The 144179-nt window shown below is 40.3% G+C and overlaps 1 protein-coding gene across 6 annotated transcripts; it reads left to right on the forward strand.

Annotated features, from left to right (window-relative positions):
• The first annotated feature begins 4841 nt into the window (after positions 1 to 4841).
• Positions 4842 to 106989, forward strand: LOC126425120 (mitochondrial 2-oxodicarboxylate carrier-like). Of its 6 annotated transcripts, XM_050088053.1 has the most exons (9): positions 40562 to 40918; positions 41027 to 41178; positions 41255 to 41372; positions 57557 to 57780; positions 59175 to 59237; positions 67688 to 67840; positions 81067 to 81186; positions 84793 to 84974; positions 106619 to 106989. In XM_050088053.1, exons 3-9 carry the CDS (start codon positions 41327 to 41329, stop codon positions 106737 to 106739), a joined length of 909 nt encoding a protein of 302 aa, XP_049944010.1. In that variant the 5' UTR covers positions 40562 to 40918; positions 41027 to 41178; positions 41255 to 41326; the 3' UTR covers positions 106740 to 106989. The 6 variants fall into 6 exon arrangements, with proteins under 6 accessions (XP_049944011.1, XP_049944009.1, XP_049944007.1 ...); XM_050088054.1 differs by lacking the exons at positions 40562 to 40918; positions 41027 to 41178 and adding an exon at positions 4842 to 4992; XM_050088052.1 differs by lacking the exons at positions 40562 to 40918; positions 41027 to 41178 and adding an exon at positions 9131 to 9188.
• Positions 106990 to 144179: the final 37190 nt, after the last annotated feature.

Here is a 144179-nt window from a genome sequence, read left to right on the forward strand (position 1 = left end):
GAAGAGAAAGTAGAAACACTACTCATCTATGGAGAATGTAAGTTAGCAGAACAGTAAGTAGAATAATGACTATGAAGTGTTTCATGACAGAGTCCATGCATAAAAATTTCTCAGTTCATTTGTTGTGTCAAATTCGGATAAAATTCCAAGCTTTCCGTAATATCCTCCTATAACTGACTGTCACGAACTGACAAGGTTCCCTCTTTTATACCCACAGAATGGCACCTGTTTGGCTGGATTACATCACGATGGTGCGTACTCAGGTGGTGTCCTCTATGTCCGCGAATTTTGCTTGTGCTCTCTATCTAGCAGCAGCATCCATCTCTTCAGGTGATGAATTGCGAGAAGTATTCCTCTGAGTTTTTTTCCTTGTCATGTCCACATTTCTGTGCATTGCTAAATGCACAGCTGGTGTTTCTTTTGAAGTTGTTTTCACAAAGTCTAATTTCAACTGCTTCTCTGATCATGAGTCCCAATAAGTCCATGTGCTGGCAGAGGGCACAGCCTGTCAAATACGCACAAGATTTTGTTTGAACATACGAGAATAATTGCTCACAAATCAAACTATTGGGACCCTATGATTGGAGAAGCAGTTGAAACTAGACTTTGTGAAAACAATTTCAATAGAGACACCAGTTATGCCCTTAGCAATGCATGGAAGCTTGCACTTGATAAGGAAAAAACACAGAGGAATACTCACAATTCACCACCTGATGCGATGGGTGTTACTGCAAGCAATGCTAGGTATAGAGTGCGAGCAAAATCTACAGATGTAGAGGGGCGCCACCTCTGTATGTGCCATCGTAGTGTAATCCGGCCAATCAGATGTTCTTCTGTGCCAGTTTTAGTCGCTGATGAAGGTGATAGAGGATATCATTGAAAGCTTGGAATTTTATCCAAATTTGATGTTGCTAATGAGCTGAGAAATTTTTATGCAGTAAGTGCTATAATTATTTCTTATTGACACTATAGGTATTTAGGACAGCACTACAGCTTTCAAGTAATATCTTGTGCACAGTACTAGCAATCCTTGATTCAAAGCTCCATCTTCATTACTTTTCTTCTGTTGTTGAAGGTGGGCATAACGCTACTCAGGCAGAGTATTTCTCGCCTTGTGATGCTTCAGGAAAGAGGAAGTTTTGAGATGAGGCAAAGCAGTCATCGTTAAACTCACACAGATGAATCCGCCAAAGTTACTCCACTACATTTGTAATAATGTGATGTTTGTGTGACAAATGCACTGTGATAGCAAGTGAATTCCCAAGTCAGAAATATAGGCTGCTACTTAGAAAAGACTTATTGCTGCTGTTATCTTCATAACAAACATAGTTACCATAAAGGCATAACGCTGGTTAATGTCTACTCATTATAGAATAGTAATTGCCTGATACTTTTTTTTTTTTTTTATTTTGCTTCTGGGCAAAAGTTGTTTGTGGTGATGAAGATAAACGGGACCTACCACACACCAAGGCAGAAACAACAAAGGCATTGATACTTAAGTGTCGAAGGGGGCAGTGTTATTGGTTCACCATTGCAGTGCACATGTGGTACCAGCTGTGCGCGGGTCTGTACTGGATACAGCTACACATTCTGTATTTTTGCACATTGTTGAATTTGGTAACATAATAGGCCAACTACTTTTCTGACTGGTTCATACATTCGGCAGTGTAAAATTACCATGTTGCAAAGAGAAACACAGGACATAATGAAAACAAACTACAATTACATTGCTGTCCTCACCTGCAATTGAATCACTTGCTTATTGTAACTTTCACGTAAGAATGTCAATTTCTAGAGTTTTAAACATTGTTTTCACATGGTGGGTTGAACAAAGGCTTCCATCCAGTACCCATATTGACAGGTTTCACATTGTAATTACGCAAGAATTAATGTTAACGGGTTCCCAACAAATCCTGTCAGGACATTTCCATTAGCAATGGAAGAAACATAATTACAGAGAAGTGAGTATGAGATTTGTGGATGAAGTAGAAATAGCCTGAGAGACATGCTGGAGGAGCAAGTGTGAATGACACAACAATTCGAATATGTTATCACTATAAACAAAGTTATCAGTGTTTCCCAATTTTCAGTTCTGCAAATACTTAATACAGAGTCATCTTCATGTCCTTGCTCAACCCATATTACATAAAACATTACCAGAGTATGCTGGCTGACACTATATTTGTGTTCGGAGGATGACCACATATGTAACTTCAGGGTGGCGATTCTCCTAGAAAACCTGGAATTCTCAGGGAATTACATTTTATCTGGAAAAATCAGGGAATATTGTAAAATCTCTGGGAATCCTGTGTTTTAACCTAGCATTGAGATTCAGTTTTATAAACCACAAATTTTTAAATACTTAATATTTCAAAGCGTGGCATATAAATTATCAATGTTTGAAACTGTGGTTAAAACACAGTTCATGCTTGGTATATAGCTCAAGTGACAGGAGAGAAAAGTCAGTATTGCTGTGTGCCACCCCCCTCCCCCTCCTACCCCTCCCACTCACCATTAATTTATCAGGAGCTTCTTGACACCATCGTCCTCCTGAAACCAGGAATTCTCCGCTAATTTTTTTAACTCTCATTTGTGATATATACATTGCTGTAACCACCCACATGGAATGACTTTCCATGTAATGTGGAGGTAGCAGTGCTCCTTCCTTCCAGGGCTAACAAGGAGAGGTGATACAGGTTTCGATCTCAGGTATCACGTGCTGCAGCCATACACCTTAGTGGACCCTCATTTGCAAGTAATCGATGGAAAAAAAGTTTCGGAATTTTACATGACATTCGGTAGTGTTATGAGAAAAATTTTGTAGACAGATTGCGTGATGTAATTGAAAGGGTTAAGGCCTTCTCGAGCTGAAGATTGTGAGTTCGAATGTCATTAGGTATTTTAAATTTTTAAAAAAATCTTTGTCTAAATGGCTTTGATCATTATTTTTATTTAATTAATTGGTTTAAATGTAGTTTTTTTATTTATATTTCTTCTCAGTTTTTGTTTATATCATTCTTTTTACACTTGGAATTTTTTCGAATGTGAATTTAATCATACTTATCTACTATATATTTGAAAATTATGATCTATTGATTAAAAATCAAAAGACGAAACAATCTATCTATATTGACTGCGCAGTGGTGTCAAAATTGTATTTTTTGCCAGAAGATGAGTGTGTAATTGTTGTACAAGCATTTAAAACATAGCCTAAATTCCTATTGTGCTATGGAAAAATAGAAACAGATGAAGATTTAAATGAAAGAAGGGATTATAAATAAAATTAAATTCAAGCAAAGTGGAGAATAGGAATAATGAATGCAATAACATGGACAAAAGAAAATGATGATAAAACAAAATAAAACAAGTTGAAATTAATACTTAAAATTAATTAAAATCACACGAGCAAAGATTTCAATTGGAAAAGAATTACAGGGAGAAAAATGAGAGCAAATGAAGTTCAAACAATGATTAAAATGATGTGACAAAGAAATAGAAATAATAATTACATTTGAACCAATTAGTTGAATGAAAATAATGTTCAAAATAACATTGATAGAAATTTAAAAAGAAAAGAAAATCGAAATACCTTACAAGAATTGAACCCACGACCGTATGCACATCAATGTGTTACCCTATCCGTCACATCAATGTCTTACCTTATCCATTACACCACAGAACCAGTGAATATGATACTACTTTTACTACCTTCTTTCTAATGTTACTGAGTGTCACGCAAAATTATGAATTCTGCCACCCCCCCCCCCTTAACTTGTAAATGAAGGGCCACCAGGGTGAATGGCTACAAGGTGGTATAGCTGGGATCTTACAACCAGCTGCTGGCAGCCAGAGCAACCACTGTTCACAGCCAGGAGTTGTAAATGTCTCTGTGTCAGTTGGCTGCCAATAGCTCTCCGAGGCTACTTGAAGCTCAATCTAGGTTGTTCTGCTAATATATGTGTACACATGTCTTGTTTTGATGATATTGCTTAGGCCCGTATTACACTATCAAATTTCTTTGTCAAAGATTTGATCAAAGATATGATCAAATATTCATAAAATTTATTTGACAAAAATCTTTGTCATGACGCTAAAAAGGGGTATTACACTGCCATCATATTTTTCATCAAAGATCAAGATGGCTGACAACAACAACAACAACAACAACAACAACTTGTTATTAACCGCAGCAGTTTCCATGTACCACAATTGCACTGTGTGCAGATGTGGAAGAGGAGTGGGGGAAAAAAAGCAAACCTACCTGGGTGCAGCCGTGGGTTTTACGACGAGACAATAAAAGCATCAAGAAAACGTGTTATGTGAGCGTACAGTGGAAGACGTCAAGTCATACATAAATTACTTAAGAATGGATGAGCACATATTTCAGTATGTGCTCAGTAAAGTGTATCCTCACATCACAGAGCACAATACTCATTTAAGAACTGCTATATCTGCAGAAGAGGGGCTCACTGTAAAACACTGATTCCTTGCTACAGGAGAGAGTTACTCTAGCTTACGGTACAGCACTCGAATACCACAGTGCACATTAACGAAAATAATACGTGAAATGTGTGCAGCAATTTATTAAAGAACTAAAGGACCAATGTCTGAATGTAAATAAATTTTCGATACACTTTATGTGCATTAAGAATTATTTTTATTTTATAAACAAATCAATTACATTTTTTGTCCGAAAACCATATCTCATGGCTAATGATCTCTGCAATATTTTTATAGCGCTCCAATCTTCTTAATCTATTTTTGTATTCAGGGTGCCTCATGTTGTAAAGCGCCTCATCAGTTTCATACATCCCTATTAATTTTGTAGTTGATGGTACACACCAATTGCATTTACTTTTACAGCAAATGGAGCATTAAACTTCACTTCTACCACAGTTCGTAAAATACTTCGAAGCTAGGGACGATACCATTCAGCAATACAACTGATGTATGAGGACTACAGCGAGAAGCTCCCGCATGGATGAGGCGGAGGTAAGTCGTGCACAGTGCATGTACATGAGTACTGCCAATACGTGTTGTGGTAAAAGGTTCTTATAATGCCACTGAGTGTGGAAGAAGTTGCTGATAGAAGTTCAGCATGTTTAGAAAACGTCGGAACTCCCAAACAGTATGTGGGCGCACCATCTGCAAAATGCTTCTACCTTTTCAGCCAGAGGAAATGAGCCCTACAATGGAATACAGTGTCCTAAAAAATCGCTATGTGGCTGTCCAAAATTACACTTGGCTGTGTTTAGTACACGTCTTATGTATTGAGCCTTTCCAAGACTTGTCAGGTATTGCTCATGTCGTTCCATGCTTGACAAGAAGATAAGCATGTCACGTAAGTACGTTAAACAGAAGGATAGTCCTTGCAGTACCACAACGATAAACTGCTGCCACGTTTGTGCAGCATTTCGCAAGTCCAATGTCATATACAGACTCTCAAACAAACTGAATGGGGTAGTGAGTGCTGTTTCTAGAATGTCTTCTTTCACTACATGCATTTGTGTACACACCTTAATACAGTATAGTACACTGTAAACTGTCACATCACATAATGCATAGTTGTAATCCAACTGTAGAGAAACAGGATAACAATCTGGCAACATCTGGGTGTAGAAGATATTGTAATCCCCAAAGTGCGCCATGCACCATCTTTCTTTCGCAGTAGGTGTATGTTAGAGGACCATGGACCACTGGATGGCCACATAATCCTCTCTCCCCCTGCATGTCATTAAATTGTGCATTTGTGATCGTAATCCCTCTGGGGTCAGACGTCATGGTTGACAGGAAACTGGTGAGCTATCTGTGGTATTGATATCATGTACAGTATCATGATATACAGCTTTCGGTGCTCCTGAGGGTCACGTCAAGGCTGGAAACCATACTCTGCAGCATCTGCCTGCATATCTTCATCTGAGTGCACCACCGAGTAGCGACGGAACGCCAAAGCCACCAGAATGGTTACGCCATCCACTAACTGTGTTCACCTTATCTTGTAGCAGGTGATAGTTCGCCAATAGATCAGCACCGACGATGGGTTCAGCGACATCTGTGACTTTAAAATCTGATATAAATGCTGGGCGCAGCTCCAGGTCTACTTCCATACATTGGGTGGGTGCCGTACATTGCTACTGACAAATTGTTCACAGCAGACACATAGAATAAGGTTGCTGCTCTACAACAATGTAGCAGTCTCCTGACCCAGTATCCACTAGATATTTGCAGCCTAAATTCCGATCACTGATTAAAAAGCACTAGGACAATGAAACTTCCTGGCAGATTAAAACTGTGTGCCGGACCAAGACTCGAACTCAGGGCTTTTGCCTTTCGCGGGGAAGTGCTCTATCAACTGAGCTACCCAAGCACGACTCACGCCCTGTCCTCACAGCTTTACTTCTGCCATTACCTCGTCTCCTAACTTCCAAACTTTACAGAAGCGAACCTTGCAGAACTAGCACTCCTGGAAGAAAGGATATAACAGCGCACACTCCGCTGCAGAGAGAAAATCTCATTCTGGAAACATCCCCCAGGCTGTGGCTAAGCCATGTCTCCGCAATATCCTTTCTTTCAGGAGTGCTAGTTCTGCAAGGTTCGCAGGAGAGCTTCTGTAAAGTTTGGAAGGTAGGAGATGAGGTACTGGCAGAAGTAAAGCTGTGAGGACGGGGCGTGAGTCGTGCTAGGGTAGCTCAGATGGTAGAGCACTTGCCCGCGAAAGACAAAGGTCCCGAGTTCGAGTCTCGGTCTGGCACACAGTTTTAATCTGCCAGGAAGTTTCATAACAGCGCACACTCCACTGCAGAGTGAAAACCTCATTCTGGCGCCAGGACAATGCTTGGCAACCAGAAGCTGTGACTACGTCCAACTGTTGCTGGTTTTTGGTACGTGCGTGGTGATACGTGCTTGTGTGGCCGGTCCCCAAATCTTCTGTGATATCAGCAGACTGGTTGCTGTTCTTGTCCGGATATTGAGGAGGGGAATGACTTCGAGACCTCTTTTGGTACCAGTTTCTGTCACTGCTGCTGTCACACCAAGATAGCAACTCGTCAATTCACTTGGTGAGGGTCTCGAACTTAGCTGCCAGATTGTCGTAATCTGCCCATGTGACCATTTTGATACTAGGCTATGAGACATCACAGCCAGTGCATCAGTTGGGATAGAGAACATCGTTGATGAACTCGATTACTTGACATTGTCGGCATGTTGTCACACGTTGCAACTGATGAGCCAATCGGAGCAGGAACTATACAGTCCACTACCCAATTGGCCAAGTCAGCCACCGCATCCAAAAGCACCTCTGTCTGCAATGCTATGATGGCTTTCGTCTGTGGCAGCAAGTGGCTGCTCTACAAAGTGTGCAGCTGGTTGTCTGGCTCTGTTCTAGTGTCCACATTCCTGTGCGAATGCCATAAATATTGGGAAGATTTTCAATCTCCTATGTCCTTGTGGCTTAATGCTTGCCAGAGCCATTCATCTTGTGATGTGGAAACCCAATGTATCAATTCTGATTTTAGCTTTTATAACATGTCGACTCTAGGTGGTGTGGTGATCGCGTCTTCCATTTCAGTGGTGTAACAATTCTCCAGCTGATTTACAACCAACGCAAATTTGGTGGCGTCTGCCATAATACCAGCAGAAAGGAAAGCAGCTTCCACTTACGGAACCATAGTGCTGGGTCGTGTGGCCAGAATAGGGGTAAGTGCTCTGAAACTGACGGAATCGTCGCCTCCAATGAATCCATCATACCAGATGCGAACCATTTGTTTATTGAGTTCGCCTAAGGAGTCAAGCTCTTCACAAGGAAGTGGCAAGCTCATGGGTAAGACACACCATCCTAGAATCGATAAATGTATCTGAACTAAAACTATTTCTTGTCACTAAGGAAAAGAACAGCACAAGAATGTATATAAAAAATAATAAAATCTCTATGACTGCTCGGAATAATTCACCGACAATACCGGTGCCTCTGGCTGCTAACACAGAAAGCCGATTGACAACTGTGCGGTAATGATACTTCTACATATGCTTTAAGTTCACGCGCACACGACACAACTTGACACTGCATTACACTACGCTGCGAGAGGACCGAAGTCTGGCCATTGAAAGACAGTTAACAAGTTCTGCTGAGATAAACGTCAGTACTGTATTATAGACCACTTTCTCAAAGATTTGCAGTATAAAGGGAACTGAAGGAATGAAATGAGTATAATTAGAGGTGGTTTTCTTATCTCCAGTTATATAAATAGGTGTATGCAGCATATTTAAGTCATATTAGCAAAATCAATACCGACATCAGTATTTTCTTTAGAAATTAATTAAAATTTATAACCAAGCAGACGACAGTTTGTTTCTGAATGTTTTGATACATGGCGATGACAGTATACTAAAAGAGGTTTTAAAAATTCCTTCTGATACGACTAATCTGGCAGTTTAAGTGCAAATGTTCAATTTCTCAGCGCATTTAGGGAGATCCTGTAAAAACTTGTCAAATACGTAGTTAAATGTGTTATCTGCAAAAATTTACCTCAACTGCAATACTCTTGTAATCAAAATGACATCGTTCAAAACCTATACAGTGACACAACTATTGGTAGGCCGTGATATGAGTTCCGTATGTTAGATGACCACAGATTTTATCTAAACGCTTTAGATTTCCACAAGATAACAGCGCGCAAATCAGTGTAGACAAAGATGCTCAAGGGCAGAAAAAACTTCTTTCTTAGAACATTGACACGGAGTGCTTGTATTTGGCTGTTCTATTCCATACATGTAGTATCTAGACGTTGCCCCGTAATATTCTGACATTTGACATCTAAAGACTTTTTAAACCATGAGAGATTTATCAGTTGCCAAAACACAGGAATTAGGCATTTAACGTTCTGCTGATTTGGTTTTTGTCATGCATTTAACAATAATCATTACTTGATCACAATTAGCAGAGCACCTAGGGAAAGGAATGATTTTTGAAACACTGTGTTGCAGATGAACGTCTGGTTGGTTATCAGTAAGGACAGGATTGCAATCATTGTTTACACTATGATAAGCTTATCTGCTGCACATTATGAACTGGTGAGTATTGTGCCTACGAAAGAACTTTTCCACGTATCAACTAGTCTGTGCTAGCATCCATGTCATATGGAAGTGTCATCTCTTGGAGTCTATAGGCATTGGTAAAGTAAACAAATTTGGTATGAATGGGTTTGTTTCTTCGTACTATGACGAGTACTGTATGGGATATTTGTAAAGTCTGTGAATTGTCACCGTTTCTGTTCTGGATCAGCATGCCGGACCTTTTGAATTTTATCTACGACATGTACAAACATGTCATTGAATCATACGTGACTCAAACTTAAGTGACGAAATGCCTAAAAATGTACATAGTATCAATTGATTAGAAATGGTAGACCACACTCACCCTGTTAAAAGTCAGTTGTAATGTCATAACAGACGAATTTTAATATTAATGATTATTTGAGGGTAGCTTCGGTTATTTGTCTTGAACTTGATTTTAAAATCATTGTTTGGATCACAACAGCTTAAGTCTAGAATAGTTATTAATTTGTTTTCTAATAAAGACACATCCCTTCTGTGACATCTGGGGAAATATCACAGTGATGTTTAGAAAATAAGATACTTTCTGTTTTATTATTTTTGTCTGAAGTAATACAATTCAAATGACAAATTTCAGTTGGAGCATTTATGTGGAGAAATTTTGCATTCACTATTGCCATGCAGAAAGTAACAAATAGAAAAAAGTTTTGTAAAAATCTGAAGCAGTGGGTGTCATGTTTGGATGATCTTACTTAGAATTATTGTTTTTCCATCACAACACTTGTGTTGTGATTTCAGATTTATTTGTGTGTCCATTCATAGAAACCCATTAATAATTTTATTACAATATGTACTATCTTGGGAATTATTTAAGACCAATTGTAAGTTCCCACCAGGTTAAGTATTTTTCAATGTATCTGTATTTTTTCTGGGGAAATATGGAAGCGTCTGATCCCGCCCATCTGCTTTGACCCATGACGTCACAAATATGACGGAAACGACCTTAAACCACAATTCCAGTATCGTGCATATAAAGTCGCTATGTACACATTATGAGGACCAAAATACATCGAAAAACAAACACACACAGTTTCCACAAAAAGCTTAATGACACTAACGGGACAAGCGCGGGAAATGGGGTGTTTTTGGGTGGGGGAAAACTAAATATAAACAAATATATCTAAAAACAAAGATGATATCAATATAATAGAGGGAAACATTCCACGTGGGAAAAATATATCTAAAAACAAAGATGATGAGACTTACCAAACAAAAGCGCTGGCAGGTCGATAGACACACAAACAAACACAAACATACACACAAAATTCTAGCTTTCGCAACCAACGGCTGCTTCGTCAGGAAAGAGGGAAGGACATGGAAAGACGAAAGGATGTGGGTTTTAAGGGAGAGGGTAAGGAGTCATTCCAATCCCGGGAGCGGTAAGACTTACCTTAGGGGGAAAAAAGGACGGGTATACACACGCGCGCTCACACACACACACACACACACACACACACACATATATACAGACACAAGCAGACATATTAAAAGGCAAAGAGTTTGGGCAGAGATGTCAGTCGAGGCGGAAGTGCAGAGGCAAAGATGTTGTTGAATGACAGGTGAGGTATGAGTGGCAGCAACTTGAAATTAGCGGAGATTGAGGCCTGTTGGATAACGAGAAGAGAGGATATATTGAAGGGCAAGTTCCCATCTCCGGAGTCCGGATAGGTTGGTGTGAGTGGGAAGTATCCAGATAACCCGAACGGCGTAACACTGTGCCCAGATGTGCTGGCCGTGCACCAAGGCATGTTTAGCCACAGGGTGATCCTCATTACCAACAAACACTGTCTGCCTGTGTCCATTCATGCGAATGGACAGTTTGTTGCTGGTCATTCCCACATAGAATGCGTCACAGTGTAGGCAGGTCAGTTGGTAAATCACGTGGGTGCTTTCACACGTGGCTCTGCCTTTGATCATGTACTCCTTCCGGGTTACAGGACTGGAGTAAGTGGTGGTGGGAGGGTGCATGGGACAGGTTTTACACCGGGGGCGGTTACAAGGGTAGGAGCCCCAAACCACCTTCCCTACCCTCTGGCTCCTAACACCTGAGTTATGGGCGTTTGTGTAGAAAAATGCCATTTTTCATTAACACTCCTATAAAGCCCAGTTATCAGAATATCTACATTTAAAATTCAATATAAAAAATGTTTTAGTCTGTAAACAAAAATATTTGGCACAAGTTCGTATGTTATAAGAATAAGCAAATGTGCAAAGTTTCATCATATAGTCCCAGAAGTGATATCCCATATTCCCATTACACCTCTCGTTTAGTCAGTTGCAGCATTATTTGCTGATAGTAGTACAATAATACTATGGCTTTAGCAATAGCTGTATAACTTATGTTCGACAAATTTAGTCTTGCTGCCTCCTGATTACATGCCAGTGCAAAGGCAGCTACAGAAATTTATCCGGGGGGGGGGGGGGGGGATTTCTAAAATAGCCATTTCTGATATAAATGAGCCAGTTTCAAGACATGTCATGATACAACAAATTTTATAGCTGACACTGAAGCCTATTACATCCATCAGAACCGATGGTTATCCACTCGCTTCTAAAAGTACGAGAATTCTGTAATGAATAACAACTCTTTACACTAGATTCCAGGAGGACACATGCAACAGTGTAGATAACTAAATACTAAATGATCTTTTGTTAAAATGTGTTGAAAAAATTTTACACAACCTTCCGGATCATACCACTGTTCCTCAACGTAAGGGAAAATATGCACATAGCTCAAAAATCAAGTTTCCAACTTTAATTTCTTGTGTTTTTTGAGGGATAATATTTGCGACAACTTCCTATAACATGGAATGTGACAGTAGGTTAAAGAATGAAACAGTTCTCTGTGAAAAATGGTTACAATGTGACCATTTACAGGGTATTTCAAAAATGACCGGTATATTTGAAACGGCAATACAAACTAAACGAGCAGCGATAGAAATACACCGTTTGTTGCAATATGCTTGGGACAACAGTACATTTTCAGGCAGACAAACTTTCGTAATTACAGTAGTTACAATTGTCAACAACAGATGGCGCTGCGGTCTGGGAAACTCTATAGTACGATATTTTCCACATATCCACCATGCGTAGCAATAATATGGCGTAGTCTCTGAATGAAATTACCCGAAACCTTTGACAACGTGTCTGGCGGAATGGCTTCACATGCAGATGAGATGTACTGCTTCAGCTGTTCAATTGTTTCTGGATTCTGGCGGTACACCTGGTCTTTCACGTGTCCCCACAGAAAGAAGTCACAGGGGTTCATGTCTGGCGAATAGGGAGGCCAATCCACGCCGCCTCCTGTATGTTTCGGATAGCCCAAAGCAATCACACGATCATCGAAATATTCATTCAGGAAATTAAAGACGTCGGCCGTGCGATGTGGCCGGGCACCATCTTGCATAAACCACGAGGTGTTCGCAGTGTCGTCTAAGGCAGTTTGTACCGCCACAAATTCACGAAGAATGTCCTGATAGCAAGATGCAGTAATCGTTTCGGATCTGAAAAATGGGCCAATGATTCCTTTGGAAGAAATGGCGGCCCAGACCAGTACTTTTTGAGGATGCAGGGACGATGGGACTACAACATGGGGCTTTTCGGTTCCCCATATGCGCCAGTTCTGTTTATTGACGAAGCCGTCCAGGTAAAAATAAGCTTCGTCAGTAAACCAAATGCTGCCCACATGCATATCGCCGTCATCAATCCTGTGCACTATATCGTTAGCGAATGTCTCTCGTGCAGCAATGGTAGCGGCGCTGAGGGGTTGCCGCGTTTGAATTTAGTATGGATAGAGGTGTAAACTCTGGCGCATGAGACGATACGTGGACGTTGGCGTCATTTGGACCGCAGCTGCAACACGGCGAACGGAAAGCCGAGGCCGCTGTTGGATCACCTGCTGCACTAGCTGCGCGTTGCCCTCTGTGGTTGCCGTACGCGGTCGCCCTACCTTTCCAGCACGTTCATCCGTCACGTTCCCAGTCCGTTGAAATTTTTCAAACAGATCCTTTATTGTATCGCTTTTCGGTCCTTTGGTTACATTAAACCTCCGTTGAAAACTTCGTCTTGTTGCAACAACACTGTGCTCTAGGCGGTGGAATTCCAACACCACAAAAATCCTCTGTTCTAAGGAATAAACCATGTTGTCCACAGCACACTTGCACGTTGTGAACAGCACACGCTTACAGCAGAAAGATGACGTACAGAATGGCGCACCCACAGACTGCGTTGTTTTCTATATCTTTCACATCACTTGCAGCGCCATCTGTTGTTGAAAATTGTAACTACTGTAATTTCGAAAGTTTGTCCGCCTGAAAATGTACTGTTGTCCCAAGCATATTGCTACAAACGGTGTATTTCTATCGCTGCTCGTTTAGTTTTTATTGCCGTTTCACTATACCGGTCATTTTTGAAACACCCTGTATATAACATCGTGATTTTTTTTTTATACATCTTAAATCTCCAACAAAATTTTAAAAAGTAAATCAGGTGATACCTGTTCAAATATTCATCCACGGAGTTGGAGCAGATGATGAGGAGAAATGGTGTCAATCATATTTAAGACTTTCATAACCAGTCTGACTCGCTAATTCACACGGGAGGAGCTAACCTTTTTTTTATAGCTGCACACTTATTTCTGTGCAAGAGTTGGGCTAAGATGTTGATAATGGATGCTGTATTTGTCCCTCATATTATAGAATGTCTAATCTTTTTAAATAGTTGCATACCTGAAGTTCAGGAAAGGACATTTTATATTAAACTTGCAGCAGGTTTCTGTACAAAGAGTACCTTGTGTCTGTGCTTGGAGTTGTTCCAGAAAATTATTCCATATGATATCAGTCAATGAGAGAATATGAAGTAAGTTAATCTTATAATGCTTTCGTCTATAAAATCAACAATTACACAAAGGAAACGTTGATGTCAAGGTGTTGAGAAGATCTATAAAATGTTGTTTACAAGCCAAGTACTGATCGGTATGCACACTCAGGAATATTGGCCATTACTTACCAACGTCACACTCCACCAATAGATCATTGACATAATTAACTTAGCACACATACAACTCTTAAGAACGATCAAATGTTCGTTGTCACTAACAACACGAAAAAAATTTCAAAATAAAAACCAAGAATGAACGGGATCCCCACAGGAATAGAGGAGCTATGGGATGGGAATGTTCTTGTTACTAATCCCTTCAATTATGTTAGAAGCTTGCAAATATGAGACCAAAGTGCAAAAACAGGCTTTTGATTAAAGGCATAAATGTTACCAGGAAATGTGCAATGTATACGAAAACTCGAGTTTGTCATATTGCATTTGTTGCTTCTCCACCCCGTAACGAAACTGTCACCTTCCATCCTAATCTAGACCTCGGACTACACTAGGCCCATGTCTGTACTACTAGCTTTCTTCAAAAGGTAACCCAAAACACATTTTCCCTAAATGGATTGACAGCTTTACTACATCTACCCAAGTATCGTGCACAACACGATCTGGGTCACCAACCACAAGAAATAAACAGCATTGACCTATTATAAACAAACCAAATGACCGACCTCTACAAGTGAAACATACACTTAATTCCATGCCATACGACATGTACGTAACATGTGAAGTCACACTTCATGGCTTTCATTGTTCACTAGGCTCGAATTTTGAACAATCCGATTTACGTATTTCCTTTCCAGTGTGAATGAAATGTCACCCTATGATATTCAGCCTTGCAAATGCTTGAATATTCGCTAGTAGCAGATTTAGTAGTTCAAGACAAATAACCGAAGCTCCGCTCAAATAAAAAAGCTGATACAAGATTTATTTTTGTGGAAACTCTGATTTTTTTTTTTTTTTTTTTTTTTTTTTTTTTTTTTTTTTTGAAGAAGAGGAGGGAAGTACGCCTTGTTTTGATAGGTATTGAATGTTCACTTAATGTGCATCACATCATTGATCATTGTTCAGAAGATCGTTCAAATCAGATTATGTAAACTGACAACCTATAGTAAGGCTGCCTCATGAAAGAACAGAACCAAAAGTTTTAAATTTAATTGAAAGATTTTCATTAAATGGGTTAACTTACATTAGGGTGTCAAATTATCGTCTTTAAACAACAATTATTCTAGCCACACTAATGTTAATTTAAGATGTGCAGTTGTTATTTGTGCGTCATCCGCTAATAGAAGACTAGCTCTTCTCAATATACATTTTATAATTGCTCCCAAACCACTGCACATAGATTTACCGTGGCTTGTAGCAAACAAGGAATGCTCAGCATCAATAGAAAGATCGTTTTTGTGCTCACACAAATTTTTAAAGCTTTTTCTATTCTTATATTGAGCAGCCCGTCCATCAGTGAAATAATGCACTTTCTTCGCTTCGGGCTAATGCTCTGCCAGCCACTTACCCACTTCTTTCTGGACAGCATTTACAAGTCCTACATCATGTTCCATATCATCACTTACAAAGCAGTGGTTCACTATTGCCAATTCACTTTCTTCATTTACCACATAAACACAAACGTGATGGATTGTACAGCTGCTTCTTGTCCAGTAGCAACGCTGAATTTTATTCTGAACTACAAAACTGTAGTTTTCAGCAGAGTCCACGAACAGAATTGCTTTTGCCAGTGTTAGATTTTCTTTCAATTTTTTCAATCAGTTTAACTGACAGATACAAATGAGAGTGGATTAAGTGCCTGTAATTTTGTTACCAACCAGTCTTTGTATTCCGCAACAGTTGTAGACCTTTACCAATTCTGCCTCATGATCTATGTTTATCCATAGGCTGAATTCAATTTAATCGTCAGCATCTTTGTAAGCTAATTTTTGGTAAATAATTCTGACAGTTTGTCATCACTGGGACAGTTATCACAGTGATTAAGCATGCGGTCGTAGTTTTCAGAGTCACATACAAGAAATTTTATAAGTTCTTTGTATGTTTCTTCTTATTCCACATCCAACAGCAGTTTTACATTTTCGTGCAAACACTCTCTCTCTCTCTCTCTCTCTCTCTCTCTCTCTCTCTCTCTCTCTCTGTCTCTCTCTCTTTGAATGAGTGCCTGTAGCACTGGCTAAAATGCACCACTTCGGTCATAGTGAGCAGAATTTAGAAAGACCAATGTTAATGTTTTAGTTCTCCCATTTAAAACGAGAGTACAGTTCTCTTAAGTTGAAAGGATGACTCTTGTTTTGCATATACACATTCTTTGGAATCCTACCTTTTTTTGCTCCTCGTAACATTCGAGTATATTCATCATTTTGTTAGAAATCTTTACCACTTCATCAGCAATAACTTCCTCCCTTTTTGGTTTAGGAACTGATGAAACACCCATTTCTGTTTTCAGTTTCCTTGCTTGTTGAACCACATACTCACTATCATTGAATTCTAACATTATGTTTTCTTTTGACCAAGAGGGTGGAGCTAAAGTTAAAATCTGAAATTTTGCAGGTACTCTTACACTAGCTACCTTTTCTTTCATTAACAATATCAGGGCCATCAAAATGTTTGGCTTTCATAACAATTTCATCATCAAATGTTTCTTCTCTATGGTCAGGATCTTCAACGCCTGGCACACTTTTCTTTCCAAACATTCTTCACTTTTTCTAGCTTCTTTTTGCCATATGAAGCCTTGCTGTGATTTGGAAGGTAGTGGAGTCTTAAGAGAGAGCACTCCAAATCGTGTAAAGTTTTATTTGCATCCTCAATACTTTGATTTACTGATTTGTGGACTGTCACTTCCAGGTCATCTGCATCACTTTCATTTCTATCACTGATGTCAGTTTTCTGTTCACAAATCTTACGATATGTTGTGCACAGTTTTTGGCCTGGTTTTACATAGATTCTTTTAGCGCTTACTGTTTTAGACAGAGACAAGCAAACGGACATCAGAGCATTTTTTTTTTAAAGACCACAACAAGTTCTTTGATGACTTTCAAACACTTTTAAGTAACAGTATCTGTGATGTCCACATATAGTAGCACTTCGTTTATCTTGTGGAATGCTTATATGGGTCACAGCAATATCAAATCTCACTGGCATTCACACAGCTCTTCTATTTTTTGTAGAGTTTTTACTAAGATATAGGTTGTCAAATGACATGGTGTTTTTAGTAATTTTCCAACAGTGCATGAATTCACATTCTCCATTGCAATTAACGCAGTGATTCACTTGAAACATACTTTATACAAGTGAAACAATAGTGCTGCACCGCAAACAGGTATGACCTATCTATCTCTCAGAAAGCAGCTGAGGTCAAACAGACTAATTGCCGCATGCCATTTATTCTCAACAATAAATTTCAGTAATTGTCGCATTGTTTTCATGCCTGTAAAGGTTGCAAATGATCTACTGCTGTCTTAAGAACACTTTTTTTAATCACTGTGAGCAGGTGATTGACTGGACACACAAATCATATATATTATAGTCTTTGAAAAATTACTGAATTAGTCAAATGAATGGAAATAAATGTTCACACTTAGAATTAAATTTCCTGTCTAGAATGAGCTATACTTAAATATACTAATTTGATACCCTTGCATCTGACACAGTGAGACAGTGAGTGGTTGAACTTACTTAAAATGACCTTTTTTGATCAGAGCAAAAAGTACTTTGATGTCAGATGTGCGTATCAATTAGCAGAAGACTGTTAAATTTTTATTTTATTTTACAATCTAGAGGGTTATTTAAGACCAAAATCAGGTTCCCAGTAGGTTGGAGAAATGTGATATAAGTATTTTTCCATATCCTCACAGTTTTTCTGAAATCGGAAATTGACCTACATTAATATCTTTTAAAACGTTTCTTTGTTACTTTACTGCTTCAATAACTGGGTTTCTGTTAACTATATGCCTTACCTAACTGCTGAAAAAATTTCAAAGCAAAAGCTTCATAAACACCTGAGTTACAGGCATTTATGTAGATAAGTACTATTTTGCATTGACGTTCTTGCAGAGCCCTGTTATCAGAATATCACTACATTTAAAATTCGATACAAAATAAAGTTGTAGCCTGAGACCAAAAAAATTTTGCAGAAGTTTGTATGTTATAAGTATAAGCAAATGTGCAAGTTCTGTGAAAATCTGAGAGTTACAAATCCGTGAATTATTGCGTGTTTTGACGTGGAATGACCCTGCCCCTGCTGGCCAGTGCGGTCCAGCAGTTCTAGGCGCTTCAGTCTGGAACCGCGTGACCATTACGGTCGCAGGTTCAAATCCTGCCTCGGGCATGGATGTGTGTGGTGTCCTTAGTTAGTTGTAAGTTCTAGGGGACTGATGACCTCAGATGTTAAGTCCCATAGTGCTCAGAGCCATTTGAACCCTGCCCCTCCCACTTGCAGATGCGTACGGTACCATTACGTTTGAGATCACATTATTTCTCAATACATACTAGACTACTGCAATGCCACAAGACTGGTGACAATATGTACTGTTGAGACCCTTGCAGAATAATGCTTGTGCAATCAACCCCTTCAGATAATGAACCTCAGGGTGGCTTGAAACTAGTTCATGGAAAAATAAATATTTCAAGACAGTAATTAGTGATTGGTTACTTTACCTGCTGGTATCTGCCTATACTAAAAGCTCATAGTGTTCAACAACATTCAGACTGGACAAGGTAACAAAATTAATTTGTATCTTATTTATTCCATACTGCTTAACTGAAAAAGTAAATTGGTAGCAATGACTCTTTCCCTAGATACGCAAGTGTCTTTCAGCAGATAATGCTCATTGTCTCCTTTTCCGGTAAAAGTCACATGTGGGATGCCCCCACCCCCCTACATATTACAATGTGGCCTGGCTGTACTGGACCTAGACCTTGTTGTTGGTGTTTTGATTCATAGAGTGTGTTCTCTAAGTGGATGTTACTGAGTTGTAAAAATTTCACTGGACTGTGCGGAATAGTTCCAAAGTTATTAAGACCTGAAGTTGGGTCTGAAGATAGATTGCCAGATGCGGGTTGCAATTTCCGGGTCATGCCACCTTCTTTCATAAGCCATAATTCTGGAACTAATTTGCAGGGGAACTTAAAATTTTGTACATGAGTGTTCCACACTTTGGTAGCATTGGTGTGCTAAATTTCAGCCAAATCTGAGACTGTCAGCTGGAACATTTTCTCATGTTGGTTGAATTGACATGGAATGACCCAATTTCGAGGACAGATTTTTTTTTACACACTTATTAAGTTCAAAGAAGGATAATACCCATTCTTTGTTATCAAGGCTTTAAAAAAATAAAAAATAAAAAAAATGGATGGGTGGGTACCGTTCAAATACATTTGTCCAGGTGTTCATTAGTATGTCTGTGTCTGTACAAGTTTTTTTATAACTTTCTGATATACACACGAAAAACTACATGCACCACCTCAGTGTGTATGCAATCAATTGTGAGGCTAACAGTAAGTATCCTTGACTGATAATGGCAGCTGAACAGGGGAAACAAGCTGTTGTTGCCATGAGTGTGGTCTGAGCTCAGTGAAACATTAGCTGTCCTGGGCATTGCAGCAATCTACCAGTAATGTCCCCACAAGCTACTAGTAGCTTGTGGGGACATTACTGGAAAGGCAAACCTACATTTCTAGCACTTGTAGGCTTAGAGAAAGCTTTTGACAATGTTGACTGGAATACTCTTTCAGATTCTGAAGGTGGCAGGGGTAAAATACAGGGAGCGAAAGGCTACTTAAAATTTGTACAGAAAGCAGATGGCAGTTATAAGAGTCGAGGGACATGAAAGGGAAGCAGTGGTTGGGAAGGGAGTGAGACAGGGTTGTAGCCTCTCCCCGATGTTATTCAATTTGTATATTGAGCAAGCAGTAAAGGAAACAAAAGAAAAATTTGGAGTAGGTATTAAAATCCATGGAGAAGAAATAAAAACTTTGAGGTTCGCCGATGACATTGTAATTCTGTCAGAGACAGCAAAGGACTTGGAAGAGCAGTTGAACGGAATGAAACGTGTCTTGAAAGGAGGATATAAGATAATCATCAGCAAAAGCAAAATGAGGATAATGGATTGTAGTCGAATTATGTTGGGTGATGCTGAGGGAATTAGATTAGGAAATGAGACACTTAAAGTAATAAAGGAGTTTTGCTATTTGGGTAGCAAAATAACTGATGATGGTCGAAGTAGAGAGGATATAAAATGTAGATTGGCAATGGCAAGGAAAGAGTTTCTGAAGAAGAGAAATTTGTTAACATAGAGCATAGATTTAGGTGTAAGGAAGTCGTTTCTGAAAGTATTTATATGGAGTGTAGCCATGTAAGGAAGTGAAACATGGACGATAAATAGTTTGGAAAGGAGAGAATAGAAGCTTTCGAAATGTGCTGCTACAGAAGAATGCTGAAGATTAGATGGGTAGATCACATAACTAATGAGGAGGTATTGAATAGAATTGGGGAGAAGAGGAGTTTGTGGCACAACTTGACAAGAAGAAGGGACCGGTTGGTAGGACATGTTCTGAGGCATCAAGGGATCACCAATTTAGTACTGGAGGGCAGCGTGGAGGGTAAAAATCGTAGAGGGAGACCAAGAGGTGAATACTAAAGGGAGACCAAGAGATGAATACACTAAGCAGATTCAGAAGGATGTAGGTTGCAGTAAGTACTGGGAGATGAAGAAGCTTGCACAGGATAGAGTAGCATGGAGAGCTGCATCAAACCAGTCTCAGGACTGAAGACCACAACAACATCATATTTTAGGGCAATGCAGCCAGTGTGGAAAAATTGTTTATTTTAAAGAAGTGTGCAGTAAGAATATTATGTGAAGTTGTCAACTAAACATTTTTCAGGCATCCTTTCAGGGACCTAGGGATTCTTACAATTACATACAAATACATATCCTCATTAATGATATTTGTGGTTAGCAACAAAAGCGAATTTAGAAGCAATTCTAAAATTCAGAAAAGCCATATTAGAAGTAGAAATAATTTGTGCTTAGGTTATGCATCCCTCTCTAGGGTTCTGAATGGAGGTCTATACTGTGGTGCAAAAGTCTTTTAACAGGCTGCCAGTAGACATCAGACTGGAAACTGAAAATCCTCAGATAGATCTCATTAGCTGGTACTGCAGTTTATCGGAATACTTGGACTTGGGGATGCAAATTCCACTTAACTAATGTTTCTATTAAACAGTGCTTGACTTCGTCAGATACAGACAGCTAGTTGTGGTCACTATAAAGTCATAAGTTCTTTGTTTGAAGTGTATGATAAAAAACAACAGATGAGAAGGGTAAGAGGGGTAGTAGTTGCTTTTCTTACAGCAGGTATTTTTCTTCTGCTTTATGTATACATATATAATTAATCTAGAAGATTTTGAGTATGTTAGCACTAATCATAATCATAATTTGTTGTTTGCAGCCAGCAGTTTTTACCTTTCTCATTCCACATCCAAAAGGCTCTCCTTCATGATGGGTTTCAAATACATGGTAATTGAATGAATGAATAAAACAGTTTCCAACAGCATACTATTCATGTAGATGATTCGGGCTGTAAAGCGAGCATTATAAGTCATATTTTCCATGTTGTGTTAAGACATAATTCTCTGCTCCCCATTAAACTTAATTTTTAGGCACCAGTGTTCACTTTCAACATTGTAAAAGAGTTACTGCGTGGGTGACTAAGAATGACATCTCCACGTGGTTGTGTTATTGTGTGATTTAAGGTAAGTAGCTATTGAGACAGAAAACTCTGATGCAACAGTTAGCCATAAGAACTGATTCACTTTAAATTGTATCTTGTATCATTCAGGACAGTATATTGATCATGAAAGTGTAGTCTTTCTGAGGATCCAAAAAATAAGTGTGTCAGTCTAAAAAAAATGGACATAATTAGGAAGATGCTGCTTCAAAAAGTTTCAATAAATTGAGAGAATGAATTTAATTTATCTGGTCTTGTAAGAAATGAGAGTAAGATAGTTGTGGTGAAGGGTTTCATAGTATTCTGTACTTGGCCAATTGCTTGGCTTGACACGCATCAGTTATCTGCAACTGGACATGACAACTGATTCAGATAAAAACTGCTATGGAACAAGTGCAGACCTCTCAGAAAGTGACATGTTGTTATCACTGTGTGATTAGATAACCTCCAAAAGTGGCCTTTTAAATGTATAGAAAAAGATGTGTATAAGTCTGACTTAGCCACTACAAATGTAGGATATCTGCATGAACTGGATTCTGTTTCCTTGAGCATAAGAAAATTCTTTGCTCTCACTGACACTGAACCTCAAAAATTTGTTTACTTTTCTTTTGCTGTTGTCAAGCCAGGCCACAGTTCCAGGAAGATAAGCGGCTGTGTTTACATTAGCTCTCTTATCGACGATATCTTTTGAAAGCTTCACAGCTAACTGAGTATTTCTTCTTGTCTGACTCCATTTCTTTATTTGGTGAGTGGTGATACATACTCTCACATAGACGTGTAACCATCAGTTCTTAAAGTGTTTATTTTTGCTAAACTGCCAAAAATATTTGAAATCAAATTGATAAAATTAAAACAGTGTAGAAATTTCAACGTTGCTGGCTTCCTAGGGGCAATGCTGCTGATCTAAATACGAAAACTGTCATTTGATGACAGAGTAAAGGTCACAGAATACATCATAGTTGAATGGAGGTCCCAAAAGCAGTGGAGAGAGGTGGATGCGAAGACCTAGGGAAGAATTGTACCGGAACATGAGAACAATATCAGGGGAAATCAGACTCAAAAGGGCAAGGTTTGCTGGGCATGTAGTTAGGATGAGTATGGACAGAATGATGAAGAGAGTGTGGGAAACAACAGGGAGGACAAGGGGAAAGACAGGAACCAAGTGGATTGTTGAACTTCAGAAGGACTGGTTGGAAACGGGGATCAAGGTCGAAGGAAAGGAAAATTGGGGGAACAAATATACACCGACAAATATGCTGGAGATCAGTGACAGAGAAGAATACAGGAAAAGATTAGAATGTCACCAGCGGAGCCGCCAGGAGAAACGGAAACGGAAGATCTCGGAAGAAGAGTGGGAGAGAAGAGAAAGAATGAAGGGGTTCTGGGAGAAGAAGAGGAAAATGTAGTCCACGAAGGGGCTAACCGTGGTCCTACAGAGGCCGTAACGCAAGAAGAAAGAAAGATAGTTGAATGATTCATGTTTAGTGACTGGTTACATTATTTTTACTTATTTATAACCTAAACTCTCTTACGGGTAGCCCGCAAAACATGTTTATGTGTAAAAATTGTTAGAAAATGTATGTTTGAGAATTCCACAGATAATTTATATATCCATGGTATCTTGTCCACTAAAAGATGTCCACACACACACACACACACACACACACACACACACACACACTGTAAATGACAGAATATGCATACATTTTTGTTACAGCAGTTTTCATACAGTGATCTCTGCCTTTAGATGTATGTGTACTGTAGTGGACTAAGTATATGTATAGACATAAGAAAGTTCCTTGTCTCGAAAGGCTGTCAAGAACTATTGTGCTGCCCTCGAACACTCCCACCCCACTACCATCCTGCTAGATTATGTTGCCTTCCACAGATCCACAAGGAAAGTGGTCCACTTATCTGATAGTCTGGATTATGTCACGATGACACTTGCGGAGGTGGCACGCTATATGTCCATAGATTTTGCTTGTGCTCTCTATCTAGCGTTGCTTGTCAAGTGTACACTTCTGTGCATAATTAAGTGCATAGCCGGTGTCTCTATTGAAGTTGTTTTCACAGAATGTAATTTCAACTGCTTCTCTGATCACAGAGTCCTAATAGTTCGAAACATGAGCAAGTATTCTCATTTGTTCAAACAAAATCTTGTGTTTGTTTACCTGGCTGTGCTGTGCCACCACTGATTTGTCCAAATGCCGGTATTTAAGGTGATGATGCTTGACACCAAGATTGGCAACCGTCCATTTAGACAGGCCCACATAGCTCCTGGCGCACTTGCAAGGAATTTATAACATAACTGTGACATTTGTCTTGCTTTGTTAAACCTTTCACATAACATTATTCTAGATTACAACACTATTTTAAATTTTTAAATACAGTAAATAATTGTATAATATTTTTGACGCCTGTGAAGGCCATAAGGTAGACAACATGCAAGTGGGACCCGGTAACCATACCCTATTTTAGCAGCTTAGTAATGTAGATGACTCTGTAATATCAATAAAAAGTCCAGAAGAATTGTATTTTCATTTCTCCGGTCAGTAATTGAAAAGAGAGCTTCATGGATGTATTTTTCCAAACACCAAACTACTGTGCCATTTCAGGGAGTTATTTTCAAGAAAGGACGTACCATTTTTTCTGTTATTTTGGATATAGTTAGGATGAGGGTTACAGATTGAAAGTTGCTGACCTCGTGCATGTTCCCTATCTTGCAGGTTTTGAGTGGTTGAGGGAAAATGTCGGCAATCATGTAGCTGCTGAGTATATTGCATAATGATTGTCTATTTCATTAGCAACGTGTTGTATTTTGTAGGTAGGTAAACCACCAAGGCCAGATGAGAGGGGATTTCTCATATTCGTAATAATTAAGAGAACCTTCTTCAGTATTACAGGCACAAGAAAATATGATTTCTCAGGTACTGTACACTTTAGAAGGCAAGTTTTTGTTGATGCTAGGTATCCCACAAAAATGTTTATTAAATGTATCACAAATGAGTTTGGTGTCTCTTACTTATTAACCATTACATTGAAGAGATTCTGGTGTTTCCTGTTTGATATCAGTTTGTAAAACTTTTCTGACAATATCCCATATAGTTTTGCATTTGTTCTTTGAATAATTTATGTAGGCTTTATTTGCTAGTCCTTTGTCTTATGTATTATTGTACAAATGACTTTCTTGTTCAGTTTGAAATAACTGTGGAAATTTGGATCTTCTGTAGTTATGCTTTGTTCACAGTGTGTCCTCTTAGTCATACATGGTATTCTTATACTCTTTATGATCCAGCCATTTTGAATGTCTCTGGCTGAATGTTGTACCTTCACTCATTTTAATGGGAAGGGAATGTTGGAATAATAACACACGATGTCAGTTTTCTTGCTGACATCATCTTCCTCGTAAACAATATTCCAGGTTTGAGATTGAAGTACATTTTTAAACTTGCCGATACTGGTCAGGTCTCTGCTGTGCGTTCTATAGATGTAAGCAGATGACATCTTGTGCTTTGTTTGTGATAAACTAAGCCATAACAGGATACCCTGATGGTCATAGTGTCCATTGGACCATTTGAGGACATTCATAAATGGGAAAGAATTGTTGCAATTCCAGATAACTCTATTGCAACTTTAATTGCATACATATGTGTACACTGCATTCGAGAATTCAGTAATGAGAAAATCAATAACAGAATAATTGCCACAAGTGGAGAATAAAACAATGTCAGTGATATTACTGCTAAGTGTAGGCACTTTACATCTTGCACACTTCTACACGTTGATGCACAACCACTACATTCATTCCCCTCTCCCAGTGCCAACAATATTTGCAATTCCGTGTGCGAGCATGAAAGAAATTTTGTGTTTGGCTACTTGCAACTTCTCTGGTGTCAAGCATCACAGTCAAGCGTGGTCAGAGGCCTCGGTGTCGTTAGGATATAATAAACTGCCAAATAGCGTAGTTATTCATCGGGTTATCTCTGGGAACTGTTTAAGAAGTTATACGTAAGAAGAGTCACCAGTGTGGTATTGTCTACACAATGTACACACCCCAGACTGGCCAGACTGGGAGTGCTGTCGAGGGGACGATGATGTCGGAGGTCTGGTAGCAGGATCTAAAATGACAGAAAGTCAGCTCTGAGTATAAGATATGTCACATGTGCTGTAATAAACTGCCATTCAAACTTAACAGCGCATACCTAGGTTCAGTGGGCAGGATTGTGTTAAGCAGCCATACGTCTGTATCGTAGATCCGTTGACAGTCAAGATGACAGTCATCACTACTACGACGACGCAGTTGAGTGGATGGGTATGCAGACACGTATGCACCTGTGTCTGCCGAGAGCTGGAGCTTTGTGTAGAGGTCATTGGCAAACAGTTGACGGCTGCTTTTCGGTAAGCCAGTCACTGTCGTTATGACTTCCGCCTTGTTTTTAATTTCACATGGAGGACTGCATTTCTGCAGTTGAGAACAAAACCGCCTGTGGTACCAGCAAAGTCTTGTCGATGAAGGCAATTGGCTGCGAGGGAGTGTGGCCTCCTATATCCTCTGTTTACCAAACTTCTCAAGATGCTTTGCTTCAGATTGTGAAAGGCAAGTGACCAGGGCATTCTTAACTCAGTGCCTGGTGGTAAGGTCAAAATATCTTGCCCCTCAAAAGCCATATCTTGATATAGTGCAGCCACAACATAGCTACATTTGCTTACATCAGCTGTGATGTTATCGAGCACAAATTGTCTCTTGAGCTGCATGAACTGTAGAACTGAATTCTGTTGTCAAAAAGGTGGTATGTAAATGTGACAGGTACATCAACATACAGTGTCTGGTCTGATGTTGCTGTCACTCAATACATGGATGGTGCACACACATCTGGCATGAAAGACTCGTGGTTGACATTAAAAACAAGTAAACATTGTAGTATGTGGGTGGCACATGGTGCAGGTGGTGCAGTTTGTTTACACTCGATGTTTGGTATGCAACATTATGCATATTGCATCAATTGATATTTGTTGTCAACTGAGATTATGTCACTTGGTGCCTAAGATCACTTTGGGGCTCACCAAAAATGTTGCAGTTTGGGTTAACCTAACCGTATTGGAACATTTAATTGAAAATGTGTGTGTACACCTCAATCTGAGAATTCAGTGATGAGAAAATAAAAAACAGAATAATTATCAAAAGGCAAAGAATTAAACAGTGTCAGCAGTTTTATTGCTAAGTATAAAGGCTTTATGTCTGGCACACACTGATGAACAACCTCTACAGAATCTTGGTCCAGGAATTTTAATTACTTTCTTTTATGTAATAATAATAATAATAATATTTACTTGTCCATAATAACTTTACAGTCTTAGACATTGTCAGTTTAGTACATTTACAAAGATATCATGCCACAAATATAACGGATGTGTACAGCAGATTTATACATTATATAAGCATTTGCCACTGTTAGTATGCTGAGGTATACAAAACTAGAATTGTTTGTAATGGAGCCCAGAAATCTTTCATTGAGTATAAATATTTTTTACTTAAGACCTGTTTTAATTTTTCTTTAAAAAGATTTTCATGGAGCTACTTTATATAATTTGGCAAACTAGTATAGAATTGTCTTCCAGCTTCAAGTGGACTGTGATCTATAGCTTTTTTATTAGTATCCTATGGTAATCACATCTGGTTCATGTATGGTAGTTATGGATGTCTATTCACTACACTTGGTCCATCACTCTCTTTTACTTGTGAATGCCTGTGTTAATTACATTTACTTCATCACTCTCTTTTACATATAAAGTACCTACAATGAATACACAGTCAATAAATTATAATTATTGAAGTACTCCCTACAGGACTGGCATTTCCTTATATTGGCAGTCATCCTAACTGCTTTTTTTTTTTTTTTTTGAAGCTTGAATATTCTGTCCATGTAGAGTGTGGATGCCCCACCCCAAATTTCAAGTCTCGTATTGCAAATACGAGTGAATTAATCCATAATACACTTGTTTAAGAACACGAGAATTTATTATATTTGAGAGATGTTTCAGTAAGTAAATGCTCTCCCCATTTAAGATGTTTCTCAATCACAATGCCTAAAGACACATTTATCAGATGTTCCAACTGTAGATTATGATTAAGTATGAGATTGGTTTTAATTCAACAAGAATGTAATTACAACAGTCCTGTAAGTTTACTCATTGTCAGAGGTTCTGTGATCTATTGAGAGTTCTCTTTATTGCTTTATAAGGGCTAGCTGTTCAGTACAGCCACAGTTAATAAATTGCATATCACCAACGTAATTAACTGGGTTGGAGTTTTGTGGCCAAGTTGTGTCATTAATATATACAGTAAATGAAAGTGGCCCAAGAATACTTCCCATAGGAACTCCACGGCTGAGAGTTTTGTATGCTGGCTTTACAATTAGGATTTCACTTTCATTCTTATAATGCAGTTTACTACAGTATATCGGAGATGCAGTTGTAAGAAGTTAAGTGCTACTCCTCTTATACTGTAACTTTCTAATTTGGGTAATAGAACTGCATGAGTCACAGAATGAAAGGCCTTAGACAAATCTATAAACCCCAGTGACTTTGTTTCCTTTATCCAGTCTGTTTAGCAGTTCATTGACAAAGGTTGCAACTGCTGTTATTAAGGAATTCCCATTTTGGAACCCACATACGATGGACACTGTTTGCCTAAGTGAAAGGTTGCCCCAAAATCAAATCCCAGATGCACCGATGAATGAAATTGCACAAAATATGTGATTTCTGTACCTGCGACGTAGCCCCAATTTTTTTCCAGTGATACACAAACCCAAGACATCTTCATCAATCACAGCATAGAGCCTTTAGGTATATGAAATGAGCGAAGATTAATATTAACTATCACAGTCCTATTTTATGTTATTTATGTGTTACCAGGTTAAATGTAACATAGTGAAGTTAGCAGGAAGGGTGCTATATTGAAGTGAAACCATCTCTTCCTCAATTATATTACATTACTGCTGCATATTGTGTGCTGAACCTCTACATGAGCACAGAGGTGGGTATTAGAGAAGATGAGGCAGAGTCCTCAATACAGTTTGCAACACCTAAAGAAGGTTACTGGATTGGTCATCAAAATGTCTTACAGAAAAATGAAATTGTGCCAAGAAAAACTTGGAGATGACAGTTACTTATGTGATGTAAGAGTAGAGATATCTTTACAAGAATGGTGACACTTGTCATGCAACTAACAGAAACATTCAGTAGCTGTACACAAGAAATCCAGTATGCTATAGGAGCAACAAAGGAGAAAACTTCTTTATTTTCTTTTGGGTGTATATGGATATCCAGTTGATTGTTTGATGACTTATCATAGCTTGTTGAATGTTTTTGTTTCATCAAATACTTACTGTCTCACCCTAAACAAAGATGCAAAGTCTACGTGGAAATTATTGTTACAACATTTTGTATTGTGTTAGTGTAAATCATCCATTTGTTCATGCATCATGCTCCGTAAAGTCTGCTATGAAGAAGAGGCTTCACAAATGTGGGATGAGTCAAGTTGTGTGTTCACTGGCAGAAGCAGATGTTAGCTTTTCAGGTAAACTTTAAAGTAAAAAAGTTAATTGGTACGCAAAAGAATTGGCACAAATTAGAGAAATGTGCTCATACTGTACCAAATACATAAGAGTGATGATAATTGAGGTACTGAGCAGAGGAATATGGTTTGCAATGCTTATTTGAAAAGTAAATAGTACTACAAAGTTAAGCTCTTATAAGCCAAAAAAGCAGCTTGGAAAGGTACATAGAAGGAGCTCCAGATAAATGTAAGGCATGTTGTAAATTATTAGGCAAGATCATTCATCCAGCCAGATGTTTCAAACTTTGTTTGATCCAGGAAAAATGACTGCCTGTTTCACAGAACAGTCAAAAAACTTGAGACAATATGAAGGCTTCAGACACGTATGTGGGGATGTGCTAGTTGCTCAGCTGTCTGAAGGATTTGTCTTTCATTGGAATGTGGTCACACACAATGATGTGTGTAAAAAAGTTTCTGAATTCACTAATTCCAAAAGTATGGACTGCTGCTTGCTGTGTCTGTATTATTAAAAGAACATTTCAGTTGATAAGTAGGCCACTAAGTTTTATTTTTAATAAATGTTTATAAAATATGAAGTTTTCAGAAGTTCACTGAAAATTTCAAAAGTTGTCCCAGTATTCAAATTACGTTCAGTGCTTGTGATGTATGCTACATGTAGGAGAGTACATACAGTTTACACCAGAGAGGACAGTCTATAATTTGGTTACAGACATACATTCTGTTTTAAGTGAAGGCACACAGTGTACCACATCTGAATTGTGCTTTATCTATTCAACTTTCTTAACAGAATGTTGTGAGCAATGCTTAACTGCTTCTGCAAGGTAACCAAGTGACCCTGCTATTTGGGTCTCTTTCAGCTTTTTACATCCTTCTGTGCACTTCCCTTTATACCAATTTTTAATAGTTTACGATTATTTTGATTGTTGTATTACGAACTACACTGACTTAAATTAACAGAGATAGGAAGCTATTAAATAGAGTTACTAATGGATCACAGGTAATGGTTCAAGATCTAAACTCACAAGTACTAATATTACACGAGTTCAGACAAGCAATAATAACCTGTCAACACTAGAAATAGACATTAGTGGTTGTACACTAAATAAAACATACTATACAGGGTGGTCCATTGATCGTGACTGGGCAAAATATCTCACGAAATAAGTGTCAAATGAAAAAACTACAAAGAACGAAACTTGTCTAGCTTGAAGGGGGTAACCAGATGGTGCTATGGTTGGCCCGCTAGACGGTGCTGCCATAGGTCAAACGGATATCAACTGGTTTTTTTAAATAGGAACCCCTATTTTTTATTACATATTCGTGTAGTACATAAGGAAATATGAATGTTTTAGTTGGACCCCTCTTTTCGCTTTGTGATAGATGGTGCTGTAATAGTCACAAACATATGGCTCACAATTTTAGACTAACAGTTGGTAACAGGTAGGTTTTTTACATTAAAATACAGAACATAGGTACGTTTGAACATCTTAGTTTGGTTGTTCCAATGTGATACATGTACCTTTGTGAACTTATCATTTCTGAGAACGTATCCTGTTACAGCGCGATTACCTGTAAATACCACATTAATGCAAAAAATGCTCTAAATGATGTCTGTCAACCTCAATGCATTTGGCAATACGTGTAACCCCATTCCTCTGAACAGCGATTAGTTCACCTTCCATAATGTTCGCACATACATTGAGAATGCGCTGACGAATGTTGTCAGGCGTTGTCGGTGGATCACGATAGCAAATATCCGTCAACTTTCCCGACAGAAAGAAATCCGGGGACGTCAGATCCGGTGAACGTGCGGGCTACGGTATGGTGCTATGACGACCAGTCCACCTGTCATGAAATATGCTATTCAATACCGCTTCAACCACGCATGAGCTATGTGCCGGACATCCATCATGTTGGAAGTACATCGCCATTCTGTCATGCAGTGAAACATCTTGCAGTAACATCGGTAGAACATTACATAGGAAATCAGCATACATTGCACCATTTAGATTGCCATCGATAAAATGGGGGCCAATTATCCTTCCTCCCATAATGCCGCATCTTACATTAACCCGCCAAGGTCGCTGATGTTCCACTTGTTGCAGCCATTGTGCATATTATGCCGGTTTACGTTACCACTGTTGGTGAATGACGCTTCGTTGCTAAATAGAACGCGTACAAAAAAATCTGTGTTCATCCCGTAATTTCTCTTGTGCCCAGTGGCAGAACTGTACACGACATTCAAAGTTGTCGCCATGCACTTCCTGGTGCATAGAAATATGGTACAGGTGCAATCGATGTTGATGTAGCATTCTCAACACGGACGTTTATGAGATTCCGGATTCTCCCGCAGTTTGTCTGCTACTGACGTGCAGATTAGCCGCAACAGCAGCTAGAACACCTACTTGAGCATCATCATTTGTTGCAGGTCATGCTTGACTTTTCGCATGTGGCTGAACACTTCCTGTTTCCAACGGAGGGGTATCAAACGTGTGGTTCCTGAAGAGGGGCAGCAGCCTTTTCAATAGTTGCAGGGGCAACAGTCTGGATGATTGACTGATCTGGCCCTGTAACGCTAACCAAAACGGCCTTGCTGTTTTGATACTGTGAATTCCAGAGGTAAAATAGTCCCCCATTCGGATCTCTGGTCGGGGACTACTCAAGAGGAATTTTCAGATCCCTTAATCGGACAGGTAGGTTAGAAAATTTAAAAAGGGAAATGGATAGATAAAGTTAGATATAGTTAGATATAGATACAAAATCAAATAGGGGTAATGCAGGAGTAGGTTTAATAATGAATAAAAAATAGGAGTGGGGGTAAGCTACTACAAACAGGATAGTGAACGTATTATAGTGGCCAAGATAGACACGAAGCCCATGCCTACTACAGTAGTACAAGTTTATATGCCAACTAGCTCTGCAGATGATGAAGAAGTTGATGAAATGTGTGATGAGATAAAAGAAATTATTCGGGTAGTGAAGGGAGATGAAAATTTAATAGTCATGGGTGACTGGAATTTAACAGTAGGAAAAGGAAGAGAAGGAAACGTAGTAGGTGAATATAGATTGGGGCTAAGAAATGAAAGAGGAAGCCGCCTGGTAGAATTTTGCACAGAGCATAACTTAATCATAGCTAACACTTGGTTCAAGGATCAAGAAAGAAGGTTGTATACATGGAAGAACCCTGGAGATACTAAAAGGTTTCAGATAGGTTATATAATGGTAAGACAGAGATTTAGGAACCAGATTTTAAATTGTAAGACATTTCCAGGGGCAGATGTGGATTCTGACCACAATCTATTGGTTATGAACTGTAGATTAAAACTGAAGAAACTGCAAAAAGGTGGGAATTTAAGGAGATGGGACCTGGATAAACTGACTAAACCAGAGGTTGTACAGAGTTTCAGGGAGAGCATAAGGGAACAATTGACAGGAATGGGGGAAAGAAATACAGCAGAAGAAGAATGGGTAGCTTTGAGGAATGAAATAGTGAAGGCAGCAGAAGATCAAGTAGGTAAAAAGACGAGGGCTAGTAGAAATCCTTGGGTAACAGAAGAGATACTGAATTTAATTGATGAAAGGAGAAAATACAAAAATGCAGCAAGTGGAGCAGGCAAAAAGGAATACTAACGTCTCAAAAATGAGATCAACAGGAAGTGCAAAATGGCTAAGCAGGCATGGCTAGAGGATAAATGTAAGGATGTAGAGGCTTATCTCACTAGGGGTAAGATAGATACTGCCTACAGGAAAATTAAAGAGACCTTTGGAGAAAATAGAACCACTTGCATGAATATCAAGAGCTCAGATGGAAACCCACTTCTAAGCAAAGAAGGGAAAGCAGAAAGGTGGAAGGAGTATACAGGGAGTTACAAAAAGGTACGGCGAAACTTTCAGGAAACATTCCTCACAAGCAAATAAAGAAAAGATGTTATGTGGACATGTGTCCAGAAACGCTTAATTTCCATGTTAGAGATCATTTTAGTTTCGTCAGTATGTACTTTCCTTCCTCAATTCACCAGCAGTTGGCCCAATTGAAGGAAGGTAATGTTGACATCGGTGCTTGTGTTGACATGCGACTCATTGCTCTACAGTAATAGCATCAAGAACATCAGTACGTAGCATCAACAGGTTAGTGTTCATCACGAACGTGGTTTTGCAGTCAGTGCAATGTTTACAAATGCGGAGTTGGCAGATGCCCATTTGATGTATGGATTAGCACTGGGCAATAGCCGTGGCGCAGTACATTTGTATCGAGACAGATTTCCAGAACGAAGGTGTTTATTTATTTATTGTTCCGTGGGACCACATTAAGGAAAAGTCTCCAAGGTCAGTACATGAAATTATAACACGATTGTAGAAACGGATAAAATGAAATACAAGAAACATATTCAGGTGACAAGTGTAAGTTTAAATAAAGAAAATCAACAATGTAACACTGGAATTTGCTTAATTTTTTAGCTCTTCCAGGAGCTCCTGGACAGAATAATAGGAGTGAGCCATGAGGAAACTCTTCAGTGTAGACTTAAATGTTTGGGCTACTGCTAAGATTTTTGAGTTCTTGTGGTAGCTTATTGAAAATGGATGCAGCAGAATACTGCACTCCTTTCTGCACAAGAGTCAAGGAAGTGCATTCCACATGCAGATTTGATTTCTGCTTAGTATTAACTGAGTGAAAGCTGCTAACTCTTGGGAATAAGCTAATATTGCTAACAATAAACAACATTAAAGAAAATATATACTGTGGGGGCAATGTCAAAATTCCCAGATTATAGAATAGGTGTCGACAAGAGGTTTTCAAACTTAAACCACACATAGCTCGAACAGCCCGTTTTTGAGCCAAAAATACCCTTTTTGAATCAGAAGAATTACCCCAGAAAATAATACCATATGACATAAGCGTATGAAAATATGCAAAGTAGACTACTTTTCGTGTTGAAATGTCACTTATTTCAGATACTGTTCTAATGGTAAATAAAGCAGCATTTAGTTTCTGTACAAGATCCTGAACATGGGCTTTCCACAACAGCTTACTATCTATCCAAACGCCTAAGAACTTGAACTGTTCCGTCTCGCTTATAATATGCCCATTCTGTCTGATCAAAATATCAGTTCTTGTTGAATTGTGAGTTAGAAACTGTAAAAACTGAGTCTTACTGTGATTTAGCATCAAATTATTTTCCACAAGCCACGAACTTATTTCATGAACAACATTATTTGATAATGTTTCAATATTACACACAAGATCCTTCACTACCAAGCTGGTGTCATCCGCAAACAGAAATATTTTTGAATCACTTGTAATACTAGAAGGCATATCATTTATATAAATAAGGAAACAGCAATGGCCCCAGCACCAACCCTTGGGGAACGCCCCACTTAACAGTGCCCCATTGGGACTGAACATCACTACCACTCTCAATATTGTGGAGAATTACCTTCTGCTTTCTGTTCTTAAAGTAAGAGGCGAACCAACTGTAAGCTACTCCCCTTACTCCATAATGGTCCAACTTCTGCAGTAATATTTTGTGGCAACACAGTCAAAAGCCTTCGTTAAATCAAAGAAAACACCTAACGTTCGCAACCTTTTATTTAATCCGTCCAAAAGCTCACAGAGAAAAGAGAATATAGCATTTTCAGATGTTCAGCCATTTCTAAAACCAAACTGTACATTTGACAGCAAATTATGTGAATTTAAATGCTCCAGTAACCTTGTATATACAACCCTCTCGATAACTTCAGAAAAAAACACCGATGGCATAGAAATAGGTCTATAATTGTCAACATTATCTCTGTGTCCCTTTTTATAAAGTGGCTTCACTGCCGAGTACTTTAATCGGTCAGGAAACCAACCACTCCTAAAGGAAAAGTTACAGATATGGCTAAGTACTGGGCTAACATACATAGAACAATACTTCAGTATTCTGCTAGATACCCCGTCATATCCATGAGAGTTCTTGGTCTTTAGTGATTTAATTATTAACTCAATCTCAGTATCATGGAGGAGCATTTCAGGTAACAGTCTCGGAACACTTTTTTCTACGAGCGCTATATGATTCCATGTTGGGACTAGGTTTCTATTTAGTTCACCTGCTATATTTAGAAAGTGATTATTAAATACTGTACATATATGTGACTTATCAGTAACACGAACATTCCCACTACGCACTGTTTCTATATCCTCGACCTGTCTCTGCAGACCAGCCACTTCCTTTACGACTGACCATATGGTTTTAATTTTATCCTGAGACTTAGCTATTCTATCTGCATACCACATACTTTTTGCCTTCCTAATAATTTTTTTAAGAACCTTATAATACTGTTTGTAATGGGCTGCTGCATTTAGATTGACTGTTTCTAACGTTTTGATGTAATTGCCACTTTGTTCTATAAGATATTCTTATCCCTTTAGTCAGCCACCCAGGCTGCCTGTTTGTGCTAGTACCCTGTTTTGAACGTTCTAACGGAAAGCAACTTTCAAAGAGCACGAGAAAAGTCTTGAGGAAAGCATTATATTTATCGTCTACTGTATCAGCACTATACACATCTTGCCACTCTTGTTCCTTGATAAGGTTTACAAAGGTCTCTACAGCAACTGGATCAGCTTTCCTAAAAAGTTGATAACTATATTTAACATGTGTTGCAGCACAAAAATATTTTAGAGTTAAAATTTGTGCATCATGATCTGAAAGGCCATTCACCTTTTTGCTAACAGAATGCCCTTCTAGTAATGAGGAATGAACAAAAATATTGTCTATGGTTGTTCTACTGTTCCCTTGCACTCTCGTTGGCAAGAATACAGTTTGCATAAGATTATATGAATTAAGGAGGTCTACCAGCATCCTTTTCCTAGCACAATCACTTATACAATTAATATTGAAGTCACCAAATATAACTAACTTTTTGTATTTCCTATAAAGTGAACCAGGAACCTCCTCTAGCTTTAGTAAAAATGTTGTGAAATCGGAGTCTGGGGATCTATAAATAACAACAGTAAGAAGTTTAGCTCCACTAAATTAACCACACCTGCACAACATTAAAACACCTTTTCAGTGCAGTACTTTGAAACGTCAATTGACTCAAATGGGATACCGTTTTTCACATACATGGCTACTCCCCCACACCGCAAAGAGCTCCTTCTCAACAGGAAGACGTTCGAAGCAATTGATCGGCGTCTTAGGGAGCACGGAACATTCCAGCCTATGACTCGCGACTGGGGAAGACCTAGAACGATGAGGACACCTGCAATGGATGAGGCAATTCTTCATGCAGTTGACGATAACCCTAATGTCAGCGTCAGAGAAGTTGCTGCTGTACAAGGTAACGTTGACCACGTCACTGTATGGAGAGTGCTACGGGAGAACCAGTTGTTTCTGTACCATGTACAGCATGTGCAGGCACTATCAGCAGCTGATTGGCCTCCACAGGTACACTTCTGCGAATGTTCATCCAACAATGTGTCAATCCTCATTTCAGTGCAAATGTTCTCTTTACAGATGAGGCTCCATTCCAATGTGATCAAATTGTAAATTTTCGCAATCAACTTGTGTGGGCTGACGAGAATTCGCACACAATTGTGCAATCACGTCATCAACACAGATTTTCTGTGAACGTTTGGGCAGGCATTGTTGGTGATGTCTCGGTTGGGCCCCATGTTCTTCCACCTACGCTCAGTGGAGCACGTTATCATGATTTCATATGGGATACTCTACCTGTGCTGCTAGAACATGTGCCTTTACAAGTAAGACACAACATGTGGTTCATGCACGATGGAGCTCCTGCACATTTCAGTCGAAGTGTTTGTACACTTCTCAACAACAATTCCAAGGCCTCCACGCTCTCCTGACCTCAACCCTCTTGACTTTCATTTATGGGGGCATTTGAAATCTCTTGTCTACACAACCCTGATACCAAATGTAGAGACTCTTCATGCTCGTATTGTGGACAGGTGTGATACAATACACCATTCTCCATGGCTGCATCAGCGCATCAGGGATTCCATGCGACGGAGGGTGGATGCATATATCCTCACTAACGGAGGAAATTTTGAACATTTCCTGTAACAAAGTGTTTGAAGTCATGCTGGTACGTTCTGTTGCTGTATGTTTCCATTCCATGATTAATGTGATTTGAAGAGAAGTAATAAAATGAGCTCTAACAAGGAAAGTAAGCGTTTCCGGACACATGTCCACATAACATATTTTCTTTCTTTGTGTGTGAGGAATGTTTCCTGAAAGTTTGGCCGTACCATTTTCTAACACCTGATGCTCGAATATTCAGTCAGCCATCTTCAGTCATACAAACGTCTCAAAAATGAGATCGATAGGAAGTGCAAAATGGCTAAGCAGGGATGGCTAGAGGACAAATGTGAGGATGTAGAGGCATCTCTCACTAGCGGTAACATAGATACTGCCTACAGGAAAATTAGAGAAACTTTTGGAGAGAAGAGAGCCACTAGTATGAATATCAAGAGCTCATTCTGAAACCCAGTTCTAAGCAAAGAAGAGAAAGCAAAGAGGTGGAAGGAGTATATAGAGGGTCTGTACAAGGGTGATGTACTTGAGGACAACATTATAGAAATGGAAGAGGAGGTAGATGAAGATGAAATGGGAGATACGATACTGCGTGAAGAGTTTGACAGAGCACTGAAAGACCTGAGTCGAAACAAGGCCCCGGGAGTATACAACATTCCATTAGAACTACTGACAAACCTTGGGAGAGCCGGTCCTGACAAAACTCTACCATCTGGTGAGCAAGATGTATGAGACAGGCGAAATTCCCTCAGACTTCAAGAAGAATATAATAATTCCAATCCCAAAGAAAGCAGGTGTTGACAGATGTGAAAATTACCGAACTATCAGTTTAATAAGTCACAGCTGCAAAAACTAACAGAAGCCGACCTCGGGGAAGATCAGTTTGGATTCCGTAGAAATGTTGGAACACGTGAGGCAATACTGACCCTATGACTTATCTTAGAAGAAAGATTAAGGAAAGACAAACCTTCATTTCTAGCATTTGTAGACTTAGAGAAAGCTTTTGACAGTGTTGACTGGAATACTCTCTGTCAAATTCTAAAAGTGGCAGGGGTAAAATACAGGGAGCGAAAGGCTGTTTACAATTTGTACAGAAACTAGATGGCAGTTCTAACAGTTGAGGGCCACGAAAGGGAAGCACTGGTTGGGGAGGGAGTGAGACAGGGCTGTAGCCTCTCCCCGATGCTATTCAATCTGTATATTGAGCAAGCAGTAAACGAAACAAAAGAAAAATTCGGAGTAGGTATTAAAATCCATGGAGAAGAAATAAAAACATTGAGGTTCGCCGATGACGTAATTCTGTCAGACAGAGCAAAGGACTTGGAAGAGCAGTTGAACGGAATGGACAGTGTCTTGAAAGGAGGGTATAAGATGAACATCAACAAAATCAAAACGAGGATAATGGAATGTAGTCTAATTAAGTCGGGTGATGCTGCGGGAATTAGATTAGGAAATGAGACACTTAAAGTAGTAAAGGAGTTTTGCTATTTGGGGAGCAAAATAACTGATGATGGTCGAAGTAGAGAGGATATAAAATGTAGACTGGCAATGGCAAGGAAAGAGTTTCTGAAGAAGAGGAATTTGTTAACATCGAGTATAGATTTAAGGTTCAAGAAGTCGTTTCTGAAAGTATTTGTATGGAGTGTAGCCATGTATGGAAATGAAACATGGACAATAAATAGTTTAGGCAAGAAGAGTATAGAAGCTTTCGAAATGTGGTGCTACAGAAGAATGCTGAAGATTAGATAGGTAGATCACATAGTTAATGAGGAGGTGTTGAGTAGAATTGGGGAAAAGAGGAGTTTGTGGCACAACGTGACTAGAAGAAGGGATCGGTTGGTAGGACATGTTCTGAGGCATCAAGGGATCACCAATTTAGTTCTGGAGGGCAGTGTGGAGGGTAAAAATCTTAGAGGGAGACCAAGAGATGAATACACTAAGCAGATTCAGAAGGATGTAGGTTGCAGTAGGTACTGGGAGATGAAGAGGCTTGCACAGGATAGAGTAGTATGGAGAGCTGCATCAAACCAGTCCCAGGACTGAAGACCACAACAACAACAACATCTGGCGAGTGGTCCGGACACTTGGATGATGTCGTCCGGGATACCGAGCAACATACGTTGCACACGCCTGTTGGGCATTTTGATCACGAAATCCATACATCAACACGATATCGACCTTTTCCACAATTGGTAAATGGTCCATTTTAACACGGGTAATGTATCACAAAGCAAATATCGTTCGCATTGGTGGAATGTTGGGTGATACCACGTACTTACATGTTTGCGACTATTACAGCGCCATCTATCACAAAGCGAAAAAAGTGGTCAAACTAAATCATTCATATTTCCATACATACTACACGAATATGTAACAAAAAATGGGAGTGTCTATTTAAAAAAACGCAGTTGATATCCGTTTGACCTATGGCAGTGCCATCTAGCAGGCCAACCACAGTGCCATCTGGTTTCTCCCTTCAAGCTGGACGAGTTTCATTCTTTGTAGTTTTTTCATTTGATGCTTATTTTGTGAGATATTTGGCATGGTCACTATCAATGGACCACCCTGTATAAAATTTTTTGGGCTCTAGATGGTTAACAAGGGAAAGTGGGTTCAAAACATGAATAAAGAAAGTCAGTTGACTCTGTTATGCCCATAGAAACATCCCTCATCTGAAGACCAGTGATGCATTACTTTGGATATTTTTACTCCTGTTGTCATATGCAATTATCTTCTGGGCCAGTGAACCTACAGTAAATAAAATGTTTGTTCATCAAAGAGAGCATACAGAATACTGTTTAGAGGAGATAACCGTACATCTCACAGAATCTTTTTTAAGAATGTCAGAATTCTTACATTCATTTTTCAACACATTTACTCCATCACGACTTTTGTTACTGACAGTAACCTTAGTTTAAGCACAGCTGCAAGCTACACACAAACAGTACAAGACACAAAAATAATTTATACATAGACTTTTTGGTAGAGTTATGTATTATGGTGGGAAGGTATTGGAACTCTGCCATTATATAGACCTGAGAATCCAGTTGTCCTGTTAGCTGTGTGACAGGTACTAGTGTGCTATGATTGGACTCAGTTTCTACAGATGTAGCTACCTATTTTCTCATGACCATGTAAATATTAAGGTGCAGCTACTTAGTATCACTGAGGAAACAGCAGCTTTTTCCAAAGTAATCACTTTATTTCTTTTGACTTGATTAAATTTTGCTGCCATAAACACTAAAATGACAGCTCACTGCTAGAAGCACACAGATTAACTTTCTACAATTTCCTTGTATTTTGTAAATGTGTGCCATGACTTGTTCCATGTCCCAGAAGGTTTTTCTTCCCGAAGGGACTAAACGAACGAGTGAATACGCTGTGACCTTCATCCATGTAACAACTGCTGCTACTGCTACTACTGCTATTACTACTACTGCTACTGCGTCCTACATGTTGTACATGCAGCATAGGAAAAAGCTTAACACTGTGATCACACCCTAAGGGTCACAGTTAATCTGAACTGATTTTTATTGTTACCAACAAATGCCATTAGAAAGTAAATGTAATGGAAGTGAATGTAAGTATACCAAGGTCCTTGAACACCACTCTGCAAAATGTGCAATCATCTACTTTACATAACATTCTCCCTGTTCAGTTTTGATGAATAAACATTGTTTTAATTTAGGTGCACCGCTACTGGAGCTAACAGCTTGCTGTTCATTATTTCCTGTTGTGACACTACCCGAGATAAGGGTGGTATATTTTCGACAGTGTGAAACTGGAGAAGCTATGTTTTCCCAATGCTTGTGCAAAATGAGTCAAGAATTTGCACACAAAGTAATAATAGTATTTACTGTGGTCACGGCTCGTTGCTCATTAGGATAACTACTAGTAACGTCTGTATTGTTGACAGATATTGCATGTGACCAGTTGAAGAGAGGCTCATTTCAGTGTGTCTCAGTGGAAGGGACGTCCATAGCTGAAGATGTCGGACAACACTGCAATGATGATAGCCGCAGGTGGCATTACAGGTAAGTTTTCTTACGGACTCCTCAATTTGTAATTGGCTGTCCCCTCAGTTCGAACAATACAAAAATATCAAAATGATGAAATTTAAGTTTTAAAGCAACATTTCTTCAATTGCACTTCAATTGCACGTGTAAGTGCGATGAGTCAGTGCGGAAAGGCAGCACTGAAGAATTTGAAAGCTGGTTGTTGCATGACTTGGAAGAAGAAGAAGATGAAACAGGATATAAAGGGCCACTTTTAAAGTAAAGTCTAACTTTAAGAGTGGTGAATTTGTATTTCTTCTTGAAATCAATAATTTACAAAAGTTAACATCTTTGTTACGTGTGGTTTTGACCACATTTAGTTCACAGGATAAAATTACACTTCATCAGCATGAAGCCATATCACAGTCCTAATTTCCGGTGTCTGTTCACGACCATGACTCTACAAAGACACGCTCTAAGCAAAGTAACACAAAGATATCACATCTCGCTGGTGCAAAGAATCAAATATGGAAGTTTACTACAGGCTCGAGTTAACATTTTTTGAGAGGTCACCTCCAGTTTGTATTGATGGTTTTCTGGACCTATTTCTAAAGTGTAGGCTGGTGCCTCATCTTCAAGGTCTCTGTGACAATATTGTTCGAAGTGATAAAGTGAGGCCATACGGTGTCGCCTTTGCTTTGCTGTCTGTTGCTCTGGCCAACACATTCTCTGGATCTCTCACACAGTGAAAACTTCTGGCCGAGGGACTGATACTCACCAGTCACTATGATTGATGAACTCTGGCATGGGGCTCAATTGGACACTCGGTCCAACCAGGTTAAGGCCGTAGTTGCTGTCAGAGGTTACAGCTCTATGTAATGAATTGTGCACTGCTGTACAGTCCAAAATCACATACTATATATGCACATTAAGTACAACTGGATTATTTACTATTATATCTGGCGTTGGAGTTTTAAAGGCAAGCTGTGTACTGAAAATATATGTGTAACATTGTTACAAGGTAAGACAACAACAAGAGAGTGACACTCAGTAGCTGACAGGGAAATAGCTTACTCATTTATCACCGCAGCTTAGGTTCTCGGCTGCTGCTTCTTCTTTTCATCTGCACGTAATGAATTAGGTTACTTGCTGTCCAGGGTTCATCTTCTATGTGGTCTTCCCTCGTTCCTTTCAGCTGATTGATGAAATTGCCTCACTTGTCAATGTCATCTTTTCATCTTTTGTCATCAATTTGCACCAAATGATTCTCACATTTATGTCTATGTTACTGTATTTTATTCTTTAGAATTCTCACTTATCTTTTTATTTTTCCTTTTTTGCTAGTGTAGTAAATAACAGAGTACAATAATTATGCTCTGAAAATAAACGCACTAGACAAAAAGTTACTCTCCCTCAGGAATCATCAGGCCTTGCCTTTAACTCTCATAATGGGTTCAAATCAGCGTGGAGGCCGCAAGTTTCTTCAGGTGTACTGTATCCAGCTGATGATACTCACTAATCATCAGATCCTGTAGAGCTACCAAATTATGGGGATTTTGACTGCAGCATGTAGTGCTCATTTTCAATGGAAATGATTTCTTTGACTGAGATTTAATATTGTTTTTCTGTTATCTTTTCACTGCTTGACAGTCGCCTTGTATGCAGCTATTATGGACTTTGTCTCTTCCATGCATATCACTGTAAGGAAATTTAATACTGCATTTCTTACATTGTTTTGTCTATAAATGTAAATTGATTGACTGGATAACATGTAACTTTTGTCAGATCTTAACATCTGAGACATATAAGTCTGTTCAAAGAATGAATGAATATGAGTGACATTTCATTTGCGTGATCAGTCTTAACTATTGTAAAAAATATTTGTATTCTGTGAGGATTTCACACCTCTCTGAAGTAGAGCGATGATGCTAGGAGCTTCTGTATTCACATTTGCACAAGTACTTCCTTTCACGAAGGTGCTGCAGTCACCGCCCCATCTGGAAGACACACGTCATCTCTTGGCATGACTCCACGTGTCCTAATGAAATAAAAAATATGCACAATATTTGTGCTCTTCTCTACTATAACTTGTTTTACTGCTTTCATTCCCAAGTATCATTTCTCCATAACAACGCTTACAGAACACATCACTCCTCTGGGGTTATATGTAACACCAGACACATTATACACCTGCTGCTCCAAATAATGCAAGAAATTTCCTTTGAGATTAAGATTTGAGGATTTAGAGCAGGGGTAGTCAACCCTTTTTTATCTACTACTCACTTTTATACCTTTGTTGGTAGTAAAATTTTCTAACAACTTATAAAGTAGGAAATAACTTTATGAAATGTATAAAACAGAGCTATAGTAAGTTACAGCTTATAATGTTGGGTTGGTGCAAAAGTTTCTAACCTTTTTGCGTAAGTTTAATAAACACATAACACACACATAATAGAGACTTTGGTTGTCAGTAATATATTCTTCTTCACTATTTACAATAATCTACAACGCTGGGGTAACGTTATGATTCCACGACTGGAAGTTGTGTGGTTTTGTGGTGAAGAACCTGTTGAGGCATGTTAAGCACTTATTTTCATCCAGAAATGAAGTTCCTTGAAGAATGTTTGATAGAGAATGGAAAAGGTGAAAATCTGAGGGTGCCACATCAGGTGAACAAGGTGGGTGCAGAATGACGTCGCAACCCAACTCCTGTATAGTGATCTTTTGTGGTTGTATGCAGGTCATTGTGTCGGGAGTTGCTGCTGTTTTTTGGGCTCAGCCATTCCTTTCTTTTCCTGATGTTACATAAAGACACTATTTCTTATCACCAGTAATAATACAGAATAGGAATGGTCAGCCTATTTCCTCGAACCAGTTGATGATGAACAAGCCGAGATGCACAAATGGGGACATTTTGATTTTTGTGATTTTGGCTCAGAGCGTTCGGTACCCCTACACCCGGTTTTTGAAACTTCCACATTCCGTGCAAATGCCTTACGATGGTGGAATGATCACAGTTCATCACATTTGCCAGTTCTCGGTTACACTGATGTGGATCATTGTGGATTAATGTGTTTAAGTGAGCTTCACGAAACCCCGAAGGCCTTCCTGATACTGGGGAGTCACTAATGTTAAAATGATACTCCTTAAACCGAGAAAACCATTTTCTTGCCATGCTCTGTCCAATGGTGCTATCACCATACATGGTGCAAACAGAAGAATACATGGGAAATGTTCTGATTTCTCCACTTGGCACTCCTATTTTCTAGTGTCCGCAGCTCCGCTCATTATCTCCAAAGGACAAAGTGACAAGATGTAATCTCAGATAGCAACAGTGAACTAGAAATAAAAAATAGCAAATGATAAATTAAGCCACAGCAGTGAGAACACCAACATGCAAAACAAAACCGCTATCAATTATGCACCAACATAACAATAATTAAATAGCAAATATTTCATGCCCGAATTTTATGAATACCTAATGAAAATTATTTTAAACGCCTACTGCATACCATCCACTGTGAAAGCTGGAAGACCCTCTAGTGGGCGATAGGGACCATGTTGACTGTCACTGGTTTCGAGGGCCACTCAAGATGTGAGAGAGTTCCCGAGTGGGTGTTTGTTGAACCGGGAATGTGTGTGTGCAGCTCTGTGGACACAGCCATTGTCATGTTGGAAGACAGAGGTGTGCACTGCATACGGTCTCATCGTGAAGATGTACAAGAAAGTTTAATGCTCATTCACCAGGAATGCACAAGTAAACATCACGGTTGACATTCACCGTAACTTGAACGAGTGAGCCTGAGTCGTGGTAACGAAAAGCACACCCGAGAGAGCAACAGGGAACAAACTCTGGCCTGTCCTGCACCCTCCACACACAGTGGTCGAACACATCACTAGGCTATCAGTCCACTTGACACTTCGCCTCATGTTGTCTGAGCAGAGGCAAATTCATTACTTCTCAAACCACAGTAGACACCTCCACTCAGTTACTGTGCTGTTTGGCCCACTGGAGACTTGCAGCTTACTGTGCCGCTGTGAGCACTGCTATATGACTTCAGATGTCCATTCTGTACAGTTTCCTTCACAGTATTCTCTCAGGAACTATAGCAGTTGTCACCTAAATAAGTATCTCGAGGTTGTGCTGTCACAGCGCCAGGCACAAACTGCTGTAATTTGTCCACTTTACAGCTCTGTTGCCATTTACGTGCTACAGCGACGATGGAGGTCAGCGCCACCTGCATTTTCAGTGTTTCCGTGTGATATTGTGTGTTTGCGTGTGGTTTCTCTGTTCTGTAGAAAGGTGCGTTGACTTGTGTGTTATAGTGGAGGTAAGGAAGGAGCGAGGGTCCAACTGGTAAAGGATGACAAGACATTCGAAAATAAACTAAGATTGTTTTATTGAACATACTGAAGTTTTTTTCCCCCTGCTATGGCTGGCACTAAAGAAGCCAGGAATAATATAAATTTTGCACAAATTAATAAACTGACAGTAAAACCTCGTTGTATTTCCGAATCGACTGTATTCCGTGTAAACAGTGCAGTGGTGTCGGCAAGGTCTCCAGACGTGAGCGTGTACTTTGATCCTCCAAGAAAGGGATACAAACAAAAATGGAAATCTACAGAATTTGATGATTTTTTTTAAAAAAAAGTTTACTGTGGAGAAGTGTACTTGGTTACTGCAGCATAGGAGAGCATCTGACGGATAGAAAAATACAGGGTGATCACTGTGAAATAATTCTGTTTTTTGGCTTCACCGGTTATTTCGTTTTTGGCACAGAAAGTGTAATGACAGACGAAAATTTTTAATGAGACACACATTGGAGCAGCAAGGTTGAACTTTTTATGTAGAATGCACTTAATGTGTGTTGACGACAACTGTCTCGTAGTATTCTTCAGTAAAACTTGGGTTTCACAAAACCATACAAACAAATATCTTTCACTCTACTGCAATGGAAATAGTGGGCTGAAAATATGTACAGTTACTTCTTTAAGGCATATATTGGCAATTTGGGTGCTGGGTGCGGCAATTTGGGTGCTGGGTGCAGTGACGAATGGCCTGTAATAGCTGCAAATTAAAAAGGGGTAATTGGAAGATCGAGAATATTCTCTGTCTTTTAGGTGAGCTGTCGGAACTAAAGTCCTGGCGGCAGCATATGATTAATCACGCACTATCGCACATGGAGTCTTTTGTAAATAAAATGCAGTCTTGGGTGACACAATACAATACATATGTTACCAAAATTAATTTTACAGTTTTCTTAATAACTTTCTCACTGAAAGTTTCTATTAGGTCCAACAGAATGCAAAGTCATCAGAAACGACATTTTTCATTACACAGGTGGAAAAGTTTCAAACCTCTAAGTTATTTTATTCTGACTCAGAATACTTTTTTGTTTTCACAGTAAAATATGTACCACGTGCATCTAAAAACATTGAAAATGTTCCTATATTTTTTTAATCCAAATATGTCAGTGGTTTTTTCACATGTTGAAGTAAAAAATTATTTTTCTCCAAAATTTTGTGTAACGTTAGTTTTTATTTTCTTTCATAGCAAGGAAATTACTCTGTAATATTGTAGATTAAAAATAGAAATGTCTAATATTTTTTCAGAATTTTTTATTAACATTTGAAATTATCACTAACTGGCACTGCTGTAAGATGGTGATATGATCCTAAAGTGTCTCTTTTGATGACAGCCCCTATAGTTCACTTGTGCCTGCATTTACTGACAGCAGCAATTCCTGTCAGTTCAAAACCGAACCGGTTGTCATTGATGAGATGTGACGTTCTTCTTTGTTCCCTGTCAGTTAGGATCTTTTTGTGCCCACTGTTCTGATGGTCTCAGTACATGACTGGGAGTGATAGACCATTCCTCATACAAGGGTAGTTTGAACAGTTCTCAGAACGGAGTAGAAAGGAATGACTTACCTCAGTGAAATATTTTTATTTTGCAATCTAGGCTTCCCATAAACTACTGCACTTGATCTGGTGATGTTCCTATGCCTCGATCCAATCTCAGATATTTGATTCCTCCAGCTCTGCAAAATATCTATAATCTTCAGCTGTCAGTTTATTATTAAAAGAGAATCTCTGTCCACTGAGGTAAATTTTTAGCTCGAGGAAGAGATGGAAGCCTGATGCAGCCAAATCAGGCAAAAAAGGTGGTTGTGGCAACAATTCGTGTCTTAGTTCACATATTTTTGCCGTGGCTGTGATACTCGTGTGTGGGTGCATTGTCACTATAAAAGATGACTTTCTCTGTTGCCAAATTGAGTTTCTTTTTGTGTATCTTTCACTGTAGTCAGTCGGTAAGATTGGTGTAGTATTATTCTGTAATTATTTGACAAGTGAGAAAATAATGTATTCGGCAAATGCCTTTCACATTCCAGACAACTGATGCCTTGACCTTTGTGGCTAACTGTATTGCATTTGCTTTCCTTGCTGACAGTTAATTGACATAATTCCACTGTTTTGAGTGGTATAGCAGTTTCCACTGTTTTGAGTGGTATAGCAGTGGACCCATGTTTCACGTGCAGTTACTAACCAGTGCAAAAAATCTTATCAGTTGCTCTGAAAACAAGTGAAACATTTTTCGGACATTTCCATTTTGATCCATTTTTGAGCCTGCACTCTTAAAGAGTCACGGCATCTGTCTGGCAGTTATTTTTCTCGTGTCCAATTTCACCGCTAAAATGTAACAAGTGCATTCAGGTGACATCCCTGCATCTTTGGCAATTCCTTGCAGTTTCAGTCAGTTATCCTCTGTGACCATTTTATGCAATTTTGCAGAAATATTAGGGGTAGTGGCAACACACTGCAGATCACCATCCGACTCGTTCCTCCATTCTGCAGCAGTCAAATGAGGAGGAGCAGAGTCCCCCATTGTGTTCTGGAAATCAGCACAAATTTCCTTTATTTTCATACATTCTTTATGAACTACATAATCACTCCTTGAATCTCGGATTTTTGCCGTCTTCAGAAATCACTTCACGGGACGCCCACACCGTAGATCTCTTATCGAGAGCACTAGTGCGGCACATGTTTATTTGTAAATTACAAAATATTATTACTGGGGTACAATGTCACCCTACCATTGACATCCGGTGGTGATTCTGCAATTTTCAAACCACCCCTGTTGATGTGTCAAACAGCCGGCGTTGATACCGACAGATCGAACCACTCGATTCACATTGTAAAGACAGGCACATCCAAACACTATGGCTCCTTCCTGCCATTCTGTCATGTCTCCAAAATGCCAGTGCTGGAGGGCAAGATGACTGTCTGGTGCCCGTCCTACACTGTCTACGGTGCTCCTTAGCGACCAGTGTGTTCTATTAAGGCGTGAACAATTTCTTTTTTCTCGTGTGTTTATATCTTACATAAGACGACAGATCCATTTTATATCTGCTTTATATATTTAGTACGTTGCAATTCATGAGCTTCCGCTTGGAACTGATTCTCAACACAAATAATTTCATATAATACAAGTAATTTCACTGAGGTCTTGTTGTTGTTGTTGTTGTTGTTGTGGTCTTCAGTTCTGAGACTGGTTTGATGCAGCTCTCCATGCTACTCTATCCTGTGCAAGCTTCTTCATCGCCCAGTACCTACTGCAGCCTACATCCTTCTGAATCTGTTTAGTGTATTCATCTCTTGGTCTCCCTCTACGATTTTTACCCTCCACGCTGCCCTCCAGTACTAAATTGGTGATCCCTTCATGCCTCAGAACATGTCCTACCAACCGATCCCTTCTTCTAGTCAAGTTGTGCCACAAACTCCTCTTCTCCCCAATTCTATTCAATACCTCCTCATTAGTTATGTGATCTACCCATCTAATCTTCAGCATTCTTCTGTAGCACCACATTTCGAAAGCTTCTATTCTCTTCTTGTCCAAACTATTTATCGTCCACGTTTCACTTCCATATATGACTACACTCCATACAAATACTTTCAGAAACGACTTCCTGACACTTAAATCAGTGCTCGATGTTAACAAATTTCTCTTCTTCAGAAACTCTTTCCTTGCCATTGCCAGTCTACATTTTATATCCTGTCTACTTCGACCATCATCAGTTATTTTGCTCCCCAAATAGCAAAACTCCTTTACTACTTTAAGTGTCTCATTTCCTAATCTAATTCCCTCAGCATCACCTGACTTAATTCGACTACATTCCATTATCCTTGTTTTGCTTTTGTTGATGTTCATCTTATGTCCTCCACTCAAGACACTGTCCATTCCATTCAACTGCTCTTCCAACTCCTTTGCTGTCTCTGACAGAATTACAATGTCATCGGCAAACCTCAGTTTTTATTTCTTCTCCATGGATTTTAATACCTACTCCGAACTTTTCTTTAGTTTCCTTTACTGCTTGCTCAATATACAGATTGAATAGCATCGGGGTAGGCTACAAGCCTGTCTCACTCCCTTCGCAACCACTGCTTCCCTTTCATGTCCCTCGACTCTTATAACTGCCATCTGCTTTCTGTACAAATTTTAAGTAGCCTTTTGCTCCCTGTATTTTACCCCTGCCACCTTCAGAGTTTGAAAGAGAGTATTCCAGTCAACATTGTCAAAAGCTTTCTCCAAGTCTACAAAAGCTAGAAACGTAGGTTTGCCTTTCCTTAATCTTTCTTCTAAGATAAGTGGTAGGGTCAGAATTGCCTCACGTGTTCCAACATTTTTACAGAATCCTAACTGATCTTCCCCGAGGTCGACTTCTACAAGTTTTTCCATTCGTCTGTACAGAATTCACATTAGTATTTTGTAGCTGTGAGTTATTAAACTGATAATTCGGTAATTTTCACTTCTGTCAACACCTGTTTCTTTGGGATTGGAATTATTTATTATATTCTTCTTGAAGTCTGAGGGAATTTCGCCTGCCTCATACATCTTGCTCACCAGATGGTAGAGTTTTGGCAGGACTGGCTCTCCCAGTAGTTTTAATGGAATGTTGTCTACTCCCGGGGCCTTCTTTCGACTTGCGTCTTTCAGTGCTCTGTCAAACCCTTCACGCAGTATCATATCTCCCATTTCATCTTCATCTACATCCCCTTCCATTTCCATAATATTGTCCTCAAGAACTTCGGCCCTGTATAGACCCTCTATATACTCCTTCCGCCTTTCTGCTTTCCTTTCTTTGCTTAGAACTGGATTTCCATCTGAGCTCTTGATATTCATGCAAGTGGTTCTCTTTTCTCCAAAGGTCTCTTTAATTTTCCTGTAAGCAGTACCTATCTTACCCCTCATGGTTATAAGCCTCTACATTCTTACATTTGTCCTCTAGCCATCCCTGCTTAGCCATTTTGCACTTCCTTTCGATCTCATTTTTGAGATGTTTGTATTCCTTTTTGCCTGCTTCACTTACTGCATTTTTGTATTTTCTCCTTTCATCAATTAAATTCAGTATCGCTTCTGTTACCCAAGGATTTCTACTAGCCCTCGTCTTTTAACTTACTTGATCCTCTGCTGCCTTCACTATTTCATCTCTCAAACCTACCCATTCTTCTTCTACTGTATTTCTTTCCCCCATTCCTGTCAATCGTTGGCTAATGCTCTCCCTGAAACTCTCTACAACCTCTGGTTCTTTCAGTTTATTCGGGTCCCATCTCCTCAAATCCCCACATTTTTGCAGTTCATTCAGGTTTAATCTACAGTTCATAACTAATAGATTGTGGTCAGAGTCCACATCTGCCCCTGGAAATGTCTTAAAATTTAAAACCTGGTTCCTAAATCTCCGTCTTACCATTATATAATCTATCTGAAACCTTTTAGTATCTCCAGGGTTCTTCCACGTATACAACCTTCTTTCATGATTCTTGAACCAAATGTTAGCTATGATTAAGTTATGCTTTGTGCAAAATTCTACCAGGCGGCTTCCTCTTTCATTTCGTAGCCCCAATCCATATTCACCTACTACGTTTCCTTCTCTTCCTTTTCCTACTGTCGACTTCCAGTCACCCATGATTATTAAATTTTCGTATCCCTTCACTACCTGAATAATTTGTTTTATCTCATCATACATTTCATCAATTTCTTCATCATATGCAGAGCTAGTTGGCATATAAACTTGTACTACTGTAGTAGGCGTGGGCTTCGTGTCTATCTTGGCCACAGTAATGCATTCACTATGCTGTTTGTAGTAGCTTACCCCCACTCCTATTTTTTATTCATTATTAAACCTACTCCTGCATTACCCCTATTTGATTTTGTATTTATAACCCTGTATTAACCTGACCAAAAGTCTTGTTCCTCCTGCCACCGAACTTCACTAATTCCCACTATATCTAACTTTAAACTATCCATTTCCCTTTTCAAATTTTCTAACCTACCTGCCCGAGTAAGGGATCTGACATTCCACGCTCCGATCCGTAGAACGCCAGTTTTCTTTCTCCTGATAACGACGTCCTCCTGAGTAGTCCCCCCCCCCCCCCCCCCCCAGAGATCCGGATGGGGGACTATTTTACCTCCGGAATATTTTACCCAAGAGGACGCCATCATCATTTAATCATACAGTAAAGCTGCATGCCCTCGGGAAAAATTACACCTGTGGTTTCCCCTCACTTTCAGCCGTTTGCAGTACCAGCACAGCAAGGCCGTTTTGGTTAGTGTTACAAGGCCAGATCAGTCTATCATCCAGACTGTTGCTCCTGCAACTACTGAAAAGGCTGCTGCCCCTCTTCAGGAACCACACATTTGTCTGGCCTCTCAACAGATACCCCTCCGTTGTGGTTGCACCTACGGTACGGCCATCTGTATCGCTGAGGCACGCAAACCTCCTCCAACGGCGAGGTGCACGGTTCATGGGAGGGACTGAGGTCTTCATATACCGAAATTACCCTCTCGACCTCGTCCAGGAACAGGTCTCCTATGCCTTGTCTCTCCAGTGACCACGACGTCCCACTGTGCGGCCACTAAGGAGCACTCGCCTTGTGGCTCGGTACCGTCCGTGACTCGGGCAACTGAATCGAATCTCCACCAGGATTTTGACCAACTCTCCTTGTGCTCTGAAATGAGGAGTGTCCTACCCACTGTTGTTCCCACTATCTGCCCCATCCCTCCCATATCAGTATTCCAGCACCAACCAGACTGCACAGTACCCATTTCTGTCCCTACTACCGAGTGAGGTGGCACAGTGGTTACCACACCGGACTCGCATTTGGGAGGACAACGGGTCAATCCTGCGTTTGGCCGTCGTCATTTAGGTTTTCCGCGATTTCCGTAAATCGCTTCAGGCAAGTGCTGCAATGGTTCCTTTGACAATGCACGGCCGATTTACTTCCCCATTCTTTCCTTAATCTGATGAAACCGATGACCTCGTTGTTTGGTTTCTTCCCCCAAATCGACCAACCATTCTGTCCCTACTACACCCCTGCTCCCAATTCTTTGTCCCACGGCTTATATCCTTCCATGCAATAGACCTCGATGTGAAACCTGTCTCGTACCTCCTCCCACCAGCACCTACATCACTCCAGTCCTGTCATAGGCATCTCCTATTCCAGTAAAGGCAGGGCTACCTGTGAAAGCAGCCATGTGATTTGCAAACTAAGCTGCAACCATTGTACCATGTGGTATGACAAGTAAGTAGATGTCTGTCGGTGCAAATGATCACTCACAAACGGGAAGTGAGAGACAGCTGGACCGTTCAAGTTGCTGAATGTGCTGCACAACACGATGTACTTCATTTTGACAATTGCTTCATAGCCTGTGCCACCTGGATCCTTCCTGCCGACACCAGCTTTTGCTGAATTGTCCTGGTGGGAGCCCGCCCTAACCTTTTCGTTGTTCCTGCAACCCCCCTGGCTTCAACCTTCACTATTCTCTGTTCTCCACCTACCTATCACCTTCCCAGCTCCCACACCAGCACTGCACATGCCTCCACACCACCATTGCACGCACTATTCTCTTCCCCTTCTCCACTTCTCTCCTCTGCCTTTTCTGCTCCCCCTTCCCTCCTCTCCATCCACCTATCCTGTCCCCACCACATCCCTTTACATTCTCACAGGCAGCACAGTATCTTCTCCCACCCCGTGCCGCCTCCGTATCCCCACCACCCAGGACTGCTGCTCATGTCAGACGTTCCAGTCTGCAGTCAGGCCACAGCAGCCAGAGACAGTGACCGTGTGTGTGTGTGTGTGTGTGTGTGAAAGCTGAAATGTGTAGTAGTTTTCTCAGTGTGCCTGTCTGCAACTCAATGCCTCATCTATGTGGCAAGTAGCAAACCGTGATTTTCATAATATTGTTGTAATTTCATTTAATACATGACATCTTCATAAAATTCTTTGAAGGAATATAAACATTTTCTGACAAAAAATATTTTAATTTTGTGCTCAAATTGCTCCCTTATGTATGATAAGAAAATTTAGGAGAATTTTAAATGAAGTCAAACCTCTGATAAATGGCTCTGCTCTATAATTTTTAGTATTGTTGAAAGCAGTTCTTTTGTCATAGTGCTGTTATCCTCTCCACCAATGCATTTATTTCTTCATTTTGTTGGGCCACAAAAGGTATAATCAATTTTTAAAAAGAATAAGGGATATACTATTATGTATTGATGTTACGCAAAAATTTCATGCCTAACTCGTGTATGAGTCTTATTGCCATGTTCTGTAAGACCAATTTTCAGTTTAAATGTATGTTCACAACACAGCCCTATAATACAGTCCTATAGTTAAGAATAGCAAAAATTGTCCCAAAATATAAATTTGTAATATTTGGCTGAGAACTACCTTTGACTGCTGAGTGAGAAGCTGCAGGCTTCTACCAAGTTTTTCCATATTCAGAATAATTGTGGCTTAACTGCTGAAGATCATCATCCTTGTGTACACCAAGAAATATACAGTTAAGGGTTTTTGTTGCCAATATATTGCACACAAATGTTTACTTGTCGGGTTGTTCTTGAATTATAATGTCACAGTATGTCCAATATCCTTGTAAAAGTAATCTGTGAATGAATAATACTACTGCTACAACTACTACTACAGTACATTGATTTGGTCAGAACAACCAGTTGTAAATATCATGAGCTTGTTAATTATTGAAAGTATTTCAAGTCCATCTCAAACAACTAAAAATGCGTACTTTTGTCACCAGATGTCTTTCTTTTCATTGATGTAAAACATCATCTGTTGTCTCTAATGAAATGGATGGCTTGATTTCTAGATAATTCATTATGTAAGACGTTGCTAATAGTATTTTAAGTCTGATTTTCGTTCACATCAGGAAGTATCAACGCACTCCTAGGAGAAACAACGTCACCAGTGCGTCACATCGACATGTCCAAAAATCATCTTCAGTCTGCAATGTGGACATATGTCTACAGCTGTCATTTTGCAACATAACGATGTTCGACTTAGTACTGCTTGTGCAACAGTTGCATCTGTCACTGGTCAACATTTCAGTACTTTTACACACTCCGCCCCCCCTCCCCCCCCCCCCATTACCCCCCCCCCCCCCCCCCCCCGCACCCTAATGCTCACTTTACGTTGCCTGCAACTCATAACCAAAAGGGTGAACCACAGAAAGAAGAGATGAGAGGGAAGAAAATTAGTTCCAATGAAGAGTTGCACCAGGTGACACACGAGGTGTTTGAGCATACAGACACTAGATTTTTTTTCCCAGAGGAATCTTCTGACTTCCTGTAAAATAGAGGAGGTATCTTCAATGTCAGGGAGACAGTCTCAAAAAGTTATGCACATACGTTCCATTTTTGTTCAGTAAATCACACACAAAGAAAAAAGTGTCATTTATTTCTACAGAAAGTAATACTGGTCAGAAACCAAAAGAAAAGTTTTTGGTTATATATACAGAAACCAATACTCATTGAGACATGGACTGTTTCACTTGTGACAGGTAATGTGTAGTGTTTGGTGGTGCAGGCAGGATTCAGAAGAGATGGCACGTTGTATTTCCACAAAACGTGTGGGCAGGTGCATATCCTCGAGCAGTTGTGGAAACGAGGCATCGATATCACTAGTATCGATGCAACTGTGGGAATTGTTTCTGACAGACGCGTAGGACCAAATAGATTAACAGGTGCAGTGTATCATCATTTTCTGCACAATGCATTACCAGTGCTATTGGAGAACAGTACCCTTGTAGAAAGACAGCAACTGGGGCACCATCCCCACTTCTTACACGTTGTTTGCAGTTTTTCACACATGAGGAGGTCCGGTAGTGTGGTTGTCGCCCCTCTGCCCCCTCCCCTTCTCGCCGCTGCCCCTTAGTAAAGCTGTATCATTTTATACAGACAACTGTCTTCAAAATTGTGCTGAAAGCTGTTAACGAGCTAAATATTTAGATTTTGAATGTTTGGCTGTGTTGTTTTATAATGTTTTCCAGAAATTGCCATCAGAACATTTTACATATTGTATACAAAATTACATTTTATGAACGAGATTCTATCTTTCTGGATTTACCATTATTGATATGACTGAATATAAGTCTTCAGAAGACTTGGGGTAATGAACTTTTCTACTGCAGTTCATTATATTACTTCAAATAGTGTTCTGTGATAATTAATATACAGTAAAACTGGGCAACTTTGTGGTATTTTTAGCACTTTTTAACGTAACATTACACAGATATGTACTGCAACGTTTAATTTCCTCATATATGGAATTTCATAACATTTAACCTTTAAGTTCGATAGCAGTGAAGTCTGATATACAATAATGTATTTCAAACATCGAATATTAAATGTCACAAAGTTTCTCTCCAGCTCTGCATAACTTTGTGACGTGAAGTCTGAGATGAGGGAAGTGGAGTTAAATTCATCAGTCTCGAAGATGGCCTGCTTTAGGTCCTTTTAGCTTTGTTACCTATTTGTGCCATTTTATGAGTTTTGTTTTACCCACACGCAGTAAAATGTTCATCATTTCTGAATTTGGCTAGATTTCTTCTTATAATGTTCTTAAAATTGAAACAATTCTAAACTTATCATCATTGATACAAAATAAAAATGGAAAAAAGACGAAACTGCATTAAGCAATGTAATTAAACAAAACTCTCACACATGTAGTTATGCATCTGTTCAGTGGAACCAGCTTACAACATTTACATTTAACAAAGTGCCCTCTAAGCGAGGTAGTTATTTTAAATTCTTAGACACTTAACAAGTTCAGCAGCATGGAAAATAAAAAATAAAAAAAGGTCACAATACTTTAAATACAATATTCTGAGCATCTCTGTTATATTTAGAAACAAAGTCATAATGTAAGATAAAACTGTCTTTTTTAGTGAACTATTCACAAACATCCCTAATTTCTTTAATGAGACTTGTTTTTTATAATTTTCACACTTCTTTCTGCAGGTGTGTGTGCTGTCACAAAGTTACCCCTATAATCTGCAGAAATAATTTTTTTTTTGCTTTTCAGTGGCTGTAGAAAATTTTTATAAAATTCAGCTCGTACACAATGGTTCGCACATATCACTTATTTATACCAACTTACCTTCAGTTCGCAGCTTCCATCACTAATAGCAGCATTGTGGAGAAACGCACTGCAGCAAAGGTAAATGTTGAAAACACACTGTGACAGAAGTATTTGTCGAATGTTGACCCGAGTTACAGTATACAAGAATAAAAAGCTGGAACAATTGTAATAAACATTTTTGGAACAGTGATTAAAATTTTTTTAATTTTTTTTGTTTTTAAAATTCAGTCTTAATCACACCAGGTATGTTACAAGAACATACGTGATATCACAGCAGCTGAGAAGTGTGCTCCACCTACCATCTTCGAAGGATGCCATGGGCCTGATGTTGGTCATGTGATATGACCAAAACCGGTCACCTATGTTCTTGTAACATACGTGGTGTGATTAAGACTGAATTTTAAAAAGCTGGAACACACTGTTGTCACAAAGTAATACCTTGCTCACAATACTGCCCAGTTTTAAGGTATTATGACAGGAAGAAACATAATTGTTAATATACAACGACTTAATAAAACTGATGGCATATCACGTGCTTCAGTAGAAGCCTGTATCAGCTACTACTATATGAAAATCTAGGGTTGTTATATTACAACTACCCAAGTGAAAGTGAGGCACTTTCTAGCTTTAGGAAATATAGCACCTTCCCTGGGGGACAGTGTGGGGAGGGTTAAAAAGAAACTGCAAGTCAGTCATTTTTTATGTATATAGTTTACCCATTTGTCATGTTTATTTTGTTCAATATTTTACACGGTCACATTACTCTTACCTGGACGTGCACAATGTTACAGCATTTATGGAAGTATGCGTTATGCACCCCCTTGACGTGGTGAAGACGCGTTTGCAGCTGCAGCACTCACCGGTGGCAGGATCCACGCCCAAGGGCGTAGCCCAGTACTACTACACTGGCGTTGTCAACTGTGTTCGGACTGTCTACCGCCAGGAGAGCTTCCTCTCACTGTGGAAGGGAGTTGTCCCTTCCGTACTCATTGAGACTCCGCGGAGAGCAATGAATGTGAGTCACTCAATTTGCTTCTGAGGTAATCTCTTCCTAGTATAATCACTGCACTGTAGTTTTATATAAGTATTCCCCTTATTTTGTATGTTTTCTTTCAGAAGTATATGTAATAATTTTGCTTCAACCAAAATTGTTGTTAATAATAACTACTTAACTGATCTTCAGAAAAACATTAGGTCCCATCCTTTCATATCAACCCCACACAAGAATGAGTAATGGCTGGTGTGTGGTGCATGTTTCAAATAAGGAAGTTCCCACACCACACCCTGTATAACCAGTTCATAAATGTACAGCAAGGGAACATTTAGTATAATGAGGAGATTATTTTTAAGTAGGTGGCACGACATTCTTTGCTTTGCATTGTGCAATTTCTAATGATGATATTTGAAGCATTAATGGTTGGGACATATTGTTCAAGCTGCCTCAAAATATAGTTCTGGGTATATTATTATTGCTTATATTCGTGCTGGTTGCATTGTATAATATCATCAGTGCAAATGCCAGGCTGTTTCATATATTTGCAGGGTCTGAATCCTGCAAATCCTGGTTTTTGTAATGGATTCGAACATCGTTTAACTTTCTTTGTTTTGTTTGAAACTGCATTAACTGATTTTTTTCTGTTTTAATTTTAAACCATCCAGGTTAAATCAGTTGACTAATTTTTTGTCGTATTTATGGCAGTTTGAGGAATTTAGTTAGCACTGGTAGTTTCAATGGTACAGGTGTATCACTGAAAAGAGAGCTGAGTGACAGTCATTATTGAGCAGTAGATCATTTAAGTAAAATGCAAACAAAATGGAGCCTTAGGTTGAATTTTGGGGATTTCCTGTAAAATAGTTTTTCCAATCCAAAGCATAATTGCCTCAATCTAATGTTATAACAACTCTTTTTCTTCAACTAATAATGACAGAAATCTAAGGAGGCAAGTGTTAGATTTCTAGATATGTGCAAGGACATCTAATTTTGGCAGGGTACATGGAGATACTATTTAAAATGTGTAGCAGGCTGCGTATGTCATGGTGGTTAAAGGGCATAGCACACAAATACTGCTGAGCAACTTCAGTACGTCAAGCAGAGACTTGGAATCATATGGGGCACTAGTATACAGACAGCCTATCCATCCCATGTATCCCTTTGTTTTTAAATGTTGCAGATATTGTTCAGTGACACATGTGTTGTTCTCCCAAATTTCAATTTTTTTTTTTTTTTTTTTTTTTTTTTTTCGCTCATTATTTAATTCATTTGGTACTTGTGTCTGTCACAGGTATGCTTATTTGCTTGTAATTGATAAATTTCTGTTCTTTTTTGCATATTTCACTTACATCTTGTAATTTACTACTGACATAGTGTATTGCGTATCACTAATCTGAACTAATTATCTCATATTACAGTTTCTTCTCTTTGAAAACTATGAGCAGTACCTCTTGTTTGGGGCTGAAACAGCAAAACCATTGGTAAGTATAACATGTTGTAGATTGATCCTGTTTTATACTACTTTTATTAACAATGTGTTTATGAAAGAAATGTGGATCTGTAAATAATGGAAGGAGTAAAAAATAAGACTATTTCTTGTATTTTAGTTGTAGACCACTCCGACTCACCATGTTGTTGAGACAGCCTAATCTACAAATACAGTAAATGAGATCGAAAGCATTGCAAAACTTTCCCTCAGAGCTAGAACCTTTTCTAGGCAGCTCACAAAACTGTTGGGTATATTGACAACATCCTCAGATGTCATATGAACTTTGTTGTCAACAATCAAACACAGTTTGAAAATAACAGTAATATTCATAAATATAATACTAGAAAGAGTAATGGCGTACACTATCCTTCCCTCAGCCTTGGGGTAGTGCAGAAATAAATGAATTCAGCCATAAAAATATTTGACCCCCCTATCCATTTGATGTAAAGAATTCGACAGATAATAAAATGAACTTAAAATAAAAACTGAAATTGTGTATGCTTGACAAATACAAATTGAAATTGTGTTTGCTTGATACGTACAAACTGAAGTTATGTATGCTTGACAACTACTTCTACTCCATGGAAGAACTTCTCAATGAGTAATAATATGGTGTATGAATCTATTGTGGGGGAGGTGGTACCAATAATACAGGGTGTTTCAAAAAGAATGACATGATTTTGAATGGCAGTAAATATAAAACATTGGGATGTGCCAGAAAGGAAGAGTGTGTTGGAATGGGCACGGTCTAGAGCAGGCTCATCCAAGAATTGCCCCAGGCAGTGTAGTTCAGCATCCTGGCCACGACCGTGTGTCGCTAGTGTCGGCATAGGAGCAAGAGAGAGAGAGCTGCGGAGTGAGTGAGACAGCACAGCACTGCTCTGCGGTGGACTGTCCCGCAGTCAGATCCAATGCAAACAAGATAACAGAGGAAGCGCACCTCTGTAAAAGAGGCCGATGAGCGGTAAAACAAGCAAACTATTTACTGTTTAGGTATCAACTAGTGCTCGTGTGGCAGAATTACTACTCAAATCTTTAGACAACAATATCCAAAACAAGAATCGAAGAACATCTTAGCTGTTTTCTGGCCCACAAGTTCATTCTATTAGTTCTGCACATGCACACTCGTCATATGTACAATAGGCATCTTCTGAAAAATATATCAGTTTCTTAAATGAACTAGAGTCATAAATATTCTATTTTAGAAATAATATTCTATAAGGGATATAGAGTCTATTTCTTACTGTTAGCAGTTACAAGTAAATATTTTTTGTTATACTTCGGGCTACATCTTTTTGTATCCCTTTTCGCAGTTTAGAAATCTGATCCTTAGTTTCTGTTTTGTACGTAATAATTTTAAACGACCAAGTTTGAAAACTTACTAAAAATAGAATTAAGGCTTTAAAGCTCTTTAATACATACAGTTAACATTGTTAAAGAAGACAATTAACATTTTACACTTTTTTTCTTTTTTGAGGAAACGGTTTTGTCTATGTTTGGTTCAATATTCCCTGACACTGATAACCTCAAAGAATTAGTCAAATTTTTATCGCCAAGTAATGAACGGTTCTTAGTTTTAGCAAGCTTTAAAAGAGAGAAAAAGCGCTCACAGATATACTTGGAACCAAACATTGAGAGAACTTCGGCAGCGTGCTTGTGCAAAAGAGGATATTTCTCTCGTGGAAGACAGCTGTAAAAGTCATCCAAAGAAAGCGGCCCTTCAGGCGGATATAGCACTGCAGGTCAATCAGCTCTAGTTGACGCACTTGTGAAACTTCTTTTTTTTTTAATCTTATGGGACTTAACTGCTAAGGTCATCAGTCCCTAAGCTTACACACTACTTAACCTAAATCATCCTAAGGACAAACACACACACACACCCATGCCCGAGGGAGGACTCGAACCTCCGCCCGGATCAGCCGCACAGTCCATGACTGCAGCGCCTTAGACCGCTCAGCTAAGCACTTGTGAGACGTCCTATGCTGAAGGGAAAACGGGCGAACAAATATATCTGAGGCCGATTGAAGCTCACTTATCTCCAAAAATCTGTTTTCAAACTGTTCTTGTAATTTGCAAATGATTTCAACATAATCTGAAAAATCCGCATCTTCTTTAATGCTATGTAGTGCAGGAAAGTGTCCACAATTCTTCTTGTGCAATTGTTTTTCCCAAAAAATAGGTTTTTTTTTTTTTTTTTTTTTTTTTTTTTTTTAAATGCTTGAATCGTCTGCACTAAATCAAGAACATAGTGATTTTCGCGTTGGAGTGAAATGTTCAAAGAATTTAAATGACTAGTAAGGTCACTCAAAAAAGCCAAATTCGCCACCCACTTAAGATCACAAAGTAATTCTTCTGGACGTTCTTTCATTTCCAAAAAGGTATTTATTTCACCCCTCAAGGAGAAAAACCGATGAAGCACCTTTCCTCTGCTCAGCCATCTTACTTCGGCGTGGTAGGGGATGTCCGGGTATTCCGCTTCGATATCAGCCAGAAATTCTTTTAATTGGCGATGTGTGAGTCCTTGCGATCAAAGATAATTAACCGTTCGAAGAACTGTGTCCATAACATGTTTTTATGTTGACAATCTTCGCACAGTGCCTCCTGGTGTATCAGACAATGGACTGCCGCGAATAAGGACCACCCAACTGTCATATCCCTCGTAGCACAGGGGCTACATCCGTTGTTACACTGGTCAGGTGTTCCCATTTTAAGCCCATTGACTCTAACACGTTTTCCATGGCTAGAAAAAATATCCAAGCCTGTGGTTGTGTCTTTTAAAGGTATGAGATCGAGAAATTCTTCGGTGAGACGCAGATTGTCGTCAACACCTCGAATGAATATGATGAGCTGAGATATGTCCACAACGTCAGCGGACTCGTCAAGAGCGATAGAAAGTGAAATAAAGTTTGCCGCTCTCTCCATTAATTGCTGCTCCATATCTGAGACCTTATCTTCTACTCTGTGGGCACGAAGCGCGCGTACAGTGGCATGGCGAGGCTCGGCAGGCAGTCCGCATGGCCAGCTAAGCGTCACGGCTCGGCCACTGCGACAACAAACGAATTCGCCCGGGGCGCTGGCCGTGGGCGATCGCGGGCGCTAGCACCCCAGGAACACAGTTTGGACGAGCCTGGTCTAGAGTTTCAGAAAATAAGCGTTAGATGTCAGTCAATGTGTTGTCTCAGTTAGCAGTGAGTCAGAAGTGAGATGACATCTGCTCAACAGAAAGTGTTTTGTGTGCTGCAGTTTGCAAAGACTGAGTCATTGATTTTGGTCCAGAGTGCTTTTCATTCATGTTTTAGCATTGATCTACCTGTCCCAAAAACATTTGTCATTAGTATTGCCAATTTGAAGAGACAGTGTGCTCGTATGAAAGTAAGAGTCTAGGTTGATCTCGCACTCGGTGGAAAGAATTCGGTAAATGTTGAAGCGAGGTCCAAAAGTCTGCTTGCCACACGGGCAGAGAACTGACAATGCCTCATACGACTGGGAAATGTTAAGACATCATTTGGTCTGTAAACCATACAGACTACAGTTAGTGCAAACTATTTGGGTTGATGATGAAAGTAAATATATTGACTTCAGTAGTGCTCTGTTCAAGGTTTATACGACCCACGAGATCCGGAAAAAAACCGGTAATTTTTTCATCTGGGAGAAATCCAGGAATTTTTATTGTTTTAGTTTTCAGTTAAATTTTTGTAACTTTGACTGGTAAGAACCAATACTCTACCAAAGAATATTACTGTATCTCGCTACTGAATAATAATACTGAAGCAATAAAACATGAATGAGAGAGAGAAAAAAAAGAAAAAAGAAAAAATATATATAAAACTTAAGTTGCAAAGGAAATGCGCCACATACAACTACAAAACTCAGTGCTCATACAATCGCTTACCAGCAGCAAATTGTGTCAAAGGCTTTAGGAAGACTATGCAGTGCTTCACAACAATGAATTGCTTCCGATGAGCGTGGCGTCACAACTGCAGTAGCGTTTGAGTAGTTGCGAGCGAGCTCTTGCGCATGTACTGTAGCGTCGCACATGAGTAGTATCTTCTCTCGTTTCTAGCTACAGAAGTGTGGAAGTTAGCTGTATAAGCAATAGCAGCAAGCAGCCAATACTACTCAGAAAAATTTTACTGGCACATCTAAGCTGCCAGATTCACGCATGGTCAACAGGCCTGGCTCTAGGGGTCGGGGGACAAACTGGGGTATCTACCCTGGGCGGCAAATTCAGGGGAGGGGGGAGGGCAAATTCATATTCTTGAGGAAAAAGACCATGTTTCACAAAACGCCTAGCATCCAGCGCATGTTGGTCTGTCGATTATTCGTATGATTTTGAAACACATCCCTGTTGGTTTTTGAACATTTTTGAACAAATTCTAAGATGATCCTGAATGAATCGTAAGTTTTTTTTTAATGCGTTCCTAGTGTACATGATGTCTCTGTTATGGGAATCCCTGTGGCATCTAGAGATAAACTTTCCTGCAGACAAAAGGGGACGGGGCTATACGAGTTGAGCGGAATAAAACCAAACGGGTGAAAGCCAATGTGGTTGACTGGGTTTGAGAATGATCAGCATTGCTATAATTACTAACAAAATCCATAGATTCAGACTACCAGAGTGGAAATAAACGATTAACAGGAGTAACAGGCAAGAAATATCACGTATTATCTTCTTGTTGTATCTAAGAAAATGAAATTTTGACAGAAAATATTTGGCCAGACCGCTACACTAGTAAAGGCCATTTGTACAGTCCCCAGCTAGCAGATGCTAAAGTTATATTCTGGGAGTAGCACAGAAAACACGTTGTATGAACACGTAATAACACCTAACCGAAGAATAAATGCGGGATAACTAAAACAGTGATTGTAACAGGGTTAGTGAAGGTAACCGGAGAATACATTTTGACACTGGCGGGAATAGTTACAGAATTAGTGATGAGAAGATTGTTTGTTAGAAGATGATGGAGGAGAAACTGGGGCATCACATAAATTATGGAATAATATGACGTTTCCAAATTTATATGAAAATTTCGTACTACTGCTTTTTGATCTCGTTCTTCAGAAGCTAGAGCATGTGAATGAAATGTGAAACTATTTCCTAATATAAAACTTTTTGCTTGTAGTACGCCTAATAGGCATCTGATATTGATACTTTGTGAATTGAGTTGCGTTATAAAGGTGACCATTTGTGCCAAAACAGTCTCGTTTATTTGGTTTACAATTGCTGCAGTATTAGGCAGGCTTGTTTCGTTTTATTTAGCAGACAGTGAGAAAATACATGTAATCAGATCGAGAAACCACATCAGTCTTGGATACTATTGTTTTAGCGGCTTTTTCAATATTTAATAGATCCTTTCCCAGAAAGGAAATCACTCCATGTAAAGCTATAGCAAGATTAGAGAGAAAAAAATGCTATGAGTTAAGGATGGAAGAAATGTTACTATCCTTTTTGTCTCTTGTTTTTACTGGTTTTATGTATGTTATATTTAATTTGATGTCTCATAAAACAGCAAGTTATTAGATAGTAGGTAATAAAGAGTGCAAATTTTCTGAAGAGTTCTTGTTCTCCAGGTTCCAATTAATCCCATCCGCTATTAATTGCAAGTTGGGAGCAATAGAGGCACCACAGGGCATTTAATTTCCACTGTCCTGAATGTAGTTTGATGGCACCCATTACAAAATATTACACATTTGAGTCCCACAGAGTGAAATACAGTGACGTGCGATAGAAGACTGCTGTGTGAAGAGGCATGGCACTGCACTTTGACACACTTTAGGCCAAATAACATGTCTTACATTTCCTCTAACGTATATGTCTTACATATATGTCTTATGTATCAGACTCTACAGAAAGATGTGTGCTACAAAATAAACATATTTTTGAAAAGTCGAATTTTTTTTTTTTTTTTCGGCCTACCTCAAACGCTTGAGGAAAGGGGGGTGCCAGTATCTAGTATTGCCCCGGTTCGGAAATGTCGTAGATCCGGGACTCATCAACAAAGCAGTCGGAGTTGTAGTGCGGAGGTGAGTAGTCTCCACGTGACCTGTGTTTACGTTTAGTGATTCTGCTGTTTCCTCTTCGTTCATTGCTGTCACGTCAAATGAAAACGAAACGGATTTCTATGGCTGGGAGCTATCAGGTGAATTAAAATACATTCACATAATTACCCAAGGCTATAATAAGTTATTAGTTTCAGATTTTATTTTATGTCCACCTTTCTGACAGTCAAGCATTAATTGCCTCGCAGAACAATGAAGTTATATTTGTCGGTTTGCTAAAGAAATTTGGCTTTCGTTAATCTTTTCCACTGAGGCAGCCCATTTATTTGAAACGACATGTTTAAATCCACACAATTGGCTAGTTTCAAATGTTCGCTGCATTTCAAGTGCACGTTTTCATCTTCTAGCACGTATCGCATTATGCCATTATAAGGAACCAAACATGAGTTAATACGGTACTGGTACTCCAAGAAAATTCACATCCGACTCTGGACATACGCATGTGCACTTTACGACGAATTATGCATTTTTGTATGGTTCACGAATTTCCGATGTTCTAGGAGTATCCTCTGATGTCTTGTTTCTTTAATGACATAATGTAAGATCTTCTAATGTTTTACACATACGAACATACAGGCTTCCTGCGTCATCATAGCTGCGCAAGCACAGTGACGCCTATTATCTGGCGCTCTCTGGCAACTGCTGAAACAAGCCTATTTCTAACAGGTTGCGGGAAAATATTGCGAGTGGTGGTTTGAGAAGCGTTACTTTCAAAGTAAATTTCCTTTTACACAAGATGAACTATGTGTGAGAATGTACGATGAATTTTTTAAATCACAGAGCGTTTGACTCTCATTTAAAAATCAACTCTTTGAGGACGACCATTTAGAATAATTTCGAGCCCAGAGGATAAGACATTTATGTAGTCGTTAAAAATTTTACTGGCACATTTGTGTGTTGTATCTTTCTTTAAGTGTAATACGCACAAAAAAGATCAACATTATATGTGAAAGCTTAGCTTCTCTTGCAGCTTATTAATCTTAGAGACCAATATTATATGTGAAACTTTACTTTTCTTGTAGTAACACTATGTATATTAATTTAAAGCATTAACTTTTCCTATTTGTGTGTTCTCGCTACTTAACAGTGATGTTGCTATTGGCCGACTACATCATGTGCCCTATGCTCTGAACAGCCGCTGTCACAGGCTGGCAAGATCACGTGACATGAGCTATGACTGGTTTACATAAGCGCAATGCAATCTCGATTTCAATGCTTGGGAAAGTAACGTGCGGTGTTTGGTGGAATTCGAATTTACACTTTCGAAATACGAAAATATGCTGTGTACATGTTGCTGCCCATCAGACATGTTGCTGCACATGAGACATCTTTCCAAAATGTGTTTTTTTTTTCCCCCTGAGTTTCATTTTCTAAAGTGTTGGGAAATTCTACGCTGGTGTATGAAACCATAACCATTCAAACGACTGATAAGTTTTGCAGTTCTGAGGAAAAGTATACTGTCACTTAACATGGAAAAAGTGTATTTTTAACCGTGAAATCTGGGAATTTTTTTTCCTTGTCCATGTATACACCCATCTGCTAAAGGACATGAAAGACGATACATTTTTACCACGGTTAATTTTCTGTGATGAAGCAACATTTCATTTTAGCAGTAAAATAAATCAACAAACGTGCGCATATGGGTCTCCAGAACCCTCATGACTCTGTTGAGTATGAAAGAGACTCAGCTGAAGTGAACATTTTTTGTGCCTTCTTTTTATGAGGAAAACACTATGACTGGAGTGAGCTGTCTTCAAATGCTGCAGAATTGGCTTTTTCCAAAATTTCTAGAGGGCTCCAATGACTTCATTTCCCACCAGGATCGAGCTCCACCACACTGCAAAAACAATGTATGTCAGTTTCTCAATGACATTGTGTCTCAATGCTGGATAGGGTGCACGGGGACCCAGAGATGCTGTTCTACATTTGTGGTCTCCAAGATCGCCAGACATGACCCCCTGAAATTTTTTTCTTATAGGGATATGTGAAGGAAGGTGTGATGATCCTTCCTTTATGTCATGGCATAGTAGAAGTGAAGAATAGAATATTAGCTGCCACAACTTCTGTAAAAGCAGATGCATTGTGATGAATTTAGCTATTGTCTAGATGCAGTTTGTGCTCCTGCTGTGGGGCACGAAGAGCATTTGTAATAGCATAGCTAAAACTTTAAGATTTTGTGATTATTTTGGAATTGGAGTTTTGAAGTCAGGTCATTCTTTTTTTAACACTCTGTAGAGAATTGTCCACTCCAAAGAAAATAACTAGATTAATCGACTGGTTTCTAATGTCTTTTATTGCATATTTATCTACAAAGGTATAAAGTTGCACAACGGTATATGATGAACAAAAGTAATAAATGTTTTGAAATGTGACATGTTTCAGACATATTTTACAGCAGGGTTGTGTGTCGGTGTGACCGAAGCGATTGTGATGAATCCATTCGAGCATGTGAAAGTGACCCTGATGGCAGACAGGTCACCTGTGGAGAAGGCGCCCAGCACGTGGGACGTCCTAAAGAAGATCGTCAGCAACAAGGTAGCCAACGCACACAGCTTTCTTAAGCCGTATCGGTCCATTCTGAGAGCTGCTGCTAGTCTAGCCCAACCTCTTCAGTTGTGCTTTGGGAGCAATTACATTTTATTTGGTAATGTTTTGAGAACTTTTGAGCAGAGTGAGTTTGCATCAGTTTTCAATAATGATTTTTGTGTGTGGTCGACATTCTCAAAGTGAGCGATATGTGTAGTCTGAATGGAGGCTGCAACAAAAGAATCTACATTCACACAGAATAACTAACTAAAGTTATTAACATTTGACTAAGAATATTAAGGATATTTTGTTGAACAGTTCATCTCTTAATGCAAACTGGGAATATAAAGCAATGAATGCAGTCATGACTAAAAGAGGGACCGGTGCTGTTTGAGTAATCGTTGTGACAGACGAGGACTTTTGCTTCCAAAGATAATGTAATCACTTACAGGGCTCCCCAAAACTGGCAGTAAAGAAGTGCCTCAAGTATTTGCTTGTATCGAGCTAATGTAATCATCTACACCACTGTGGCATTGTGGAAGCATTAAGAAAGAGCAGTGGTGTTCTTTGATGCAGACTTTCACACACACTAGTCTCTTGTGTATAAAAGAAGACCCTAACAGAAATAGCCTAAGGCAATGTATTCATAAATTGCCAAACATTAAAAGTAGATATACGTATAACCAGCCTTAAAAAATGCAGTACAACTATGAATGTCTATGTATAAAGCATTTTAAGAAATTACCGTCACAGGCACATCAGGTCTCTCTGCTAGAAGTAGCTGAAAGAAAAGGCTTTTTATACACTTGAATTTCAAAAATGTGTGAAAGCTGATTTTAATTACCATGTAATTTGTAAGACTGATTGTAGCATCATTCAAGGATTATGTAGTTGTTCTTGTGTAGTGTTCTTTTATTTATATACATCCATTTGTTTGTGATACACTTCAGTTTATAGTATATACCGGGTGATCAAAATGTTAGTATAAATTTAAAAACTGAATAAATCATGGAATAATGTAAATAGAGAGGTACAAATTGACACAAATGCTTGGAATGACATGGGGTTTTATTAGAGCAAAAAATACAAAAGTTCAAAAAATGTCCGACAGATGGCGCTTCATCTGATCAGAATAGCAATAATTAGCATAACAAAGTAAGACAAAGCAAAGATGATGTTCTTTACAGGAAATGATCAATATGCCCACCATCATTCCTCAACAATAGCTGTAGCTGAGGAATAATGTTGTGAACAGCACTGTAAAGCATGTCCGGACGTATGGTGGGGCATTGGCGTCGGATGTTGCCTTTCAGCAGCCCTAGAGATGTCGGTCGATCACGATACATTTACGACTTCAGGTAACCCCAAAGCCAATAATAGCACGGACTGAGGTCTGGGTACCTGGGAGGCCAAGCATGACGAAAGTGGCGGCTGAGCACACGATCGTCACCAAACGACACTTGCAAGAGATCTTTCACGTGTCTAGCAATATGGGGTGGAGCGCCATCCCGCATAAACATTGTACGTTCCAGCTGGTGTTTATCAGCCAGGCTGGGGATGATTTGATTCTGTAACATATCGGCATACTTCTCACCCGTCACGGCAGCAGTTACAAAACCAGAATCACGCATTTCCTCAAAGAAAAAAGGCCCGATAATGGTAGATGTGGTAAATCCAACCCATACCGTCACTTTCTCGTCGTGCAGTGGAGTTTCCACGACAGTTCTAGGATTTTCGGTAGCCCAAATTCTGCAGTTGTGGGCGTTGACAGACCCTCGGAGCATGAAATGAGCTTCGTCGGTCCACAACACTTTACTCAACCAATCGTCATCTTCCGCCATCTTTTGAAACGCCCACACCGCAAATGCACTCCGCTTCACTAAACCGCCAGGTAACAGTTCATGATGCCGATGGATTTTGTACAGATAGCATCGGAGGGTACGTCTAAGTGCCATCCAAACAGTACTGTATGGAATGCCGGTGCGACGTGCAACTGCACGAGCGCTGACTTCCCCGTGCATAGACGAACCCGCTACAGTCTCCATTTCTTACTGAACCGTCTCTGCAGCATTACGCCTTGTGCTCGGTTGGCGATTATGGGGTCTATTGTCTAAACAACCTGTGGCTTCGAACTTCGAAGTCATTCTCGCCACAGCTGCATTTGTCAATGGACCTTTACCCGTTCGAATCCCCTTCATATGGCAATAGGATTGTAACACTGAACTAGCACATTCCCCATTCTGATAATACAACTTCACTAAAAGCCCCTTTTCAGGTAAAGTCAACATGCTGCGACTGCTGGCGCATCTGATTCTCTCTCTCATTACAGCTCCTTTTATACACGATTGTCATGTGCAGTCACTGACATTTTGCTGTCCAGAGCCATCCGTCGGACATTTTGTGAACTTCCCCCCCCCCCTCCCCCCCCTAATAAAACCCCATGTCATTCCAAGCATGTGTGTCAATTTTTACCTCTCTATCTACATTATTCTGTGGTTTATTAAGTTTTCAAATTTATACTGACTTTTTGATCGCCTGGTATATTACTATAGAATAAGCGACCTTGTTTCCTAATGTTATATGGAATTTTTAAAAATTACGGTTGACATCAGTTGCATGCTGATATTTAAAGATGGATGAATCAATGTAGATTGAAAATGGAAAAAACATGTTAAGTGCCATTTTTTCAAAAAAAGCATTTTCAGTGCTGTTCTGTACTTGGTGCTCTGTTGGGTGTCCTTAGACTTATGCCAAGTGTCATATCGTGGAGAGAATGCCAACCAGTGCTAGGCCCAGGACTTCCATCAGCCAAAGCTATGAACCCATTCCATGTAAGTTCAATGCATACATCTTGCTCACCAGATGGTAGAGTTTTGTCAAGGCTGGCTCTCCCAAGGCCATCAGTAGCTCTAATGGAATGTTGTCTACTCCCAGGGCCTTGTTTTGGCCTAGGTCTTTCAGTGCTCTGTCAAACTCTTCACGCAGTATCATATCTCCCACTTCATCTTCATCTAGATCCTCTTCCATTTCTATAATGTTGTCCTCAAGTACATCATCCTTGTACAGACCCTCTATATACTCCTTCCACCTTTCTGCTTTCTCTTCTTTGCTTGGAACTAGTTTTCAGAATGAGCTCTTGATATTCCTACAATTCATTCTCTTTTCACCAAAAGTTTCTCTAATTTTCCTGTAGGCAGTATCTATGTTACCCCTAGTGAGAGATGCCTCTACATCCTCACATTTGTCCTCTCGCCATCCCTGCTTAGCCATTTTGCACTTCCTGTGGATCTCATTTTTGAGACTTTTGTATTCCTTTTTGCCTGCTTCATTTACTGCATTTTTATATTTTCTCCTTTCATCAATTAAATGCAATATCTCTTCTGTTACCCAAGGATTTCTATTAACCCTTATCTTTTTACCTACTTGATCCTTTGCTGCCTTCACTATTTCATCTCTCAAACCTACCCATTCTTCTTCTTCTGTATTTCTTTCCCCCATTCCTGTCAATCGTTAGCTAATGCTCTCCCTGAAACTCTGTACAACCTCTGGTTATTTCAGTTTATCCAGGTCCCATCTCCTCAAATCCCCAGATGCCAAGGTTGTATGGGAAGGAATGTTCGACATGGAAAGGATGGCAACTGTCAAAATGTAAGTACTGTTGTTTGTTGGTAGATTTAATGTGGACGGAAGTGTGTAGCTGGCCTTCAGTGAGGACGAGATCAACAGATGTCATCAATGTACCGAAACCAAACCAGGGGCTGATGACTTATGCATCCCAGGGAAGCCCCTTCCAAGCAACCCACGAAAAGTCTGGCATAGGAAGGAGCCATCTTGGTTCCCATGGCCGTACCCCTAATCAGTTTGTATGTCTGCCCCTCAAAGATGAAGTAGTTGTTTGTAAGTATAAATTTGATTAAGGTTAGTAGGAAGGATGTCATAGGTTTGGAATCAGTTGGGCACTGTCTGAGGAAATGTTCAGCAGCAGACAGACCATGTACATGGAAGATGTTGGTATAGAGGGAGGTGGCATCAGTGGTGACAAGCAAAGTGTGTAGTGGGAGTGGGACGGGCACGGATTTCAGACGATCTAGGAAATGGTTGGTATCTGATGTAAGATGGAGTTTTTGTACTATGGGTGGCAGGTGTTTCACTTAAGGCAGATATAGGTTTGGTGGGTGGTTTGAAGCAACTATACGACAGCCAGGATGATTGGGTTTGTGGATCTTAGGAAAAAGGTAAAAGATGGGGGTGTGTGGTTTAGGTGGCATGAAAAGTTCTATTGATTGAGGTGTTAGTCCTTGTGAGGTTTTAAGGAGGATCTGCAGGTCAGTTTCATCACAGGGATGAGATCTTGATGGCAGACGCAGTATGTAGAGTTGTCAGACAGTTGGCGTAGATCATTAGCATATTCCCTTTAGTCAAGTAACACAGTGATGCTGGGAGGATAATGATGGAGTCATCAGCTTTTAGGGAACATAGAGCCTGGAGTTCTGCAGAGGACAACCCCAATCATCCTGGCCCTCTTACAGTTGCTGGCTTCAAACCACCCACCAAACGTATATCTGCCTTAGTCAATCAACACCTGTAACCCATAGTACAACAACTCTCCTCCTAAATCAAAGATACTAACCATTTCCTAGATCGTCTAAAATCCATACCCATCCCACTCCCACCTTGCATGTCACCATTGATGCCACTTCCCTCTATACCAACATCCCACAAATACATGGGATGTCTGCTGCTGAACATTTCCTCAGTCAGTGCCCACCTGATTCTCAACTTTCGACATCCTTGCTACTCACCTTAATCAGCTTTGTACTTACCAACAAATACTTCACCTTTTAGGGGCAGACACACAAACAGATCAGGGGTATGGCCATGGGAACCCGAATGGCTCCTTCCTATGCCAACCTTTTCATGGGTCGCTTGGAAAGGGGCTTTCCTGGGATCAATGTCTTCGCCCCCTGGTTTGATTTAGATACATTGATGACATCTTTACCATATGGACTCATGGTGAGGCTGACCTGCTACAATTCCTGGAATCCCTGAATACCTTCTCCCAATCAAGTTTCACATGGTCATATTCTGAAACCCACGCCACTTTCCTTGATGTTATTCTCGTCGTCACAAGGCCAACTACCAACTTCCTTCCACATTAAAATACCAATAAATAACAGTACTTACATTTTGACAGTTGCCATCATTTCCATTTTAAACGTTCCCTCCCATACAGCCTTCGCATCCGAGGCAAACATATTTGTCCAGATGCAGACTCTTAACAGCAATATACCACCATTCTCAGCTCAGCCTTTACTGCACATAATTACCCCACCAGCCTAGTTAAAAAAGCAGATTACCTAAGCTGTCGCATCCAATCCTGATACTTCCGATCCCTCTGCAAAACAGCTTCGGAGCACACCATTTGTGATTCAGTATTATCCTGGTCTTGAATGTGTTAGTCAGCTACTTCGACAGGGCCATGATTTCCTAAAATCATGCCCTGAAATGAGGCCCATTCTGTCTGAACCTAGAATAGTTTTCCGTCGTCCTCCCAATCTCTGCAATATTCTTGTTAGACCCTATGCTCCTTCTACACCTATCTCCCTACCCTGTGGCTCCTACCCCTGTGACCACCCCACTGGAAGACCTGCCCTATGCAACCTCCTAACACCACTTATAACAGTCCTGTAACTGGCGAAACACATACTTTCAAAGGGAGAGCCACCTACGAAATGACACGTCATATACCAGCTGTTATGTAAACACTGTTCAGCCTTCTATATCTGCATGACTACCATCAAACTAGTAATTAGGATGAATGGGCATAGGCACATGGTATATACTGGGAACTCACAGTATCCTGTTGCAAAGCATGTTCTATGACATGACATTCATGACATCAGCACCTGTTTCACCACGCGTGCCACCTGGATTCTTCCCTCAGACACTAGTTTCTCAGAACTCCGCAGGTGGGAACTAGCACTACAACACGTCCTTGGTTCTCGCCACCCCCATGACCTTAATTTAGGTTAATTTCTTCCATCTCAGCTTTTCTTCACTTTAACTAGTCTTTGCTTCACTCTGTTTTAATTTCCTACATCTTTCATTGTTTTTCCTGTCTATTTTCCACTGCCCCCTCCAACCTCTGTTACGTACAATGCACTTAGCTTCTCACTCTTATTAATTCATGCACAATATTTTAGTAGTAATCTGTGTCTTGCATATTACCGTGTCTTCCATCTTTAAGGTCTCAGGTTTTCAAATCTCATCCGATACAGTCTTCAGCAATCAGTCTTTCCTTCTCATCTCGTACGGTAAGTCTCCCCTGACCCACAGTTCTGGGTGACTTTCCCAAAATCTAGCCTTTTTCCTAGACCTCTCCAGTCCTTTTTTCCTTCACCCTTCTTCCTTCCCCTTCAACCCTTCTGCCTGAAGAAGGAGCCACTGGTTCTGAAAACTTGCCAATCACAAGAGTTTTTTATGTGTGTGTTCTGCCACTGCTTAATGGATATTTAAACACTCAAAATATTGTGTTTACAGTATAATGATTCTCTCAAACATAACAGCTTTTCAAGTTATTTACTATTCTGTCAACACATATCAAAATCTCACTTCACTCCTAAAACATTACTCTTATAATTAGACAATGGAAATTTGCGGATGGAATAACGAAAATGTTATGAAAATAATAGATTGCTTCTCTATATATTGGAAATGTCGAGTCAAAGACAGGCACAACAAAATGACTGCTAAACAAGTAAGGTTTCGGTCAATGGCCAAAAAGTCTACTTCTAAATTAAGACAGACACACACACACACACACACACACACACACACACACACACACACACGTGAACCCTGTCTCTGACTGCCAAGGCACAACTGTGGGCAACAAATTACAATTCTAATTAGAAATTAGAAGAGCCAATGAAAATTTTGTGTGTTCATATCTGCACTTCTAGCACATTGTTGTTGTTCTGATCTTTAGTGTGAAGACTGATTTGATGCAGTTCTCCATGCTACTTAATCCTGTGCAAGCCTCATCATCTCTGAATAACTACTGCAACATACATCCTTCTGAATCTGCTTACTGTATTCATCTCTTGGTCTCCTCCTATGATCTCCCCTCCCCCCCTCCCATCTCCCTCTAATACTAAGTTGGTGATCCCTTGATGTTTCAGATTGTGTCCTATCAACCAACCCCTTATTCTAGTCAGGTCGTGGCACAAATTTCTTTTTTCCCCAATCCTATCAAGTACCTCATCAGTTACGCAATCTACCCACCTAATCTTCAGCATTCTTCTGTAGCATCACAAGTCAATAGCTTCTATGCTCTTCTTGCCTAAACTGTTTATCATCCATGTTTCATTTCCATCAATGGCTACACTCCAAGCAAATACTTTCAGAAAAGACTTCCTAACACTTAAATCTACATTCAATGTTAACAAATTTCTCTTCTTAAGAAATGCTTTTCTTGTCATTGCCAGTCTGTATTTTATATCCTCTCTACTTCAGCTACCATCACTTCTTACTCAGCCCAAATAGCAAAACTCATCTACTACTTTTAGTGTCTCATTTTCTTGTATAATTCCCTCAGCATCACCTGATTTAATTTCACTACATTCCATCACCCTTGTTTTGCTTTTGTTGATGTTCATATTATACCCACCTTTGAAGACACTGTCCATTCCCTTCAAGTCCTTTGCTATCTGTTACAGAATTACAATGTCACTGGCAAACCTCAAAGTTTTCACTTCTTTTCTTTGTTGAAAAGTGGAAGTGTAAAAAGTTCTAAGTGCCAAATCTCATATTTGCCAGGACATTCAGAAAACAGTGTATCTCTTCTTGCACGTAAATGATTTGTACAAAAATATAAAAAATAAAAAAATAATAATTTTGCAGGTAGGTTAGAAATTTAAAAAGGGAAATGGATAGGTTAAAGTTAGATATAGTGGGAATTAGTGAAGTTCGGTGGCAGGAGGAACAAGATTTGTGGTCAGGTGAATACAGGGTTATAAATACAAAATCAAATAGGGGTAATGCAGAAGTAAGTTTAATAATGAATAAAAAAATAGGAGTACGGGTAAGTTACTACAAACAGCATAGTGAACGCATTATTGTGGCCAAGATAGACACGAAGCCCATACTTACTACAGTAGTACAAGTTTATATGCCAACTAGCTCTGCAGATGATGAAGAAATTGATGAAATGTATGATGAGATAAAATAAATTATTCAGAAAGTGAAGGGAGACGAAAATTTAATAGTCATGGGTGACTGGAACCTGATGGTAGGAAAAGGAAGAGAAGGAAACATAGTAGGTGAATATGGAATGGGAGTAAGGAATGAAAGAGGAAGCCGCCTGGTAGAATTTTGCACTGTAAGTTAATCATAGCTAACACTTGGTTCATGAATCATAAAAGAAGGTTCTATACATGGAAGAAGCCTGGAGATACTGGAAGGTCTCAGATAGATTATATAATGGTAAGACAGAGATTCACGAACCAGGTTTCAAATTGTAAGGCATTTCCAGGAGCAGATGTGGACTCTGACCACAATCTATTGGTTATGAACTGTAGATTAAACCTGAATAAACTGCTAAAAGGTTTGCAGTTTGGTTTGGTGTAGATACATTGATGACATCTGTTGATCTCGTCCTCACTGAAGGCCAGCTACACACTTCCGTCCACATTAAACCTACCAACAAACAACAGTGCTTACATTTTGACAGTTGCCATCCTTTCCATGTCGAACATTCCTTCCCATACAACCTTTGCATCTGAGGCAAACATACACTTCTGGCCATTACAATTGCTACACCAATAAGAAATGCAGATGATAAACGGGTATTCATTGGACAGATATATTATACTAGAACTGACATGTGATTACATTTTCACGCAATTTGGGTGCATACATCCTGAGATATCAGTACCCCGAACAACCACCTCTGGCTGTAATAATGAACTTGATACGTCTGGGCATTGAGCCAAACAAAGCTTGGATGGCGTGTACAGGTACAGCTGCCCATGCAGCTTCAACGCGATACCACAGTTCATCAAGAGTACTGACTGGCATATTGTGACGAGCCAGTTGCTCGGCCACCATTGACCAGACATTTTCAATTGGTGAGAGATCTGGAGAATGTGCTGGCCAGGGCAGCAGTCGATCATTTTCTGTATCCAGAAAGACCCGTACAGGACCTGCAACATGCGGTCGTGCATTATCCTGCTGAAATGTAGGGTTTCACAGGGATCGAATGAGGGGTAGACCCACGGGTCATAACACATCTGAAGTGTAATGTCCACTGTTCAAAGTGCCGTCAATGCGAACAATAGGTGACTGAGACGTGTAACCAGTGGCACCCCATACCATCACGCCGGGTGATACGCCAGTATGGCGATGACGAATACACGCTTCCAATGTGCGTTCACCGCGATGTCACCAAACACGGGTGCGACCATCATGATGCTCTAAACAGAACGTGGATTCATCCAAAAAAATGACGTTTTGCCATTCGTGCACCCAGGTTCATCGTTGAGTACACCATTGCAAGCAGTCCTGTCTGTGATGCAGTGTCGAGGGTAACCGCAGCCATGGTCCGAGCTGATAGTCTATGCTGCTGCAAACGTTACCGAACTGTTCGTGCAGATGGTTGTTGTCTTGCAAACGTCCCCATCTCTTGACTCAGGGATTGAGACGTGGCTGCATGATCCTTTACAGCCATGTGGATAAGATGCCTGTCATCTCGACTGCTAGTGATAGGAAGCCTTCGGGATCCAACACGGCGTTCTGTATTACCCTCCTGAACGCGCCGATTCCATATTATGCTAACAGTCATTGGATCTCGACCAGCGCGAGCAGCAATGTTGCGATACGATAAACTGCAATCGCGATAGGCTACAATCCGACCTTTATCGGAGTCGGAAATGTGATGGTATGCATTTATCCTCCTTACACGAGGCATCACAACAACGTTTCACCAGGCAACGCCGGTCAACTGCTGTTTGTGTATGAGAAATCGGTTGGAAACTTTCCTCATGTCAGCACGTTGCCGCCAGTGGCACCAACCTTGTTTGGGGCCATGGTTTCCTTGTTTGTATCATCTTCCTGTCGGTTAAATTTCATGACTGTAGCATGTCATCTTCGTGGTGTAGCAATTTTAATGGCCAGTAGTGTATTTGCTCGGATGCAGACTCTTTACAGCAATATACCACCATTCTCACCTCAGCCTTTACTGCACGCAATTACCCCACTAGCCTAGTTAAAAAAGCAGATTTCCCAGGCCGTCGCATCCATTCCTGGTACTGCTGATCCCTCCACAAAACAGCTTCTGAGCACACCATTGGTGATTCAGTATTATCCTGGTCTGGAATGTGTTAATCAGCCACTTCAACAGGGCCATGGTTTCCTAAAATCATGGCCTGAAATGAGACCCATTCTGCCTGAACCTAGAATAGTTTTCCGTCATCCTCCCAATCTCTGCAATATTCTTGTTAGACCCTATGCTCCTTCTACACCCATCTCCCTACCCTGTGGCTCCTACCCCTGTGACCACCCCACTGGAAGACCTGCCCTATGCAACCTCCTAACACCACTTATAACAGTCCTGTAACTGGCGAAACACATACTTTCAAAGTGAGAGCCACCTACGAAATGACACGTCATGTACTGGCTACTATGTAAAGACTGTTTAGCCTTCTACATCAGCATGACTACCACCAAATTATCAATTAGAATGAATGGGTATAGGCACGGGGTATATACTGGGAACTCACAATATCCTGTTGCAAAGGATGCTCTACGACACGACATTCGTGGCATTGGCACCTGTTTCACCACGCTTGCCATCTGGATTCTTCCCTTAGACACCAGTTTCTTAGAACTCCGCTGGTTGGAACTAGCACTACAACATGTCCTTGGTTCTTGCCACTCACGTGGCCTTAATTTAGGTTAATTTCTTCTGTCTCAGGTTTTCTTCATTGCAACTACTCTTTGCTTCACTCCGTTTTAATTTCTCGCATCTTTATCAATTAAAGACATGAAGTCTGTAAATGAGTCAGCAATCATTTTATTTTTGGCACTTTTGTTTTCTCAAGTCTGTCTTGTTCACACAGACTTCTTTACACATTATTACCGGTTTCGGCTTATGGCCATCTTAAGATCTGTTGTAGATATAAATGTTGTTTAAGTGACCAGGTTCAATTAGTTAAGACTAAATCTATACATGTATTAGTGATGCATGAAATATAAAAATATAATATGTGTATAGCAGTCATACATACCGTTGAAATATTCTGATAAAAATCATTGTCAAGTTAAACATGTGAGTACATGGTAAATGCTGATAATACTCACATTGCGTCAGGTACTTAATACAAGAACCTAATGCCAGCAGAGGGCACTTCAGCTAGAGTATATAGTAAAACAGTGTCGCCAGTATAAAGATTAAAATGCAGTATGCACTGTCTTTAGTTAAAAATTTTCCTTTGGCTAAATGAGCATCTGACATTAAAAACATTTGCTGATATACTATATGTGAAATTGGACTCATACGTGAAATCCATAAAAAGCACAAATACTACACAATACAGCCCCTAGCCTGGGTAGGTAACATAAACCTTTTTTGAATGCCAATATAAAAAGTATAAAAATAAAAAATCACAACATCTTCTATCCTAAGAGATCAGTTAACAGTGAACGTAATCATAATACAATTAATAAAGTAGTGCCTCTTAGTTAAAAATAGAAAATCTATAATCAATATTATATTACTGTGTGGCATTGATTGCAAATATGTCATGGCTTCGCTGCATGACTTCCTTGTTTTCCTGTGGCTGAGCTAACGGAGGACGGCCCAGTCTCCTCGTTGCCAGCGGCCGGCACATGCCAATCTGCTGGGGTGCTCCACACTATTCAAACTAGTAGGTCTCTGAATTTATCAAAGTGAGCATTCAGGTTAAACTCCTTCTGTTCATTCAGCAGTAATTCCGGTTGTTGTTTTCTGTGCACATAAGTTTCCATTTCTTCGAGCAGGTTCTTAACTATCCCTTTGACGCCCTATGCAACACTTTCATATTACTGTCTATATATCCTACTGAATGTCTTGCTCTGTCCAAATGTGTAGCGAAAGCGCTCTTGTTTTGACTGTATGTATGTCCTCCAAAACGAGTGGAAATTTCTTCCTGTCTGACCGATGTTAAATCTATCACAGTACTGGCAGCTAATCTTATAAACACCAGATCCCATATATTTATTGCTGTAGTTGCCAACTTTGTGCCATAGCTTACAACCAATTGTACCTTTTGTCTGAAACCCAATTTTTATTTTTGTTTTTCCTGGAGGCCTGCGCAATTCTGTCGTAAAACGCGCGATTGTATGACATAACCACAAACATCTTTCATTGTCTTTCCTGTCTATATTTCACTGCCCGCTCCCACCTATGTTACATACATTGCACTTAGCTTCTCACTCTTATAAACTTGTGCACAATGTTTTAGTAATAATCTCTGTCTTGCACAATACCCTGTCTTCCATCTGTAAGGTCTCAGGTTTTGGGCATTAGCACACTTTTTGTAACAACAGATTGGCTGTACATGTATTTACTCTTGTAGGCCTAATATCTGATTTAACTGTGTGCTCTTATCTTTAACCTTTATTTGAAACTCCTTTTTCTGTCAAATGGTAGTTATGTTATCTAGCTGACATTGTATCTGTTACTGTATTTATAGTATGTCTTACTTAAACTATGTACAATTTGCCATTGAAATGCCCTTGTATTTATTGTAAGTTTAAATTGAAACCTGTACAATTTGACACGTTCCATATCCTTGTGATTGACTCACTAACTGGATCTACGGAACAAGAAATAAATAAATAAATAAATAAAATAAACAAATCTCATCCGATACAGTCCCCAACAATCAGTCTTTCCTTCTCATCCAGTACGGTAAGTCTCCCCTGACCAGCAGTTCTGGGTGACTTTCCCAAAATCTACCCTTTTTCCTAGACATTTCCAGTCCTTTTCCTTCATCCTTATTCCTTCCCCTTCTGCCCGAAGAAGGAGCTACCGGCTCCGAAAGCTTGCCAATCACAACAGTCTTTTATTTGTGTGTTCTGCCACTGCTTGGTGAGTATGGTGAGTAGATTTTTATGTATCCTATAAAATAATTGTATCAATAATTGATTGTTTTTGTGTTATAAATATTAATTAAGCACTCTCACATTCTTTGCAGGGCTATGGTGTGGAAGGCCTCAACAGGGGAATGTCTTCTACTATAATTAGTCATGGGATTTTCAATATGGTGTATTTCGGTGTCTTTAAGATGCTCAAGAGCCGTCTTCGACCATTTTCTGTAAGTTCTTTGTTTCCACATTCTCAGAAATCCTATGTGTATGAAAAATTTGTACAAATTTCCAAACTATTCATTAAAAGTTAATATAGTCAATAAAGTGAAAAGTCGAGCACATATATGGTGTGAATGTGGTGACAAATATTTATACAGTCTACATAGAATTGTAGGTAACATTTTAGATAATCAGCACTATGCAGCTTTCGTATTCTTGATAAATGATCCATTTGTAAAAACACCTATACACTTTATATAGATTATTTTTATTCTACTGGAATTTGGGACAAGACTAACATCAGGATTCCTAAACTGACAACAACCACATCCAAATTGCCATAATGTTTGTTCCAAGCAACTGTCAGTATTATTCTGCCAGGGGGTAAGACTTGAGAAATATAACTATGTAAATGTGTGGTAACTTGTTAAAACCACTATTTAGAACTAGCAGCTCTTTCTAGCTTTAGCAGAGGTCAACTGTACTGAATCCTTGCAGTCTGGTGTTCTGTGATCTACACTAATACAGTTCTCATCTTGGAAAAGAGGCACATGTAATAATAGTAGGAGGTGCAGGTAACATTTTGGACTGTAACCTCAATTAGACATCAGGCACGTTGCTGAGAATGCTGTGCACTAGTGTGTGGAGCGTTCCACTCTTTGAGAGGTATGGTAAACCCTGGATGAAAGGTGGTGGTGAGGGGATTACGCAGTGCTCAAATAAAAAGGTATGAAACATTGCAACAACCAAACCAGTTGGAATTTGCATATGCCTCTTTGGGAAAATGTAGTGAGACATCCAGGGGGACAAATGTAGTGCCCGCCGTGGTTGTGCACACACACAGACTCGTGACTGGTGAGAAGCAGGCAGTTGTATTCTGTCCATCTGGTCCGTCTGATGCGGCAGTGCGTGTGAGGACATTGTGGTGTTCACATTGCAAGATTCAGCGATTAAGGAGCAGTGAGGCAATATCAGATTTATCACTGTGAAAGGGGTTAAACCAGCCGATATTCATCGCAGGATGTCATATTTCCAGTCAGTGATAATCTTTAGTGGCCATTTTCTTGAAGGTAAGGAGTGTTTGAGTGACAGGCCAGGCAAACACGGTAATCACGGCCAAACTCATCGACAAGGTGAACAACTCGAGGAGAAGTGATCGGCCTGTCTCGATGCGAATGGTGATTGTGATGATGGGGAACAGTGTAGACGATCGTGCATGCCAGGTTGGGTTACCGGAAGGTGTGTGCACAGTAGGTTCCGAAGAAGTGTAACAGACCGCAGGAGGAGCTCCATATGGAGCACTGCAACACCTGTTCCGCTATCGTGAGGACCGTGCTTTCCTGGAGTAGATAGTTGCCAGTGACAAGAACTGTTGCCATCACTTCGAGCCATAGAGAAATCGGGACAGTATGCAGTCAAAGCATATGTCGTCACTTCCTACTAAAAAATTCAAAGCTGTGCCCTGACCAGGCAGGTGATGCTCACAGTCTTCTGTGACGTCAGAGGTCCGGTACTCATTGAATTCTTTGAGCACGGGAAGAGCCGTTAACTGTGGGGTGTACTGTGAGACAATCCATAGCCTATGCAAATCCGTTGAGACCAAAAGGTCTGGGCTGCTCGTAGAGGGAGTGATCCTGTTCCACGATAACACGTGTCCACACGTCTTCGAGGTCACACAAAGTGTAATGGCCAATTTTGAGTGGGAGCACTTGAGCATCCATCCTACAGCCCAGATGTGGTTTGCAGAGTATAGATGTACAGAGTGACAATCATTGAACAATATGAAAACAGAACGTAAATTAGTTACAAATTATGGCATGCAAACATGTTATTAACACATAAACATCACTACAGATATTCAGATTTTGGTTATGACACGTTCGATACACCTGCCACCATTGGTGACGATGTGGCGCAGACAAATAACAGAATTGTGCATTACCCGCCGAAGTGTCGGAACATCAGTGCTGTCGATGACCTCCTGAATGGCTGTTTTCAGTTCAGCAATGGTTTTGGGGCTGTTGCTGTACACCTTGGTTTTGATATAGCCCCACAAAAGGAAGTCGCAAGTGTTCAGATCCGGAGAATGTGGTGGCCAATCGAGGCCCATGCCAGTGGCCTCTGGGTACCCCAGAGCCAGAATGCGGCCCCGAAAGTGCTCCTCCAGGACATCACACACTCTCCTGCTTTAGTGGGGTCGGGCTCCGTCTTGCGTAAACCACATCTTGTCAAAATCGAGGTCACTTTGGATAATGCCGATGAAATCATCTTCCAAAACTTTCACATACTGTTCAGTAGTCACTGTGCCATCGAAGAATATCACACCAATTATTCCGTGACTGGACACTGTGCACCACACCGTCACCCACTGAGGGTGAAGAGAGTCTCGATTGTGAAATATGGATTCTCAGTCCCCCTAGTGCACCAATTTTGATTATTGACAAACCCGTCCAAATTAAAATCGACTCGTCGCTAAACTAAGCCGTATAGTGCATACTAATTCCCATCGTGCCCCGCAGCTGACCGTGCAGTTTGACATCCTAATGCAAACCATTCAGAAGTTATAACAATTTTATTTCATATAGTTCAATAATTGTCACCTTGTAGATGAAGATGCAGACGTGTCATCCTGCGCCTTTCACGTGCTTCCGTATGTTTGGTTCACTAAAAGAACATCTTGGAGGGAAGTACTTAGACTCGGACAACGAACTGCAGGACACAGTGGAGGACTGACTCCCATCACAGCCGCAGAAATTCTGGGAACAGGGAATCCTTCAGCTGTTGAAACAGTGTCTGATAGTTGTGTTTCAGCCTCTGGAAATTACTTTTGAATAAAGGCTTCAATTACATCCACAGTTTTGTTTTGTACCCTTCCTCTTTTAACACCCCTCATAAATTGACACATATACTATGCAACTGAGTGTTGGGCGCTGCATTGGCCACACCCGTGTGTAAACGTACCTCTTCCCCGAGTGATTTTCCAAGCTCTGCATCATATCACTCAAAGAGCGCATTCTCAGCATTGTGCTTGATGTCATCCTCTGATGTCTAATCAGGCTTGTGGTCCAAATTGTTACCTGGACCTCCCTCTGTTGTTACATGAGCTTTTTTTACAAGATGAGAGCTGTGACAGTGCAGAGCACAGAGCACCAGAACGTGACAATTCAATACAATTTATCTCTACTGAAGGTTCCAAATGATGGTTTTAAACAACAGAGGGTCACCAAACCTTTTTAGAGTAAATTCATCTGAAAGATGGAGCTGCAGAATAAGTATAGTTACAGCTGAAACAGCTACTATGACAACAAAACCAAAGATATTTCAGAAAGAGCTCCTCATACCCAATGAGAAGGATGGTGGAATTTTGGCAGACTTGTGTGTATATAATAGCATCACATGGAAAACACTGAAACTGAACATAAAATAAACATTTTATTTTTAAATCTTGTTTCCTTTTACAGTCTAAACTCTCGTAGAACATCCCTGACACACAATAACTACATTATAATTGCTATTTAATGGACTCAGGTGTGTGACATGTGAAAAACATATTATAATGAAAACAGACAGGATACTTGATGTAAGTGTTTGATCTAAGTTACTCTGTGCTGCAGGATGAAATGCTGTATCTGTACCACATAATGGGCATTGGCTTTGCAGCTGGTACGCTGGCATCCATAGCCAGTAATCCATTTGATGTTGCGAAGACTCGAATACAGGGCCCTCAGCCAGAACCCGGTGTCAGAAAATACCGGTCCCCCCTTGCTACTGTGGCAACTATTTACAGACAAGAGAGGTTTGTATTACAAACTATATTATTTATTCAGAGTAAGTACAAATTGTGCAGTTTTGAGGCTATATTTTCCCTAAAGCTGAATGTAAGTTTGTGGAAGGTTCCCCATGTGCAGTGTTTCATGCATCCAACATGTATGATCTCCTTCGTAAAGAAACTCCAAATAGATTAATGCCTGAGGTAATATGTTTTTTCGATGTTGTGTAAGTCTAGGGATGCATATACAAAATGTTTAAAAAAGTATTCTATGTTTTGAGAGGAGGTAGTATGGGTCGAAACGGGAGAAAAGTACAGTAAATGTGGGCTCTGAAATGCCTTTTATTAATTTTCTGATCTTTCCTGTATGTACCATCGTCTTTAAAATTCTCAGCTGTATCACCAGTTGACTCTATTGAATGCCTTCTTCCAGTCAATAAAACAACTACACACCTCTGTGTTCATTTCTATCATTCTTTCTCCAATCACTGTCATGGAGCCTATAGCATCTCCTTGCTTTTACCCTTTCTTAACCTGTACTGGTCTTCCACAGTATTTTCTTCTGTTTTCTTTCGATCCTCCTCAGAAGGACTTTCATTACAGCCATCGTAATCTTAAGTAGATCGTGGGCCCAGATTCCTGTCCATAAATTCTGCTTACTACATCAGTGAATCTGGCTACTGAGTTTAGATCCATGCATTTCATTGCCTCAGATGGTATTCTGTCACAGCCCAATGCTTTCTTTTCCCGGAGCTCTTGACTTGTTCTCCAGTTCCCATCTTTCCCTCTTCACCTTCCAAAACCAGTTTCTGTTATCTGCCTGTGCACCATATAATTTTTTCACATAATTCATCCAAACTTACTTCCCTTCTGTACATACTGTCTTGTTCACATATTTATTTAACAGCTTTTGTTTGCTTGTTTTCCATACTTCTCTATTCATTAAAGATTTCACTGTTCTGTACATTTCTTCCAGCTTGCCTTTGTTTTCCAATTCTTCTCATTGGTGTCCCTACCTATTCCTCTCTAGCCTGGTCAGTTGACCTTCTTTGTTCATATTTCAGTTTATCCTACTGTCTCGTCCCTTCTCCCAAACTGTCAGTTTCCAGTTTCCTGGGCTCATCCATTTTATCCAATATATTTCCAGTCATCCACGCTTTCTTATTCCTTGTTCTTTTCACTTCTCTGTTTTCTGTTCGTGTTCCTTCCACCATTGTATTTCTAATGGTATCCCACACTTCAGTGGCTTCTGTACTTTGCCTTATATGTTGTGATTTATTTTTGTCATAGTTACAGCACTCTTTCTTATGGTAGGCACCATCTGGATCCTTCCTACCGATGCCAGCTTTTCCCCTTCCTTTCTCCCACCCCAACACGACACAGCCTTCTGTTTTACCACCGCATCCACGAGTCCTTTTCCCTTTCTCTACTTCTCCCTTTTCTGTTGCCCCCAACCTCCAGCTGGACCTAGCAGCTATATCCCGCCCCCACCATGCCCCTGCAAGCTTCAACAAGCAGCACTTCACCTTCCCCCCACTCCACTCTGCTATCCCCCCTCCCTCCCTACTTGCCCCATGCTGCCTCTGAACCCCCACCACACTCCCACCAGGCACAGTTACAACTCAGTCTGGCCACAGCAGCCAGAGACAGTGGTCATGCATGTCAGAGTTGTGCTTGTGTGAATGTGTATTGTTTTCTACTTCAGAAGACAGCCTTTTGGCTGGAAGCTAAAATGTATAGCAGTCTTTTCATTGTGCCTGTCTGCGACTAAACATCTCCTCTATATGGCAATTAGTAATCTATCCTTTTCGTGATATTATTTTTATTCCATCCTCACCTTTCCATGGTTAATGCCCTTCTGTCATTCTCGTCTCTCACTTAGCTTAACTCCTCTTCCCTTATTTTGTTTAGCAGATTAAATCTTCCCCTACTCTGTATGCTCTCATGATACTGTGTGTAGTATGCAGTGACACTTGTAACAGATTTTTTACTGGAACATTTCCATTCCTTTCTGTATCATTTCACTCAGGGTCAGGTAACACTGTGAACTGAGTTTCTAAAATTACATCATTTGTGGTACATCAGGTATGGAAAAAAACACTGGAATTAATTAATTACAACTTATGGTCAGTTTATTTACTCACACCACCTACCATGGTGATGTCCTGACAATCCTCCTAACCCAAAAAAAGCTTGCCTGCTATTTTCTTTGTAATATGGAATGCTCATATTCTATTACAGTATTCATACCTGCCACACATTACTACAGTGTTCAGCAATATGTATAGTGTAGACTGTATTCAACCAGAAACACTGTGTGATTGCCCTGTCAGCTTTCGATTCCCACTATTTATAGCTAAGCCCCTTGGCAGGAATTAACAACTTCTTTGTTTTGTTTAATTACATATAATTGATAATTTGAATAATAAAACAAAAAGTTGAATAATATAAAGTCCATCAAACTTAATTTTAAGACTAATAATTCCAAGTGCAACATAATTTGTATAATGGTATTTCTCTAGAAAACAAGACATTATTTTGTTGACAGTGTAGCTTCATCTGCAGTGTTCCCTGAATTTTGGTTCAAATTTAGGGTATTTATCTTAAGATATGAGCTATTGGAAATGTAAAACCCCCATTGTGCTTGGAAAATTTTGGGCTATAATGTTTGCGACACATATTTCAGAAATATGGCTCAGTATAAGAATTAGTGGTGCCCAAAATTTAAATTATTTAGCAAATAGCTATTAAAATATAACATTTTAGGAGAAACTTAATACCTTCTCATAATTTGCAAAAATTGGCTACAAAGAAACTAGCTAGGTATTAATTTTTGACTTCCAGATTTACAGAATCTTATCTCCTGAGCTAATTAGTTGTCTGCAAAACTAATTGCACCACAGTATTCAGGTCCAGTATCTTCTGAGTGTAATGATAAGAATCTAAACTAGTTCAATAGTTTTATATTGTCTCAGATGTACAGACATTTTGCCATCATCAGAAGTGTGTGTAGTCCAGAAAGGTAGCTGATGCACTTAGCGTGGCAAGGACCACTTGTGTAAGAGCAGATCCCTGCATAATGCTGGCCTATGCGATGTTCGCGGTGGCTCGTGCAGCGTTTCTGTTTCAGTACTCGGGCACATTGTCAAGCTTACAGATCTTCTTCCCTTGAGTGCTTTGAATAGCTACAAGTGTAGTGTGCAGAGCTTCAAGTGACAATGTAGAATATCTGGAAAAATCCAGATACTATAGAAAAACCTTTGATCATCCATGCTGTCCTTCTCTGTATATATTCAGTATCTGCTGTCAGTGCCATTTGTTATGAGTCCCACACACTTGAGCAGTATTCTGGGATAGGTTGTACAACTATTTGGTAATCAATGCCTTTGTAGAGTATTTGCATTTTCCTAATAATCTACCAATGAACTGAATTCTACCCATTGCTGTGCCTACAACTGAACTAAGTGACCATTCAATTTCATATCCATACAAAGTGTTACAGCCAGGTATTTGCATGTGTTGACCAATTCCAACTATGACTCACTTGACATTATGGTCATAGGATACTACACCTTTCTGTTTTTTGAAGTCCAAAGTGTACATTTCTGAACATGTAAAGCAGGTCACTAGTCCTTGCACCACTGTGAAATAATATCAAGATCCGATTTAAATATTTGTAGAAATGTTTTTCAGCCAATACTTCATTATAGATAACTTCATCATCTGCAAAATATCAAAGGTTACTATTAATATTGTCTGAAAGGTTATAAACATACCACATGAACAGCTAGGGTCACAACATACTTCCCTAAGGCACACCTGAACTTACTTCTATCAGATATTCATAATTAAAGTGCAGCAATTCACAGGGGTCCAGTGTGGGCTGTAATTGCCTCATGGCAGGAAAACTCGGCACATATGCTGACGTGTGATTGCAGACCCGATTTATGCCAGAAAAAAATTAGTTCCAGTTTTTGCCACCAGGTGCAAATTTGATGCTGTACACTGTTTCTATGATATCCACACTGTCATTTGACAAGGTGAGTAAATAGTAGGGCTATCTATAAGAGAGACCGTGTGCTTTCAGTGAAACTGTTTTACGTGAACAACAGCAATTACTGCGCTGCATTGAGAGATTATCACCAACTGAAGGGCTTGAGGAGAGGCCAGATATCACTAAACAGATTAAAGAAGATGATGAAATTTAAAAACACGGGTAAGCTTTGTGTGACACCTGTAAGAGGAAGGCTCCTATCCTGGTGGAAGTTATTGACGAGGTAACTGACCATGCAGCATGTTCCCCACGTAGTGCTAGTGCTTATACAGTGTCATGAGAATTGTCCACACCATAGTCCCAACATGCAGAAATTTTTGCAGCCTGTTTTACACTGTTACCAGCACAAGATCTAGGCTATACTGGTACCAAAACATGAACTAGGCGGTGCAGTCACTGAAAACTCATAATCTACAGCAATGTTCTGATGTTCTGAATTTGCTCTTCAGTGTCTGGCACGGATCCAAGTTGACGACATGTGGCCATGTAATATTCTATGGAGTGACAAAGCACATTTTACACTTAAGTGTGCAGTGAATACACAGAAGTGCCAAATTTTGATACTTTTAAACCACATGTTGTACGTGAAGAGCCATTGCACTTGCCGTATATTTTTGTATGATGTAGATTCACAAACGTTTTTATTCTCGGTCTGTTCTTTTTCGAAGAGAGTACACCAAGAGGGCCCAGTGAAAGATCTGCTTAATGCAACCTTCTACGAATGTGTTATCTCCAGAGGTTTTCCAGATGCATGGCCTGCAAGATCACCTGATCTGATGCCCTGAAACTTATGGATCTGGGGATATCTAAAGAATGTGTTTACCAGGGACCCATTCAGTCTCTACCTGACCTGAAGTTCATTATACAGGAATATGTTGCTTAGATTCCACCAGAACTGCTGCAAGCAACTGTTGATCATGCCGTTTTATGGATCAGCATCTTGTTGATGTCTCTGGTGCTCATACAGAACAAATTGTGTAGACAGGAGTTAATAAAATCAACATTATGCCTTTCTCACTTGTTAAACATTCTCTGCCCATGTTCGGTTCTTAACCTGTTACACATGGAAACATTTCTATACATCTTTCTTGCATTCACCGTGCCAGATTTGAACTATTCCAACCCCCCCCCCCCCCCCCCCTCTGCCCCCCCCCCCCCCACTCGGAAAAAGTTGGTTGTGTATTAATGCATTAGAGTCTACCAAGTGTCACTGCCATATAATAATTACCATCCACACAAACTCTGTGAGTTGCTGCACTTTAATTATAACAACCTTGTACAGTTATTGATGACTCTCCAGCTGAAATAAGATGTTGCATTGTTCGTACCAATACCAAGAAATCCTCAGCCCAGTCACAAATTTCAGTTGATGTTCCATATGATCATATTTATGGTAAAAAGCATGAGTGTGGTACTGAGTCAAATGCTTTTCAGAAATTAAGTTACTTGCCTTGATAGCCAAGCGCATTAAAGCACTGCTTCCAGGACACAGGAAGGTGAGACTGATCCATATCAAATCTGCCTTGTGAATTAACAAGGAAGGCTAGTGAACTGGTCAGCCTGGCTGTGGTTTTTAGGCCATTTCTGACATTGCAGTAGGTGAACAGTTGGCACGTACCCATGTCCCGCTCCAGATACACTTTGTGGAAACATTGGGATAATGTTCTCATGCTTTCATATGAGATTAACTCCAGACACAGACAGGTGGGGTGCACAGAATCCATCCATGGAGGAGTGGGGGGGGGGAATAAGGAGAATTCATACAGGCAGATACGTTTTATTCATCATCTCTCTGTCTATAGCTACGTGGTTTGTTTTACACCTATTATGCAGTTGTCTCTGTTTCTTTAGAAGTTGATTTACAGTGACTGTGTACCATGGTGGTCATTTCCTTCACGAGCTGTTCTCCTAGATCCATATCTATCAAGTACCTGGTCAACTGTTTTTTTAAACTTTACCCACTGTTATTCCATGTGCTCCTCTCCAGGAGCCCACACTGATGTCCCGCGAAACACGCATTCTCTCAGCTTTTTCCGGCTCTGGTGGGTATGATGGCTAGTGAGATCTTACTAAATCAATTGTCGCATCCCAAGCCCCATTTAAATTAAAACCACCGTCTCAGCTATTTGGTTTTCCAACATTTTTATTTCAACAGACTTCTTAACCGTGACATCTCAGAAACGTGACATTTGCACCACAACATTGGTCTTGTTGTATTTATTTCATGATTATATTTGAGGCAGTACTTAGTGAGAGCTGATTCGTTTGGTTGTTTTGTCAGGTTGTGTTGCTGATATTTCTTACATTCTCCTTGACTGTTCTGATAGTGTGCTCCACTTACAGCGTGCTACATTCGCACGCAGTGCACCTGGCTTTCGGGGACCGAGATCATCTTTAACAGTACAGAGAACACCTTTTGAATTTGTTAATGTCAGTGAAATACACTGCATGCCATGTTTCTGTAGGAGTCCAGCAGTCTTTCCAGATATTGTACCAACAGAAGGTAGGTAGTGATTCTTGGCTTCTCTCTGTTTGTCATGCTTTCTAGCACTTTTTCAAGTATTATTCATTTTGATTGCAACACCCACTCAGTATTTCGATCAGAGTACCCATTGTTGTGGATCACTATTCGTAGGTGTTCTAATCTAATTGCTCGGTGAGGCTCTCTTTCTCTGAAAGTCTGTAGCACCAAATTTGTTTGTGATGGCTGATGATGGCTCAAGGTATGAACTTGAAAAAGAGGGCCAGCAACATTTTCTTCACATTTAGGATCTCTAGGTCTCAGTATATGCAAAAACCCAGGAACACTGACCTCTGTCTCCATCCCTTGAGCTATCACAATCTGTAAGAAAGATATTCCGTGCCGAAGATTCTGGACCATAGAGCTTGTACACTTTCAGACAAGGAGAGCCTCACTGAAGAATATCAACAGCTCTGAAAAAAGAACTATTCCATTTGACCAATTAAATGGCTGATGCTGCCAAAATCAACTACTGAGGAAGAGACTATAATTGAGAAAGAAAGACAAAACCAAGAATGACTTATTTACCTTACATTGGCCCACTCTGCAGATACATCAGTAGACTCATTTGGGAACTTGGTGCCTATTTATTTTGCTCTCTTCAGGAGAGGTAAAAAGTCTTCTTTGCAACATTACAACACTAGATTAGATTAGATTAGATTTACTTTCATTCCAATTGATCCGTAGTGAGGAGGTCCTCCAGGATGTGGAACATGTCAGAAAAACAACAATACATGACAAATATTTAAACTAAAACAAATAAGCTAATGTACCATTCCACAGGTCCCAAGTGGAATGATCGTCATTTTTTAATGAACACTAAGAGTCATTTTACAAATACTATTGCACTGAATTTAAAATAAAAAAGTTTTATATTTATTTATAAGGTAAGAAACATGTAATACAACTACTGTAATACTTATTTACAATGAACACATTACTGCACTGAAATGGTGCAGAAGTTAGATTATACTTACACACACACACACACACACAAATTTTCAGTGAACACATTACTGCACTGAAATTGTGCAGAAGTTATGTTGTACTTATATACAAATCAGTTGGTTTTCCTCAGAAATTCATCAATGGAGTAGAAGGAGTTGGCCACCAATAAATCCTTTAGGCTTCTCTTAAACTGAATTTCATTGGTTGTTAAGCTTTTTATGGCTGCTGGCAAGTTATTGAAAATGTGTGTTCCTGAATAATGCACACCTTTTTGTACAAGACTAAGTGACTTTAAATCCTTGTGAAGATTATTCTTATTTCTAGTATTGATTCCATGAATTGAGCTGTTGGTTTGAAAAAGTGATATATTTTTAATGACAAATTTCATTAAGGAATAAATATATTGGGAAGCTGTAGTTAGTATCCCTAGTTCCCTAAACAGGCTTCTGCAGGATGTTCTTGAGTTCACACCACATATAATTCTTACTGCACGTTTTTGTGCCCGGAAAACTTTAGCTTGGCTTGATGAATTACCCCAGAAAATAATCCCATATGACATTATGGAATGAAAGTAAGCATAGTATGCCAGCTTTTTCATTTTTATATCCCCTATGTCTGACAAAATTCGCATTGCAAACAGAGATTTGTTAAGACGCTTCAGCAGTTCTGTGGTGTGCTCCTCCCAGTTGAATTTATTATCAAGCTGTAATCCCAAGAATTTAACACCGTCCACTTCTTCTATCTTCTTGTCATCATATGTTAGACATATACTCTTGGGACACCCCTTACAAGTTCTGAACTGCATGTAGTGTGTTTTTTCAAAGTTTAGTGACAAAGAATTGGCTAGGAACCAGTGATTAATGTCTACAAATATTTTATTGGCTGATCTTTCTAAGACTACACTTGATTTGCTATTTATTGCAATGTTTGTATCATCAGCAAACAGAACAAACTTGGCATCTGGTAATGTTACTGATGAAAGGTCATTGATATACACAAGAAAAAGTAAGGGCCCCAAAATGGAACCTTGTGGGACCCCACATGTAATTAGTTCCCAGTTGGATGATGCCTGATAGCTTGATACATGTCTCTTTCCTAATAACACCCTTTGTTTCCTGCCAGAGATATAAGATTTGAACCATTTTGCAGCATTTCCTGTTACACTATAATATTCTAGTTTACTTAAAAGGATATTGTGATTTACACAGTCAAATGCCTTTGACAGATCACAAAATATACCAGTTGCCTGCAATTTTTTGTCTAATGAATTAAGTACATTTTCACTGTAAGTGTAGATAGCCTTCTCAATATCAGAACCTTTTAGAAATCCAAACTGTGACTTTGACAGTATGTTATTTGAGATAAGATGGTTATAAAGACGACTGTACATTACTTTTTCGAAAATTTTTGAGAATGCTGGCAACAGTGAAATTGGACGGAAATTTGATGCTATTTCTTTATCTCCCTTCTTAAACAGTGGCTTAACTTCAGCATATTTCAGCCATTCGGGAAATATTCCACTGATAAACGACTGGTTACACAGATAGCTTAATATGTTACTTAGCTCAGAATCACATTCTTTAATTAACTTTGTTGATATTTCATCATACCCACTAGATGTTTTTGATTTTAAAGATTTTATGATGGACATTATTTCTGTTGGGGTAGTGAGGGTCAAATTCATATTATGGAAGTTACTTGAAATGTCTGGTCTAAGGTAATCCATAGCAGCATCTACCGAACCTGACAACCCCATCTTTTCAGTAACAGTTATAAAATGTTTGTTAAAAAGTTCTGCAACACTATACACATCTGTCACCAATGCATCATTTACTCTTAATGCTATTTGTTCCTCTTCATGTCTGGTTCTACCGGTCTCCTCCTTCACTATATCCCATATTGTCTTTATTTTGTTATCTGATATGACTATCTTTTCCTTGTAATATATTTGCTTTGACATCCGTATTACAGTCTTTAATATTTTGCAGTATTTCTTATAATGTGCTATAGCATCAACATTGGAAATGTTTCGGATTGACAGATACAGTTTTCTTTTTGTTTTACAAGATACCCCTATTCCTCGAGTAATCCATGGCTTCTTTGTAGACTTTGCTCTAACCTTGGTAAGTTTTGGGGGAAAGCAGTGTTCAAATAAGGTAAGCACTTTATTAGCAAAAATGTTATATTTTTCATTCATGCCATGAGCACTGTAAACATCAGTCCAGTGAATGTCTCTGAGGAGTGTCCTAAAATAATCAATTTTTGGCTTACTGATTACCCTCTTGAGCTCAGATTTAACAGATTTTATATCCTGTTCAGTATTAACATTTAACAGAAGGAACTGCATGTCATGGTCTGAGAGGCCATTGACTATTGGTTTTGTAATATAATTTTGTTCATTTGACTTTTCTATAAAGATATTATCAATGGCTGTTTGTGAGCAAGTGGTTATCCTAGTGGGGAACTTTACTGTGGGAATTAAGTTGAATGATAGTGTTACTAACTCAAATAGGTTCTTATTGGGAGAGTCTTTAAGGAAATCTACATTGAAATCACCAGCAACCACTATTTCTTTGTTTTTGGTTGTTAAATGGGCCAGTACAGCTTCAAGGTGGTTTACAAACAGATTAAAGTTACCTGCAGGTGCTCGATATACACTTAATATTATGAAAGATTTTTTGTGAAAATCTAATTCTGTTGCACATGCTTCCATATGCTGTTCTAGGCAAAATTTATGAATGTCTATGTTCTTAAATTTATGACAGTTCCTGATGAATGTGGCAACTCCTCCTTTCTCCATTTCTGATCTACAATAGTGAGATGCTAACCTAAACCCTGTAACACTTAAAAGTTCTATACCAGTGGTCACATGATGTTCAGAGAGGCAGATTATGTCAGCTGGGTTTGAAGACTCTAATTCATCTATGCAGATAGTTAATTCATTAATTTTATTTCTCAGTCCTCGAATATTTTGATGCAATAAAGATAGCTGACATTTCACATTGACTGACTTAAAATTGGATGGAGTTAAAATATCTGCTGACAGTTGAAAATTCTTAACCAATGGCTGTTTATGTTGATGTAATAAGCTGGAATTATGTTTTTTGATTTCTTTCTCAAACTGAAGGTTTGTCTCAGTTCTAACCTCTCTTAAAATTTGTTTTCTTTCTGTCCTCCCTACCCTAAAAAAGGGTCTTTTCTGAATCCTATAACCACTGGTATTTTACCACTCATGACAGTGCCTCCCCCCTTTAACTTTCCTGCTATTTCCCCAGCCAATTTACCCTTCCCCTTCCTGTTGAGGTGAAGGCCATGCCTAGTATAATCCCACCTACTGACAGAATCAACATGAACCACACCAATGTGTGACCCCGCACCCGACATGAGCAGCCGTTCCAGCTCCAAATTAACTCTCTTGACAGAAGAGTTCAAATGAGGTCGGTCATGGCGCCCAAGAACAGATACAAACTCAACACTGGTATGCCTCGATGCTGATGCAATCTTCGCCAGGTCACACTCTATGCTGTACCCAGGATCTCTGTCAATACTGTTACCTGCCCCACCCACTATAACCACGGTGTCTTCCTTAGTGAAATCTTTGCAAAGTGATCCTAAATCCTCTGTCACCTGCTCCAGACCAGCACTAGGTTTAAAAAAATTGGTGACCTGGTATTCTGATCCTAGTTCATCCTGCAAGAGTTGGCCAACACCTCTTCCATGGGAACTACCTAACAACAACACTTTCTTTCTCTTTACTGATTTCCCTACATTCTTACTTTTCAATTTGCTGCTGAAAGTTTGTTGTGCCCTGTCTACACCTGTAACTGCTTGAGGCTCACCAGCTTCTAACTGAAGCAACAGGTCAAATCTATTTTCCACATTCACCATAAAGCTGTCAGACAAAGTTCTAGGCCTGTTCCTCCTGTTGCCTGTTGCCACTTCCCACCTCTCTTTACCCTTCTCCCTCCTTAACCTGTCAAGATCTCCCCTGGCCTTGTCTAACTCAGCCTGAAGGGCAGCAATTTTCCCCTCCTGTTCCAGTATCTTCCTATCTCTACTACAAATCCTACAAAACCACTGATGAGTCTCATTTACTTCCCCTATTCCCACGCCACTGCAGTCACCCACATGGAAAAAACTACAGCACCCATCACACCAAAGCCCCGACCTAACAATTCTACGGCAAGTCAAGCACTTTTCACTCATGATAAACGTAATAATTTATTAAGAATAAGTCAGTTAAATTACAGATAAACACGAAAATAGGGTTACACAAATTTGGCCTATACGCAACTGTGTGTAAACAAAAACAAAAGTGCAAAGTTTCTGAAACAACAAGTTAAACTTTACGCTACTTTCCGGAAATGCTAGTTAAATAATGAAGAGGTACGCTAAGTTAAATTGCTGGAGAGAGCAAGGAACAACTAAACGAAATTCTATAGATTTGCTGCAGCAGAACGTAAACAGAAAATACGACTGTACGGTCTTTTCGCGTTTTCTACTATATTACGTAATGAGAAATGAAACCTTTGATGGTACACTTAAACGGCACACTAATACACTTATTTACCACGTAATCAGTACTAATCTATGTGTTTTATAATCTAAAATAACTTATCTTTACGAGAACACCAAACCTCGCGCTAGTCGCTTGGCTGCAGGGCTCTAGTTATCAAAATTCGGGTGGGTACCACATTCCTTGTCAATGTGAAATGACTTATCTGGTGAAGACTGTTAGAACAATTGGGATGATATGCAAAGATCACACACATAACGACACACTCGGCTAACTCAGTCGAGCAAATCAGCTGTCGCTGTGCAAGGCCTCAAATACAGTCATGAAATTGAAATATGATGAGGTGAGTACTGTGGTGTAAATGCCATGTTTCTGGGGCAGTATAATTAAGCAGTCTATTGAAATAAAGATGTTAATATATCAACAGAAATAATCAGTTTTTGAAAACATAATTGGGTTGTAAAAAATCTACTCACCAAGCAGTAGCAGAACGCACACATAAAATGTATGCAAGTTTCAGAGCCAGTGGCTCCTCATTCTGGCAGTAGGGTTGAAGGGAGAGAAATGGGGCGAAGGAAAAGGAGTGGTGAGGTTTTGGAAAATAGTAGAGTTTGAAAAAGCTGCCCTGAAGCCTGGGTCAGGGGAGACTTACCAGATGGGATGAGGAGGAATCTTTCAGTCCTTTACCTTCACCACTCTTCCTTCAACTTCAACCCTTCTGCCAGAAGGAGAAGCCACTGACTCTGAAAGCTTGTGTACTGTTGTACCTTTTGTATGTTTGTTCTCCTGCCACCACTTGGTGAGTAGATTTTTTACCTATCCAATAACGAAATAAAGATTTTGGAAGACCTGATGAGCCAGGTTAGAGGTTTCAGTTTAAAAAAGGGCCTTGGGGTCTGGCACTCGAGTAATTAAGATATTGCTGGGCGTCATATTCACCAGAGTTGGGAAATGGAGGGAAAGTGCATTTCACAGAGTGTCAGTGTGGCCTATGAAAAACAAATGAGCAAAAAGGAAAAAGAGGCATTGAGAGTCAAATTCAACTATAAGTAGCAGCTTGGGACTGACAGTAGGTGACAGTCTGATTGGAATTCAGGCAGCAAGTACACACAACAGCACAACTTGCACCACCTGAAGGAGACAAATGGGTCAGTCATCAAAGTCTTGTGTAGAAAAATTCAATCGACAACTAGACTGAACAACCTGAAGCACACCATTAATCGGTCACAGTGTGAAAACCTGAGCCCTCAAATATCATCTTACTGTGTCTTTTGCTAATACTGTCATCAGTTGTTTACAAACAGTATAGTCCAGAAGGGACATATGTTGAAACATTTGCAACAGCTGATGACCCTGAACATGCAGCTACCTGTATCACAAACGATATCCTTAGATTTCTATGTGTCGTGCTTCACTTGCTTACTTGTGCTTTTGAAAATATAATGTAACTGTATAGATAAAAAAATCTGCTAAGCAAGCGGTGGCAATAGAATACAAGTATAAAAAAGGTATTACATATGCAAGGTCTTGGAGCCAGTGGCTCCTTCTTCTGGCAGTAGGGTTGAAGGGGAAAGAAGAGGGATGAAGGAAAAGGACTGGAGAGGTTTAGGAAAAGTTGTAGAGGCTGGCAATGTTACCCAGAATCCTGGATCAGGGGAGACTTACCGGAAGGGATGACAAGGAAAACGTTTTGTAATTTTGTATTTCATATTTTTCATGTTACATAAATATGAGTTCTAGCTTTTCACAATAGCATTCGTACTCTCTTTAATGGTTTCTATTTTGGAGTGCCAGTGAGTGCAGAATTACTAGCTAAACCACAAAAAACAAAGAACTACCATCTACAGACACATACAGAGACATAAGTAATTACAGTGTGTATTCTCATCTTTCTATTGATGGTATATCAAAAATTAATATTTGTATTTGTGCAGCAATCTTTAATGACGAGTTTTATTTAGAGCTGCATATGATAAAATAGAAAGATATGGCAAATTAGTGTATATGGTTAGAAAGCAGTATTTGAAATAATAAAAAAAAGCTATGTAATATATTGCCTTTCTGTTATTTTCTCAATTTGTTTCAGTTTCCTCAAATTCAGGATATATTCCTGCTTTACCTGGTGGAATCCAGATTTCTAGTTATTGAAGCATAAATGTTAGAAATAAAATATAACAGAGCCTTGTTGATTTTTATTATTTACATAATGTCTTGTTTTCACAACAACTTACTGGATTAAGTAGTAAAGCACTTCAGCATTGCACATAACAGAACAGCACAGCATTTCTAGAATTCCATAAATTATCTGGGAGTACGCATTAGGAGTGATTTAAAATGGAATGATCATATAAAGTTGATTGTTGGTAAAGCAGATGCCAGACTGAGATTCATTGGAAGAATCCTAAGGAAATGTAATCTGAAAGCAAAGGAAGTAGGTTACAGTACACTTGTTCGCCCACTGCTTGAATACTGCTCAGCAGCGTGGGATCCGTACCAGATGGGGTTGATAGAAGAGATAGAGAAGATCCAGCGGAGAGCAGCGCGCTTTGTTGCAGGATCATTTAGTAATCGCGAAAGTGTTACGGAGATGATAGATAAACTCCAGTGGAAGATTTTGCAGGAGAGACGCTCAGTAGCTCGGTACGGGTTTTGTTAAAGTTTCGAGAACATACCTTCACCGAAGAGTCAAGCAGCATATTGCTCCCTCCTACGTATATCTCGCGAAGAGACCATGAGGATAAAATCAGAGAGATTAGAGCCCACACAGAAGCATACCGACAATCCTTCTTTCCGCGAACAATATGAGACAGGAGTAGAAGGGAGAACTGATAGAGGTACTCAAGGTACCCTCCGCCACACACCGTCAGGTGGCTTGCGGAGTATGGATGTAGATGTAGATGTAGATGTAGATGTAGATGTAGATGTAGAATTGAACCACACCACATTACAGAACTGTGTTGAGTCACACTAAAAATGTGAGACTAACAAAAGTGATCAGTGATGCTTAACTCACAGGGCAGATCTATTTATATCTAGACATCAATCTGTGCATCCAAAGGTAAAAGTTACATGCAATTAATATTTCATAAAATTTACATTAGAAATGCTTTTCAAATTGTAATACAAAAATTATTTAAATAACAACAACAACAATGATAACAACATCAACAACAATAATAATAATGACATCTTGGATATTCAGGGATCCAACCAGATGTTCGCATCATTCTCACATGATATTTCGACAGCGTGCCCCGCTATCTTCTTCAGGTGCTACCTGAGACTGGTCCTTGGGTCGATCAAATCCAGTATTTATGCCTGGAACGAGCTGGGCATTCCCTAATCGGTCCTTGCCGAGTCGAGTGTTCCGTCTGTGGTCCGCACCTGCCAGACTTGGCTTCAATGGACCCCTCCAGTTGCGGATGTTCCGACTGCCGTCTGCACCCATTTTGGCTGTCCTCAACGGTTGTGGTCATCATCTAAGGTGTGTCAGACCCGATCTGAAATGTTGGGTACTCTGTCTCATGACTGTTACTATGATTTCCACTTCTGTTTCGTGCTGGGCGCTCCATAATCGGTCTGTGCTGCATTGTATGTTCCGTCTGCGGTCCGCGCCTGCCAGACGCGGCTACATTGGCCCTCTCTGGTCACCGGTGTTCCGACCGCCATCCATGCCCAGCCTGGCCATCTTCTGAAGTCGAGTTCATGATCTCGAGTGTGTCAAATCTTGTCTCTAATGTCCGACACCTTGTCTCACGGCTGTTCTCTCTGTCTCCACTTCAACCTGCCAATCAGCCAAAGGATCCAGAAGAAGAACCAGAAGAGGTAAAGAAGATGGCATACTTGCCATATGCCAGACCTATCTCTGCCAAAATCAGCAAGATTGTCCAGAAATATGACATCAAGAGCATATTTTGCCCACCCACCAAAATTGAGGCTATGCTGGGGAATGTAAAAGATGACCTGGAGCTATGCAAGCCAGGTATTTACAACATACCATGCCAGTGTGGGATGTCATACATTGGCCAGACCACCAGAACTGTGGACATCAGGTGTAAAGAACATCAGAGACATACCAGACTCAGACATGCAACTAAATCAGCCATAGCAGAGCATTGTCTGGAACTTGGTCATTCAATGGATTACAATGACACCAAGATTGTGACAAAGACCTCAAGATTTTGGGACAGTGTCATTAAAGAAGCCATTGAGATTAAGGTCACAGACAACCTAATCAACCGTGACTCAGGATACCAAATCAGCACTGCCTGGAATCCAGCGCTTGAGCTTGTGAAAACTCAACGCAGGACACTCCAGGATTCTACAAGAAATAGAAGTGGAGGCCGAGAGAACAGCTGTGAGACAAGGTGTCAGACATTAGAGACCAGATTTGACACACCCCAGATCATGAACTCGACTTCAGAAGACGGCCAGGCCAGGTGCAGACGGCGGTCGGAACACCGGTGACAAGAGAGGGCCAATGTAGCCGTGTCTGGTGGGTGCAGACCGATTATGGAGCACCCAGCACAAAACAGAAGTGGAAATCATAGTAACAGTCATGAGACAGAGTACCCAACATCGCAGATCGGGTCTGACACACCTCAGATGACGACCACAACCGTTGAGGACGGCCAAAATGGGCACAGTCGGAACGTCTGCGACTGGAAGGGTCCATTGAAGCCGAGTCTGGCAGGCACAGACCACAGACGGAGCAGTCGACTCGGTGTGGACCAATTAGGGAATCCCCAGCTCCTTCCAGGCATAAATACTGGACTCGATCGACCCAAGGACCAGTCTCAGGTAGCACCTGAAGAAGACAGCGAGGCACGCTGTTGAAATATCGTGCGAAAACGATGCGAACATCCGGCTGGATTCCCAAATATCCAAGATGTCAACAGATTGCTGGGAAAGCATGAAAAATAACAATAATAATAATAATAATAATAATAATAATTTCAGATGTTTTTCAGAATTAAAACAAAAAATGTTCGACATAACTTCACTGGTTAGATTCTCTTTTTGAAAAAATTTCTTGTTACATGTTTTTACATTTGTACATAAGTAAAATAATACTCTATACCTTATTAAACCATAATTAAGATTATTATGATTTTTGAATGATGTCCGTGTATCGAGTAGTACATTTATTTGGGTGTATCGAAAAGTACATAAAAGAAAAATGTCATTGACTAGTTCCTTACAAGTGGAAATATGAAAAGAGGACCATTGTCCAATCCAGATGCTGGCAGCAATGTCTCAGTTTAGCATTGATGGTGCAGGGCCCAGTGTGTGGTGGGCTGTGTATGGAACACTATGGGGCACTTCCATTGAGCACTAACTGGTGCACAGTTAGGGAGGTGCTTCAGTGCAAGAGCAAAAACAAAAAAAAAATAAAAATAAAAAAGAACACTTCTGGAAATTAACTGCAAGGGTGCAAGTCAACGCTAAGTTCCGTAACCTCTCTCCTGAGATCATTTGTGTTTAGAACAATAAATTCGTAAATGAACTGTGAAGTGGGAAAATCTTGATGTGAGTAGATTTTTTGATCCAACAGACAGAATTTTGTTATATTTGAGAGTCAGTCAGTAAATAAGGACTCAAAATTTTTTTCTCAGAACATATTTGTTCTTAACACCTTGAGGACCGGCAGCTTAGACACATTCTTGCTCCAGTGGACCAGCCATTTTTAGCGTTTTTTTTTAAATGTCACTGGCACGTTTCTATTTAAGGTATCTTGAAACATAAAACATATTATGAAATAACAGTCTTTATGGTTTATTTTAAATGTTTATTTTAATTATATTGGTTGATGACAAAATTAGTAACAACAAACATAAAATGTATGGTTTCAGTTTCACAAAAAAAAAAGTTGTTGTTGTTTTTTTTTTTTTTTGTGTAAATTCACAGCAATTAGCTTCAGTGTGGAAGAGTTTGAAGCACTCTGGCACACCGAGTGGTACATTGGAGTCTGGACACCACCAGCTGGTTTCCTTCCTACCTGCTTTACCACTAGATAGTTTTTTTGTTTTCTCAGAGCAAACTCACACTCTAGTTGGACGCTCCCTCGTCTCAGTGGTTGGAATATTTCTGCAAAGTGGTGTCCTAGAAGTCTGTTGCTGTGAGTTTCACTAGGAACATTGTCTAGTGCCAAATTTATACCTTTGTGAATCAGTCCTTCACCAGTTTGTTGTAGAAAACTGGAAAAATAGCAGCTCTTTCTTTGAGCAGGAGTCCTGGTTTCCTGGTATAAGACAAATGCATTTGTTGCAGCCATTATAAGCATGTGAAGAACAATTCCTTCCACCACATCATCTGTTTCCTCCTAAATGCATAGTAAGAAGTCATGTGATCACTCCTATCGACCCCCAATTTGTAAATATTATAGTCAAGAATGGCATCTGGGTTTTGATTGTACTTTGATACCTTCCTTTGTATGAACAGATGTGTCAGAGCTGGTCATTTTGTGCACAGTGAACAGGCTTGGTACATCTCTTGTGTCTTTCCACTTCAGACAAAGCAGATGATTCCTCCTCATTGACACAGACTCATTCCTTTTCAGTTTTTTGGAAACAATTTCGTTTGGTAGTTCTTTCCATTTAGTCATGCATGAACCTATTGCTTTCATTTTATGTTTTCACAGAAAATCGAATACTGCTGGTGAACTACAAAATGTGTCCATGTAAACTGTGTGGCCTTTTCCCAGGTAATCTGCTAGCAACCTCTCCAATAATGTTAGTACAGAGTTGTCGTGTGTTCCTTTCCAAGCATATACATCCAATCTAATAACTTAACCAGTTTTGGAATCACACACAATAAACATCTTGATTCCATACTTGTCAGGTTTATTTTTTATGTAAACCCGAAATACCACTCTTCCACAAAAACCACACATGCCTTTGTCAATAGTGAGGTTTTCTGATGGGTAAAATGATTTTTGTGATTCTAATAAGAAATGATCCAGGATTGGCCTGATTTTATGCATGGGGTCATGCTGAGGTTGACTTTTTGGAATGTATTTTGCATTGTCATTCAAATGCAGGTTTGATAATATTGCATTGAATATATTTCTGGCCATAACAGAACCAGGCATAGGGGTTAAAATAAAATTGTTGGTAGACCAGTAATTTGTCAGTTTTGCTTTTTTTCACAAGACACATGTGTATAAATATGCCAAAAAACAAATACATTTCGTGCAGCTTTACTCCCACCCACAAATTACAAAAACTGTGAGGCCTTACGCTGGAAGCTGCTTTGAGTTTGTCATAAACAGACTTTGCGTATCTGTTCGTTTCGGATTTTGTGTGTTTCATTATGGAATCGGGGAAAAAGATTGAAAACACACTGAGAGGAGTGGAATTCTCATGAACAGCTGCCATTCCTCTGTTTTTCTCTACAAATTGTGGCACTATACCCTGATTGTCAGCAAATTTACAGCCTAATTCGGCACCAGTGGGTTTTTCCGGCAAAATTCGTTGCCTCTTTGTTGGAGGTACAGACAGCTCTGTTGCAGCCAATGTCTGTGTTGCAGAGGATGTACTTTGGTCAGTTAACACTAACTGCACAGATGCAGGCTCATCAGATTCCTCTGCAAGGTAGACAAGACGAACAGAAATAAATTTTCTGCTAACTGAAGCAACTCGAGCAATATAAGTTGTAATAATAACACTGAAAAAAAGCTGCACTAGACAGCTCCTTACCTGTATCTGGGTCTTCTTCATTCTCTTCACATTAAGACAATTCCCACTGAGAACCAGAATCATCAAATTCTTCTTCTAAGGCTTCTAAAATTTCTATCTCACTCAGAAAACATGACATATTTGAGAAAAATTAACAAGAAATGGCAAACAGTAATGAGAACATTTGAAACTCACATCTACACCAATGCACAATGGCGCAGCGTGTCACGGAAGTTGCTACGCGTGTCTTGCCATTTCTTTTGACGTAGTTCTAAAACCGGAACACAGAGGGAAGCAGCAGTTGAGGGACATATAGGAAGGTGTTCCACGAAGCACTACCACAGTAGCTGGCCTGCTCCCGGACGGCTAATAGGCTGTGAGTGGTGTGCAGCAGCCGCCCGACCTATACTCGGGTGCGGTCATTTTGAAGCAGTTCAGTGGCCCGACCTATGCTCGGGCACAGTCGCCCAAGTGTCAGTAGTTACAATTTGGAGAAAATATCAGTCAACATTTCTTTTACATGTACTATTTTTGTACATGGTCTCCATCACATTCTATGGCCTTATGCCTGTGTTTTTAAGAGCATGAATATCCTGTTGGTAATAGCTCTTCTCCTGTGCTGTTAGCCACATTTTCACTGCACAACTTATGATCTCATTATCTTCAAAATGTGTCTTACATAGATAATACTTCAGTGGCCCAAACAGATGGAAGTCCAAGGACACCAGGTCTGAGCTGTAGGTTGGATGACAAATTGTATCCAACCCAGTTTGGCGATGTCTTCCCAGGACCTGAATTTTGTGTGTGGATGTGCATTGTTGTGTGGAGGAAGATTTTTTTTGTATTCTTGTCAGACCTAACACATTGAAAACAATTCTAGAGTTTGTTCAGTATTCACATTTCTTCTTCTTCTTCTTCTTCGCCTTGTCCCATATATCTACAGGGTCACGTCTGGGATGGAGTCTGTGCACCCATCTGTGTGCATCATCCTGAGTCTCATGTTCAATGTTTACACATTGTTTATCTGAGGTATTACGTGGGTACCAGCCCAGTATTCAGTCATTACATATGCCTCTGAAGTAATGTTTGATCCTTTTGCCGACACATTGATGAGAATGACTCCTTCACAGCCAGAAGACTGTCATCACGACTTTGCCAGCGGAGGGAGCAGTCTTAATTTCTTTCTTTCTTTTTCTTTGCGATTTTGGGTGATGCCACTCGAGTGACTGTCCTTTTGTTCCCATTCCATCCAGTCTGTATCATCTGCAATGATCTGTGACAGAAGGGCCCCTCCATCAGCCTCAAATTGCCCCAACAGTTCAGATGAAATGGCTTTTCTTTGAAAATTGTAGATTGTTATGAGTGTTCATTGAAGCTATCTTGAGGATGCCTTTGAATATCCAAGAGTGTCAATCATAGTAGACTCACTTCCAGTGCTCATTGGTACCTGTAGAGCCAACTGTCAAATGTGATGTGATGGTCTACACAAATAATGGCATCTGCGTGATTTGCCTTGTGGGGAACAGCTGTTGTTACAGGATGTCTTGAACGAGGCCAGCCGTGAAGCTCAGTTTCTGTCCAGCAGAACTCTTGTTAATTGCATCATTATCAAACACTGCACACAATTGTTTATAGATGTTCAACACAGTTTCTTTTTCTGCAACCAAGAATTTAATTACAGCACATTCCTTGTAAATCATGTCTTGTGTTGATACCATTTGGGTGTTTCACTACAGCTCTGTCATCTGTTGGAATTGTTTGAAACTTCACACACAAGCAGAAAAAACATAGAATTTGAAGCACCTAAATGGACGTTCCCCATATATATTAACAGCTTGGGAAAAGAAAAAGAAAAAAAAAAAGACTTTATTTATTGAAAAAACTCATAAAAATAAGAAATATAGAATTTTGTAAATTATCTTCTTGTGTGTAACTAAGCATTTTTTCCTCTTACAGACTGCGAGCTCTTTTCAAAGGTCTGCTTCCGAGACTTCTGCGAAGAGGTGTTGGAAGTGCCCTAATGGTGGCTGCTTATGACTACACGTATCGGTACCTTACCAATGGATTCTCAGAGTAGTTCTGTTGGTGATATAATCACAGTTTTTGTCTAGTTTGTCTAGTCCAGTCAGCAATGGAGTGTGTGCATCAACAGAATTGCATGGGAGCATACGGGTCTTTTTCCTGGGATTTTAAACACTAGTATTTTAGAACATTTCATATGGCAGTAGCCATTAAGCTGAGCAAGTGATGTGGTAACAGGTTGTGAAACTTATCTGTTCCTTGATCACTGTTAACGCTTTGGGAGCTGAATGAAAATATTGGCGATTGCTTTATGGATTTTTTTTTTTAACACTGAAAAGATTTTAACATTTCCTACAATGTGTGTAGAATATTATTGGTGCTAACTCGTGTTTGTGTGCAAAGTCTTCCAAGGTAACGGAGTTGTAACCGTCTTGGCCATTTGGTAGTTTTGAGTGTAGAAATGTGTTTCAAATTTTCAGATATGCTATTTTTGTATGTGAAATTTGATATGAAAATAACTTATGGATTCATATTTTATATAAATTGTTTTTCTTTGTGCACTGTCAGTCTCGGTGTCACACTTATTGGACAGACTGATTTTGTGTTGTTGTTGGTTAAAGTGACTGACAGTCATGTCCATGAGCAGTCAGCATGCTCGGTGACAGAAAACTTAACATTCTTCCCAGATCAGAAAAGGAGGAGGAGGTAAATGACTGAAGTGTTTATAGAAATACAGAAGTTGGTGACGGAAATTTTGATAATTTGATGTCAAAAGGTGTTTGGCCAGTTACAAGCTGTTCCATTTCTCTTGACCACCCTGAATAACTTTTTGTCCAGAAGCAAAATAAAAAATGTATCAAGCAAATGTTGTTTAGCTATGAGGGGGCCATCGACCAGCACAGTCAGCTTTCTACTAACAATGTAGGAAAAGATAGACTGCTACTTACCATAAAAATGACACGAAGTTGCAGACAGGCACAGTTAAAAGACTCTTACACAAAAATTTCGGCCACAGCCTTCATCAGCAAAAGAGAAACATACACCATTCAGACGAGAATGGGGAGGAGAGAGTAGGACAGAGGGGTCGAAACTGTTGGGTGGAGGATGTGGGGACAGTGTGTCACACTAGGTTGAAGCCAGGGTAATCACGGGAGCAGAAAATGTATCGTAACGATAACTCTGATCTGCACAGTTCAGTAAAGCTGGTGGTGGATGGGAGGTTCCAGATGGCTCAGGTAGTGAAGCAGCCATTGAAATCGAGCATGTAATTTTCAGCAGCATGTTGTTCCACCAGGTGGTCTAATTTGCTTTCAGCCACAGTTTGGTGATGGCTGTTCATTCTGGTGGACAGCTGGTTGGTAGTCATACCGTATAAAAAGCTGTGCAATTATTGCAGTAGAGGTGGTAAATGACCTGGCTGCTTTCACAGGTGGCAGGGTCCCTGATGCGGTAGGGTAAATCTGTGACAGGACTGGTGTAGAAAGGGCTTGGAGGGAGGGATTTGGGCAGGTCTGGCACCTGGATCTTCCACAGGGAGTTGGAATTGGGAGTGGCTTAGAGATGAACCAGGGTATTTGGAGGTTGGGTGGGCCATTGAACACCACTGTAGGAGGGGTGGGAAGGATCTTCGGTAGAATGTTTCTCATTTCAGGGTGAAGGATGTGGTTCAGTTGTTCCAGTGTGTTGTGTTACTGGGTGATGAAGGGGGCACTCCTTTGGATCTGATTCAAGGGGATGGGGGGGGGGGGGGGGGGGGGATTGGGGGTGTGAGGGGAAATGGCCTGGGAGAACTGTTTGTGGACTAGGTCTGGGGCATAGTGTCTGTGAAGCCCTTGGCGAGATGGGGAAGGCGTATCTGCAGTGGCGAGAACTCCCTGTTCTGTATGCTGAGGGTCTCACTCTGCCAGAGTTGGTGGTGTGCTTGCTAATGTGTGTGAATGGTGCGTGTTTCTCTTTTGCTGATGAAGGCTGCAGTCAAAAGCTTTGTGTAAGTGTCTTTTAATTGTGCTTGTCTGCAACTTCACATGTCGTCTACACGGTAAATAGCAGTCTGTCTTTTTCTGCATACCTGGAGTTTCTTGTAACTTTGTTAATTATGAAGATATGGACAGCATTAAGTCTTTTTTAAATAGCTGCCTATATTTTCTGTTTGATAATTCACTTCCTCTCCTCAAGACATGCTCTGAAACATATCACAGTGTAAAATTCACTTAAACGTGGTGTTATTTGAACATAATGGAAAATTAACTTTGACTCTCAAGTACTGGCATACACCGCAGGTATGCGAGGTAACTTAACTCGTCCACTTGCTGGAGCTGACAGTAAGCAAATTGAAACACACAAAAAAAAAATGCACCCTGATCATCCAGTCAACCGTCTTTAGTTAAGGAGTGTGTGAGTACAGTGTTCACTAATGAAGAGAAAGTAGAAACACTACTCATCTATGGAGAATGTAAGTTAGCAGAACAGTAAGTAGAATAATGACTATGAAGTGTTTCATGACAGAGTCCATGCATAAAAATTTCTCAGTTCATTTGTTGTGTCAAATTCGGATAAAATTCCATGCTTTCTGTAATATCCTCCTATAACTGACTGTCACGAACTGACAAGGTTCCCTCTTTTATACCCACAGAATGGCACCTGTTTGGCTGGATTACATCACGATGGTGCGTACTCAGGTGGTGTCCTCTATGTCCGCGAATTTTGCTTGTGCTCTCTATCTAGCAGCAGCATCCATCTCTTCAGGTGATGAATTGCGAGAAGTATTCCTCTGAGTTTTTTTCCTTGTCATGTCCACATTTCCGTGCATTGCTAAATGCACAGCTGGTGTTTCTTTTGAAGTTGTTTTCACAAAGTCTAATTTCAACTGCTTCTCTGATCATGAGTCCCAATAAGTCCATGTGCTGGCAGAGGGCACAGCCTGTCAAATACGCACAAGATTTTGTTTGAACATACGAGAATAATTGCTCACAAATCAAACTATTGGGACCCTATGATTGGAGAAGCAGTTGAAACTAGACTTTGTGAAAACAATTTCAATAGAGACACCAGTTATGCCCTTAGCAATGCATGGAAGCTTGCACTTGATAAGGAAAAAACACAGAGGAATACTCACAATTCACCACCTGATGCGATGGGTGTTACTGCAAGCAATGCTAGGTATAGAGTGCGAGCAAAATCTACAGATGTAGAGGGGCGCCACCTCTGTATGTGCCATCGTAGTGTAATCCGGCCAATCAGATGTTCTTCTGTGGGTGTAACAGAGGAAATCTTGCCATTTCATGACAGCTAGTTTTAGTCGCTGATGAAGGTGATAGAGGATATCATTGAAAGCTTGGAATTTTATCCAAATTTGATGTGGCTAATGAGCTGAGAAATTTTTATTCAGTAAGTGCTATAATTATTTCTTATTGACACTATAGGTATTTAGGACAGCACTACAGCTTTCAAGTAATATCTTGTGCACAGTACTAGCAATCCTTGATTCAAAGCTGCATCTTCATTACTTTTCTTCTGTTATTGAAGGTGGGCATAACGCTACTCAGGCAGAGTATTTCTCGCCTTGTGATGCTCCAGGAAAGAGGAAGTTTTGACATGAGGCAAAGCAGTCATCGTTAAACTCACACAGATGAATCCGCCAAAGTTACTCCGCTACATTTGTAATAATGTGATGTTTGTGTGACAAATGCACTGTGATAGCAAGTGAATTCCCAAGTCAGAAATATAGGCTGCTACTTAGAAAAGACTTATTGCTGCTGTTATCTTGATAACAAACATAGTTACCAGAAAGGCAGTAACGCTGGTTAATGTCTACTCATTATAGAATATTAATTACTTGATACATTTATTTTTTATTTTTTTATTTTTTTATTTTTATTATTTATTTTATTTATTTTTTATTTTGCTTCTGGGCAAAAGTTATTTGTGGTGATGAAGATAAATGGGACATCCTACACACCAAGGTAGAAACAACAAAGGCATTGATACTTAAGTGTGGAAGGGGGCAGTGTTATTGGTTCACCCTTACAGTGCACATGTGGTACCAGCTGTGCGGTTCTGTACTGGATACAGTTACACATTCTATATTCTTGCACACTGTTGAATTTGGTAACATAATAGGCCAACCACTTTTCTGACTGTTTCACACATTCGGCAGTGTAAAATTACCATGTTGCAAAGAGAAACACAGGACATAATGAAAACAAACTACAATTACATTGCTGTCCTCACCTCCAATTGAATCACTTGCTTATTGTAACTTTCAGATAAGAATGTTGTCAATTTCTGGAGTTTTAAACATTGTTTTCACGTGTTGGGTTGAACAAAGCCTTCCATCCAGTACCCACATTGATAGGTTTCACATTTTAATTACACAAGAATTACTGTTAACAGGTTCCCAACAAATCCCGTCAGGACAAACTACAGATTCCTCTTCATGTCCTTGCTCATCCCATATTACATAAAACATTACCAGAGTATGCTGGCTAATTATTGGCACTATATCTGTGTTTGAAGGATGACCACGTATGTAACTCGAGGGTGGCGATTCTCCTGGAAAACCCGGAATTCTCAGAGAATTACATTTTATCTGGAAAAATCAGGGAATTTCGTAAAATCTCTGGGAATCCTGCATTTTAACCTAGCATTGAGATTCAGTTTTATAAAACACAAATTTTAAAATACTTAATATTTCAAACTGTGGTAATTGTATGGATATTATTCTGTATAAATTATCAATGTTTAAAACGGTGGATAAAATACAGTTCATGCTTGGTATATAGCTCAAGTGAGAGGAAAGAAAAGTCAGTATTGTTGTATACTTCCGCCCTCCCCCTCCCACTCACTATTAATTTATCTGGAACTTCTTGACACCATCTTCCTCCTGAAACCAGGAATTCTCAGCTATTTATTTATTTATTTTTATACCCACCTCCCCCAAAGATTGAGTAGCCACCCTGAACTCTCATTTGTGATATACACATTGCTGTAACCCGCCACGTGGAATGACTTTGCATTTAATGTGGAGGTAGCAGTGCTCCTTCCATCCAGGGCTAACAAGGAGAGGTGATATAGGTTATGATTTCAGGTATTACATGCTGCAGCCATACACCCAAGTAGACCCTCATTTGTGAGTAATCGATGGAAAAAAAGTTCTGAAATTTTACATGGCACTTAGTAGTGTTTAGAGAAAAATTTTGTAGACAGGTTGCGTGATGTAATTGAAAGGGTTAAGGCCTTCTCGAGCTGAAGATTGTGAGTTCGAATCTCATTAGGTATTTTAAATTTTTTTAAAAATCTTTGTCTAAATGACGTTGATCATTATGTTTATTCAATTAATTTGTTTAAATGTAGTTTTTTTATTTATATTTCTTCTCAGTTTTTGTTTGTATCATTCTTTTTCCACTCAGAATTTTTTCGAATGTGAATTTAATCATACTTATCTACTATATATTTAAGAATGCTGATCTGTTGGTTAAAAATCAAAAGACGAAACACTCTATCTATATTGACTGTGCAATGGTATCAAAATTGTATTTTTTGGCAGAAGATGTGTGTGTAATTGTTGTACAAGCATTTAAAACACAGCCTAAATTCCTATTGGGCTATGGAAAAATGAACACAGATGAAGATTTAAATGAAAGAAGGGATTATAAATAAAACGAAATTCAAGCAAAATGAGGAATAGAAATAATGAATGCAATAACATGGACAATAGAAAAGGATGATAAAACAGATTAAGTTGAAATTAATACTTAAAATTAATTAAAATCACATGAACAAAGATTTCAAGTGGAAAAAGAATTATAGGGAGAAAAATGAAAGCAAATGAAGAAGTTGAAACAATGATTAAAATGATGTGACAAAGGAATAGAAATAAAAATTACATTTGAACCAATTATTTGAATAAAAATAATGTTCAGAATAACGTTGATAGAAATTTAAAAAGAAAAGAAAATGAAAGTACCTTACAAGAACCCAACCCACGACCGTACGCGCATCAATGTCTTACCCTATCCATCACATCAATGTCTTACCCTATCCATTACACCACACAACCAGTCAATATGATACTACTTTTCTAATGTTACTGAGTGTCATGCAAAATTATCAATTCTGCCCCCCCCCCCCCCCCCATAACTTGTAAATGAAGGGCCACCAGGGTGAATGGCTCCAAGGTGGTATAGCTGGGCTCTTAACCTACATCACTGTGTAGATGGTTTCAAAAAGATGACTCCACTGCTACCTCTCCTTGTATGTGGGATGACAGGCAGACAAGAAAAATGCCTGAAAGACTTTGTCACACAGTTCACCTTGTGCTGTTTAACAGGGGCTCTTTTATGATGACACAACCTTTAATAACTGCAGTGCTGAGTCGCATTTTTACAACCAGCTGCTGGCAGCCAGAGCAACCACTGTTCACAGGCAGGAGTTGTAAATGTCTCTGCCAGTCGGCTGCCAATAGCTCTCTGAGGCTACTTGAAGCTCGATCTAGGTTATTGTGCTACTATATGTGTACACATTTTGTTTTGATGATATTGCTTAGACCCGTATTACACTATCAAATTTCTTTGTCAAAGATTTGATCAAAGATATGATTAAATATTCATCAAATTTATTTGACAAAGATCTTTGACATAGCGCTAAAAAGGAGTATTACACTGCCATCATATTTTTCATCAAAGATCAAGATGGCTGACAACAACAACAACAACAACTACTTGTTATTAACCACAGCAGTTTCCATGTACCACAATTGCACTGTGTGCAGATGTGGAAGAGGAGTGGGGGAAAAAAAGCAAACCTACCTGGGTGCAGCCGTGGGTTTTACGACGAGACAATAAAAGCATCAACAAAACGTGTTATGTGAGCGTGCAGTGGAAGACGCCAAGTCATACATAAATTACTTAAGAATGGGTGAGCACATATTTCAGTATGTGCTCAGTGAAGTGTATCCTCACATCACAGAGCACAATACTCATTTAAGAACTGCTATATCTGCAGAAGAGGGGCTCACTGTAACACTCTGATTCCTTGCTACAGGAGAGAGTTACTCTAGCTTACGGTACAGCACTCGAATACCACAGTGCACATTAACGAAAATAATACGTGAAATGTGTGCAGCAATTTATTAAAGAACTAAAGGACCAATGACTGAATGTAAATAAATTTTCGATACACTTTATGTGCATTAAGAACTATTTTTATTTTATAAACAAATCAATTACATTTTTTGTCCGAAAACCATATCTCACGGCTAATGACCTCCGCAATATTTTTATAGCGCTCCAATCTTCTTAATCTATTTTTGAATTCAGGGTGCCTCATGTTGTAAAGCGCCTCATCAGTTTCATACATCCCTATTAATTTAGTAGTTGATGGTACACACCAATTGCATTTACTGGCTGTGTTTATAAGCATACTACAGATGACAGAATGCTGCAGCGATGCTAGTGCTCCACGTGGTAACATTTCGCATTTCAGTGAACAGAAGACAAGAGACTTTTATGATCAAACCTACAGTGAGGCCGTAGATTTAATCAAATTTATTTGACGACAGACAATATTTGACAAAGTGCCCTATTACACCATCAAACTTCTTTGACATAAATATTTGACACATCAGTTTTGACAAAGAAATTTGATAGTGTAATACTGGACTTAGGTGTTACACATTTAAGGCTTCCCAGATGTGAAATGTTCAGCTTTTGGATATTGTCATTAAGGTACTAGTGTTCCATAATCATCTCATTTGAAATTCTGTAGTAGGCTTTGTTTGCTGCAGCTCAACCAACATTTCATTATATTTAAGGTTCCCTTTCAATTCCTTCGTAAAAGTTTGTGTAAAAAGCCTTTCACTTGAAAGAAAGAAGAGTTAAAATGCTGAATTTTGTCTTTCAAAATTGCTTCACTGAAGACAAACAGCCCCAAAGTTTAACTATTTTACACATGCTAAAGTGATAAGTATAGAAATAGCTAGGTGTGAAACTGACATCAATTCAGGACACTGGGCACTTTGGGATGCTATTCTATTCAGAATTAAAGATATGGGCGATATGGCCCCTTTTTATAACAGTTCTAAGAACTACTGTTGCCAACACAATGCCCCCAGGGGCTTGGCATTCATTTGCTGAGTACTGGCTTGGCGACCCTGGGGTTCCTGAGCTGGGGACTGGTAAGCACCGCCAGTGTCCTGTCACCGTAAGCTCTGGGCATGCTTCAGCGACCACCGTGTGGCGCGGCGGTGGAATGTTGTGTGTCTCAGAGAATGGGGATCGGCTCGACCACCCAGACTGCGAGGATGAGATAGACCTCTATAAAAAAAGAACCTCAGTCTCAAGACGTGCTGCACGCTGATGAGATGCGTGGCTGTTGAGTTGGAACAGTCGTTAGCGGGCAACCTTTGGGGAACCTGCCGCACCTCAGTTGTATAAGGCTTACCTAGGCATGCGGCATGCGGGGCTCTTGTCTAGGTGGACTTCTAGTTCACTAGCTGTTCATGGGACAAAGATGGATCCTTTGAAATGGTCTTTGCCTCCTCCCAGCAGAAAGGGTGGGTTGCTAGGTAGGTATCAACACCCAATCCAACAAGAAGGCTCTTGTAGTCAATCCTCCTGATTCAGTCAGTAGTAACAGAATGCATGCTGCTTTGCAGAATGTGTTTCTTATAGTTAAAAGAAAAGAGGGGAGTTTTCACCATCTTATATACAGAAAAGCTTAGGAGGCATTTCTGGCACCTTGAAATCTGTTAAGCGCTTGCGAAATGGGACCTTGTTAGCTCAAACATCTAGCTTCCAACAAGTCAAGAACCTTCAGAAAGAACATTGCCTTGGGTCGTTTGCGATAGAAACTGAATTTCACAACACCTTGAACTACAGCAAAGATGTTGTGACTTGCAGGGACCACATTGACATTCCCCAAGAAGAACCGAAAGCTGAATGGTCCCGGGAAGGTATTGTCGACATGCAACATGTTATGAAATGGGTGGATGGCACTCTCGTGAAGTTAAACTTCTTTATCCTTACTTTTAACAGCACCAACTACCAGGGCACGTGAAGGCAGGTCTCCTATGTCTCAGTGTACGGCCTTATTACCCCAATCCAACGCGGTGTTTTAAATGCCAGCACTTTTGGCACACTACTCTCGGCTGTCGAGGGGAAGCCACTTGCGGCAAATGCGGTAAAGCCACCCGTGAGGGAGTTGCTTGCTCCTCTCCTCCCAAGTGTGTCAACTGCTCTGGGGATCACCCTGTGTGGAGCAGGGACTGCAGAGTTTTCCTTGAGGAATGGAAGATCCAGGAGATTAAAACCACAAAGTGCATCCCGTACGGTGAAGTGAAGAAGCTATATAAGTCCATGCAGCCACCCACGTTCGCCACCTCCTTTTCTTCCGTTCTGAAACAGCAGGTCCTGAAAACTGATGCCGCTACACAAACGGAGGTTGCTGCTGTCAGCACAAGCACCTGCGTGTGTCCCTGCACTTGTGCCTAAGCCTGTCCCTCCCCCGAGAACTTCAGAAAAAGCTGTGGTTGCTGACATTGTGGAGCTCCCAGTCTCTCCAAAGGTTCCATTTGGTATGCTGTCAAATGCTGCCACACCCTCAACTGCAGTTGTGGCTGCAAAGTGTACCCAGGGAGAAAAATCTAAGGCAAAACATCCAACACCAGAGGAATCGGGCAGAAAACAGCCTGACGATGTCAACATAGACCTCTCTGATATCTCAGTCGATTTTTCTGTAGAGGCTATGGAGCTTGATGTCGGATTGGGGCAACCATCTCGCTCCAAACCTGAGCCTCCACCCATTGTGGGTTCCCCTCCCCATCAGAAAGTCAAGATGAAAGTAGTACTACCCCCCCCCCCCCCCCCCCCCGATAGATAGCTCCCATTATACAGTGGAACATAAATGGGTTCAGTACGCACATGGAGAAACTGAAACTGATAGCGCAGCAACACCCTCTGTGCTTGTGTTTGCAGGAAACACATTTCAGAGCATCTGATGCCCCTGCAGGATCGCAAGGATGATATGGCCGGGGGAAGAGCCAGAGGAGGGGTTGCTGTGTTTGTCAATAATGTGCACCACTCCTCTGCTCTTCCCCTGGATACCGACCTGCAAGCAGTTTCAGTTGAAATTTCTGCACGTCAGCGGCTTACAGTTTGTTCTCTTTATTTACCTTCACTGGATGCAGTAAACTCTGAGGCTCTCACAGATCTTATCGCGCAACTCCCCCAACCATTTCTCCTCCTGGGAGACTTCAATGCCCACTGTGTCTTGTGGGGCTCAACATCTACTTGCCATCGGGATCAAGTTTTGGAGAGCCTCCTGACATCTCGAGAGCTGTGCCTCCTAAACGCTGGTACTCCGACTCATTTCTATGATGCTACTCGGTCATTCTCAGCCATCGACCTATCTCTCTGCTCTCTAGCCCTCGCCAACTCTGTTCACTGGGAGGTCATTGACAACCTTAATTCCAGCGACCACTTCCTGATCCGCCTTCACCTACTCAATGGTGTGTTGCTGGAACAGGAGCCACCAATGTAGATGATTGTTAGGGCTAACTGGACGCTTTTAGGCCAGTTGGCTGTGTTTGAACACCGTGACAGCGTCCAGGATGTGTGAATCACATCACGCATGTGATCCATCACCCTGCTGATCTATCCATACTAATGTCTTTCGGCCCTCTTCAGAGGCGACCTGTCCCTTGGTGGACAGAAGAGTGCTATTTAGACATCCAGTACAGGCATTCGGCTCCTCGATGGTTTAAACACCGCCCGACAGCGGACAATCTCTCAACCTTTTGAATTGTGAGAGCCAAAGCACACTGTGTCATTAAAGAGAGCAAAAAACGGTCTTGGCATGAGTTCCTAAACTCCATCTATCATACCACTTGTTCCTCAAAAGTATGGTAAGCGATCCGGAGGATTTCTGGTAAACACAGCCATTTATCAATAGCTTCAGTGTTGAACCAGGGGTGCCTCCAAACAACACTTAGAAAGAGAATGAGATTTTCACTCTGCAGCGGAGTGTGCGCTGATATGAAACTTCCTGGCAGATTAAAACTGTGTGCCCGACCGAGACTCGAACTCGGGACCTTTGCCTTTCGCGGCAAGTGCTCTACCATCTGAGCTACCGAAGCACGACTCACGCCCGGTACTCACAGCTTTACTTCTGCCAGTACCTCGTCTCCTACCTTCCAAACTTTACAGAGGCTCTCCTGCGAACCTTGCAGAACTAGCACTCCTGAAAGAAAGGATATTGTGGAGACATGGCTTAGCCACAGCCTGGGGGATGTTTCCAGAATGAGATTTTCACTCTGCAGCGGAGTGTGCGCTGATATGAAACTTCCTGGCAGATTAAAACTGTGTGCCCGACCGAGACTCGAACTGGGGACCTTTGCCTTTCGCGGGCAAGTGCCCTACCATCTGAGCTACCGAAGCACGACTCACGCCCGGTACTCACAGCTTTACTTCTGCCAGTACCTCGTCTCCTACCTTCCAAACTTTACAGAAGCTCTCCCACGAACCTTGCAGAACTAGCACTCCTGAAAGAAAGGATATTGCGGAGACATGGCTTAGCCACAGCCTGGGGGATGTTTCCAGAATGAGATTTTCACTCTGCAGCGGAGTGTGCGCTGATATGAAACTTCCTGGCAGATTAAAACTGTGTGCCCGACCGAGACTCGAACTGGGGACCTTTGCCTTTCGCGGGCAAGTGCTCTACCATCTGAGCTACCGAAGCACGACTCACGCCCGGTACTCACAGCTTTACTTCTGCCAGTACCTCGTCTCCTACCTTCCAAACTTTACAGAAGCTCTCCCGCGAACCTTGCAGAACTAGCACTCCTGAAAGAAAGGATATTGCGGAGACATGGCTTAGCCACAGCCTGGGGGATGTTTCCAGAATGAGATTTTCACTCTGCAGCGGAGTGTGCGCTGATATGAAACTTCCTGGCAGATTAAAACTGTGTGCCCGACCGAGATTCGAACTCGGGACCTTTGCCTTTCGCGGGCAAGTGCTCTACCATCTGAGCTACCGAAGCACGACTCACGCCCGGTACTCACAGCTTTACTTCTGCCAGTACCTCGTCTCCTACCTTCCAAACTTTACAGAAGCTCTCCCGCGAACCTTGCAGAACTAGCACTCCTGAAAGAAAGGATATTGCGGAGACATGGCTTAGCCACAGCCTGGGGGATGTTTCCAGAATGATGGTGGTGGTTAGTGTTTAACGTCCCGTCGACAACGAGGTCATTAGAGACGGAGCGCAAGTTCGGGTTATGGAAGGATTGGGAAGGAAATCGGCCGTGCCCTTTCAAAGGAACCATCCCGGCATTTGCCTGAAACGATTTAGGGAAATCACGGAAAACCTAAATCAGGATGGCCGGAGACGGGATTGAACCGTCGTCCTCCCGAATGCGAGTCCAGTGTGCTAACCACTGCGCCACCTCGCTCGGTTTCCAGAATGAGATTTTCACTCTGCAGCGGAGTGTGGGCTGATATGAAACTTCCTGGCAGATAAAAACTGTGTGCCCGACCGAGACTCGAACTCGGGACCTTTGCCTTTCGCGGGCAAGTGCTCTACCATCTGAGCTACCGAAGCACGACTCACGCCCGGTACTCACAGCTTTACTTCTGCCAGCACCTCGTCTCCTACCTTCCAAACTTTACAGAAGCTCTCCCGCGAACCTTGCAGAACTAGCACTCCTGAAAGAAAGGATATTGCGGAGACATGGCTTAGCCACAGCCTGGGGGATGTTTCCAGAATGAGATTTTCACTCTGCAGCGGAGTGTGCGCTGATATGAAACTTCCTGGCAGATTAAAACTGTGTGCCCGACCGAGACTCGAACTCGGGACCTTTGCCTTTCGCGGCAAGTGCTCTACCATCTGAGCTACCGAAGCACGACTCACGCCCGGTACTCACAGCTTTACTTCTGCCAGTACCTCGTCTCCTACCTTCCAAACTTTACAGAAGCTCTCCCGCGAACCTTGCAGAACTAGCACTCCTGAAAGAAAGGATATTGTGGAGACATGGCTTAGCCACAGCCTGGGGGATGTACTGGCAGAATTAAAGCTGTGAGTACCGGGTGTGAGTCGTGCTTCGGTAGCTCAGATGGTAGAGCACTTGCCCGCGAAAGGCAAAGGTCCCGAGTTCGAGTCTTGGTCGGGCACACAGTTTTAATCTGCCAGGAAGTTTCAACACTTAGAAACATTGCTCAGGCGCTGGCCAAGCATTTTGCACAAACTACTGCCAATGCAAGCCAGGATCCAGCGTTTCGTCACTACCGCGTGACTGTCGAGAGGGAAAAGTTGGACTTTAGGTTGAACAGTTCTGAGGCCTGCAACTCCCCTTTCTCAATGTGGGAGCTAGAATTGGCACTGACTGAGACTTCTGACACTGCACCCGGTCATGACCACATCTGGTACTTCATGCTTCGACATGTGCATCAAAGGAAAGCCTCCTCGAATGTTTTAATCTAATATGGCAGACAGGTGTCTTCCCCAACTCGTGGAGGGAGGCAATTCTAATCCCTCTCCTCAAACCAAGAAAGGATCGCACACGTCTCAGTATTAATCGGGGTATCACCTTGATGAGCTGTGTAGGAAAGACCCTGGAATGGATGGTTAACTATCATCTCGTCCGGCTTTTAGAGACCAGGCAACTCCTTAGCCGCTCTCAGTGTGGATTCCTTAAGTTTCAGTAAGGTTTACGATACTACTTGGAGACACAGTATTCACGCACAACTGCATCAATGGGGCTGTCATGGCCACCTCCCCATTTTCATTCAGTCTTTCCTGTCTCAGTGGTTTTTTCGGACCAGAGTTGGTCACACACCGTCTGATCGATTTGAGCAGGAGAATGGTGTCGCCCAGGGCAGTGTTTTAAGTGTTACCCTCTTTGCCATCACCATCAACAGTATAACATCTAGGGTAAACAGTCCAGTACAGTGCTCTTTATTTGTGGACGACTTTGCTGCTTCCTGTTCCTCCTCCAGTGTTGCAACGGTAAGCCGTCAGTTGCAACTTACAGTGCAACGGTTAGGGGAGTGGGCTGCCAATAAGTGTGTGCGTGTTCATTTTAATAGTTCTCGTCGTCCTTTTAATTTGCCTCCCTTGCATGTAGGGGACACTACCTACATTTCAGAGACACTGTGCAGTTTCTGGGCCTTATTTTTTACTCCAGATTGTCAGGGTTGCCACACCTGCGAGACTTGAAAGCCAGAACCCTGAAGGTGCTGAACATCCTTAAGTGCCTTAGCCACAGGTCTTGGGGAGCAGATAGAGCACATCTTCTCTAGTTTTATCAAGCTTTTGTGCATTTGCAGCTGGATTACGGGTGCACGGTGTATGGGTCAGTAAGACCCTCTTATTTGCGGATGCTTGACGCTGTCCACAGTGCGGGTATTTGACTGGCCATGGGCACTTCTCGGACTAGTCCCATACCCAGCCTTTGTGCTGAGGCGGGAGAACCGTCACTTACCATCTGGCAGCAGCTCCTGTTGGTTCACCAGGCTTGTAAGTTTCTTGCAGCTCCAACCTCACCCACTCACCATATTGTTGCTCGTCCGCCTCTGGAGTACCTTTTTTCCAACTGCTCATGAGCCACAATGCTGTTAGGGATCTGTGTGCAATGTGTGCTGGAGTCCCTTGGTGTAGAGCCCATGCAGCCCCAAATCCAGGGTTTTAACTGCCTGCCACCTGGTTACTGGAGAGGCCCAGAGTGATTTTAGATTTGGTGTGTTACAAGAGAGATTGCACTCCTGCCACCGTGTTTAATGCAACATTTTCTGCCATTTTATCCGAGCACCAAGACTATGTAGCTGTTTTTACGGATGGGTTGAAACAGGAGGATTCTGTTGGTTGCTCTGTTGTTTTTCCAGATCGTGTCCTCGATGTCCGACTGCCTCAAGCATTTACTTTCTTTGATGCAGAATTGTCTGCAATCTTGCAGGCACTGGAGCAGATGAGATGCTCTTCCCATCCTAAATTTCTCGTCTGTTCCGATTCACTAAGTGCCTTTCAGTCATTGCAATGTTTGTATCAAGCAGATAAAATAGTCCAGGACATCCAGGATGCCCTCCTCCAACTACAATGACTGCGGAAGGAGGTGATTTTCTGCTGGGTTCCAGGGCACATTGGCATTGCTGGGAACGAAAGGGCAGATCTCGCAACAAAGGAGGCTTGTCTCAATCCGCAAGTATTTCAATGTGCCCTCCCTGTGCATGCACTCTCCTTGCTGTTGAGCTCACAAATCATGCGTCGGTGGGAGGATGAGCGGTTGGGAATGATTGACAATAAGCTCCATTTAGGTAAGCCTACAACTCATGTGTGGCGTACTTCTTTCCAGGCCTGTAGACGAGACGAGGTTATCCTTACTTGGCTTCGGATAGGCCACAGTCCTATGACGCATGGCTTCCTGCTCCGGCGAGAGGACCCTCCAATGTGTGGTACTTGTGGTGTCCAGGTCACCGTGTGCCACATTTTATTTTGGATTGTGTTTTATTTTCTGACCAGCGGGCCACGGCTGACTTGCCGGCGGATATGCCATCTCTTTTAGGAAATACTCAAATGAATGTGGTTAAAGTTTTAAAGTTCTGTGACTTGTCCAATGTTTTTACCAAGATTTTAGAGAGAGAGTCTTAATTTGTTCACAGGATAACTGGCTCGCCCATATTTTACGTAAATGGCCAGCCAGTGCCTGTGGCATCCTTGACGCTCCTTTCTCGTTTTCCTTACGTTCTGTTTTGCATCTTTCCCCGCTTTCTTTGTGTGTATTCTTCCATTTTACTAAATTTGTTGACATTCATTTCTTTTAATGTGTGTCAGGGTGCCAAAGACCTAGACATTGAGCGCCTGTAAGCCCCCCCCCCCCCAAAAAAACACACACACACACACACACACACACACACGCACACAATGAAGCATTCCAGATGACTATAAATGCTGCATGTCATTCCAGGTTCTAATAAGCACCACAAGGCAACTGTACAGTATGACTGACCAGTCTCAGTGACATTAATATCATTGAGAAATCTGGAACGTATTAAGCATTTGCGCACAATTCTATTTGTCGGTATGTTAGTCCATTGAGTTCCTTAAGTACTAGTCGTGTGAAAGCTTTTGCACTCTCTCAATCACTTACATCCGTGTAGTAGCAGATAGCAGGGCTAAGATTGATGCCAAGTTTGCTGACTTCCAAATTCCTTTGATACTGTTCCATTGTTTCCTGGGAAGAAAAAAAACATGCTTGTTGTTGGGTCTCACTGTGCGGCTGGTCCCGGCAGAGGTTAGAGTCCTCCCTCGGGCATGGGTGTGTGTGTGTTCGTCCTTAGGATAATTTAGGTTAAGTAGTGTGTAAGCTTAGGGACTGATGACCTTAGCAGTTAAGTCCCATAAGATTTCACACACATTTGAACATTTTGTGGGGTCTCACTAACAATAAGAGTGCAAACACTATGTCTGTTAAGTTTGATAAGTATTTCTGGGCTGACAAATGAGTTTTTCGGTCAGTTACTTTCGAGTGTGCATCAGTGGAGCAGTTGTTTCTACAAACGTAGTTGGTAGCAAATGCTTGTTCAGAGGAAATAATCGAAAGAAAGCTGAGTAATGTACTGAATGATACAGTTGCCTGTCAGAAGAAAATGGAACAATAATTCACAAGTAGGGAATGTTGTCTGAGGTAGAAGCATTTGGAAAAGTTGAAGTCTTATTCGAATCTCTTGATTTAACACTAAAGCATTTAACAAAGATTATAAAAAAGGGACAGTGTGTGCAAATATATGTATAAATATATAATTAAACAAACTAATTACACTATTGTCATGTTTGATTTTTATAGATTTTGCAGCTAGTGAATTTTCTTTCACTTTTAATTCACAAATCTCGTAAATTGTGAGTCAGTGATGGAGTGAACTTACATTGATTCATGTATTCTCTATGCTGTTGAGATTTATGCAGTTTGGTTATATGCTTCTTCTTCTGCTATAAATACTTCCCATTTTTGACTGTGAATACAATACTGATTTTTATCAGACTTCCTCTTCAGATGCAGGCAGCTAAGTGATATGACATTAGCATAGTGCGCAGAAGAAAAAAAAAACTTTCGTGGTTTTGCACCAAAAAGAACTCTCAGACTTCATACTTTCATAAAAATTATTATTCAGGTATCACAATGTCTACTACACACTTCTCACAAGAATATGTCTTCTCCCCAAGAAAACTAAAGACAAAGCCCATCTAAAAAAAATTAATGGAGTTTCCATCATTTGTCACTCGCCTTCCGGCGTAGCAGAATACATCTTTGCTGACGCTTACAGTGGCCGCACTAGTGTTTGTTGTCATTGGTAATAACTTTTATCGTACCGTGTCGGGGCTTTTCCTTATGTATCAGTACAAGTGGCATCTCAGTCCATTGTACACTCGTGTTCAGAAAAAACGACATCTTGAACAACTAGAGATAGGATGTTTATATTCACAGGACGTGTACATTAGTATGTTCTGCAGAAATGATTAGCATTTCAGTCACCTTGGTTCAGCAAGTGTCCTGTTAGCTAGTAGCCACAGGATCTGCAATGGGCCCTGATAACTTGTTCCAAGCGTGATGGCATCGATGTGTATAAGCCATCTGTGCTGCATTCATCTGGTTCCATGGTTCATCTGTGGTGGTTAGCACTGGGTCACAGCGCTGCACCCATAATTTTGCCATTTCCCACACGTCTTCTGTTGGCTATAAGTTTGGTGATCTGGCAGGCCAGGGTGATGTCCTGTGACACCAAGAAGGCACATGTTCTTGCAGCAATGTGTGATCGTGCATTGTCTTGCCGAAAAATGGTGTTGTATAGAAAGAGCATGGCTATGGGTTGCAGGATTCATTCACGTATGTCACCCTTGTCACAGTGCCCTGGACAGACGACGGCTGTGATCTGTGGTTGTACCTAATAGCACCCCACATCATAAGGCCTCAAGTTGGCAGTGTATATATTGTGTGAATGCAGTCACTGTGATGCCACTCTCCGTGCCTGCAGCGAACCAAAATGTGGCCATCATTTTCAAACTAATGTAACCTGGATTGATGTGAAAACACTATCTGAAGCTATTATTGTCTCCAGTGACGTTGTTTCATACACTGTTGTCATCAAGCATGTTTCTGCACATTCCTCAAAGGTAGGTGGAGAAGTGAACGACACACATGTAACCCACACCACACGTAATAAATGGCAACCGACTGTCACCCATGATAGTTTACAATGTGTTATACTTCTCCATTGTTGTGCCAGAGCTGAGGAGGACGCAGATGTGTTCTACAGTGCCATTCAGACAAGGTGTCGATCTTCTCGGGTGGTGGGGGCTGTCTGGGTGGTGTGACCTGACCCATCTCATTCTGTTGTATGTCCATCCGTGAACCATTCTGCACACATCTGTTGCACTACTGAAGCACTGTGTCTACATGAGCTGCAATTTCCCAGATGGATGCATACATTCTCTCATACCAGTATACCAGTAATGCGCCCTCTTTCAAACTCGCTGGTTTGACAGTACGGGTCGTGCATACATCTGCTAGGCATGCTGCATGCCTGCTCAGCTGTCACTGATACATTACCATCGGTTTATAGTGACAATGAGAATCGCGTGCACATTTTACCTGTAGGTGGTGTTGCACTGTGATATTGATGTTGACCTCGAACTCGCAGGCCGACATGGTTCAAATGCTACTCATTTCTGCATAGCATACTAATGTACACATCCTGTGAATATGAATATCCTGTCTCTAGTCGTTCAAAGTGGTGTGATTTTTACGATCATGAGTGTATGTCATTTGTTCCTATAGCCCCTCTGATCTTAACCTTCGCTAGTCCCTGTATCTACCTCTGTGCCCAGCCTCACACATGCCGTGTATCCCCAAGTGGATCTGCCACCATTTTGTCTCCCCCTGCTGAATCACTCAGGCAGCACTATAGTATCATTTTGCCTCCTGCTCCATACCTCTAATATACTTCCATTAGCCGCCCAGCTGAGGTCGCTATTTGTTGCGGTTGGGCACTAGTGCCCTGAGATGACAGAGGCTGAGTGTGTGTGCGTGTTTCCACATCTGAAGGATTCTCTCTGGTAGCTTGTAATATCTAACAGTCTTCTTTTAATGCTGCTGCCTGTCGCTCGAGAGATCTCTACGTGGTGAGTAGCAATCTATCCTGTTTCATATCATTACCCTATGGATATAATTTTTTAACCTGTTGTAGAATCAAATACTGCTTATATATCAATATTTGTAACAAGTGAACTGATGTAATTAATCAACCATACACTGCTTTAACTTTTTAGTAAATGGAAATTTCACAAACTGAAGTCTTTCTAATTGAAATTTGCAAATTAAGGCACACTCATTCAGCTGATTTTTGACTGTCATTTTGTTTTGAGAAATAAAAAAACTTACAGTAGAAACCCAAGTTCACAAACTCAGAGAGAAACATTTCCTGTCAGAAACAAAATGCAAAGAGAGTGCATCTTACTTTGTTGAGTCACTTTATTTTCTGGATTGCTTTGTTTTTAAACTAATTTGTTGTAAAAGTCTGAAAAGAAACAGTGAAATTCAATGTAGTTCACTTTGCTGATATCGTTTACAAACTTCTTTTTCGTCGTCATCCCAGTTACTTCTATTATTAGTTCTGCATTTTTAAACATGTTGTATAAGTTCCATTTGTCTTACTATTTGCATCCTGAGGATCTCATTTCTTTGTGACATGCCGATATGAAAATGTACGTCACTTTAGGAATTATTAACAGCAGGTGTAGGTGAAGTAACTACATTTTGAATACAGTTAGCCACCTCCTAAGACACAGTTAAAAAAAATGAAATCAAACTGTCAAAAATATTTACCATCTGACATAAACTACTTGTAGATAGATTGTATATAAACTGTTATGATGACGACGAATGAATAGTCGCCAATGTGAGTGACTGGTGGCCAGTGCTAAGTAGAAACATACAAATTTCTTCTTTCCACATACAGCAGGTTTGTCAATGGAGTCGATAAGGAGCTGGCTGCATGGTCTGGGTCTGCAACGACTAAAATAATTAGAGGTCGTTGGTAAAAAATTATATATTGTACTTAGCTGGTGGTACTGGAGTCTTCATAGTCCGGATGAGTATAATTACAAACAGAGAGCTATAGAGGCATCACATAGTCCATACTTTAACTAAGCACCTTGTTAGAGGCTGCTTCCTATCAGCTGAAGGATATCCTACTTTCCTACTTGATGTCCCAAGCAAGAACGGAAAAATGGCTCTGAGTACTATGGGACTTAACTTCTGAGGTTATCAGTCCCCTAGAACTCAGAACTACTTAAACCTAAGGACATCACATACATCCATGCCCGAGGCAGGATTCGAACCTGCAACTGCAGCGGTCGCGCGGTTCCAGACTGTAGCGCCTAGAACCGCTCGGCCACAACGGCCGGCGCAAGAGTGGACAAGTGCTCACTAGAGACTTGTTACAAGACACGGAGCGGCATTAGTTGCTACTCGCGGGTCCACTGATGCCTGTACGGACCGCGGTCGATAACTGCAACCCCAACAAGTGTGGTATCGAACGTTGATACCACATTCCTCTCCCGCAAACCTGCGAATGGCTGTTGAATATGGCTTACAACCGCGGGGTGGAGGACCCCATGCTGATGTAGTTCAGGAGGCGGGGAGCCTGACCGCAGGCGAGGCATGCCCACCTGCACCTTGCCATTCAGACCAAGGGGAGAGTGGAAACACCTGGCAACCTACTCCAGGGTGCACGTCAACATGAGGTGTCTGCACTTCTGCAATTATGGGAGGAACCAAAGGGCCAACCTCCATCGGGTCGGGGCACCTGACTGGCAACAAGGACTGGAAACTCAGAAGTGCAGACTGTTCTATGGTGGGTGATGCGCTGAAACCGGAATTTCACTGTGCACCATCACAGTTGAAGGCACCTGGTCCATATGCTCCTCTGCTCGACGCAGCAATGCTGTTACTGCGGGCGACTCCAGTGCGAGACATGGCGTCCGTGCCAGCGCATCGGCGCGTGGCAAAGGCGGAGCTATGGGCCCTGGCACCCAAGGGTGAGGAGAGCAAGGAAGAGGTCCCCATGGGGGCAGCCCCGTCGGTGCCGACACTGGAAACATAGAGTAAGCGGCAGAGGCCTCACGACTAAAGAGGCACATCTGATTCTGATGCCTGCACACTTCACCAGGTGGATCTGATATGACAAGCATAGTGCAGCCAAGATGGCGAAGAATGCACCTTTTTCAACCATCAGCGATTGCCACGGAAATGATGAAAATAGACAATATCATCTGGCAAGAATTTGTGGCTCTGCTGTGGCAAAGAAACGCGGTGCGGGGGATGCAACAAATTTATCAAAGTTCTGTGAGGATGACCATGCAACAATTAAGACGGCGAAGAACCGTCACGGGGCTGCTTTTGGTCCGAAGATAAAAACAACAAAAGAGCGTCCTCGCGAGAATGAGAGGCGCGCAATTTACACATTTCCAACTTAAACATCAGAATGAATCTTTCAGCAGCTCCCTTCAATTGAGGAGAGAATGGTGCTGAAGTTAAATGCTGAATACCATTATATTCACAAAAGGTTTCGAACTTCGCAGACACAAATTGAGGTCCATTGTCGGTGACAGTGACTTGTGGCAACCCATGTATGCAAAATATAGAAGACAAAGCTTTGATTGTAGCAGACGATGTCGTTGATGACTTGCGAACAACAAATGGAAAACCGCTAAAAGAATCAAAAAGAATTAATCATCATGCGTACCAAAAAGGACCAGCGAAATCTAAATGTAAGGATTCCACCGCAAAGTTGCCTTAAGACAAGAGAAAATTTTCTATGGAGGTGCAGGTTGGTTTTCTGCACACACAGAACAAGAAGAACAGTTCTTGGTTATGTCAGCATCAATTCCAAACCAGGTACAGTGACGAAAAGCTAACTGTTTTGTCCGTTCGATACCCCCAATGACTTTGGTGAAGAAGTCGTAGCACAGCTGACTGTGAAGAACATGGAACAACAACACGAGACCAATCGACTCCGTGCGGAGCAAGAGGACACCATGTTGGACAAAAAGTTGTTGTCTGTGCACAAAAAGACAACGAACCAACGAATCTTCAATCTGATTTTCAGACAAAGGCCATTGCATAGTGACATAACACAGAACAAGACTTAATACTAGGTCGGTAGCTGTTGGTGTGGCTATATGACGAAAGTCAACAGGAAAACTTTCCTCAACATCATTATTTTGCACATCTATGAACATACAAGCCTGTTCAGAAGAGTCGAACAGCATGTCTTCAGCTATTGGCAATCAAGATAAAGCATCGGCATTACCGTGCTGGGCAGTAGATGACGTAATGGTACTGCGACAAAAATAGTGACCAACGAATAAACTTTTGAGCCATACGCGGTGGCACGGGCTTTGACGGGTGAAACAAAGACGTCAAAGGCTTATGGTCGGCAAGAACTGTAAACTTGCGACCATATATAAAGCCGTGGAATTTTGTAACTCCAAAAATCAAAGTGAGATCCTCCTTCTTGATCTGCGAGTAGTTATGCTGTGCAGAGGAGAGTAGCTATGATGCAAATGCGATCGGGTGATCTCGCAAACCAAATTTGTGAGCAAGAACAGTTCCAATCCCGAAATCTGAAGCTTCAACCATGGGGACAAGAGGTTTTGTAGGATCGAGGGCGTAAGACATGTAATAGATAACACTGCAGATTTAAGCTGCTGAAAGGCACGTTCACATTCAGGTGAGAAAATGAACGGAACGTTCTTTCAACGTAGTCGATGTAATGGTGCTGCAAGATGTGATGCGTGAGGCAAAAACCTGTGATAAGAATTGAGCTTTCCAAGGACGGATTGTAATTCTTTAACTGTCCTGGGTGCTGGTAGCTCTGATATTGCTCGTAAATGATCCGGACTTGGATGGATGCCTTGAGAGTTTATTATGTGTCCCAAGTAGGATAACTGTCCAGAAAAAAAAACTATACTTGTCTCTATTGAGTCTAAGTCCATTCTCACGTAGCACTTCAAATAACTGTCTCAAATTATGCAAATGTTCATGCTGTGTAGAACCAGAAACTATGTCATCATCTAGGTAATTACACACCAAAGGAATCGACACACAAAGAGTCTGAAAGTACTGCTGAAATAGTGCCGGGGCAGAGGCACATCCAAACAGAAGTCTCTTAAATTTGTGGAGACATAAATGGATATTCACTCCAAGAATCTTCTGGTACTCTTCAGGAATTTGAATATATACATCTTGCAAATCGAACTTAGAAAAATATTTGCCTGTACACAGTTTGTCAAACAAGTCTTCTGGATGTGGCAAAGGAAATGTTGCAACAACAACTTGAGGATTGATGGTGGCTTTAAAATCCATGCAGAGTCACAATTTGCCTGATGATTTCGTTAAGATAACCATTGGTGAAGCCCATAGTGATGCTGTCACTGGTTCAATCATTCCTTGATCCTCAAGTTGATACGCAGTGTTTTAGCAACTTCTTCGCAAAGCACATGAGGCACTGTGTGAGCACAGAAAAATTTAGGCTGTGGATTGTCCTGCAATTCAATATGCGCGTGAAAATTTTTCGCGCAGCCTAAACCTGGCGAAAAAATTTCAGCAAAATCTTTACATAGTTCAGAAACACAGTTTGTGGGGAACACTTTTAGTGAGGCTAGTACATCATTGCTCACAGTTAAGGAGAACACATCAAATAAATCAAGACCAAAAATGTTTACAGATGAGGGGGAACACAGTACATGAAAAGAAACCACTTTAGTTTGTCCACAGTATGTTACTGGCAACCTATACAGTCCTAATACCAGGATACTTTGACCACTGTAGGTATCTAATGTAACATTTTCAATGCAATGGAGGTGAACCAAGCAATTCGTGCGTTTCGCAATTCATTAGTGAAACAGACGCTCCAGTGACCACCTGAAAAGGAATCGTATGATTCTGAATGTTCAAGTCGACAAAAAGTTGGTTCTGCCGTCGGCAAAAAATGTCAGTCTGAGAAGCCATGTTCACCGGCAAATGTGGACAGGCAGATCGGGCATGGCGGGACACCTTTCGTCGGCATGCACTAGCCTTACAAGCAAAATTGTCACAATTGGGCAAAAGCACAGATACTGGAGGTGAATTTACAACGTTTATTTCCATTGCTTGTGGCTCGTTGTGATACGAAGTCTTACATCAGGAACCGGTCTGGCAGAAGTTACTTTCTCTGGAAACGTGATACTGAGTGCCAGATTTTTGTCCTTTGAGGCACACTGCCTGGACATCTCCCTTCTTGTTGCAAAAATGTAGACGGCCTTGCGGGATGGACAATTCTGGTGTGAGTGCTATGAATTACATTGCAGGCATGAGCCCAAAGCAGGTGGCTGCTGCCGGCACGTAACAGGTGTCTGTTTCCCGGAAGTGAATTAGGCAGGAGTGTGCCGAGCCAATATAGCAGCATGTATGTGTGATGCGCACGCAGCTGGCTTCCTAACTGACAGACAGCAGGAGCCAATTTGAAAGAATTTGCAGCAAAGTCCAAAGTGTCCTGTCTGTCCAAAATGTCCAACACTTGTTCTAAAGTGGGGTTGGATGATTTAAGAATTTGCTCTCTAATGCACGCGCCCAACACGTTTTGCGCAATAGTGTCCCTTACCATTATATCATAATATGATATTCCACAAGAACATGAAAATTCACAGTCGCAAGTGAGGCCTTGAAAAGTGGCTACCCACTCATGGTAATTCAGCTGAGGGGCACGTGTTGTGCAGAAAAATATGTACCGCTTAGCCACAATATTTCCTTGTAATAATTGGTTAATGCCCGAACAAGTTCTTCGAAACTGTGCTGATCTTGAGAACTTCTTGGGAAGATTTTGAGGGGAATTCTGTACGATGCCACTCCAACACGAGATAAAAGCACATGCAGCTTTGTTTTACGTCGGATGTCGTATGCAGCAAGGCGGTGTGAAAACTGTGCGTGCCACTGCTGCCAGATTTCCACACTGGCGTCGAACGCTCGAAACGGTGGGGCTGTGGCCTGCTGCTCCTGTGCAGCCGGTACGTGTGGCACAGCGTGTTCCTGTCCCTGGATGAGCTGTCCGAAGGCTTGCAGTAGGGCATTGGACTGCTGATTCTGTAATCGTAACAGGTCTGCCAGTACATTGTGTTCCTCCAGATTTGTCACCACAGATAAATCAAATAATCACAAATGGTAGTAGGAAGAATGTCTTTCACTCTTCAGTCACACAATGCGGAGAGGATGGGTGGCGCAGCTGGGTATATAGTCTGTAAACACACATAATTAGAGATAGTGTAAACACTCTGCTTTCACTGTTCTGCTCCCATATAACGATGGAAGAAATGAACAAGAGATATACACTGTACATTGTCGACACTGTTAAATAACGATGAAATACTTTTACCCTCGTCACCAATTGTTATGATGATGATGATGATGATGATGATGAATAATGAATCATCGCCAATGTCAATGACTGGTGGCCAATGCTAAATAGAAACGTACAAATCTCTTCTTTGCATATACAGCAGGTTTGTCAGTGAAGTCGGTAAGGAGCTGGGTGCGTGGTCTGGGTCTACAGTGACTATAACAATTAAAAGGCATTGATAAAAAATAACATATTGTACTTAACTGGTGGTACAGGAGTCTTCATAGTCAGGATGAATATAATTACAAACAGAAAGCTATAGAGGCATCACATAGGCCATTCTTTAACTAAGTGCCTTGTTAGAGGTTGCTTCCAATCAGGTGACGGCTATCCTACTTTCCCACTTGATGTCCCAAGCAAGAGTGGACGAGCACTCGCTAGAGACTTGTTACAAGCAGCAGAGTGGCACTAGTCGTGACTCACAGGTCCAGTGATACTTGTACGGACCGTGGTCGATAACTGCAACCCCTAACAAGTGTGGTATCATGTAAACAGTAAGTGAAACCTTACATTTTTTGTTGATGTATCCACAAACAGTTAATTTTCTGTTTCAAAAGAATATACTCAGAACATCATCATCTGTCAGTTCACAAAAATAAACCATGCATTCAAATATGAAGTACAGCTTACTCCTTCAGAAGCTATTGATGCGACTGAGAAAAATTGCAAGGAATTTCACATTTTCTTGTATAACTGATTATATTTTCTGTGCTTCCTCTCTTTTGTTGACATAAAATACTATACAGAATTCTCTTGTGGAAATAATTGTCATAACTGAATGACTGAAAATCGAAAACCAGAATTTTTAGTAACCCCTTGAGAGTACTATTCTAAATGATGTCATTATCTTTCAGTCAATCCATCAAACAGGACTTTACAGGACATAGATATTTTCCTGTATCATGGGAACAGCTGCACTGAGCTTAGACCATAGGATCTGTGGTCTAAGTTCCTCAGTAATGTCCTGTGAGCTCACTGGTGATATCATCAGACATAATTGCAGTGTCTGTGGAGTTGTGATATCATGCCTTTCACCCAGTCAGTAAGTAAGACTTCCCTCTCAGAGTTTCAGGAAAGGGTGCTTTGTTTATGTATACTACATGATAGGAAGAAAATTTTAGGATAACAAGCAATGGTGCATTGGTACGAAAGAAATTTATGAGGGCTGCACAGTAAAATACAAAACACTTAGAAGAAATGTGTGCACACTGTACACAGGAAACGCTAGACAACTGAATATAGTGATAGATATAGAAAAAAGTGGGTTAACTGAAGTATTCAATACCCCTTTGCTAGTTCACAACCAAAGTAGGCTAAGCTGCAGATGAGTATGTCATCAGATCCAGTATTTCATATTCAAATTCGTTGGCTTCAATCAACTCTCAAGAAAACTGCCAGTTCCAACCTAACTTAGGTTTTGGATTGCAGTACATACACCTGTCACTACAGCCTAATTTTCAGAAAGTAATATAGACACAAAAGAAATGTTCCAGTGTACTATTCTCTTTCTGTTTGCATCATTATTAAATTATGGGACAAAGACATGCAGTGTTGGTAAGCTCAGTTTGTTTAAAAATATCCACCTGCCTGAGTAAGTACATTATTCTTTATTTATATATAATTATTTTCAATGCTTTGGCTAATTTCATTCCAGAAAGAGACTAATAAGGTCCACCACATAAGTATTTCTCATGGACTTGTCACTTGTAATGTATAGCTTCAGAAAAAGTTGCCCTCGAGAAGAAAAAACTTGTATGATCTGAAAATAAAGTGGAAACCAAGCCCAAACTGACAGAAGCGTAGACAAACATTGTGTAACTGGCATTCTCAAAAACATGTTACAAGAATAGTTTGACAGTTTTTCTTCAGATTTGGAGTGAATAACTGAAAAACCGTCCGTACTGAATAAATTTCCAAAAGGTAGTGGCCTAGCAAAACAATTTGCTCTGACTTCCCATTTTTATTATAATATGATATATTTCTTCCTTTGATTGGCTATGTCTGTGACGTTAGTGATCAAAAACAAAAGAAATCTGTATTAAATAACAGCATCATTGTTTATCTCTCATCATCATCTGAAGATGCCCCCTCAGACATTTGGCCGTGGAAAATAAAACTCATGGAACTAACCTTAACTGACACAAATTCCAAGGTGTAGTGAGAGAAAAAATTTCAAAAGATTTCACAATAAAATCGAGTCTTAAAGACAAGGTGATGCATTAAACCCTCCACTTTTCAATGTAATTCTCGATTATGTCATGAAGATTTGGCAAAAAGGACCACCCCAAAAAAAAAAAAAAAAAAAAAAAAAAAAAAAAAAAAAAAAAAAAAAAAAAAAAAATTGGGGCAGAAGTCTCAATAAGAACATCATACTGCCTAGGGTTTGTGAATGAGCTAGAGGTATTACTGTCAGATCAATTCAAAGAAGTATCTGTAATGTGTTTTAGTGAACATTGGCTAACTGATGAGATGTTAGCAATCACAAGTATACAGGTTTATGTTATGACATCTCATTTCTATAGAAAAATATCTACACATGGAGGAATGGAGGAACATGTATATTTGTGAAAGACAGTATCAGCTATTGCTGCCTAAAATATCTTGAAAATTTAGGAAAAGAAGACGATTTTGAAGTATTTGCTGTAGAACTAACCTCAGTAAAAACAATCATCATTTGCCTGTACAGAAGTTCAAACTCAAACGTAAAAATATTCTTTAACCAACTTGACAGTATCAGTGACCTACACAAAACAGTTATAATATGTGGAGACTTTAACAAAGTTTCAAAAGATAGTGGTCATCTTATGGCTATTTGTGCAACATGCAACCTGCTCCCAATTATAAATTCCCCTACCAGAGTTACAATTGTATTCAGCACCACTATTGATATGATACTGACAAGCAATGATAGCCATGAATATGCAGCTAGAAACTTCAACACAGGCTTCAGTGACCACTATGCACAGCTTCTTGAAATATCTTCAGTGCCAAACTTAACCACCTTCAGCCATCAAAACATTGAATACTTTAGGAATTTACTAAAGAAGGAAACGTGGACTGAAATGTACAGATACAAAAACACAGATGAGAAGTTCAGCATGTTTATGGATATGTTTACACATTATTTTACCATGACATTTCCAGCTAAAAATCAGAAAATCAAGTGTAGTAAGCTTAACAGAAAAAAATTGCTGGTTGACAACAGGTATAAAAGAGTCATGTGCTGAAAAACGAAGATTATATGAGATCTCCAAGTCTTCCATAGTATCAAATGAATTCCTTGCATATTTCAAGAATTATAAAATGATACTTGAAAAGTGATCAAAGAAGCTAAAGTAATGGCAAGTGACTGCTATATAAATAATGCGAATAACAAAACGAAAGCTGTATGGAGTATAGTGAAATAGCAAACTGACAATGTTTCTCCTCAAAATTCCAATATTAAATTGAATTGTAATGGCAAAGAAATTAATGATCCTAAAAAAATATCAAATGTGTTCAATACTTATTTTAGCAATATAAGTGAGCAATTAATCACTGAAATCAAATCTTGCAATATAAACTGCCCAGTATCATCTGTAAATACCAACATAAATCCTACTTCACTGTTTCTCTTTCCAACAACCCAGAAAGAAGTCCTGTCAGTTATCAGAACTTTAAAAGTGAATCATTTCACTGGAATAGGTGGCATCCCAGACAGCCTTATTAAAAAATGTGGAGATCTCATTAGTGAACCATTAGGTCACCTTTATGATAGTTCCTTTCAAACCTAAATTTTCCCACCATGCCTAAAAGCAGCTAAGCCCAAACCACTATTCAAAAAAGGTAAAAAGGATGAAGTGGCTAACTACAGGCCCATTTCTGTACTATCTGTATTCTCAAAAATCATAGAAATTTTTTTTCAAAGAATAGTAGTACATTATCTGGAAGGGCACAAAATACTATCCACAGCACAACATGGCTTTAGGAAAGGCCGATCAACTGATACAGCAATTTTTGAACTATTAAGTGAAGTACTTCAGAGACTAGATAATGGCGAAAATGTCATTGGAATATGTCTAGATCTCTCTGAGGCTTTTGATATCATAGATAACACAAAACTATTGCCTAAACTTGACAACATGGGGAATAGAGGAACATCTAACAACTGGATAAAGTGATACCTAAGCAGTCGAAAACAAGTGGCTGAAGTGCAACATCAAAATTTCATCAAACTCGCTCAACACTATTCAAACTATGAAACCATTATAGTGGAGTGCGACAAGGTTCAGTTCTGGGACCTCTTCTATTTCTATTATATGTGAATGACCTAAACAAATTCTGCGGGAACGTCATCCAGTTTGCTGACGATACAAGAGTGCTAGTGAGTGGGGAAGAAATGGAAGTGCTTAAGAAGTCTACAACAGAGACACTGAACAATATTGAAAACTGGTTCAGTCACAACAAATTGGTAATAAATGCAAGTAAGACAGTGGCACTAAATTTCTATAATGTGAAAAAAACATGAGCAAACTGTTCAGATTCAGGTATCTGAGAAAGACCTTCAGAATGTAGACAACATTAAGTTCTTAGGAGTATGGCTCCAGGACAACCTTAAATGGGGGACGCATATTGAAAAAGTTTGTGAGGAATTAAGCACTACATGATACTTAATGAGAATATTAGAGGGATGCTGGAACAAAGATTCTCTGGAAACTGTGTATTATGCATATGTATACTCACAACTGAAATATGGAATTATTTTCTGGGGTAACTCTCCTCTTAGCCAAATGCTCTTTAGCCTACAAAAAAGAATTATAAGAATAATGGAAAGTGTAAAATGGAATAAAACCTGTAGACCACTCTTTAAAAAGGTAGAAATCCTCCCACATCCATGTATATACGTGTATGAGATAACGGTGTTTGTGAAAAAATATTCAATGGAAAATCCCACTCTCTTCCAGAAAAATGAAAATATCCACTCCTATAACACCAGGCAAAAAGGAGACTTTCATCTAGAGCCCACCAACCTGAATAAAAAAGGAACCCTGTATATGGGAAAGTTATTTATAATAAACTTCTTGCACAAATTAAATCAACTGTTAAAGCATATTTGACTTGTCACTGCTTCTATAGCCTCCACGTGTTCCTTCAGGAGGTTCACTAACGATTTGTGTCTTTGCCTTACTGATGTATCCCATTAATATTACTAAAACTTTAATGATTTATCACGGAAATGTTACTGTAATGCAACACTACAGAAAATTTTTGTATTGTGGTTCGTTTAGATGATGACTACAGACCTCATGTTGTCATGACAGTGTTGTTCTTTAGATTTCCTCTCCCAAGATGATGATCCCTGCATTCTGTTCCATTTTAAATTGGACTACCAATCTCTTGATAGTTAAATATTTTTATCACAGTTGGACAGAGAATGGTGGGTCATTCACTGGTTATCGTTTGGAGAAAGTTATGAAATAAGTATGTACCCTGAAGACGTGGCTTTAATGCCATGAAACTAGTTGTATCACAAATAAAGATTTCTTGTACAGCAGAAGTGGTCTTATTCATCATGGTACAATTGGAACACTGCTGCTGATAACTGATTCAGCTTAACACAGACTGTGGAAGAGTTGAGAAATAGATGATTGACTTTTGTAGGAGCTTGAAAAAAGAATAAGAGAGAGACTCCTGAATCATTTCAACCAAATAAGCATAGGTGAGATGGTTCAGCTTTGTATTGTTTTATGAAATGCACCACTCTTTTGTCATATATATCAAAGACAAATAAAGTGGGTCTTCGTGTTTCATTTGTAAATCATAGCCCTGATGAGGATTTGTCTTCTCTAAACCCAGAATTCATATCGTATTACAATGCCACTAAATGAGGTGTCGATGAACTGGATTGAAGTGCTCCGTATACTTCCGCAGTTGAAGAACTCAATGTTGGTGAATGTGTGTGATTGGGTGTCAGCACAGTAAATACATATGTTCTACAGAAGAGTGTGTCAGGTGGAGCTCATGTTGACACATATGTTTCCAAGAGAACTAGCCTATAGTCTTGTGCTAAAACATTATGCAAAATTGGGCTCAGGACCCATGATTTCCGCATGAGTTGTGACTAACAACCTGCCAGATCTTAGGCCTAGATGCTCCAACAGAAGAAACAGTGGAAGCAGATGTAGGCCCTAAGAATAGGAAAACATGCAGAGTCTGTCCTGTTAGCAAGAAAAAGAAGACATCACATGTTTTCTATATCTGCAAAAAAAAAAAAAAAAAAAAAAAAAAAAAAAAAAAAAAAAAGGGTATGCAGTACTCTTCCCAGGTCAGAAAGCAGTATTGTGAAAACCTGTAAATTGGAGGACTATGAATTTTTGAGTAGTTTTGTTAAAGGTTCAAAACTCCATATTTTTTGTTCTATTAGTTCTTTGAGACAAAATAAAAAATGTTTTGAAAGCATTTATTTAATTATTAGCTGATGGAAAACATATAAACATATTTGTTTATGAGGTGTGCAATTGTTTTGCTAAATACACACATCAAAAAAAGTTTTGCATCACCTCGGTTCTGAGAATTGTGGAACCTGTACAGAAAATTGGAATAGAAATCAACATAAACGTGCCCTTTTTATTGCTCATGAAAACCACACATTGCAAGTTGTACCACCATACAGCGAGACCTTCACAAGTGGTGGTCCAGACTGCTGTACACATCAGTATCTCTAATACCCAGTAGCACATTATCTTGCATGGATGCATGCCTGTATTTGTCATGGTATACTATCCACAAGTTTATCAAGGCATTGTTGGTCTACATTGTCCCTCTCCTAAACAACGATTCGGCATAGATCACTCAGAGTGGTTGGTGGGTCACGTCGTCCATAAACAGCCCTTTTCAGTCTATTCCAGGCATGTTTGATAGTGGTCATGTCTGGAGAACATGCTGGTCACTCTAGTCGAGCGATGTCTTTACTCTGAAGGAAGTCATTCGCAAGATGTGCACGATGGGGGCGCGAATTGTCATCCATGAAGAGGAAAGCAATACGTCTCCAATGATTGTCTGGTTGAAGGCATATGTGAAACTCATCGGTGAAGAGAAAGTGATGCCAATCATGAGCGGTCCATTTGACATGTTGTTGGGCCCATCTGTACCGCACTGCATGGTGTCGTGGTTGCAAAGATAGACCTCGCCAGGGACGTCAGGAGTGAAGTTGCACATCATGCAGTCTGTTGCGCATAGTTTGAGTTGTAACACGACGTCCTATGGCTGCACAAAAACCATTATTCAATTTGGTGGCATTGTTGTCAGGGTTCCTTCGAGCCATAATCGGTAGGTAGCAGCCATCCACTTCAGTAGTAGCCTTTGGGTGGCCTAGCGAAGCATGTCATTGACAGTTCCTGTCTCTCTGTAACTACTCCATGTCTGAACAACATCCCTTTTGTTCACTCCAAGATGCCTGAACACTTCCCTTCCTGGTACAGAGTAACAATGTGGACACGATCGAATGGCAGTATTGATCATCTAGACACGGTTGAACTACAGACAACATGAGCCTTGTACCTCCTTCCCAGTGGAATGACTGGAACTGATCAGCTGTTGGACCCCCTACGTCTAATAGGTGCTGCTCATGCATGGTTGTTTACATCATTGGGTGGGTTTAGTGACGTCTCTGGACAATCAAAGGGACTGTGTCTGTGATACAGTATCCACAGTCAGCATCCATCTTCACGAGTTCTGGGAACCGGTGTGATCAAAACTTTTTTTGGAGTGTGTATATCTGAATGCCAATGTGCCTGAAGACAACAGCAACAACAACACCAATGGCTATACCATTTCTGGGTTTTCCAGTGTTGGAAATATTGGTGTCTAATTCTTTGCTGTGTCATTCTGGCATTTTGATTGTTCTTAAGCTTCTTTATAATTATATCTATGTCAAGCACTTGAAGTTATGGCATTTCCTTGTTACTTAATATTCCTGTGAAAATGATGTTCTACAGTATTGCCATTTGTTATGTACACAGTGTGTTTACTACACTGATGACTCTTCAGAGTGTTGTGTGTGCAGTAGTACTGAAATTGAAGACAGCAAGTTAGACGTTCTTTAATAGAAAAAATTGGGTAATAAAATATGTATGTCAAGAGCAGTCATAATTTACAGTTTCATTCTCATCATTTCAAGCAAAGTAATGTGTGAGTTTTGTGGAAGCAGAAAGTAGCAACATGTAGCCCCTGTGTATGTTTGTTTCTATTGTACCCATAATTCATTGTGATGCAAGAGCTCTCCTTGATTAGTGACATAGAAACTGTCTGTCAGGAACAATTCAAGACTGGGGTAGTTTCCGTTGCACTGTCAGCAGCTGATAAAGCAGTGTGGCATGGGGATATAATACCGAAATTTATGGAATAGTACCTTGTAAAACTCTAGGTAACCTCTTAAGCAACTATCGTTTTAAAGTACACCAAGGTGGAAAATAAGAGCAGATGACTTGAACTCATTGATGTATTGGTTCAAGGCTCTGTTCTTGTTCTAGTGTTATTCAATTTCTACAGAACAGGCTTGCTGAACTTGACATGCTGGAAATTCCAGTAAGCAGATGGCCTCAAAATTTCATATTAAGAGTGAAGATCTATCTGAATGTGAAGAACTCATAACAAACAGCCTCAGTAAACTCTATGAGTACTTTAAGACATGGTGACTCGGAGCTAATGTTTCTAAAACAGCCGTATGTCTTTTTGACATCTCTAATTGTCTAGCAGCTGCAAAGATCAGCCCACACTTTGGCCCTTTTGCATAATCAGATACAGTGATAGGTCAAAATATCTTGGTGTCGCATTGGACAGACCGCTGACATGTCGTAAACACCTTTCCGACACAGCTAAGACGGTACAAACATGAGTGAACCTACAGAGGAAGCTGGCACATAGAAAAGTCGAAGCAAACTTATCAATTCACTGCAGAGCACCCCTTGCCTTGGAAGACTCTGCAGCACAGTGCTGCACACCAGGCAGGCTCTGAAGTGCTCATGTGAAGGCAGTTTATGTTTGTTTGAATGCAGTTGTGAGAACCATTAGTGACACAGTCAGGTCTACAACTACACGCTGGCTACCAACCACAGAACATCAGTTCACCTTCATCAAAAAGTGCCTCCCTGCAACTTTCCAAAAATGAGTCAATACCTCTTCACAAAGACTTACCGTATTTACTCGAATCTAAGCCGCACTCGAATCTAAGCCGCACCTGAAAAATGAGACTCGAAATGAAGGGAAAAAAAAAAAAAAAAATTTCCCGAATCTAAGCCGCACCTGAAATTTGAGACTCGAAATTCAAGGGGAGAGAAAAGTTTTAGGCCGCACTTCCAAATCGAAACAAAGTTGATCCATTGTAATATGAGACACAATTTAGGCCGAATGAATGACGACACAGCTACAGTAGTTCGGTTCGAGTCATAAGCTTAGCAGTTACGCTATACCAGGTAGCCATTGCTATGCGTCAGGCGTTCCGTCCGTATTAATACGGGTACCCTTCCTTTTTCACGTGCTTCGTCTGGTTTGAATCGATTTGCTTATTTTGCTTTGATCTGATAAGTGCCGTTTTCTTTGTTATAGGTGTTTACGTCACTCTAAGTTTAAAATGCATTACTGTACTGTGTCATGCATTGTTTGTCACATTCTGATAGTGCGTGTTTACGGCCTGTCGCCACTCGCGGCATGACTTGCTTTTGTGCGTGCTACCGCCGCTTACAGTAAAAAAATAAAAATAAAAAAAAATAAAAAAGAGAGAGAGAGAGAGAGAGAGAGAGAGAGAGAGAGGAATCGTCTCATTAGCGAAGCAATGGCAAGAAACTGCTATTTGTTGTTACTTACACTGATGCTTTCTTTGATAATGATCAACAAGAACCAAATGATAGAGGATGTTCTGAATGAGAGTTTAGCGAAAATTTTTGTCCGTTTGAAAATCTTTGCTGCCGCTTCTTTAGTACATCAAATTCTGCACAGAAATTAGTCATCTTAGATTTAAAAATCTAGTCATTTGCCGTGCTTCATTTCTGACAGTATCACTATTACGCATAAGAATAATACGAATATAAACATGACATGATACTTATATTCTTCCGCGTTTGCTGTTGTCTCACTCTAGTTTCGTAGTTTATTGGGCAGACAGGATTTAAATAAGATAGCAGCAAACACGAAAGAATACATGGAAAAATGTTTATATTCGTATTATTCTTATGGTGAAGAGAATACTGCATGTGATTCACATTTCATCAGGTTCCTATTAGCAACCACCTCTTCTCACAGGTAGGAAAAAATTCAGAACGTAGAGTTGGCCATATTGACAAACATCCCAAACAGTCTTACCAGTCGCATTTTCGTAGTACATTGAAATTCTGCTACATTCAAAGATGAACAATACGAAATTTGTATTTACTTCGTTGGATAATGTATGAAAATGCAGTGGTCGAAACTCGGGGCGGAGAAAAAAAAAGCTCGTCTTCCACCTTCTTTTTTTAATTTGTTTACTGACGCAGAGGTTTTGGCGCCAGTATTTATCTTTGAGCCTACAAAGCATGCCTGTGTAGCGCTACATATATTCGACGGCAGAAGTTAGTTGTGGCGGCACCTACCAACATTTTTAAGAACTTCCGCTTGCTTTGCACTCGATTGTAAGCCGCAGGTGGTTTTTTGGATTACAAAAACCGGAAAAAAAGTGTGGCTTAGATTCGAGTAAATACGGTACTCTCACTGTCCGGGAAACACCTCAGATCCTGAAGGGCAGTATATGAAGGAGGAATCCAAACACTCTGCGCTGGGTTCATCTGGGATGCTGAGCAGAAAAATATGTGGCAAGCCATGAAAACCCAACTATTTAAGTTCCAGGCTTTCATGATCCTAGAGTGTGGGTACAGTTTAACAGATTGTGGTCTGGAGAAGGTATGTGTAAGTAGAACACAAATGGGCCTTTTGCACTGACACTACATGTGGCTATGGTGACATTCAGATAACGAGCCACATTGTAAATGAATGTCCTAACAGACATTTCCCTAGTGGGCCCAAGAATCTGCTTGAAGCATCCAACAAGGTACTCCATCGGATTCAGTCTACTGACATTCATGTGGAGTCTGAGCCATTTAATGTTTATACAGTATAAATAGTTGCACATGTATATTTTTTAAAAATATGTGTTGATTTTTTTTGTTGTGGTTGGTGCATATGATGATAATAATAACAGTGATAAATTACTCTGTCCTTCAGTTTTCGTAGTTTTAAGCTGAGTAGTGTTATATCAGAGCAAGGGAATATGCTTGTTATCACTTCTTGACAACTGTGTCATGTGGAAACCTCTTGTCCTCCTGCCATGCCTTTAAAGAGTCTGCAAAGGTGTTTGATATGACTAACCATGGATATTTTTTCAAAGCTCTGAAACATGCAAGTTTTAATGAGAACAACTTGACTGTTTTAATGAATACTGTAAGGGGAAGAAAAACAAAGATGTCGATTAATGGCCAGCCAGAGTGGCCGAGCGGTTCTAGGCGCTACAGTCTGGAACCACGCGACCGCTATGGTCGCAGGTTCAAATCCTGCCTCAGGCATGGATGTGTGTGATGTCCTTAGGTTAGTTAGGTTTAAGTAGTTCTAAGTTCTAGGGGACTGATGACCTCAGAAGCTAAGTCCCATAGTGTTCACAGCCATTTATTTATTTATTTATTTTGTTGATTAATGTATAATGTACCAATGTCATTACAATTTCAAATGGAGTCCCACAAGGAAGTCCCTTATCAACGGTTCTTTGCATAGTATCCCTAGAGCCACTCATATGAAATTTGAATTCAACATTAGAGGGTATAATAATATGTCAAATGAAAAAAGTGACAAGTGCATACTCTGTTGATTAGCAATAAAGACACCACCCAGATAATGGAAAAACTACTCCTGTATGGTAACACAATGGGAGTTAAAGTTTATGTTTAATTCTGAAGAGTCTCTAAAGGTGCAGCTATCGTGGGCGAATTGGGTGAAACATCACACTGCCTTTGGTGTT

This window comes from Schistocerca serialis, chromosome 10 (genome assembly GCF_023864345.2).
Source record: "Schistocerca serialis cubense isolate TAMUIC-IGC-003099 chromosome 10, iqSchSeri2.2, whole genome shotgun sequence".
Lineage (NCBI taxonomy): Eukaryota > Metazoa > Arthropoda > Insecta > Orthoptera > Acrididae > Schistocerca > Schistocerca serialis.

Bases quoted from the DNA above. Each gene is read 5' to 3' on its own strand.
- LOC126425120 (XM_050088054.1), top strand. From the start codon at position 41,327: ATGTCGGACAACACTGCAATGATGATAGCCGCAGGTGGCATTACAG. The intron at 41,373-57,556 runs GTAAGTTTTCTT...ACAATGTTACAG, and splicing joins AGCCGCAGGTGGCATTACAG to CATTTATGGAAGTATGCGTT. The intron at 84,975-106,618 runs GTTTGTATTACA...TTCCTCTTACAG, and splicing joins ACTATTTACAGACAAGAGAG to ACTGCGAGCTCTTTTCAAAG.